Below are 141,855 nucleotides of genomic sequence, written 5' to 3'. Positions count from 1 at the left end.
CCTGTTTTAGCAAGAGAGAAGGTTGGTAAAGCCACCAAGATTACCCCCCCCCCTTTTGTTTTAGTTATGAATCTTTCATTTCCATGTAGATAGTTACCAGAGGTGGGCAGAAGTGATCTCAATTTAGTATTGAATGAAAAGGATAGTGAAGGCTGCCTTACTCTAGTACTGTAACCTCAACATGAGGATTGAGTAAGAGTACTGATTTAGAGCTTGAACCCATGGCCATCTAGGCCAGAGATGAGAGCGCTAGCAGCAGAGCAACGCTGATTTAGCATTAAACTCACGCTGCAATCTCTATGTTGAGGAATTATCAAGATACACTGAGGCTTGGTGAATTTCCAGCATATTGAGTAACCTCAGGCAGTATCTCTTGTAGTTCCACTGAGAACATAATGGCTCAAATGGCGCTTTTACAGTCTCAGTGGACTAACTGAAGTGATACCAAGTTCAAAAGACCTGATAAAATACAGTGACAATAGGTCATGCATTGTCTTAGTGAGAGATATTTTAAAAAGAAAACAAATGTTGGCCTTAAATTGGTAATGCCAAATTAAAAACCCAAACAAACAAGTTACTTTACATCTGTACTAAGAGCAGGTTAATTATTAAAAGTTAAAGATTTTAATTCAATTTACCTTTTGCTTGCCTGCTTGCTCTTGGAACTCTGTGGTAGCTAGTTTTGGTTTCTGGTTCTCAGGCATTTGCACAAAGGTGCAATGTTTGAGAAATATGTAAATCCAAACAAAAATTTCAAGGTAAACTTTGAGTATCTTTTATAGAAAAAAAAATGACAATATTTCTATACCTACAAGTCTTTATGTTCTTTCAAAACACAAGCAACCTAAATTTGAAGCCTGGATGGTGACTCTTTAAAATTGCTAAAGGTCTTAACCAAAGCCCCTGAATCTAGGCTTAAGGCTTGTCATTCAGTTGCCATTGGTCTCATTGTGACACTCTGTATCTTGGGGGAGCGTACTGAAACCCCCATATTTCTCATTCACGTATAATTGTGATCTTACATATAAAGCATGCCTTGTAAGGTATCAGGGGAAAGGTTATGATCTGCTGAAAGTCATTTCTCTATCCATATATCATTAATACATATGAAGTTATGAGAATTGTGTAGTATGGTTGTCCCTAAAACATGCTGTAAGTTGGGGGAAATCAGCCAGATATTAGCCCCCCAGAAGCAACAGCAAGGAAAGTAACCAATGCCCGGGCAGGGTGTCAAACAACCCATCAACAATCATTGCCCAGCAGGGGAGCTACAATGCAATGACTTACCTGCATAAGGCCACACCAGGGGAACTGCTCCATCTTGCTTGGAGAGACTCAGGGCCTGTCTACACTGGCACTTTACAGGGCTGCAACTTTCTGGCTTGGGGTGTGAAACCCCCCGCCCCAGAGCAGCAAGTTTCAGCGCTGTAAATCACCAGTGTAGACAGTGCACCTGCGCTGGGAGCTGCACCCCTCATGGAAATATGAAATTTTTTAGAGTACTGGGAGAGCTCTCTCCCAGCACTGCGGCGTGAACACACAAGGCATGTTAAAGCACTTGCCACAGCAGCGCTTTAGCACTGCCAGTGTAGATCAGCCCTCAGCAATGCCCCACAGACAGTCTTGGACTTGTGTTCTATAAGTACATGGACTGAACGTATAAAACAGACAGAGAGGACACATACTGGCCCTTCTCCTGCCCCCACTTTCGCTGCAAGCAACCAAGACACTGAGAAGACGACAAGACTCCAACACAGGAGACTGACCGAGGTTTAAGGAACAAACCTGTATATTAAGGACTGCAATATCCAGTGGGGTGAGAAAAACTGATTAATCTAGTTGCTGCCCACTCTAATAGGGTTGAGAGTTTAGACTGCGTGCTTGTATTTTCTTTTCTTTTGGTAACTAATTCTGACTTGTTATGCTTTGACTTATAATCACTTAAAATTTATCTTTGTAGTTAATAAATTTGTTTGTTTATTCTACCTGAAGCAGTTTGTTTAGTTTGAAGCATGTCAGAGACTCCCCTTGGGATAACAAGACTGGTTCATATCAATTTCTTTGTTAAATTGACAAACTCATAAAAGCTTGCAACATCCAGCAGGCATAACTAGACACTGAGAGACAGAGGTTCTTAGGGTTGTCTCTGGGACCAATGATATTGGCTAGTGGCATTCGCTTGCAAGTAGCTGGGAGCAGCTTACATGCCAGAGGCTGTGCATGAATAGCCCAGAAGTGGGGATTCTCACAGCAGAGCCAGGTAAGGCCAGCTCCCAGAGTCAAGGATTTGAGTGACCCAGCAGATCACCGGTCCAGATAACACCAGAGGGGAATGTCACACTCATATAAGGAGATCTTGTGTCTTGCATTTGCTGAAATACCTAATCATAGTAGCATGAGACTGGGAATAGAAAGCTTAACTTCTGTATTTATTGATTTTGGGGGGAGATTTAGGGTAGTCCTTACACACCTGTCATTTATTCCATGAGTCATCACATGCTTTGGGGACTCATATTCAGTGTCTGGCTCAGGCCCTTTATACAGAGAGGTTTTAAGGCTACAGTGTCCAAATCCCAGGTCGTGTTCAGCCCTCAACTCTAATTGTATGTGAATTAATACTGAGAATAATAGATAAATATGGAGGAGTGTAGAAAGTTACCTATTGATGTCACATGTCAGCCCCAGCTCTTACTTAATAAATTTCCTTCTTCAGTATTTGAAAAGGCAAAAGCAGTAGTTATTATTAGTAATGGGCAAATTCACTCCAGTAAAAACATGCAATTCCCACTAAACTCCTTGGGGAGTTGCATAGGTTTAATTGAGACAGTTTGGCCCAGGGTGTGTGGCGCCTGCCTTTGATATCCATTTCTAGCTGAAGAAGTTCCTGTTTATAAGAGCTGCTCCTCAGAAAAGAAAATTCTTATGAAAGTAGTTTCAGAAATTTTTCTCCCAATTTTTTAAATTTGACATTTCATCAACTTAAATTTGAAAAATCAGTTATCATTTGTTAAAAAACTATTTGAAAAAAAAGCCCTTTTTGAAAATTTCAGGAATGAAATTTGCTTTGAGAAAAAAAAAAAGATTAGCTCTGCAGTTGGTCAAACAGGAAAATCATTTTGCTAAAATGTAATAGAAAATATTCCAAGTTCTGAAATTTAAAAATATTCAGAAATAAAAAAATTACCATCTCCACACTTTTTATTTTAATGTAGGTTTGAATGAGTCAAAGAAAACACTACTCCAAATAAAGAGATCTGCAGCTCTCCAGCAAAGGGAAATCTAACCATCAGAAATCAGTCTTCCTGTTTCTTTAATGGATTAGATATTAAAAATTGAACATTCTAAGCTTTGGTCACAAAAAGCACACTCTTTCATGTACTCACATCTAATCTACCTTAGTATTTTATTCTGCTGTCCATCATCATAGTATCTATTTTTGTGTGACAATCATGTATCAATAATTTTATTTTTAAAAACAAAGATCTAAATTAGCTTAGACATAGTAACCCAGGTACATTGATTTACAGCATTTGAGTTTATGCAAATATTGTATAAGAAAAAGAAAGGGAGCAGGGAGAAAAGGCAAACACAACCAAAAGATACTTATCACATATTCAGTGCCTGGAACCAGCTTTACTAGTTATTTATTCGTGAGGGCTAATCTAGCAGGTTTATGGAGCTAATAATTGTGCAACAGAGGTAGTTGCAGGCACAGTAACCATGCCACATATATGTATCCATTTAAGCCAATGATATTAAAAATCAAACAAGTGTTAACCTAGCTAACAGCTAACTAGAAGCTGGAGATAAATGTTTACTTGTGGGCGTGCATAATCTTGCAATAAATCATCTATCTGAATGTCACCTATAGCTTCCTAAACAAACTACTGATGGTTATCAGCATTACGGGCAGGTTGGGGGAGAGGAGACCCATAATTTGACCTTTGCACATGTCAAGAGTCACATTCACAATGGAAGTCACTGTCTTGCTTGACACTGCAACAATTTCTGTGGGAGTTGTGCATACACAACTGATGGTATAAGAGAGCCTCTGGTGTCCAGGGCTGGGACTCCAATGAGTTTGATAATACTACCAGGATTGCATTGTTTATTACTGACAGTCTATGTGCTGTCATAAATCACTGATTTTGTCATGGTGGAAGGTCAGAAGTCCTGGACACATGGGGTCCCATTCCTTAAAAGCGTCATACAGGGGCCTATTCACTTTAGGAGGTTTCACATTAATTCAGAGCTCATGGCATATTCAGGGCCATTGTAAGCAAAGATGCATATATTTGATAATTAGCTAGGAAACTATATTTTTGTACATTTCAAACATAAGGGATGAATCCATGCCAGGTCACAGCTGAAGGTGAATGAAGAGCAGATCTGATGTAAAAAGATAGCAGAAAATTAGTGAACAAAATAGAACATTCTTATTTCCTTTTGAGAAGCAGCAAGCCTGGCGAGCAAAGACCCTGGATAAATCTACTCTGATCACAACAAATGCAACAGAACATTCACCTATTAATTCTAGCCAAGGTAGCTATAGGCTGACTTCATACCATCTAGGTTCAGATTCTCTCAAAGGTACACAACCATGGAATAGTTTGGATAAATAACCCACAGTAGATTAAGGAGTTCAGGCTGATACTCATACAACACAGTTTTGTATGAGGCCTGTGCAGCTTTATTTAGTTGTTTAATTTATTTATTAGAGGGGCGAGGGGAAGTCTACTTTATACTAAACCTCATTTTAAAAAAAAACAATCAAAATTCAATAGAAGGAGCTACTTACTAATTATGTTTTGTTCCTATAATGATCACTTTTTCTCTTGGTTACAAGGGTGACCAGATGTCCCGATTTTATAGGGACAGTCCTGATATTTGGGGCTTTGTCTTTTATAGGCACCTATTACCCTCCATCCCCTGTCCTGATTTTTAACATTTGCTATTTGGTTACCCTAGTTACAAGACAGGTATCTGTATTTCTGCACACCAATTTCTAGCTGTATTTTGCTTGCTCCCGTTTACATCATTTGTAGGCAAGGTTTTTCTTCACAGATCAAAGCTAGAACAGATTGTGTTCTATAAATCACATATAGCATCATACGCTGGCCATAGTGATGTAGGTTTTGGTACAAGTACTGCCACTGATGGAGTGCACATGAAATAGCCCTACATCATAGAGAAAATGTTATCAGATTTGCAGCAATTATCTATACTGAGCTTAATGATATTTTTAGGTATTTCCAAGGATGTCAAGCTAGAGAATGGTATAAAATGCTAGAAGCAGAAGAGCGCTGATGGGACATTCAGAAAAGTTTCAGACTGAGCTCCATTTTCCTCAGTCAAAATGTGTTATTGGAGCCCTCTTGTGTTCACTTTGACCAATAACCACAATATCCATCCATTGCCTTTCCACTTAAAGATCTAGAGCAGGGGTGGCCAACCTGCACCTGAGAAGAAGCCAGAATTTACCAATGTACATTGCCAAAGAGGCACAGTAATACATCAGCAGCCCCCTATCAGCTCCCCGCTGCTTGCCAGCAGCCCTGCTGATCAGCACCTCTCCCTCCTTCGGCATGCAGGAGGCTCTGGGGGGAGGGTGAGGAGCAAGGGTGGGGCAGGCTCAGGGAAGGGGGCAGGAAGGACAAGGATCTTGGGGAAAGGGATGAAGTAGGGGTAGGGCCTGTGGCAGAGTCAGGGAGCAGTGAGCACCCTCCTGCCCCTGGCACTTTGGAAAGTTGGCACCTGTAGCTCCAGCCCTGGAGTTGGTGCCTATGCAAGAAGCCACATATTAACTTCTGAAGAGCCGCATGCAGCTCTGGAGCCAAAGGTTGGCCCCCCCAACCTAAAGGAATCTGCTCCTTAGCTCCATTATAGCAGGCTTTTTGTTTGCTCAAACTGAACCCTTGCTCTCCTTTACATGATCCTTTCTCCCTGGTGTAGTCTCTGTCTCCCCTTCATACACACATCTCCTCACTGATCCCTTTCACGCCTCTGTTGTGTCCTGTGCTTGCTAACTGCTGGTAATGGGAGAATAATGGATTTGAATTATGCTCTTTGCAACCCGTGAAGCATTCAGCACAAGTTAAGCAAAAGTCAGTTGTGCTTGTTTAGAGGATTACAATATTTTAGCATGTATAGGCTACATCTGCACTCTTTGATTTGCAGTCTGGGTAAACATACCCTCACTAGCTTTTATTTAGCTAGCATGGCAAAAAACAGTGAAGACACAATGGTGTGGGCTGGCAACATGAATAGATACTCAAAAGGGCCCAGGCAGGCTTCTACTGACCATACAGAACTTCTGTTATGCTGCCACCTTTTCACAGCCAATTTTAGCAGGCTAGCCAGATCAAAGCTAGCAGCTGCCATTACACTTTTAACTGCAGTGTAAGCATAGGCACATCTTTACCCTCCAGTACCCTTCACACAATAAGTTTGGAGTGAATGTGCTACAGCCACCTTGCTTCACTTTACTAGATCAGGTCTAGAAGAACATATTTTAAATTTAGTTTTCCCTAAGCAACAAATAGACCCTTAACAGATAGTCTCCACAAGTGGCATGGAAAACCACTAATGTATAACAACTTGGGCAGGAGGTAATTTAGACAGACAATGGTGATTACCCACATTAGACCTTGCTACCATACATAAGACATAAATGCACCTTCACAGAAGAGTAGTTTCAGCGGTAAGTGGGGGGTTGAGGCTGCCTTCCCAGTTGGGTGGTCAGTACAGTGGCTATGGGTCTTCCCTGCCAATAGCAGGTAGCGAGATTGCAAGGACTGATGGCCATAGCTCAACTAACTAATGGTTTAAGGTCAGTGAAGTTGCAGATAGATGCCTTTTCAGTATAGTTTTCCAGCACGGGACAACAGAGAACCGAATAGCAAAGTGAAGAAAGCTCAGGGGTGCTAGACCTGCCCCTACTAATGACATAATGCTGTTGCAGCTGTGGGCAAAAACAGAAGGTGACTTCTTGAAAGGCATGTACCCTTCCATCCCAGCTGCCCCACCCATCCTTAGTTCAGCCAGCTACAGGAACAGCTCCAAGAGCTTCTGTGCCCTGGGACAGCAGCTTAGTTAAGCTGCAGGAGCATGTGCCCTGCAACCAGCAATGGATGCCCCAGACCATGGCATCATAGAGGAGCCACAAAAATGCAATAGAAAGGACACAACAGGAAGAGAATGGGCAGAAAGGAGTAGTTAGAAAAGCAAGCTTGATTACTCAGCAGAACTGCAGTTGTGTGAGGTGACTTGATGGGTACCAGACTCCTATCCCTCACACTGAAAGCTGGACCCAAAAAAGGCTGGGTGACAGGATTAAGAAAACTCCCATAGCCTCATTTGCATTGAAGATTGGACAGGGAGGCATCCCCATTAGCACACAGAATGGAGAACAGAGATTCCAAGGCAAGAACCACACTGAACTCTGGGACCTGAAAAGTGGGGAAGCACTGCAGGATGGGGGATCTCTGCTCCAGATATTAATGAACCTACGCCTGCACACACCCAGCTCAGTAGTTATCAGACCAATTCTAGTAATAAATCCATTATTGGTATATCCAAAATACTAAAGCTGTCTAATTGCATTGTGAGCTCCCTTTAAGGAACACGACCCATAGCCAGGAAAAAATGGTTACCTACCTTTTCATAACTGTTGTTCTTCGAGATGCATTGTTCACATCCATTACACATTAGGAGTGCACGCGCCCTGTGCACGGAGGTCGGAAGCTTTCTCCCTTAGCAGCTCCCGTTGGGCCTTCAGGGGAGCCCCTGCCAGAGCGGCACCTCATGTTGGTGCATATATACCCCTGCTGACCCGACTCTCCCTCAGTTCCTTCTTCCCATCTGTCAGAGTCACCAGCAAGGAGGGTGGGAAGTGTAATGGACATGAACACCACATCTCGAAGAACAACAGTTACGAAAAGGTAGGCAACCGTTTTTTCTTCTTTGAGTGATTGTTCATGTCCATTACACATTAGATGACTAACAAGCTTACCGTAGGAGGCGGGTAGGAGTCATGGAACAATTGATTGAAGCACAGCCCTGCCGACTGCCGCGTCCTCTGTGGCCTGTTAATGGACTGTATGGTGGGCTGTGAATGTGTGCACCGACGACCAGGTGGCTGCTCTACAGATCTCCTGGAGCGGAACCTGTGCCAGAAAAGCTGCCAAAGACACTTGACCCGTAGTCAAGTGGGCCATGATTGCCAGGGCTGGCACCTTCGTGAACTCATAGCATGTATGAATGCAATCCACAATGAAATCCGTTGTGCTGAGACTGGAAGCCCTTTTATTCTCTCCTCAATGGCAATGAACAATTGCATTGACTTGCAGAAAGGTCTCCAGATAGAACACCAGGGCCTGGGACATCTAGAGTATGCAGGCTACGGTGACTTGGGTCCGTGTGTGGTTTGGGAAAGAACACTGGCAAACAAATGTCCTGTCCAATATGAAATTGCAAAATTACTTTAGGGAGGAATTTAGGGTGTGGCTTAAGTTGCACCTTGTCCTTATAAAAAAAAACTGTATAAGGGAGCTTTGAAGAGAGGGCCCTCAGTTCTGACACCCTCCTTGCGGACATAACGGCCACCAAAAATGTCACCTTCCAGGAGAGGTGAGTGAAAGAGCAAGAAGCTAGGGGCTCAAAAGGGGGTCCCATGAGTTTGGTCAGGACCAGGTTAAGGTTCCAGGAAGAGACCAGTGGGTGAGAGTAAGGAAACACCCTCCCCAGTCCCTTGAGGAACCCGGCTACCATGGGGTTGGAAAACACCAAATGCCCAGACTCCCCCGGATGGAACACTGAAATTGCAGCCAGATGCACTCTAACTGAGAAGATGGCGAGACCTTGATTTTTGAGGTGCAGTAGGTATTCCAGTATGACTGCAACAGAGGCCTGTAGAGGCTGCATGTACTTTGGTTCACACCAGCAGGAGAACCTCTTCCACTTAGAGAGGTATGTCGCCCTAGTGGAAGGCTTCCTACTACAGAGGAGAATTTGTCGCACCTGAAGGGAACACTGACTCTCCATAGTGTTCAGCCACAGAGTTTCCACACCATTAGACGTAGCAATAGCAGGTTCAGGTGGAGCAGGTGCCCGCGGTCCTGTGTGATGAGATCTTGGTGCAGCGGCAGGGCAATCGGAGTGGCCACTGACAGTTCCAGCAAAGTCGTAAACCAGCGTTGGTGGGGCCAAGCCGATGAGATAAGAATCATCACCGCTTTGTCCCTGCAAACCTTGAGGAGGACTCTGTGGATGAGCAGGAGTGGTGGAAAGGTGTACCTCAGACTCTCGTTCCAAGGGATTGCAAAGGCATCTGCGACCGAGCCTGGAGTGTGGTTTTGGAAAGAACAAAACTTCGGGCATTGACTGTTGTCCTTGGTGGCAAAGAGGTCTGTTTGGGGAAAAACCCACTTCTGGAAGATTGAATGCAGGATATCCAATCTCATCATCCATTTGTGCATTTGGCACGACCTGCTGAGGTGGTCCGCCAGCTCATTTTGCTCCCCCGGAAGGTATGATGCTACAAGGTGCACTGAGCAGGCTATACAAAAGTCCTATAGGAGAAGGGCCTCTTGGCATAGGAAAGAGGAACGGGCTCCGCCCTGCTTGTTTATATAGAACATGGCGGTGGTGTTGTCTTTCAAAAGGGTCACGCTGTGCCCTTCTAAAATAGCATGAAAGGTCTGGCAGGCTAGGTGAACTGCCCTGAGCAACTTTACATTGATGTGAAGCGACATTTTGTCTCTGGACCACAAGCCCTGCATCCATAGGTTCCCTAAGTGCGCTCCCCAGCCAAGGTCTGATGCATCTGTTAGCCGTGTCACAGTGGGCTGTGGTGCGGCGAAGGGGATCACTTTGCAAACTACCTGCTGATTGAGCCACCAGTGCAGGGAGTCCAATACCTGGGCAGGGACTATTACTACAAGGTCCAAGGAGTCTCTGCTGGGGTGATATGACTGGGCTAGCCACAACTGCAAAGTCCTGAGATGCAGTCAAGCATGTTTGACCACATGAGTGCACGCTGCCATGTGTCCTAGGAGCTGCAGGGAGCATCTGGCCATGGTTGTGGGGAACCTCAGCATTGAGTCTATGGCATGCTGGATGGCCAGAAATCTGGATTCTGGGAGGCTCGCTCACGCCTGTACCGTCCAGGACTGCCCCAATGAACTCCAGCCTCTGTGCGGGTATCAGGGAGGACTTGTGCACATAGGCTAGGTCTCCTAGTCAGAGGAATACGTCTAGTGCCATTGGCATGTGGGAGCGGACCTCCTCCTTGGACCGACTCACTAGGAGCCAGTCGTCTAAGTACGGGTATACTCGCATTCTTCTTCTGCAAAGAAAGGCTGCCACTACTGACATGCATTTCGTGAACATACGTGAGGCTGTCGCCAGGCCGAAGGGTAGGACCGTAAACTGATAATGGTGCTGGTTTATGGTGAACCGCAGGAACCGCTGGTGAGCGGAATGAATGGCGACGTGAAAGTATGCATCTTTCATATCGAGGGCAGTGTACCAATCCCTCAGATCCAGGGATGGGATAATAGAGCCAAGGGAGACAATGCAGAAGTGGACCTTGACTAAGAATTTGTTGAATCCGCACAGGTCTAAAATGGGTCAAAGACCCCCCTTTGCTTTGGGGATAAGGCAATAATGTGAGTAAAACCCCTTTCCCCTTAGGTTCTGATGGACCTCTTCCACAGCCCCCGCGTTGAGGAGCATCTGTACCTCCTGCATCAGGAGTTGCTCATGAGAGGGATCTCTGAAAAGGGATGGGGAAGGGGGATGGGAGGAAGAGGAGGAGGAGAACCGAAGCATGTATCCCACTTTCACCATGAGTAGGACCCAATAGTCCAATGTTATATGGGACCGTGCACGGTATAAGCGGGACAAGCGTTTCAGGGAACATAGGGAAGGATCCGATAACTGGTTCAGTGCGCTGTCCTCAAGTGCACCTTCAAAACCCATTTGATGCCCGGTTGCGGCTTGCCCTGGCCCTGGCCTTGGCTAAGCCTGTTGGTCCACCTACGCCTATTGTCCCTGCCTCTCCTACGGTATGGCTCTTGGCTAGGGCGAGGTTGGTATTGCCTTTGTTGTGGTGGGTGGGGCTTGAAGGATTTCCTCTGCGTCGCCAGGGTGTGCATCCCCAACGACTTAAGGATTACCCGGGAGTCTTTAAGGCTATGCAGCCTGGCATCGTTTGGTCTGAGAAGAGGCCGAATCCTTCCAATGGGAGATCTTGAAGGGTATTTTGGACCTCTGGCAGAAGGCCTGAAGCCACGTCGAGTGTCTCATCACCACGCCTGAGGTGATTGTTCTGGCTGTAGTGTCTGCTGAGTTGAGGGAGGCCTGCAGAGAGGTTTTGGCTACCGCCTTCCCTTCAGCCACAAGGGCCGTGAACTCAGGTTGAGAGCCCTGGGGTAATGAGTCCTTAAATTTGGAAACTGCTGCCCAGGAATTAAAATTACGTCTATTCAGGATCACCTGCTGATTCATGATCCTCAGTTGGAGGCTCCCAGAAGAATAGGCCTTTCTGCCAAATAGGTCTAAACGTGTTGTCTCCTTAGCCTTGGGAGCTGGGGCTTGTTGCCAGTGTCGTTCCCGTTCGTTGACCATGGAGATGACCACTGAACAGGGGGCCAGGTGACAGAAGACGAAGTCATAACCCTTGAAAGGGACAAAGTACTTCCTCTCTACACCCTTTACTATTGGCACGCTGGAGGCTGGAGTTTGCCAGACTGTCTTATAGTTTGACTGGATTGTCTTTATGAGCGGGAGGGTGATTCTGGAGGGGCCTTCAGGGCTTAAGATGTCCACCATAGGATCCTCCTTCTCTGCCTCCTCCACCTGCCAACCCAAGTTCTGGGCTACTCTGTGGAGCAGCTCCTGGTGTGCCCTGTGGTTGATCTGGAGAGGTCCCGATACCGCCGTGCCTGCCATAGCTTTGTCCAGGGAGGACAAAGAGGTTAGGGCCTTCTGCGTCTCATCCTCTAGCCCTTCTTGCACCTCCTCGCATGGCGGGAGCTCATTTGGGGCCTGCCTGACTGCATCCGGGACGGCACCAGGCTCGGTACCGTTTCTGCCCTCCTATGTTCTGGATAAGTGTCTAGTGGCCTGGAAACTGCGGCCTCCTTAGGTGCAAAAGGGCATTTGTGTGGGGACTGGGACTGATGCACTGAGTAGCCAGATCTTGAGGCTCTGGAGGGGGGCCCTTGCTGTTGGTGATAGGTCCATGGTGTCCAAAAGGGCCACTGCCCTGGTGGGCCCCAGTGTAGGTGTCACAGGGTTTGGGGCTCCCTGCTAGCCGGTGCCCTGAGGGCATAACTGGAACGGCCCAAGTCCACCTCGGATTCTGAGGATGCTGACCTTGAAGGCTAGGGTGGTGCTGTGGATTGGTGCTGCTGCGGGGCTGGGGAATGGTGACTCGTCGACCGGTATTCTCAGAACCGAGATTGATGGCTTGTGGTTGGGCCCAAGGACTTCAGCCTTGTAATGCCTTGGTGCTGGCCTGATGGTGCTGGGGAGCGGTGAACTGGCGGACGTGGTGCTGTGTGTTGGCTGGGGTCCAGTAACCCCGAGGCTCATCGAGTCAGGGGCAACTGGGAGTCCACCGAGGCAGAGCTCGACTGGGACAAACGCCAGGAGCAGTGCCAGGATGGTGACCTCGATGGGCACACCATTGCCGGTTTGCCTCTAGATGGCAGTCTTGGTGACGGAGGCTTCTCCTTGGCAGGGAGGGGGCTCATTGTGGACAATTCAATGAGGTCCTTTGCTGCTTCAAAAGTGTCCGATGTGGAGGGCTGTTCTATGAGCTCCTCCAGCCCTTCCTCCGCACTCAGCCCAGGGCTCAACGGGCTCATAGGCGCCGGAGCCACCGGTGCTGAGATATGTCCTGGGGTAGCAGTGCCCTTTTGCATGCTTGGTTCTCTTGGTGGTATCGCTGTCTTATGCGAGGAGCGTCCTCGGGTCTTAGGCTGGCCTTCAACCGGGCTAGCGAGGTCGAACGTTGCCAGGACCCATCTTGTTGCCTCAGTGCAGTATGCTAGCAGTACCCCATCGGTGCCGGATCGCAAACTGATGCCAGGGCACTCCACACCGAGGATGCCAGTGCCAAGGTCGGATGGTCCAAGGCCGAAGGTTGCAGCGTGGCCTCCATGAGCAGCTGCTGGAGACAAAAGTCTCTTTCTTTCTTAGCCCTCAGTTTACAGGCCTTACAGATCTTGCAGCGCTCCATCTGATGCGATTCCCCCAGGCAATGGAGACACGAGTCATGGGGATCACTAATAGGCATAGGCTTGTGGCACATGGCACAAGCCTTAAAACCTTGGACCTGCGGCACACCCCGCAGCCCAAGGCTGGTGTTGGAAGAGCTTCCAAACACCTAGTTAAGCTTCCTTTGTTCTATCACTACTGAGAAGTGCTAACTACTGCTAACTATTAACTACTGATAACTGCTAAATGCTGATAACAATGCTAAGGGTCACTCTCAGGGTCGAGAGGGGTATATATGCACCAGCTCTGGTGGGGGCTCTCCTGCCGGCCTGACAGGAGCCACTAAGGGAAAAAGTTTCAGACATCCGGTGACTGTAAAAAAAAACAACAAAAAAACAAAAAAAACAAACAAAAAAAAACACTGAACGGGTTCCACGGTTGCCGTGCTATGGCGTCTGCCATGGCAATCCAGGGAAAAAGAGCGTGAAATGATTGTCTGCCGTTGTTTTCCTGGAGGAAGGAATGACTGACGACATTTACCCAAAACCACCAGCAACAATGATTTTTGCACCATCAGCCACTGGGTGCTCAACCCAGAATTCTAAGGGGCGGGGGAGACTGCGGGAACTATGGGATAGCTATGGAATAGCTACCCACAGTGCAACACTCCGGAAATCGACGCTAGCCTCGGACCATGGACGCACACCGCCGAATTAATGTGCGCAGTGTGGCTGCATGCACTCGACTTTATACAATCTTAGTTTTATAAAACCCGTTTATGTACAATTGGAATAATCCCGTAGTGTAGACGTAGCCTTAGGGTATTTCTCTCTCAAAGGCACTATATTAAGCAGAAGCTGTGCTCTCCATCTGAATTTCCTTTAGTTTTTCGTGCATGTAGTCAGCATGGGCTTTCTATATTCCTACACCCCCACCTTTTTTACCAGCTTTGATCACATCTGAATTCACACAGAAAAGTAGAGCCAGACTGTGACTTACACTCCATGTGCAAGGCCGGCGCTTCCATATAAGTGACCTAGACGGTCGCCTAGGGCGCCAGGATTTGGGAGGGTGGCATTTTGCGGCCCTCGGCAGCAATTCGGTGGTGGCAGGGGGTCCTTCCGCGCTCCGGGACCCGCCGCTGAAGTGCCCCGAAGACCGGGAGTGCGGAAGGACCCCTCCCCGCTACCGAATTGCCACCGACTGGGAGCGTGGAAGGACCTCCGCCTAGGGCGCCAAAAACCCTGGCGCCCCTCCTGTCCATGGGATTGTATTGATTTTAGTGGCTTTGTAAATGGACAATTTAATCCATTGCATCATTCACTGAGGAGATAGCATGTGTTCACTGTAACTAGCTATTAAAATTTTCTTGTTCAGTTCTGTCAGTCAATTTTTGTTTTCCAAGTGGCCAGTACTCAAGGACTGTCAATCAAGCTTTCTGGAAAAGAGCAGTTTCACTGCATCTGTATGTATCCAATGCAAACAATAAAAATCACATTGATTGCAAAATTTCCTTAGTCTGATATACGTTCATTACATCTTTCCTCTGAAATGCCTTATAATAGAGCTCTTGAATAAATTTATCATAGCATTAGCAACTCTTACTACATCCCATAGTGTAGTAAGATGATGATGTCCCCTCTCAAAATGAGGGAAAGGACATGGAAGTGGATAAAATGTGTTTTATCTTTACCACTACATTTTCATTGACATACAGAAGATCCCATGGCACCTGCTTTAATAATACATAGCACTTATAGTAGCATGGTCCTTGCTATAGAAGAGGACATTAACCTAGTGTCTTAAAGCCTAGGAAAATCTGGCTTTTAGATTAATATGTGCTACTACCAGTACCATGTGCATGCAGCATTAAAAGAAACTCTTGAAAGTGGATATGTTGGTGTAACAGGCAAATCTGGTAACTTTGGGGCATGCTGATTTATTAGGGTTACTCTTCTGTGTGGAGTGGGAGAGCAGGGGGGTGTCTAATTTTATCAATGTACTGCTTGTGTCACTTGTATTCTCATACAGAGCTCTACTTCTGCAAGTTCCCTCCCAATAGACCTAGCTTGCAGGACTTAGGATCCCCAGGGCTGGGATCTTCCAGCCCCAGAATTTCTCACACATGCCTGAGAGAACTAGGTTAATCAGTACTCCCAAGCTGACCCCTTATATCCCTGGACTCAGTAGGCAGTGTCGAGCAGCACTTCCAAGCTGCCACCCTCTCATGCTCCTGGATTCAGCACATCCCTCTCCCCACTTTTGCATTACACTTGCTCTGATAGTAACCCACTTGATGAGCAGACTCCACAGGATTTTTGGGCACTGCAGAAACCTTTAGCTTAGGTATGAGGAGCATTGCTGCAGAGCGAATGTGGAAGCCAAAAAACATTGATGTGAGGGGGAGGGGACAGAGAAGCAACCAGCTTAACTATTCAAGTTATTTATTGCCAGGTAATATACAAGAGGAGCCAAACAAATAAAAGTTATAATCAAATTTAAGTTAGATTTAATATTATAAAAGTCAGGTTTAGAAAACTATAACTGATCACAGAAGTCAGGGTCAGAAGACTATACCTAGAGAGGGTTGGGTTCTCACCCCTGTGGAGCTTGAATTCATCAGCATTCCCAGGTGATGGTAGTGGTAACTGAGGGTCCGGGGTGCTGGAGATAGGTAGTGCCCCCAGCATGATCAGCTAGGAGAAGATGAAGTCCCAATGGAACTGATGCAGATTTTGGATCCAGGCATCAGAACGCGTACTTGAGCATAGGTAGGGTTTTTTGTAAGGAAAGAACAAGTAGGGAGAATACTAGATTAGTTTATGGGTAAACTGGTGGCTCAAGGGATTATACCAAAGTTTTTGTGCAGGCTAGACAAGAGGAAATGTTTATTCTTTTTTGAGTGATTGTTCATGTCCATTATACATTAGATGTGCGCGAGTCATGTGCACGGATGCACGCACAAGCCCTGCATGTCTGAGTCAGCTGCCACAGGTGTTTTATTGCAGTGTAGCCATATCCTTGAGCACTTCATTTAATGAGGTGGGTGGTGCAGGGGATAGGGCACGGGCCAGGGATTTAAGAGATCTAGGTTCCATTCTTGGCTCTATCTTTTCCTTAAACATAAAAGGTTCAATACACAGAATCATGAAAAAGACAAAGGAGGTTATATTCTATAGTCTAGGAAATTTCAGAGGAGAAAGTGGCTTGTTTAATCTCTTAGCTGCTGCGAACTAAGATCCTGATCATGTGATGTGCTGAGAGGAGCACGAATCAATGGAGGTATTCAAAACAACAATATTCAGGGCAATATAGGATGTTCCCTAAAAATAAGGGTCACCTTATTGTTCAATGTTCTCCATAAAAAAATGAGATTTAGGGCCAGATTGTCAGAGGGGCTTCAACTCCACCTCTTTCTCTGGGATTTTGTGTAGATACCTGTGTACACACTTTTCAAGCAGATACTTGCAGCTGAACTTGAATGAAAACATGAGTTTGCACACACAGGCCTTGGTAGGGGTCAGCCTATGCCAAACCACTTGTGGGCCTCCCCCTGCCAATCAGCTGAACTGCTAGTATATGTGCAGTTATAAAGCCACCTTCAATACAGGCCCTATGAAGGGCTCACTGTGATTGATTGTTGCAGCTGATATTCCCCTAACACCTGTAGGAGAAAGCCTCAGAGGTCAGACTTAATAAAAGAGTAGGCATCTCATCATTGTTTTCAGGGCAGTGCTACTATAGTCATTAGAATAAGTTGGAAGCGATTTGCTGGTTTCTGTAGAGTTCAGATACATGAAAATTACTTCTCAGGATTAACTAAGCCAGTCTGAATCTACTATTTTTTTTTAAGCCCACTTGCCAGATCAAGGTACTATAAAAAGTATGATCACATTTACAAACAAGACATAGAATTACCTTATAATATGGCCAGCAGAGGTTACCGCAGATCTCATTAAATAAGATCATGTTAGCTAAAACTTAATTTACAGTAAGGTCAAGAAGAAAACAAAGAAAGAAGAAGTAGGACCACTAAACACTGAGGATGGAATGGAGGTTAAGGATAACCTAGGCATGGCCCAGTATCTAAATAAGTACTTTGCCTCAGTCTTTAATAAGGCTAATGAGGAGCTTAGGGGTAATGGAAGGATGACAAAGGGGAATGAGGATATGGAGGTGGATATTACCACATCTGATGTAGAAGCCAAACTTGAACAGCTTAATGGGACAAAATCGGAGGGCCCAGATAATCTTCATCCAAGAATATTAAAGGAACTGGCGCATGAAATTGCAAGCCTGTTAGCGAGAATTTTTAATGAATCGGTAAACTCAGGGGTTGTACCGTACGACTGGAGAATTGCTAACATAGTTCCTATCTTTAAGAAAGGGGAAAAAAAAAGTGATCTGAGTAACTATAGGCCTGTTAGTTTGACATCTGTAGTATGTAAGGTCTTGGAAAAAATTTTGAAGGAGAAAGTAGTTAAGGACATTGAGGTCAATGGTAATTGGGACAAGTTACAACCTGGTTTTACTAAAGATAGATCGTGCCAAACCAACCTGATCTTCTTTGAGAAGGTGACAGATTTAGACAAAGGAAATGCAGTAGATCTAATTTACCTCGATTTCAGTAAGGCATTTGACATGGTTCCACATGGGGAATTATTAGTTAAATTGGAAAAGATGGGGATCAATATGAAAATTGACAGGTGGATAAGGAACTGGTTAAAGGGGAGACTCCAACGGGTCGTACTGAAGGGTGAACTGTCAGGCTGGAAGGAGGTTACTAGTGGAGTTCAAGGATCGGTCTTGGGACCAGTCTTATTTAACCTTTTTGTTACTGACCTTGGCACAAAAAGCGGGAATGTGCTAATAAAGTTTGCAGATAACACAAAGCTGAGGGGTATTGCTAACACAGAGAAGGACCGGGATATCATACAGGAAGATCTGGATGACCTTGTAAACTGGAGTAATAGTAATAGGATGAAATTTAATAGTGAAAAGTGCAAGGTCATGCACTTAGGGATTAATAATAAGAATTTTAGATATACATTGGGGACACATCAATTAGAAGCAACAGAGGAGGAGAAGGACCTTGGAGTATTGGTTGATCACAGGATGACTATGAGCCGCCAATGTGATACGGCCGTTAAAAAAGCTAATGCAGTTTTAGGATGCATCAGGCGAGGTATTTCCAGCAAAGACAAGGAGGTGTTAGTACCGTTATATAAGGCACTGGCGAGACCTCATCTGGAATACTGTGTGCACTTCTGGTCTCCCATGTTTAAGAAGGATGAATTCAAACTGGAACAGGTTCAGAGACGGGCTACTAGGATGATCCGAGGAATGGAAAACCTGTCGTATGAAAGGAGGCTCAAAGAGCTTGGCTTGTTTATCCTAGCCAAAAGAAAGCTGAAGGGGGATATGCTTGCTCTTTATAAATATATCAGAGGGATTAATATCAGGAAGGGAGAGGAATTATTTAAGCTTAGTACCAATGTAGACACAAGAACAAATGGGTATAAACTGGACACTAGGAAGTTTAGACTTGAAATAAGATGAAGGTTTCTAACCATTAGAGGAGTGAAGTTCCGGTACAGCCTTCCAAGGGGAGTAGTGGAGGCAAGAGACATATCTGGCTTTAAGACTAAGCTTGATAAGTTTATGGAAGGGATGGTATGATGGGATAGCTTAATTTTGGCAACTGATCTTTGATTATCAGCAGATAAGTATGCCCAGTGGTCTGTGATGGGATGGGATCCAAGTTACTGCAGAGAATTCTCTCCTGAGTGCTGGCTGGTGAGTCTTGCCCACATGCTCAGGGTTTAGCTGATTGCCATATTTGGGGTCGGGAAGGAATTTTCCTCCGGGGCAGATTGGCAGAGGCCCTGGAGGCTTTTCGCCTTCCTCTGCAGCATGGGGCATGGGTCACTAGCTGGTGGATTCTCTGCAGCTTGAGGTCTTCAAACCACAATTTGAAGACTTCAAGAACTTGGACATAGGTTAGGTGTTTGTTACAGAAGTGGATGGGTAGGGTTCTGTGGCCTGCTTTGTGCAGGAGGTCAAACTAGATGATCATATTGGTCCCTTCTGACCCTAAAGTCTATGAGGTGGGAGCTAACCTTATGTTCTCAGCCAATTTTTTCCCCTATTGAACTGAAAAAGAGCAAAGACATTTTTACATACAGCCCAGAGCTGCTGCAGGACCTATCAATATTGTTCTCTGAGGAGGTGGGGAGAGTAATAGAAATCATAAACTAAACTGGTCATTTTATTTAATAGTCTTATTGATGAAAGATTAGAGGTACTATATTGCATGGTTAACAAGATTCTTCTCAGAACCAACAGGAACAACAATACAGTATAAAATAAAAATGTAGAGGCCTTAGGCTTAGTCTGACTGCATCTTATGCACTGAATACTAGAGTAGAGAGCTCAGCTACATTTTAACTAGAAAAGTAGCCTCAAGCCTTAACACTACCCATTCTGAAAAGTGCTTCGGTACACAAAGCTGTTCGGAGAGAATTCTCAATCTGGGGTCATGAAAAAAATTTGTCAGGGGATTGTGACCCATATTGCTAAAAGGAAGGGGAATCCTGCTATGGAAGAGGCTGACCACTGTTCTATGCATTTCAAATGAAGGGAGTCTAAAATCGGACAGTTTTTACATGGCTTACAAATAGATTTCCAATTATTTTACATGATAATGGAAGTGCAGTGCTCTCCCCTCCCCCATATTCTTGGGCCAAGAGGGATGTACAGGATTTGAGCCTTCCCTCCAACCTTCGGAAAGGCTCTTTTCTTGAGAATAAGCCAATCAATAGGCAAGCTCTCCCAGCATGGCATTATGGGGGAGAAGCAACTCCATTAGGGACAAGGAGATGTCCTCTTCTGGCATAACTGGACAATAGAAGTGAGTGGGTAGGGAGAGAGAAGTCCGCGTTCTCCTCAAAACTCTTCACTCTGCAGTGTGGCTGCCCCTGGCCAGCAAAGCTAAAGCTAATCAGCAGCTGCTCAGTGGTGCTACGGGCTCCATCCTGCCAATGTGCGCTAGTCTATGGGTATAGGGCACCTTTACAAACCATCTGATTCCAACTGTGGGTCTAAAGGACACCTTCCAGCCAAAAGCCTGGATCCTGCTTTAATCCACCCATTCACAAGCACGGGAACATTGTGTGCAGTTTATTTACCAATATTTCCTGCAACAATGAAGACCAATTGAAGATAGGTCATCAGAATAAATTAAGTGATCAAGAAGTTTTATTATGTGTGTATTCAAAGTTAAAAAAACAGAAGCAGGAGCAAGATTTATCTAGCATCTCTAAACTATGTGGGGTACAGTACTTTGTAGAAACATAGCTGGAAGGGACTTGAAATACATTAATGGTACCCTTTGCTCCTCCAATGAAAAAAGGCCCTACAAAAGAAACTGGTAATGCTTCAAAAGTCTCCTAAACAATTGCACATTTGAACTCATTGGAATAGTTCTTGTATTTTAAATTGCACAAAACAGTATGTTTCTTCAAAAATGTATTGCTTGTGTAAAAAAAAACATCCTTCAGTGCATGACTGGTTTGTTAAATCTCAAGGTTTATTTTTGTGATGAACTGATGTTTTGCCAGCCATAATCACTTATATCTAAGTGATGCTATAACTACATTAATTTCATATATTTGTTATAGAAAATATATTTGTTAAATTTAAAAGCTATGTAGCAGATTATAGATTATCCAGTGGTAAAACCTTAATAAGATTGCCATGGATGGGCGAATTATTCACAACAAAGGGAAAAGTTAAATGCTAAATATGGGAAAGGTGCTAGATAGCCAAAATGCCAATTTGTTTTGCAAGAGAACATTAAAAGAAGCTGATGCAAGTGGGTACTAGCTCTTTATTTGCTGGAAAGAGGTTATCCCAGTAGCACAGACTGACATAGGGGACAGAATGAAATTAAATCAACTAGCATTCAAATCATATAATTCATTATCAAACCTAAATAGTTTTAATTTCCCAAGGCAGGTGCACAGCTCCTGTTCCTGTTAATAGGTGGTGTGCATCCCTACCCCCAAATCTTTGAGGCACATAAAACTTACAACATGGCTCCAAACCTCCCCAAGTTTTACTTTTGCTGCAATGTAATCTAAATAAGGAATTATTAAAAGGATTGTAAATATATAACCCATCTTGATTTTTTTGGGTAGAGGGACCCATGGAGAAGAATGTTTTCACAGATCTCTTATTGTTAAATGTTTAGTATTAAACTATGTGATTGGAACAAAAAAAAAGTTGTGTATGGGGAAAAACAAAACAACTCATTTTCTCTTCCACTGTTTTCATTCTTCTCTCCTAAATGCCCATTTCCTCCCTGATTTACATTAGCTCATTACCTAACTTCAGGTCCTTTCTGGCACAAATGATATTTCATGTGATAGTTTTGGAAAGACTTCTGTTTTCACGCTAAAAAACTTTCCATCATGTAGCAAGGAATGGAACTAATCAATGTAACTCTTCAAATGTAAAACATTCAACATATTCTTTTCAATACCGTTTCAGATCATTGAACAAATGTATTCCTTTTCCTAGAGAATACAGAGTTGCCAAAAGCTCTAAATTAGCATTTACTCATTCAGATTTCAAATTTGAGAGGATAAACCAAAACACTAGCGTGATGCCAGTTTCTGAGGGAAGCTATGAGAAGTGTGAAGAATTAGGAAGTATCAAGCTAAAAAAAATATCCTTTAGCAAAATATTTCTGGAGAGTGGTTAGTCAAAGCCAGTTCCAAAATATGTGAATCAAGAATATACCAGAGATGGTATTTAGTAGCATGGAATCTACCATCTTACTCAGTTTGCATTTCAAAAACAGTAAGACCATGACATTACTATCCCATGATATTAGCATACACTAGCTAGAGCAGGCTATAAATGCATATCAAAAATATATGATAATGATTTTAAAATCAGCAGTGTCAACAGCACCATTTGGGTGTTGCTGTAAGGCTATCATGGCAGTTTTCCAATACCTCATCAATTTTTCTGCAAGAATGAACATATCACCTCCAATGGCAGCAAAAAGAGCTGACCTGCACATACTTTTCCCCTCATTACATAATACACTATAACATTAGTTTTTATGAAAATCCAATGAACTCCCATCTCCTTTGCAATTCCACAGTACATCATGATAAAGTTAAAGGAATTTCATTTTCAAAAACTGTTTAATAAGCTCTTGTATGACAACCTTATGGCATTACATATATCCTAATATTTATGGAACGTAGATAATTCATGCACTTGACAGACCAATGTACATGGCAATATTTCCCTAAAAGTTCACTGTAAATGCCAGCTGGAATCGTTCAATCCACGAAAACGTCAGACCTCCTCACTCAGTTTATAATGGGAAGGACCACCACTGCACATAGCATTTAAGATTAACAGCCCTCATCTGAACTCAGGCAAACTATTCAAGAAATATTCTGTATCTTCATAGTTATTGCTTCAGAAGAGAATTTTAGAAATGTTTAACATTAATTTTTCTTCAAAAGACAGACAAGGTGGTAATTAAGCTAATGCTATAGCTATATATAGTTTCTTCATGGTAAATGGAGAACTAAGCTTTTCCACATAAAAATTTAGGTCATTAAAGTTATGTAGGAGGAGCTTTTTATTTTAGCGATTATAGCCAAGACAACAGGCTTGCATAGCCCCCCATTTTAACAGCACTATAAAGATACTGGATGAGCATGTGAGATTTGTGACAAATTGTGGGCTGCCTTCACTACTGAGAATGTGCAGTTTAGCTACAAAAGTTCAGTTGTGTTAGCCAAGAGGGGAAAAAAATATAGCTTCAGCATGTCTAAAAGCCTGGGATTATTTACAGACACTTCAGAAGCTATTTGAAGAGAACAGATTATTTTAAAGTAGTTTTACCAATAACTGAACTTGCAGATGACATTCCAAGAAAGCCAGTAGATCAGGACCTCTTATGTCAAGCATTTACTCTTACTGCCACCCCAAGACAGAGGGAACGCCTGCCCCTTTATTCAAACATTGCTTCAAAAAATAAGTAAGTCTTTCCTTCATCCAAAGTTATAACCAATACTCCTTTTGGAGGCAGCCTAAACAGCTGCACCCAGGCAAAGAGTTCAATGGGGGACTGCTTACTGGAAGGGACAGTATTTACTATTTGCACAAACCTGAAAAAACTAAACTCATTTTGCTCTGATAATCCTTTAGCTACTGTACAAGATATTTCAGCAGAGAAAGCACATTGTTAACACTACATGTAAACCAAGTTATGACAGATCCTTTTATCGCAGTGTCATGTTGCAGGTAAGCCATTTTATGTTATATCAACAGGCTGGGAAATTGCATTTTTGCATCAAGGTGATTCTCATTGAAGCCTATATAGAGCAAAACTCTTCTAAAGGCAACCGTCCATCCTGGAAGAGCAAGAGAAAAAGGATCCAGCAATCAGTGCTTTTGTGACGATATTCTTAGGAGGAATTTCATTCATTCGGTGCATGTTGCTGTACATAAGGTGCATGAACCTGTCAGGTCCTAGGTCAGCGTGAGGAGAGGCCAGTTGCAAGGCTGCAACCAACTACTGGCGTCATGTCCCATATCTATAAGAAAACACAAGATGTGGGAAGCTACTCAGCACATCACATAGTATTAAAATCAAGAGTATAAGACCTACTCTAATATTCTTTTGGCTACATGTGTAACAATATGCCCTAAAAGAATCAGCATTCAACAGGACACTGAAATAGCGCTGTTTGTCAGCTTGGTCACCTTCTAAAAATTATACTAGCCTTGCGAACCAACATAGTCAAACTATGTTTGAAAAAAGGATTCTAGCTTGCACAGCACGTTGTTACAGAGCTATAGAACATTAACAAAGAGGGTTTCCAAAGCCAAAATTGGTTTTTTTCCCCATAAGCCTGTCTGTGGAAGAGCATAAAGAGTTACTGGGCTGTTCCATTACTAATATCTGCAGGAAGTATAACCACAGTATAGCATATGATCAAAAGGTTTTATGACTTAAGGAAATTGAGTACCACTGCAGTAGAGCTAGAGATAGGGCACGTTGACCAAGGGTTATACGAGTAGTGCTCTAAATTGCTGCTTGGGGCACTCCACTTGCTTTGTCTAATGTGTGTTACAGGAGTGTTCCGTGCTTTCCGACACTCCAGGATACACTTGCAGGCACTAGGCAAACATACTGGTAGTGTCAAGATCCTCATCTGCCAAGCCAGCCACAGTAGTGATGAGACAAAGTATAGAGAGACATGGGAACAGGAGGAAATGAAGATAGGTATCAGACAGTAGTAAGTTGGGTAGTGTCAGATTGAAGATGGAATATCAACCTGGCAACTGAACATATACAGATTCCTCAGTGCTGAAAAACTATTTGAGAAGTAAAGACTTTATCTGATATTTGTGAGCCTGAAGCCGTCACTGTTCCACAATTAAATCCCCAAACTGCATCCAGACATAATTAATTTCCTCTACAGTCATTTCAAATGGAGTGACAACAGGTATTTAAGCAAAACATTTTAAAATGCAAGTCCTTGGGCATGTGCTGACAAACCCTTTTGCTGAATGTATGCTATCAGCAAGAGAAGCTGAGATTAAGTTCCTCATTTGGAAGACTCGGAATCTAAATAGCAGTTCATTTCATCTCTTAATCAGATTAGTATGGGACTGAAAACACACAGTTTTATTAAGACTGGATGATCTCTATGAAATCACTGTGATTAGAGAACACTCTGACCCTCCTGGGGTCTGTGAAGAGCCCAGTTATCTATAGAAACTTCATACTTTGACGATGTGCAAAACAAATAAACTATCATAATTTAGAGAAAATCCTCCAAACCTCTATGACATGAATAGTTCTCCATTGAGCTTCAATGAGACTGAAGCTCAATGAGCCCTTCGATTTCAGATTCCTTGGAAGCAGGGACCATATCTCCTTATTGTATGGTGCTTTACAGACACTGCTACTCAAAACTATACAAACAGTGCTTTTAATTCATGAGGATTTCCTGCATATTCACCATATTGGCTGAATGACAGTAGTGGGATCGATTATTAGAAAGTCTTTGTCCTTCTCTACAATAATTAAATACTACTAAGTTTTTGACTCAGGCTTAACCTTGCTGTCCACAAAGCATGAAGTTGCCAGCTTGATTAAGTGTTTGCAACCACCGGGAAAGACAAAATAATGTGTCGCCTTAACTGACGGAGTGCATAAACTATTAATATCATAAAACCCAAAGTAAAAGAGAGTGAGTTATGTAACCTGTAGACTAATCCTACCTTCACAATTCGATCACTTCCACAGGTCACCATTAGTCCCCTAGAAATGTCCATAGACATGTGGGAAATGTTGTGTTTTCCTTCATGAAAGGTTGCCAGGGAAGTACGACTAGCAAAAGAAAACAGTTTAATTAAAAACTATTAGACATTAAAACCAGGTGCCATTGCAGCAATACAAAATAAAAACATTTACAGGGAAATTTCTGAAAAGCTAGTAAGTCAAACCTGACAATGCCCACCTACATGACAATGAAACAATCAGTAAGCTCTGCCCAGAGTACACTAGTTACAGGAGTGACACGTGCTTACCTGGGCTCCCACTTGATTTGTGGAAGTCCCTCAACACAGCACAAAGGAAAATAGGAACATGGTACAGAAGAATACAGTTCTTTGCTGCTGACATTTAACAGCTGTAAAGTCTACTTTCCAACAAGCTTCTCAAACTTTTCATCCAGCTGTACTGGTTACTAGATTAAGCAAGTGCCTGCTGTCCCTCTTCTGCCTGCCCCTCCCTTCAAAATGTGTGCAAAGCAGCCCCAAAAGAACTACCAATGTAATACAATCAAGTTAACCTGACTGTGAGGCATCAATGTTCTTCGCTGCCTTGTGAAAGATAGGAGGTTAATAATTTTTCCACGCTAGTACCTTATGTATATTCTTTCCTGTGAGAAGGCTGCATATTAGAACCTGAAGGTATCGGATACATAAGTGAGATTTGCTTATTTACATATAGATTATAAAGATAGTATGTAGTTTCTGGCATTTAATAAAAGGCTGATTACAAACAGATGAGCCACATCTGCCAGAGTTGTAATCAAACATATACAGATAACTTAAAGCCATCAGAAGTTTCAGCCTTTAGTGTATAAAGTCAGTAATGGAACAACAACATCAGATCTTTAAGCATACTCACTCTTCATCTTTGATTGACTCAAAGCAAGAGTCACAGACACGGACCTGGAACTCAAAGCCCATGATTGGGTAGCTGGACCGCTTAGTGCTGCACTTGCCACATACTGCTTGACCACATTTCCTGCAGTGATGCTTCACAGGAGAATTAAAATAAAATGAACATTTCAAGACATGAAGTGTTACTTGACAACTCCCAAATCAACAGGAGGGATGACAAAAAAAAAATTGTGCAGCTTCCTATGACAGTTACCTTTCAGAACCAGTCGTAACCAAGGACCAAGAAACCCTGGGTTATATGCCAGCCCCAGGGAATTTTGCCATTGACTTCCAATAAGGCCAGGATTTTACCCATATACTCTACATCACTTTTCTCCAACAGATCTGAGGGCAAGTGCCTTACAAATGAAAGATGTTCATTATACTCTTGCCTTCACTATCATCAAGAGGGGTGTGTGTGGGGGTAGGTGGGGTGAGTGGATTTCCTCTGGAACATTTAGGAGGTTCCTTTCAACATTTCCAAGAGATCCACACTCTGGCATAACTGAAGGAGGGCAAGGCCATTAGTGCTTCAGCACCACAAGGTGCTCAGTTTAAGGTTAACATTTTGGTAGTGAGCTCTTAGGCCATTTTGTGCATTCGGTGTTTACTAACTAACTCTCTCTTACATGCACACTTGTGCTCAAAACAGGTTTTACTTTCTTTCAACCCCATTATTCCCCACCCAGGACAACTCAGTTTAATGCTTTTCTTTACTGTACTTGGTAACTTATCAGCACCAAGCTGAGACTTCCTTATTCACAATACTTTGCCAGCAATGAAGACACCAATGACCTCTACAGCTTTATATTATGTCTTTCTACTCATTTTTTTCTTTTCAAAGACGGATTGGAGTTGAAGTTTAGAAGTACGGAAGAAGTGTATAAAAATAGACCACCACCACAAACAGCACCACCATGAGCGATTTACAACCACATCCTCACCTGTCTCAACCCTAGTGTCTTTGTGTCCCACATCTGCTTTATATTCCAGAAGAAAGGCTGTTCACATTTTTGACAAGAATCACTTTCTAGCCACTGAGGAGCCTAGCAGGGGAGGGAGAAATAAATACTGTTAGCACATATTCAAATCAACAAGGTTATGAACAGCTCCGGTTTTCATTTTTGTTTTTAAATGAAGATAGATGTACAGTGAAATTTAAACAACTATTGAGAGGAGCCCTTTGTCAGCTATGGACATTACATAACAATACAAAAGAAACCCTGACTTGCTTTACATTCAGTCACACTCAAAAAGCAATTTGAGAATTCAGTGCTGAGCTGTGTGCAGGAGTCATAATAATAGTTACCAAGATCTGTGCTCTCGCACAGTGTTTACCCTATGATGTTTCTTCTTACTGCCCTAATGAGAAAACCTGCTAAGATGCATCTCATTTATTAAATTGCTGCAAGAGTTGTAGATTCCTCAGTCTTGCTGCCAGGATGATTCTGAATGGCTATAAAGTAATCTGAGATACAGAAACTCTACAGTAAATTAATTACTCCCTCAGAAGCTCTCACTCTCATCATGTCCTTTTCCTGGGGCTGCAGCCTTTGAAGCAGTTAAGAGAAAAAAAACTTTTATCAGCTGCATCCCACCTATCCACTTGCCCTCACTCCAAGTATGGGCCTCTGCTTCCCTATCTGGAAATGATGCTTGACTATACTGGGCTCTCTGGATAATGTGAGCAATAGACATGCTAAGTAGTACTAACATTCTCAGATATTACTGCACTATAGCAAAGTACTCAAAGCATAACTCTGAAGTTAATACTTGCACTTTTTAGTAAGGTATATTTGTGGGACAACACATAATAATAGTTTTAGGGCATCTCCTTATGTTTTGGGTAAATATTCCCATGCATCTGATAAGGATCATATACCCTGGAAGCTATTTCAAGGTTAGTTTAACTCCCTTAAATTCCACACCACTGCAGTGTTGCAACTTATGCCCAAGAGAACAGAAAAAGAGAAATTGTTCTATGGTGACTCACTTTCCATCTCAAATTTCAGAATAATCCTGACCACCCACACCGACTGCTGAGTCATGGTCTCTCCACATTCTATGACGTTCCATCTCCCAACAGACTAAACAGTAAGTGATATCCACTAACATTCCCTTTTCTATCACATCGGTGGACCTTCCTACACCAGATGCATCAATAAAAGGAGAGTAGCAAATTCTTAATTAACCAGGATTGTTGACAAATGGAGAGCGAGAGCACGAGTGCGTGAGAGGGTGTGTGTGTTGATTCAGTCAGAAAGAAAGACTGTCTCCATTTCAATAATAAGGAGATAACAGTTTCAGGGACCATTGTTTTCATCTCCTGCCCATTTGGGTTTCCACTTTGGTTCAGCTGCTTCTGTTTCTCATTTCTCAATATCCATTTAATGGCAGAAAATAGATAAACCAATGGATAAAACATTAAAAACTACCAAAGTTTAATCTAAACTCCCATTAAAAATCTATGCCACTAGTTTTGGGAATTTCCTCAACATGTCATCAACAAGGGTCTAAAAAGCTCTAGTGCATAAAGACTGTCTAGTTTATACTTTGATCTTTAACTTGGTAAACAAAAAACCTTAAGCTCCATAAAATCGTCTCCTCACTGTTCTAGAGCAGTGGTTCCCAAACTTGTTCTGACACTTGTGTGGGGTAAGCCCCTGGCGGGCTGGGCCGGTTTGTGTATCTGATACATCTGCAGGTTACGCCAATTGCGGCTCCCAGTGGCTGCGGTTCGCTGCTTCAAGCCAATGGGATCTGCTGGAAGCGGCGTGGGCTGAGGGACGTAATGGCCGCCGCTTCCAGCGGCTCCCGTTGGCCTGGAGCAGCGAACCGCAGCCACTGGGAGCTGCGATTGGCAGAACCTGCAGATGTGTCAGATACACAAACCGGCCCAGCCCGCCAGGGGCTTTCCCTGCACAAGCATCAGAACAAGTTTGGGAACCACTGCTCTAGAGGAATCGTCAGAGGAAGTGTATTTAGCTTTGCTGCTGTAAGATCACTCGTATAGCCGCTCTATGCTGATGCAAGAGAGCTCTTCCATGGACATAAAAACCCACCTCCACGAGCAGCAGTAGTTAGGTTGGCGGGAGAAGCTCTTCCACCAGCATAGCACTGTTGACACCAGTGCTTCTGCCAGTGTAAATTATATTGCTTGGGGTGTGTTTTTCTTCCACACCCATGAGCCAAAGAAGTTATACTGACAAAAAATGGTAGTGTAGACATGGCCCTACATTGATCGTGAACTGGTTAACAGATTCTGGAGGAAAAGGAATCTATGGGCTTGTCCATGCTGTGCATTAGTGCACACCAGCTAGAGGTGTAGATTCTACTGTGCACCAGCATGCTATGCACTAACTGACCTGCATGGACCTTAGAAGTTTTCATGCATGCTGATATCAACAGGACTACACCAATGCACTACATATCATGTAGGCAAGCCCTTTGTTTAGCACTCAGGAGCAGTCACTTCTTTGTTCCCTTTGTACAGCACCTAGCATTGGGGCTTCTGGTCCAACATGGGCTCCTAGGTGCTACCACAATATATGTCAAATGAAAACAGTGCTTGTGGCTTTGAAGATCCTTGCAAAGAAAACAGGGTGTGCAGAGAAAAAGCAGTAAGAGCAGCCTATTACCAAGCCATTTTTTGGTTGGTCTGACAGCATTAATGTACTGGTGGCAAGAAACTACAGCTTCACAGGCTACACAGATTTTTTTCTATAGCACTTTATTTCATAATACACTAAGGAACATTTAACACAGAACAGGGTCTCAAGCCTTGCTTAAACAATATTTCAATGTATGTCATTTATATTTAGTAATCAAGGGCTCCTTAAAATCTGGCTACTCAGTGAGTCACTTTTATACTTTTAATATTCGTTTTGAGGAGAGGGGAAGGGTAAACTACAGTACCATTTTACTGAGACAAAAAAAGGAAATGTTTTGTCAAGTCTGCATAACCCTACAGGGAATTCAATACACAGTCTGCAATAGGGTGCTGCGTCTTGTAGGACCCTACAGGATTCTTTCCAACTATATTAACTAGAACAGATGTGGAGAGGGTATGCCTTTAGGTCAAGCATGGCACAGATCTATTATGTGGTCCATCCTTGTCTTTAAAATGGAAGTGTGGTCTGTGGGGACTTGGTTTCAACATGCAAAGCTTCACCTTCGTCCACATGGCCAGGCTTGCACTGAACAATGCTCTGCAGTCTTCGTGGATTGTCACTGCCCTTATCTTTATGGCAATCTGATACTTTTCATGGAAGCTGAGGCACTGAGCTCTGATTCCTGGCCAGTTACCAATGCTTGATTAACTTGGGGTGCCCTGATCTAGGACAGAATAAGCTGGAAAGCATAGCCATTGCAGAGTTCACAAAGTGGCAGCACCAGATCCTTTGACCTAGCATTTGCGCTTACCTCTTCTCTGCTAATATCCATATTCCAAACGGCAATTCCTCCATCAGCTGAACATGAGACCAATTGCCGTGTCAGCTGAATGTAACAAATGGCCTGCACCTTGTCACTGTAAACAAAGTGGACACTATTTATTCTTTCGAACATTTAAGCAAAAGCAACATCCCTAAAAATTCAAACCCAGACTTGTTAAGAGTCACCTGGAAAGCTGAAAACAATGTCAATAGCCAGGTATTGTCAGCTATCGAATGATTTTAAAGCAAGACCACTAAGTGGCAACCTAAAGTGCTTGAAACAGAGAATCAAAGTTTAGAAGCAGGACTTGGTATCCTCATTGTCAAGTGTTATCTCAGCACTGAAGTAGCTGCGATAGAACAAAGTGTTAGCATAGGAAGCAGCAGCTTTGACCTGTAAGCTGAAGATACAGCATCATGTCAGTGTTCTGCTAGTGAAGCCTAACAACAAATGGAATGCATCTCAGGTGACAGGTGTCTGAACTGAGCAGAACTGCAAATACGCTCTTCAACAGAATACCAACTTATTAGGAGACAATTGTGAGAAGATAATTCCTTCATGGCTATGTCCTTAAAGATTCAACTGGAAACTCTTTTGCTGATATGAGTTGTTAGGGTTTGCAGAATTCAATTTAAAAGATAAATATTTATTTTCATCTATTTATGTTGGTTCTGTTGCAGGAAATTATGGAGGAGTCAGACCACAGCGTGGTCAGAATAATTATTTAACAGTAGATGTTGATTTAAAATGTTATAAAGCTTTAACTGTTCAAACAAAAACCACCACATGTCAAATAAATGAGGTAAATATCTTTAAGTCAAACTAGCAAGTTCAGACAAAGTACAAAAAAGTTTTCAAGGAAGCAGAATTTATTACTGAGGGAATTATTTTTTCACTGGGTGTTTGTGTGTGTGTGTGTGTGTGTGTGGCAGAAATTGGTGTTTACTGACATTTACCAATAAAAATCGAATCCTGCCAAGCCTAGTTATTGTGATTCAGTGTCTTAATCTCTTCCCCATCCACAAGTTCCTGTTTCCTTTAAGCATGGTATTCACTCACAGACTTTCTTCAAGGAGGAAAACTGACTTACAGAAAACAAACAAACATCTATTTTTGATATAGCTATTCAGAATGGAAATCTGCTGTGGATCTCCATGCTTTTAGTCACATTGAATTTTCACTGTTTTGCAGTTTTCAGTTCAGAAAGAAAAAACACTGCTTTTGAAATAGAATGATTTTTCCCACACTTTGTAAAAACTCCACCACCATCGTCCAGTGTGAGATTAGATAGGAAAAACTAATAGTTGATACACACAATCTTCCCAACAGGATACATGATGGAGGAGTGAAAGAAGCAGTGGAAGATCCTCCAGTAACATAGGTGTCAAATTACACTATTGTAGCCAATATGTAAAAGTGAACAGTTGCATGTCAATGCACAGAGGAGTGGGACTTCATGTGCACTTGTGAGAAGTGCAGGAAGTCAGCATAGATACTTTAAAAATACTAACTACGCCAATAAAATAATTCTGGGATTTCACGACTAGTGTCTAAGATGAAGAGGAAGCATTAGAACAAAGGATTGTACATATTCAAGCTGCTATGCAGATGTCATTGTACATTTCCACTCCTTTCCTGCACAAGCATCCTTATGAAGGGTACATTATAGCAGTGGGACTTGACCTCCATGCAGCAAAAACTCCCAATATTAGATGGAACACAGCTACAACACTGTAAACAAAGGTAGTCATAGTACTTTCACCCACTTCTTTATTCTGGGAACTATTTTTATTCTGATCACTTCCCACATTTAAGTCATAGCCGTGACAGGAAGGCTGCTCTGAGATTTGTTCCCCCCCAATCCCCATTCATCACCATCTTCAGAGAGAGCTCTGAAATATGCTACCTTGACTAATTCCTATTCACAATACTTGGGAGCGTGTTACATTTAGTTTTTCTGAAACCCCACAAACTAGTTAGGTATTTGGAAAAAAATTAAATGGCAAGTCACTGCTACATACTGATGGCCCTGAAGCAGCAGTGTTCGGCCTTTCCTTCCACCAATATCCCACAGAATAATGCTGTGATCAGATGCTCCAGAGAAGAGTAGTCGTTGAACAGGATCCCACCACAGGGAAGCAACACTTCCTTTAAAAAAAATAATAAAATAAATGGATGAGGTAATCTCTTTTATTGGACTAGGAGAGAGAAACTTTGGAGCTCATTCACAGCTCTTCATTCATGCTTCAGTAAGATCAAAGGTGATAGTCCCCACTGTGACTCTAAGAGCATAGTTAGTAAAGAAAGGCAGCCTAACAGTTTAAAGTCATTGAACTATCATCAGTTGGACAATCAAACTTTAAGAGACAAAGGATAGCAAGCAATGGGATAACTTGGTTTGGCAGGACTAATGCATATTTCTAAAGTGCTCGTTGTTAGTTAAACAGTCACAGGAAAGTTCAGGTTTTCATGCAACACTAAAGCCAGTTTTGTTTGAAAGACAAATGTAAATACTAACATTTAATAAAGAACAGGACAAGAAGCTAAGCAATGACTTTGGTTTTCTAACAAGATGAGCTATGAATTAGGTTAACAGCTTCCCCAAGTACACCTCTACCCCGATATAAAGTGGCCCGATATAACATGAATTTGGACATAACGCGCTAAAGCACAGCTCCAGCGGCCGGGGCGGGGGGAGGGGGGAAGGACTGCACACTCCGGCAGATCAAAGCAAATTCAATGTAATGCAGGTTCACCTATAACATGATAAGATTTTTTGGCTCCCAAGGACACAGTGTTATATCAGGGTAGAGGTGTCTATGTATATCAGCAGCCTATAATTGCATTTAATACCATTCCTTACTGGGCTCTTTGTAAGGTGAAAATAGTCATTGTGACAACTGAATCGATCAGGCAGCAACTTGTTCATAATACCAATATGTTAACAATACAATAATGCATACAATTGGCAGTTGAGAGGAATACAAGTGATATCAGTCATTATACAGTGACCTCTTATGTAATTAGCTCTGAATACAGTTGTGCTCTGACAATTTATTCCAAATATTTTAATAGCAGACAGTCACATGACAAACACATTGCAGGGCAAAATTTATGCGCTGTTGGTTTTTACAAAGATATTCTTGTATGTGTTTCATACTTAGAGCCCTTCAGCCTAACACATTGGCTTTGTAATTACTGAACACAGAATGCATGGTACTATATTAGGCCACCACTGTCATTAAAAAAAATGAAAACAAAAAAAGAATTACACTATTCAAGTGGTGATTTATTTTAAACTAGGGTGCGAAAACTACAGCCTGCATCCAGCCTGTCAAACCTTTTGATCCGTCCCTCGAGCTCCAGCCAGCAAGCAGGGCTGGGGGCTTGACCCGCTCCACGCAGCTCCTGGAAGCAGCAGGATCATGTCCCCACTCCATCTCCTACGTATAGGGCAGCCAGGGGGCTTTGCATGCTGGCCTGCCCCAAGCACCGGCTCTGCAGTTCCCATTAGCCAGGAACCATAGCCAATGGAAGCTGCAGGGGTAGGACCTGCAGACAGTGCACCGTGCAGGGCTGCCTGGCCATCACCACGCCTCCGTGTAAGAGCCAGAGGGGGACATGCTGCTACTTCCAGTAAGCACCACCTGGAGCCTGCACCCTCTGACTTCCTCCCACCTCCCAGCCCTGACCTCTCTCCAAACCCCTCAGTCCCAGCCCAGAACACCCCCCCCCCAGAACAGCCCTCACTCCCACCCACCCCATAACCCTCTGCACCAGCCCAGAACCCCCTCCCGCACCCTGAACTCCTAATTTCTGGCCCCATCCTAGATCCCACACCCCCAGCCAGAGCCCTTACCCCCTCCTACACCCCAACCCCCAATTTTGTTAGCATTCATGGCCCACCATACAATTTCCATACTCAGATGTGGCCCTCAGGCCAAAAAGTTTGCCCATCCTTGTTTTAAACCTTCAACAAAATTGGACTTTTGAAAGACCAATAAGGGCTGCTTTAATATACCAAGAGAATATAAAGTTATATCAAGTTACTGGATGCAATATTCTATTCCTTCCTTTAGAGATGTGTAGTTTTATACAGCATCCTTCCATTGTTCAAGTGATATCTTTTCTGCCACTACCTCAACCGATACTCATCTTGTTTTCAGATTAAATTACAGCCTCAAATCAATCCTCTCCTTTCTGGCTCTTATAATTAGTAGCAGTAAGATTTGCATGGGCTGCACAGAAGTTTTTGTTTTTAAAACCACACACACACACACACACACACACACTGACCCCTTTGAAAATATTTACATGGATATTAAGAAAAACTAATAAGTACTTATGCCCAGCCACAGACCACCTTGGAAGCCAACATGATGTTTTGGTGCATGTTTGCTATTCAATTGTAGTGAATTGCTAAAGAGTTGTAAGGAGGAAGTGAAGGGAAAGAAAGAAACAAACAAAGCTTAGTTAAAGCAGCCACCTTTGAAATCTCCTGCACCTTACAGAGCAACAAGATTCTTTCACAGAATGCTGATATTAAATAAAGTTCTCAAACTGGTACAACAAGGCCTAAAGGTGCTGTTTTAAATCAATACAAAAGGCTGCGTGGACATTTATTTTGGTTTAAACCAGTCTTCTTTCCATCACAACTAAACTGAAATAAGCTACTCTTGAACCAAAGAGTCCCACCTGGGCTTTGACAAATTTAAGGGATGATTTTAAACCAATGTAAACAAACTGTTGAAACCCATGCTGACAAGGCCTCAGCAATAGCAGACCCACTGAGCCAACATGAGTGGTAAGAACAATTCAGTATGGCATCAAGTCATCTGTTTATATGACATGCAAGCTACATAGAAAAGATACTAAATCAAAGCAGATTTTTCAAGTATTTTATAGCTCACTGATTTTTAAGTATCAACAGAATACAATAGACTAATTCACAGTATACATTAAGTTGCAGAATTAATTCAAATGACACTCATTTAGCTTGGCAAAGAATTCTGTAAAATAATCTTATTTTCACACACTGTTCCACCTTCCCTGGTGCAGAGATTTTTGTGGTCAGGAGGAACCTGATCCATGAGAAGGATTTGTTACCAGGAAAAATGGCAGAATTAGAATTGTTGGGAGGTTATAAGGTCCTTGCACCTTTAGCTAAGGTACACATAGAAACTGGTAATTTGCAGGCTGAACTGATTGTTTTACACTGTTTCTATGAGGGAATGATTTGATGTGGCAGAATCTGTCCCAGGGTTTCTTAGCAGCAAGAAGGAATCTTGTGCTGAAAGCCCCGGGGGGAGGGGAGGGTAAAGTCACATGTGCTGCTGGGGAAATAGGAGAGAGAGTGTCTCTTTAATTCCTCAGTAGCTGTGGAAAAATGGGCCATTGGGAGCAGGGATGGTCGTGACCAGTTCCTGTAGCCCCAGGGCTCAAGGCAGGTCCCTGTGGAAAGGGCTGGATAGAGCCAGCTCCTGTCCTGTGATCATCTCCCTTGGGGAAGGGAATGGTCCACCTTGTAAGAGAGAGGCCTTCCCAGCTGCTGACTGCCAGGAAGTTGTAGTTCAGTAGGGGACAGGCCTAGTCCTAGGGTGCACAGAGACATGTACCCCAGAGACAGAAGTTAGGGTCCTGATGACCACTGTGGTGGGAACAGACCCCAAGGGCTCTGTTGCTGGAAGCTAGTCCAACCTGAGAGGGAGCAGGAGGTGGCGGGGGAGTTTGCTGGACAGGGAAGTGTCTGTCATAGCTGTGAGCCCACAGCTGGATCAAGGTCACCTTCCTTTTTGGGGAACCCAGAGAGGGAAGTCCAGACAGAAGGTGAGGGGGGAGAGGATGGTCTGCCACTTTTTGTAGGAAGGCATTTCCCCAGGAGGAGGGCAAAGGCTCAGCATCTGAAATGCCAGACCTCACCTGTGGATTATATTTTAAGTGAAGACTAGGTAGGGGTCAAGTCTCCTGGAGGGGAAGAGTCCTTACAGCTGACCTTTTGGGAACAGAGGGGGTGATCAAGGGGATCTTACCAATCCAAAGCATTCTAAGAATGTTATGCATCTCTCTTTATCATAGAATCATAGACTTTAAGGTCAGAAGGGATCATTATGATAGTCCAGTCCAGGGGTCAGCAACCTACGGCATGTGCGCCACCTTTGGCACGCGAGCCGATTTTGCCTGGCACATGGTTGCTAGCCTGGGTCTCGGCCACTGGCCCCACTCAGCGCATGGTCGGCTGAGTGAACAGAACCGCAGGCCACAGAGACTGAGCGACAGGTGTGACCATCGATTCCCCTCTCCCCACGCTCAGGTTCTGCAGCTCCTGGGAGTGTGAGCTGCTGGGGCACGGGGCCCTGAGCCTGCTGCAGGACGGGCGGCAGCAGCAGCTCACACTCCCAGGAGCTGCAGAGCCCGAGCACGGCGAGGGGGGACCGCCACCCACATGCATCCGCTCTTGGGTTCTGCAGCTCCCAGAAGTGTGAGCTGTTCCCGCCACTGCCCCTCCTGCAGCTCCCCCCTCCTGCTGCCTCAGCACTCCACTTTGAGTATTTTTGATTGTTGAAATATGGTAATCCTAGGGCAAGGGGGGAGCCAGTAGGGTGCCTGGGGGCTGGCACCTGCATACATCCACTGTAGCCTGCAGGAGCCCCCGGGGTGGGTGGGGCATAGCTGCTCCACACTAGTGGCGCTGCTGCCTTTGCAGGGCTGCTGCCCCCCTGCACTGCACCAGCTCCTCCATGGCTGGGGCTCACTGCTGCTGCTGCTGCTGCTGCTGCTGCTGCAAGTGGAATACTCTGGCTCTCCGGTGCCTATGGAAGGTGGCTCCTCCCTGCCGAGCTGCTGCAGTGGCCCAAGCCCGGCAAAGCCAGTGAGTGGACTCGGGGAGGGAACCATCTGGGTGGGGTAGGGAGGGCTCGTGGGGGGGCTGCGCACCCTCCAGGGAAGTTCAGGGGGCAGGGAGGGGGGAACTTGGTTTAGGGAGCAGCCTCTGGGCATGGCTGGCCCCTGGGGTCTATAAAGGCTTGGTGGGATTTGCCCCTCAAAATGAGCCGATGTGCGGGGCATGGGTGCATGGTGGAAGTTTTGCCTAGAGCGCATAATATCCTTGCACCAGCCCTGTCCCAGGGGGTGCGTGCACCCCAGGTTAAGAATCACTGCACTAAACTGATAAGATCTGCACTTTAATTTCATTTTAAATGAAGCTTCTTAAACGTACAATAGTTTATAGACTTAGAGAGAGACCTTCTAAAAACGTAAAACTATTACTGGCTCATGAAACCTTAAGTTATGGTGAATAAATGAAGACTCTGCACACCACTTCTCAAAGGTTGCTGACCCCTGGTCTAGTCTGACCTCCTGCACAATGCAGGCCACAGAATCTCACCCACCAACTCCTGTATCAACCCCCTAACCTATGTCTGAGTTACTGAAGTCCTCAAACTGTTGTTTAAAGGATTTCAAGGTACAGAGAATTCTCCAGCAAGTGACCTGTGCCCTACGCTGAAGAGGAAGGCGGAAAACCCCCGGGGCCCCAGGGCCTCTGCTAGTCTGCCCTGGAGGAAAATTTCTTCCCAACCCCAAATATGGCAATCAGCTAAACCCTGAGCATATGGGCAAGACTCACCACCCAGACACTCAGGAAAGAAGTCTTTGTAGGAACTCAGATCCCACTCCAACATTCCATCGGGCATATTTACAGCTAATGGTAAAAGATCAATTGCCAAACTTAGGCTATCCCATCATATCATCCCCTCCATAAACTTATCAAGCTTAGTCTTAAAGCCAGATATGTCTTTTGCTCCCACTGCTCCCCTTGGAAGGCTGTTCCAGAACTTCACTCCTCTGATTGTTAGAAACCTGCATCTAATTTCAAGTCTAAAACTTCCTGATGGACAGTTTAGCCATTTGTTCTTGGGTCCACATTGGTACTGAAGCTTAAATAATTTCTCCCTCTCCCCGGTATTTATTCCTCAGATATATTTAGAGAGAGCAATCATATCTCCCCTCAGCCTTCTTTTGGTTAGGCTAAACAAGCCAAGCTCTTTCAGTCTCCTTTCATATGACAGGTTTTCCATTCCTCAGATCATCCTAGTAGCTCTTCTCTGTACCTGTTCCAGTTTGATTTCATCCTTCTCAAACATGGGAGACCTTATCTGGAATACTGTGTGCAGTCTGGTCTCCCCAGTGCCTTGTATAATGGTACTCTCTCTACTGGAAATACCTCGCCTAATGCATCCCAAGACCACATTATCTTTTTTCATGGCCATATCACATTGGCGGCTCAGTCATCCTATGATAAATCAATACTCTGAGGTCCTTCTCCTCTTCTGTTACTGCCAACTGATGCACCCCCAGCTTAACAAAAATTCTTGTTATTAATCCCTAAATGCATGACCTTGCACTTTTCACTATTAAATTTCATCCTATTACTATTAATCCATTTTACAAGGTCATCCAGATCTTCCTGTATGATATCCTGGTCCTTCTCTGTATTGGCAATACCTCCCAGCTTTGTGTCATCCACAAACTTTATTAGCACATTGCTACTTTTTGTGCCAAGGTCAGTAATAAGAAGGTTAAATAAGACGGGTCCCAAAACGGATCCCTGAGGAACTCCACTAGTAACCTCCCTCCAGCCTGACCGTTCACCATTCAGTACAACCCATTGTAGTCTCCCCTTAACCAGTTCCTTATCCACCTTTCAATTTTCATATTTATCCCCATCTTTTCCAATTTAGCTAAATTCCCCATCTGGTATTGTATCAAATGCCTTACTGAAATTGAGGTAAATTAGATCCACTGTGCTTCCTTTCATCTAAAAGAAGAAAAAATCTGATACCTTCTTAAAGAAGGAGATCAGGTTGGTTTGGCACAACCTACCTTTTGTAAAACCATGTTGTATTTTGTCCTAATTACAATTGACCTCAGTGTCCTTAACTACTTTCTCCTTGAAATTTTTTTTCAAGACCTTGCATGCTATAGATCTCAACAGGTCTGCAGTTACCCAGATCACCTCCCCCCCCCCCCTTAAAAATAGGAACTATGTTAGCAATTCTCCAGTCATATGGTATAACCCCCTGAGTTTACAGATTCATTAAAAATTCTTGCTAATAGGCTTGCAATTTCATGTGCCAGTTCCTTAAAGTTCTTGGATGAAGATAATCTGGGCCCCCCAATTTAGTTCCATTAAGTTGTTCAAGTTAGGTTACTGTTATAGAGGGAGGACAGTTTATGAGTTTACCCTGTATAAGCTTTATACAGGGTAAAATGGATTTATTTGAGGTTTGGATTCCATCGAAGCTGGGTGTCTCCTGCTTTAAGCACCCAAAGCTGCTGAGCAGTTTTTGGGCACGTCTGCAACTTTGGAGGCATGGTCCAAAATTGGGTCTGTGCTGCAGCAGGCTAGTGTGTCTGGTTTAACAAGGCAGGGTTCTGGAAGTCCCAAGCTGGCAGGGAAAGAGGGCTCAGAGGTAACTTCAGCATGTCAGTTGACACTTCCAGGGGAGTCTCTGGGACCGAACCCGTGACACACAATACTAGATAAACACCTAAGAATCTATATCAACCATCACCATAATATCTATACATCTTAAATACAACTGAGTCAAAACCTAACATCGCACATATTGTACCATACATCAGGTTACAAGGATTAGTTTCAACTCCATTACACAGGCCTTATGCAATTCTACTAACACCTTAAGATATGAAGGTAAGTCTAATGCATAAACTCTAGAATTTATCCTATAATTTACAAACTCCTCTAGATAACTTTTTGCAAAGTTTTCTTACATTTGATTAAAACATACGGTGATAGCAATGGTGAACATTGCACAAACATGTGGTAACATTCTAGACACTAAGATGGAGCCATTCCTTCATATTAAAGAATATAGGCTGACATTTTGTAAGGTGAGCCATCTTGTAAAGTGGACTATGCATATACACATGCATCATTCAAGGCAATTACTTTGAAGCTCATGCTCTATAACTGGTGCCTAGGATGATAGCAATGTCACCCGTAGCAGCCCACAGCCCAGAGTTCCCTATGAAACAAGCAGAGTTCTTAGCTACTTAAATATCCTGTTAATTTAAGATATGAGTTTTGTTAGTAACTTCTCTTTATAGAGGAAGAACTTTGTTCAGCAAGTGGTGACAGGCAACGAACTCGATAGCTTAGGTCAGAACCTGCTCTTGATTACATTTCCCATCTGCTGATAGAAAGTTGTATTATCACAGACTGAATTAGCCGGGAAAATGACGGGGAAGTTAGTTTACCTTCATGCCCTTTGAGCGTTGTGATAACCGTGCATGTGTTCTGTTCAAGCTTCAGCAGCGTGATCTGTCCAGAGTAGTCCCCAACAAAGGCATGCTGGGTTTCAATGTCATATCTGAACACAAGTCAAGGAATACCACCAACTGTTCTCAGTCTCACTTGCTTCTCTTTACAGCAAAAATACTCTGCCAGCATGACTAACAAACAAACAGGTTAAAGCAACAACTAACAGAAACCATACTGGAAAGATCTTTAGTGGCCCATAAACATAAATACTAGAGTGCTGATGTAGTACAAACCTGTAAAGAAGGAAACAAAGATTTACACAAAGGGTATGTTTTTTTAAAAAGGTGTTCAGCTCTGCTTTCACCAGAAGTTTAAAAAGTGCAAGAACCTTCAATTAAGGATGTTCCTGAAACTCAGGAGGAGCCAAAATATTTTATGAACTAGACTGGAGACTTAGGGTATGGCTACACTTGAAATTTCAAAGTGCTGCTGTGGCAGCGCTTTGAAGCGTGTGTGGTCAGAGCGCCAGCACTGGGAGAGAGCTCTCCCAGCGCTGCACGTAAACCACATCCCTTACGGGTGTAGCTTGCTGTGCTGGGAGCCATGCTCCCAGCGCTGCGGCACTGATTACACTGAGGCTTTACAGCGCTGTATCTTGCAGCGCTCGGGGGGTGTTTTTTCACACCCCTGAGTGTGAAAATTGCAGCGCTGTAAAGTGCCAGTGTAGCCAAACTCTTAGAGACAGATCAATAATCCACTCTTAACTTACCTGAAAGTGCAAGAGAACTCATGGAATAGAGTCTTGCCTACATAAGGTACCTTATATTCAGACAGATGATAAACAGGATCAAAAATTACTTGTTTCCTATTTTCCCCCCCTTTCCTTAACTGAAGTAGAGTGTTGTTGCTGCGGAAGGGCCTGAGGGAAGCCAGAACGGTCTCTCAGGAGTATCTGGAAATTCTAGTTAGCCCTACCTTCCATGGCACGTATCAACTGACCTTCTATTTGCGTTATTTGTATTCCAGTAATACTTCAATCCTGATTAGGGTGACATAAAGGCCCCTTGTGCGGCACTGTAAAAAAAAAATAAGAGCCTGTCCCTGCACCAGAGACCTTACAACGTAAGTGGATAAATCCTTTCCCTCCCTGTTTTGTAATGTAAGCTGAATGATCAAGATAATATATGGCAAACATAAAAGTTCCTTTTCAAAAGTTTTACTATTCATAAGAAGTGGTGCCTGAAGAGCAGCTGGTATTGCTCCATCCAGAAAACAGCTGGCACTACCTATTCCTGGAAGGGACTTCCCCAGTCCCTGAGATTGGCTTATTGTTTGCTCTGCTGACTCCACCACCAAAAGACAAGAAGTAACTTAGAAGGATTTACTGTGTAGAAAGAAGTGCAGTATAACTAAAAAATTGTCACCACAATGGGGAGAAAACTGTGCTTCCAACATCTTAACAAGCATGAGCTGTTTAAGGATCTGAGTGTCTGAAGATAAACAATCCTGCACCTGAGAAGCCTATACAGACAGGCTGCCAACTGCAAGATCTCAGACTTATCAGCATTATTTCATCCTGAAGTCTAGGTGTCCAATTATATAAATTATAATATATTGTTTAATCAGACACTACATCAAGGAACATCTATTCTGTAATATTTTATATTTGTATAAGCATTTGAAAAAGATTAACTCATGCATCAGAGAAGCTTTTAACGACTGTGCTGAATATTCAAGTGCATATACTGACAAGCTGGTCATTTGCTCCCCACTGTTAATGATTTAAGCACACAATATGTTGACAGGAAGCAATTTCATTTGAAGAAAATAAAGGCCATGCCATGGAAAGCTACATTAAACATTTTCTGTTAAAAACAAAGTATTCTACATTTCCCCCTTTCCTTGGAGCAATCTGTTCCAGATATTCACTGAAATGACTGAGGATTAGTTAGTGACCAGAGTTTTCACCAGATGCTTATGGATCAGAACTCAGGGGTTGGGGGAAGAGAAAACTGGATTGTTTTGTGAACAGATCTTGTAATGAGCATTTATTATGCACAGTTCTGTACTGTTATGTCAACATACCTTACTTGGAGACCGGTGTAAAACAGAGCATTGCCAAGAAAAAACAAATGCAGGAAGACAGAGCTACTTTCAGTTTTTAGTATTGTGTTTTGCAAGTTAAGTGTGGTAGGCCAAATCAGTGCATAGACCTCAAAACAAAAACATGCTTCAAAGCAGTGTCAGCAATTCAGCATGAAGCATTCTTTTCTATTTGGTATAGAAGCAATCCCTTAGCACATGGTTTGGGGAACTATACTCCTAGAGGACTATCATTTTTAAGAGGAGTGAGGTGACTAGTGGGAGGGACACAAAGGGAGCACCAGCTAAGGGGGACACATGACCTCCCGATGTGACCTGTCTCCACACGACCCCACCCCATGTGACTTGCCCCTGCCCTGCCCTCAGCCCAGGGGCCCCATGCTCTCCCCATCTTCTGGCAGGGAGAGGTGGAGCTCTGCTCCAGTCTCTCTGGCATGTGTGGAGCCACTAATGCACTCTCCCAGGCAGCCTCCGACCATGCTGCCTGCCTGGGCAGTCCCAGGCCATCAGCGTGGCTGGAGGCTGCCTGGGAGAGTGCAACCACTGCATGCTGCACCAGGCAGCGTGGCCAGAAGAGGAGGCTATGGAAGAGGAGAGACTCTGGCTCTCTCTCTCTTCCCTTCTGACTAGGGCCCTGCCTCTTCATCTCCTCAGCTTCTGGCCTTCAACCCTCCACCTGCTGTTTTGGGGAGGGTCATGTAACCCTTCCACAGTCACCACATAGGCCATGTCTACATCTAAAATTTTGCAGCGCTGGTTGTTACAGCTGTATTAGTACAGCTGTATAGGGCCAGCGCTGCAGAGTGGCCACACTTACAGCAACCAGCGCTGCAAGTGGTGTTAGATGTGGCCACACTGCAGCGCTGTTGGGCGGCTTCAATGGGGGTTCGGGGAACGAGAGAGCAAACTGGGAAAGGAGACCAGCTTCGCCGCGGTTTGCTCTCGCGTTCCCCGAACCACCCAGCAAACCGCACGGAAGGAGACCTGCTTGCTCGGGGTTCGGGGAACGCGAGAGCAAACCGGGGAAGGAGACCAGCTTGATTACCAGAGGCTTCCTCAGGTATGCTGGGATACCTGCTTATTCCACGGAGGTCAAGAAAAGCGCTGGTAAGTGTCTATACTTGATTACCAGCGCTGGATCCTCTACACCCGAGACAAAACGGGAGTACGGCCAGCGCTGCGAACAGGGAGTTGCAGCGCTGGTGGTGCCGTGCAGATGTGTACACCTCCTAAGTTGCAGCGCTGTAACTCCCTCACCAGCGCTGCAACTTTCTGATGTAGACAAGCCCTTAGCCTCTGTATAAGATCACTGCTGTAAGCTCCTACATTCCCTTGCAGATTCAACTGAATGCCTACCATTCATGGTCTAAGCTGTTTAGGGTTGACACATTCATGATGCATGGTGACTGCAGTGATGACTATATTATCTGTATATCAGACAAGTTTGCAAGCACTTTGGAAGCCACCAGGATGAAAGACTAAAATTAACCTGACATTTTATATGAAGTGTTTACCATCACAGCACAATAGAGAAAACATTAGCATCCAGAGTTACTTTTTGGGAAAGAAATTTGTGGCAGGAAAGGAAAATCCAGGGAGTCCATGAACGTGGGGGTCCAGATAATTAGTGATCTTGAAGAAAGTTAATAGCACATTAGTGACCTCTTGAGATTTAAACTGTGACTAATTAACATCAGTGAAGGCAGAACAATAAGACAAAGGAACCTTCAAAGATTATAGACAGGCAGAAAGGAATAAAGATCCAGCTTGGAAACACACGTTAATTAATACAGATATGGGAAAATAAAACTGGACATACCTATTCAATAAAAGGAAAAAACCAGGAATGTTAAAATATCCAAGGACAAGAAATTCGATACGAGCTTGCAGTATTAAGCAGTAAAAAAGATACACTTTAGCTTTAAACTGAGGATACACAGGCATTACATCAAAAGATATTAGACCCTGTTTATAAATAGCCCTGGCTAGGCAGCCTATGAATTATGTTCCCACCTAAGCATTTTATTCCCAGAACCTGGTAACAGATAAAATGGAGTGAGTCTAGAAGAGATCAACAAAAACAATCAGGAAGCTGGAGGAATTAACAGACTTTGTAGGATAAAAAGATATGTAGTTTGGCAAAGGAAATTGGCACATCAGTCTGCAATTATGGAGAGAAGAGTCACCAAGTACAGCACAATGGCCTATCATTAGGAGTAATGATGGGAAACCTTGAGGCTTAACATCAGGAAAAGCTTTCCAACAAGATCTACTAAGCAGAGGAACAGGCTTCCAAGCCTGTCACTTTGGAATTTTAAAGCTGTCCCGGACAGAAGACTAGAAAATACACAGTAGGGAACACTCCTATTGTGGGATGGGGAGAAGAGAAAGGAAGGAAGAACCATAAGATCAACCAGTTCATTCTTTTCTTTGTGTTCTGATTCGCTAAATCTGAACTGATTGTAGAAAATATGGCACATACTAGTGGGACATGAAATAACCCTAATGAAAGGAGCTGTGTAGGGGCTGATGGGTAGAGAACTACACTCCATACAATATATATCTTGTGAGAATTATTCTGGGATATAGATTGAGGGCTGGTTTACACTACACAGTTAGGTCGACATAAAACAGCTTATGTCAACTTAATTATATCAGTGTCTTCACTACAGCCTTCCTGCTGCTGAAGTACGTACACTACTATACTGACATAACCACTCCACCTCCACAAGAGGTGAAAGGCTTACGTCAGCATAGCGTCTATGTAGACACTACATCTCTTACATTGGCTGTTGGCTGTCTTGTCTATTTCACATCAGCCCCCACAACACCCCAGGGGGAGCCTGGCAGCCTTGTCAATTTCACAGCCAAAAGCTTCCCCCACTCCTGGTGCAAGAAGGTGGAGGGGCAGCACACCGGGACCACAGGGAGCCGGTGGGGCAGCTGGGGTCCTGGCAGGGAGGTGCCAAAGGGGATGAGATTCCAGTCTCTCAGCTCCCCACATTGGCCTCTTAGGTCAGTGGAAGTGCTCCTGGTGAGGACATGCACCACCGACAAGGAGGCTAGTCTAGACATGCGCCACTGCAGTAATTACTATGGTGGCTGTAAGTCAATCTAATACAAGTCGACTTACGTTTCTAGTGTAGACATACCCCATGCCTTAACTTGGAGACATATAGCAGATGGCTTTTTACTTTATACACACAGATGAATAACACGATTACACTGACAATGCTCATACTTTGTGTTGCGTATTGAATTTCTGGATAAGATACTTAAGTTATGCACTGAAAGCACACAAGATGACATGTATTTCCATATTTTTTAATATAAATCTGCATACCATATAAAATACCTGTTTGTTCAATTACTAAGAATTCAGTTTAATCCCAATTTTTAAGAGTATATAGGAGGCCAATCATGAGCATTTGTAGATTCTTTTTAATTAAAAATGTTTCTTTGAAGAAAGAATGACCTGGATAAACAGAATAGCAAGAAACCAGAACTGTGGAGAGAAACTGAAGAACAGAAGTTTCAGTATCTTTAAGATGTATTCTTGTAATTTTGTAAGCTAGAAACTATGCATTTTAAAAAGCCTGAACAATAGAACCATACTAATTTATACTATTACCTGGGGGGAGCCATTGTAGATTGTGAACTCAAGAATTTAAGTGAGTGAAAAAATACACTGAAAAAAAATAAAATAAAAATATAGCATCGCAAGATGCAACTGGATTTTGCCAAGTGTAGTTTAGCATTAGTTATTTAATACTTTCTATGCTAACTATACTGCAGTGGATTTTGTAATAAAATTTTGTCTTGATCATTTTGGATGGATACTGTAAACATGAAGCCCAAGAAGTGAAGTAATGTCTTCCCAGCATATTCCCACTCCTGGTGCACATCCAGCTGACACACTTGTCATGGCCAGTACTGATAACCCACTCTACTCCCAAGCAGAAAATGACAGCAGACACCCGATTCTGATGAGCTGTGGAAATAAAGCAAAGGATCTGAGCACTTCAGATAAAAATACTTCAATCAAATCTTCAGTTATACAGTTAGAAACAGGTTGAAAGTGTTACCAGGAAAAAATGTAATAACTGCAGGAAGAAATAATTTTACCTTCACTGTCACACTTACTGCAGCCTTAAAGTTTGATAAGGTTAGCAGAGTTTCAATTTATTTTGCATTTTCCATCTCAATGATTGGCCTTTAATGAACCAGGCATGTCAGAAAAAGAAGTCAGCTCATTTGACTTCCTTAATTTAGTGATTTCCCTCGCATAGAAATGTAAAGGTTCCTCTCCTTTGAATGCATGTTGGCAACTGAACTCCAGTGAGAGCACTCTGTACAGTGCTGAGATCATTTAATTAAGTAAGAAGATGTAGATGAGACAGAAGTGAAAGAAAGAATATAGGGGGAGAGTGTATTAGAGATACTTCTTTTGGACTGAAATGTAAAGTCATTTGCTTTTAGGATAAAGGGGCTTTTGTAGCTTTTAAAAACAAACAAGGTCTCTCTTTTAAACAAAAAAACCCTTTTCCATTAGAGTAAGACAGGAAGTCATAAGACAAGTTGTATTTTGTTTTCCTATATTTTGGCCTTCAGTATAAAGTCTTCTGTACATCATCAAGTTATTAATAACTATGGAATAGTAGTGACTGTATTTGGCTATACATTCTTTAGAAGGAATACTAAATAATGCCTGGAAAGAACCTTGCATCTTTCATCAACATTAGTTTTAACAGAGTAGTCCCCTTTACTACCAGAGATACCTGATGAATGGGGATCTTGTATGATTTCATTCTTGCTGCATTACTCAATTCTTACTACTTGAACTAAGACCAAAGAGCACCAGTGTTTAGTAACAGGCATTTTGGCCTAATTATTGCACCTACATAAGTACTATCTTCTATTAGGAGAATACCAGCAAACTGTATTTAAAGAGCAGATTTCCCCCTCCCCCTTATGTTAGATACCAGTAGTGTAGCAGTTTCCTCCCCTTTAGAAACCAAAGTCACCTGCAGATTAAAGCATCCACAAATGTATTACCGCTGTTCAGTGCGTAACAATATAACCAGAGTTAGAGACATTCAGCACATTAGCTTACAGTTATGTGAGGTTTTAATACAGCTCCTACACTCTCAATCCTTTGGGGATTGCTAGCTCCCAACTGTGATGACCTTCACACTGCAAGTGTTGCAGAAGCCACCTCCCATCCACAAACTTCTAAAAGATTTGGGTCAGACTGCGTTAGAGGGTTTCGTTTCCTTCGGCTCTGAAATTAAAGCTTTTCAGAAGGAATGTTCTCCAGAGCCACCAACAACACAATGAAGCCAGCAACTTTGCAGTAAGACTATGGCCAAAAGTTAGTTTTAGATTTTAAACATTCTAAAATCCTATACTTGGGCTACACAAGTTGATCTAATTTTGATTAAAAGGCAATTACCAGTAATTTACCAATATCTTTCATACTATTAAAGTCAGAGTCAATGTCTATTTGGCCAAGGCTCAATTATGAAGATGCCACCTAACATACCGTATGTTTTAAAAATCTCATCTGTGAAGTAAATACATTAGCGAAGATCCCATGCTGTATTACCTGGGTACGTCTTGACAAAGTTCATCTTATTAAAGTCTTCTGAGATATGGAATTCCTAATACCAAGGAAACACAGTTAGACAAAGTAAAACAGCACATCTTCTCAGGCTGAAATGGGAATCAGACTGACTGAGGAAAATCTTTGGCATCAAGAACACAGCAATAACCTCATGTAAGCAACAGACTTAAGCTGGCAGCCAAAAACCATCTGTCATGCTACAAAAAGACAGGTTTGTTCTCAGGGCTTGTCTAAACTTGACACACTGCAGCTGCACCGTTGAAGCACTTCAATATAGACACTCACTACAGCGAAGGAAGGGGTTCTCCCATTGCTGTAGTTAATTCACTTCTCCAAGAGGCAGTAGCTATGTTGGTGGAAGAGTTCTTCCATCAACCTAGTGCTGAACACACAGGGACTTAGGTTGGCTAAACCAGGTCACTCACGGGTGTGGATTTCTCACACCCCTGAACATAGCTGGGTCAATCTAATTTTCTAGTGGAGACCAGCCCTTAGAAGCCACAGGCTGGCAGATACTACACTCAATACCACGCTGATCACAGATTAAAGTGCAGATTTATTAGTATCAGCTGCATGGAGATGGATCACTCATCTTTTCAGCAGAGGATTTGCACTCAGAATCAAGTTGACCAAAGACAACGTGTTGGAAGGAAAAAATGCAAAATTTCATCTGGTATTAACAGTTACAAGGTGATGCAGGGTGGTAGGGTATTTTTAATGGTTTCTTATGGAAGTGAAGATTTTGTTAGTCACAATTTTTCATCCCTTCTCTGAGGTTAGTTGTGTGTTCCCTCTACCCTTTTCTATTAGAAACAGATGATTGCTCTTTGCAACATTTTTTGTGGGAGAAAGTATATGTTGCAACACAGGGGGAAAAACAAGAGTGTAAAAACATGACAAGAAAAAAGGACACACACAAAGACGAAGCAGGAAGGATGTAGCCTCTGCACCAAGGAATGAGGTGAGGGATGCATGGTTGGGTGATCCCAGACAAGGGACAGAGAAAGGGCTGGATGCTAATGCCACAGAGCATGGTTTGCAAGAACTATGGACTAGAATCATACACACAAGGACACGAAGCCCTACAGCAAGGAAACTGTGTTTTAGGGGAAGTAACATCAAACAGTTTTCAGTTATTCTATAGTTTGATTTAAGTATAAAATAAAGGGCTGGATACAGGCTGGCTGAAAATACTGCACATGGATAATTCACTCAAGTCTGCAATTATCCAGCCACTACCAAAGAAGCTTCACAATTAAATTTGCATTCTTAAAACAAACTGCAGCAGCAATAACTTACCATAATGGCACCATTATCCTGGCCTACAAATATTCTTCTGCTGTCATGATGATAAGCCATAGCTGAACAAGGAGCTGCCAAGAAGACCATCACAAGACAATTGTTAAAGTACATATCATATCACAATTAACACTGAATGTTTTTGGCCTCTAGGAAGAAAGATGCCTGGTTCTGATAAGCAGATTGACAGTCAAGCTCCAACTGAAGACATGGAGTTATTTTATCGTGTGTATCTTTGCTTTGTTTGAATTATTTAATTCCTTGTTGCTAGGCTACAGCAAGGCACAGTAGTGCTATAAAGGAAATACACCCCATTAATTCCAGAAGCTGGAATGAACAAATGGAATTTGACTAGGGCTGAAAATCTGGCTTGAAGAGTTCACACACAGAAGCTGACAACAAAATGAGGCTTGCTATGTTATCTCAAGTTCAAAGGCTTTGTACTGCACGACAGAGCAACTCTTCATGACCATCAACATCTCTGAGTTGTCATAAGGTACCACTGGAGGAGGCAGACTTCAGGGCAGAAATAATATTTGATCACATGTTAACCTGATGTCCAATCATGCATTTCAAACCTTGCACATCATATTTTGTGATTCTGTTGGCAGCCATGCAAAAAAAGAAAAGATTGTTTCTCATGTGATTATAGGCAGGCTATTCTAAGAGTCCATTACAAAACCAGAAGAAACCTCAAAAAGGGAAGAATGTCTTTAGACATATTTAGCGAGAGAGAATGTGGTGAACAAAGCTACAAGATAGACAATGAAAAAGGAATTAAAAAATTGAATGCAAAAATAAATAAGGGTGACAAATCTACTTCATCACAATTTCTACATCATAATAATGATAATCACATGCAACACTAGACATCTTTGTGGAGGAGAGGCTCTGATTTACTGTTTTTTCTAATACTTTGGCAGATATTTTTTTGCACGTCTAACGTAACTTAAACATAACGATTCTTTTCCTGCTTCCTTTGATACATAATGCTAGACAAGACCATTCCAATAATCTAATCTGATCTCCTGCATAACACAGCACAAAGAACCTCACCCAGTAATTTCTGTATCAAGCCTATAACTTCTGTTTGATCTATAGTAGGTCTTTTAGTCTTGATTTCAAGAGATGGGGAACCCACATCATTGCTAGGCAAATTGTTCCATTGGTTAGTTACCATCACTGTGAAAATGAGGACCTTATTTCTAGCCTGAATTTGTTTAGCTTCAGCTTCCAACCCACTGAATCACCTGTCTTTTTCTGCTAGATTTAAAAAAAAAAAAAAAAAAAAAAAAAAAAAGACATCAAATCTTTCCCACATAGGCACTTGTAGACTGATCACATCACCTCCTTAAACTTCTCTTGGATAAACTAAATAGAGACAGCTTCTCTAGCATCTTATTAGGTGGTTTGTTTTCTACACCCTGAATCCAGGGTGGATTAAAAAAAATCAATTTAAAATCAGATTTTTTGATAAAAACGCTTTGAGGAAAATACCTATCTAAAAGATCGTTTTAATTAAGATACATTATAGCTCAAAGATATTTCATAATGGAATATGGATTATAAATTCTAATTCTATAGTATGAGACAATACATTCATGTAATGTTTAAGAAAAAAAAGTTTAAATGAGTTTCAATAGTTGATGGATTAGGGACCTGATTTTACAGAGTTCCAGGGGCTTCCGTATAGATTTAGGTGAATTCATCTATCTCAATGGGACTCGGTGCTCAGTCTAGAAGATACCATCAGACATCCTTAGTTTTGCAGTTCTCAAACTGGATTTGTGTCTCCAGAGATAACATGCTTGTTAACAGAAAACATGTTTTTATACACACATGAGAAATAACAGACCTCAGTCCTATTGTCCCTCTGCAAATTTGCGTTCAGTCAATCCCTTACACCTCTCTAAAAGTGAAAAGTTTCAAAAAAGTTCAAGGAATAGAAGATTGTTGGGGTGGAATAGATCTGGACAAGAAGTCAAGATAAACGTAAGAAGGGAGGGACAGCCACTAGAAACAAAAGTGAAACTGCACAGCATATTCCAGAAGTCTTGAGGTCTTTCTGAGGGTAGCCTCCACTGATTTGAGATCTACCATACCATGCTCTCACTAGAAGGGAAAACCTATCATGACAGTAGCCCGTAAAAAAGATCTAGTTTGGGAATAAGAACCCTTCAAGAAATGTTTGCTGATGTTTTAAAGAAAGTCACACCAGTGAACTGGAAGAAGTCAATTAAGCACTTGGATTCAGAGACTGTTAAAAGTGAGATCACTTAACAGAAGTAGCTTCTTCTGGCAGTGTGGAAAGAGTATTTTCTATGCCATATGCAGAGATAATGCCACCTCCCGAATCCTTCTTGATATTGTCCCTCTTATACATCCTACTATCAAATTCACCCTTTTAGCTACATCATATTGGAAGCTCATATTCAACTAGTTGTTTTCTATGACCCCTAAACCTTTTAGAGAGTCACTGCTTTTAGGATACAGTGCCCAATCTTGTAAGTATGACCTACCTTCTTTGTTCCTAGATGTATGGCCTTGCCTTTGGCAATATTAAAATGCATGCTCAAATAAACCCACCAAATGATTCAGGTCCTATAACTAACTTGTTCCAATCATTTACCATTCCACTAATTTGTGTCATCTTATATTTTCCTCTAGACATTGACAGCAATATTGAATAGCACTGGGCCAAGAACAAATCCCAGACAGACCTCACTAGAAACACTCACACTGGACCACTATTCCCTTTTACAATTACTTTTTGTGAACTATCAGTTATTGATCCATTTAGTATGGACTGCATTGATCTTCAAGATGTTCGTCCACAAAACAGACTGTTATGTGGGAATACATCAAATGCCTTACAAAAGTCTAAGTATACTATGTTTCCACCTTTATCAACCAAACTCATCTAAAAAAAAATGGTAAATTTTACAAGATGTATTTTCCGTAAAACCATACTGATTAGCTTAATCATGCTACAATCCTGTAATTCTGACTGCATCCCAGATCAGCTTTTCCAAGGCTGGGATTTAGCCTGGGATTGATGTCAGGCTAAATAGCCTACTGTTTCCTAGGTCCCAAGTTACAACCTAATTTTGTGTCAAATTTCAGCTTTTTCTAGTCCTCTCGACCTTTGTTTTAAAGGTTTAATGGTTGAGAAAAAAAAGTGATGCTGATGCTGATGCACAAGTTCAGCTCAGCCTATAATTAAGATTTGTTAGTTGGAATGCAGCTGTACCAGAGATAACAGAGCAGAACATTAAGGGCCAAACCCTGCAGTCCTCAGTCAAAACTGTCTTCAATGGTAGCTTTGATTATACTGCAGGGTGTGTGTCATGGTATAATTCCCCACTCTGAACCTTAGTGTCCAAAAGATGGGGTACTAGCATGAATTCCTCTAAGCTCAATTACCAGCTTAGTACTTGTACCAGTGTCTGGTACACTCTGGTTCCCCCAAGACCCAGACCCTCTGGATCTTAACACAAGGAAAGTAAACCCTTTCCCTCACCGTTGCCTCTCCCAGACTTCCCCTCCCTGGGTAACCCTGGAAGATTACTGTGATTCAAACTCCTTGAATCTTAAAACAGAGGAAAATTCACCTTCCCCTCTTCCTTCTCTCTCTTCCTCCCAGACTCTCCCTGAGAGAGAGAGAAAGTAATCCTAACAGAGAAATTAACCTCTCTCTCTCCCCTCCTTTCTCCCCACCAATTCCCTAGTGAATCCAGACCCAGTCCCCTGGGGTCTCACCAGAATAAAAAAAAAACAAAAACAGTCAGGTTCTTAAAACAAGAAAAGCTTTTAATTAAAAAAATATTTTTTTTACTGTTTTTTCTCTTTGTAAATTTAAGATAGAATATGTTACAGGGTCTTTCAGCTATAGACACTGGGAATACCCTCCCAGCCTAAGTATACAAGTACAAATTAAAATCCTTTCAGCAAAATACAAATCTGAACTCCTTCCAGCCAAATACACATTTGCAAATAAAGAAAACATAAGCCTAACTCGCCTTATCACCTAGTACTTACTATTTTGAATCTATAAGAACCTGTATCAGGGAGGTTGGAGCGAAACCTGGTTGCATGTCTGGTCACTCTCAGAACCCAGAGAGAACAACCACCAAACACTAACAGCACACACACAAAACTTCCCTCCCTCAAGATTTGAAAGTATCCAGTCCCCTGATCGGTCCTCTGGTCAGGTGACAGCCAGGCTCACTGAACTTGTTAACCCTTTACAGTCAAAAGAGACGAGTACTCCTGTTCTATTAACCCTTAACTATCTGTTTATGACAGTTTGGCCCTATGTTTCTGTGTATCTTATACATTTATAATACCATTTATGTAAAACATCTAGGTAGCAGCTCTATATTTAAGTTGTGATTCTTTAGGCAGAAAGATTAAAGCAGAACAGATTTTATGGACAATATGTTCGGGTTTAACAGTAAGCATTTCCCCCTGTGATCAACTCCTAAATATTTAAATACACTAGCAGGACCATGTGCAATAGCAACTTCTGAGTCCAATAATATTACATAGATAAACAAGATGCTCTTTCAGTTTTTAATTTCTCACTAAGAGTTTTAAGGCTAAAAACATTCAGAATCCAGCACACACACCCCTAGAAACATTAAGTCAAATTCAGACAAAGAATTTGAGAGTGTTCCTTTAAAAACTGCGTGTAAGTGTAATGTTACCAAACTATGAGACATTACTAAAGATTCTCCCCATTGTATGAGTTGGCACAAAGTCCTTTAAAACATCACGTAAGGCTGAAGAATTATTTTGACAAAAAATTAGTACATTTATGCTGAAAAAGTTAAAAACCCAGCAATTTCTGTTTCTGAGCTTATCTACAATTAGTGTTAAATTATTGTAATTCAAAAGAGGTTTTGCATAGCGTAATCAAACAAATTACTATCGCTTTTTTTTAACATTAACTATTTAACAGATCCACAGAATGGATTCTATGTTTGGCTGAACCTAGTAAACACCACTAATACATCATAACATTACATTTAAGTATAGTGTTACTTACATGACATTGTGTGGTAAATGCTGGGCCAGTACTGGCCACTGTCCCTTTTCAGCCATACTCGAATTGTTCTGCAGGATGTAAGGGAAAGGAGGAAGAAAAAAGAAACGTAAGCTTATGCATCACTTGTTACACCTATACTGGTGGCGTTTTTTTTATTTTTTTATAAAGACTCAAGTAACCCATTCTGCTTTTCTACTACCCAATTTTAATATTGCACAGGATAATGCCTTCAGAGAGAACTCCCAACAGCTTCCTCCATAGCAGTTGTAATGTTATCTGAGTAGGTATAGGAGGCTTTGAGAAAGACTATTTCAACCCTTCTGTCAGATAATAGTTCATTACATCTATTAAATATTCTTTGTCAGAATCAAAAGAGAAGAGATTTAAGCCTGATTCAGGAAGCATCAGGGCATCCTACTGTCAAATCAGACACATTTTATATATAAACAAACATATGTTTATACTACATAATTACATTCAAACTAACAGATAGTAGGTCACAAAGATCAGTTGAGTCACCCATTCTGATTCTCTGCATTTTTCAGGGTGACTACCCTGTTATCAAACAGTAGCAGTGATGGTGGATCAACCGCTTCCTTTTGTAGTCCATTCCACTGCACAAAATGCTCAAGCTATATTTACTACTGCTACAAGTGAAATAAACGTGGCAAGGATTACAAACAAAAAAAAATAATTCCCCAATCTCCCCTTCCTCCTCCACACATAAGCTTAGATTACTTTCTGTATGACCAGTTTCCCAGTTTTGTTATTAGTTGCACATGGTCTCAATGCACAAGCATGAGATCATGTACTGCTGAGAGGAGCTCCCTTGTATATAAAATGCAAATAAAGTGTTGATATGGTTTTGTTGCTAATTTAAACAGAACAGAAATGGAGACAATATGCAGGTTTGTGCACATAAGGCCTGCTCCTATTGAATCCAATGGTACAGGTCCTAAAAGAAGGGAAAGGGATGGAAAAGTGATCTTCAGAAAATTTAGTACTGTTGCTCCTGTGCCTTCCCGAAGGCTTTTTGGGGGTGGGTAGGAAGAAGAGGAAGAACAGCTAGCGGCAGAAAATCTGTATTTTTATATGATAAATATCCGAGACATGACATTTAAAAGAGGCTTCAGCAGAAGATTAAAAAATAAAAATTAAAAGATTCAAGTAGATAGTGTCACTAAGATTTTTTTCTAGCCTAGTTTTAGCTTCCGCTTTTCCAAGGCTTTGCTAGCCAGTCTCCCCTTTTGTGGCTGAGAGTAATTTGAGCCTCCATTTATACTATTATCTTGAAGATAGTTACAGATTACACTGAGGGAATGAGGAAAAAAAATCAAATCACATTTACAAGATACTACCACTGAAATGTGATATATTAAAACACTGGCACTGCTTTCACAAATGGTTGGATAGAGTTGGTTGACTGTTTTGGGTGTTAGGGGGATTGGCAATTTTACTGCTTTTTAAGAAGAGTTATGTCCTGTCACAAGTTACAGCAAGCTTACATTTTCTGCTTACCCACACAAGGCTGTTAGACAACTAAATTAAATTTTAACTACAATAAAAGAAAAAGAGGGCAAATAGATATGGCATTTGGTTTGGTGTATTTTCAAGGCTGGACTACAGTGTATTATATTAGAATTCCAACCAAAAATTTTACATAAAAAAGCTATTCAGTTTGCAGTTCATGCTGGTACGAATGCCATGTCAAAACTTCGGCAAAGTTAGGGTTGCCAATGCATCCACTAACTCAGGCTATTTTGCATATGCATTATTAAAAATGCATGTCATATGTGACCACATACCCAATTTCCCCCAGGAAGGCTGGACGTCAAGCTGCTGTTGAATTTTTATTCAACATGTCATCCCATGCCCCACACACTGCACTCCACCCAAGCCCCTCAGTTATATAGGTTATCTGTCACAAATGTGTCTTATTTGGAGAAAGTGACATGGTTCCCCTACAATCATCCACAACCTGTGGCAAGATCCAGAAATTATGCTTTATGGAAGCAGGGGTTGTTTTCCCTCATTTAACAGAACAGATGTGAACCATTCATAACACTGTTCCCAAAAAGTCCACATGCTCCTTCCATTTGGGCACTGCTGTTTTAAAAAAAAACAAAACAAAAAAAAACACAACAACCCACCACCGTTGTTTTTTCCACAGCTTTTAGAAAGTTCAGATCATTTTACCTGCTGCTTTTTATGCAGCTTCATCACACTCACCAAAACAGTTTGAAGAATTTCCAAGTGCAGCTTTCAGATGCACTAATTCAAGCCTCTCACTTTTAATCAAAGCCCTTCAATTATCTTTGTTCTCAGCTGACAGAAGGGTGAACTGCAGTAATCATGGCAACTGAAAACATTCACTACAGATTTTGCAAGCATATAGCCTTTGTTTCCTCTCAGGTCTCTTGTTCATGTCACTGTTCTTGAAAACAGTACAATGATGGCATAACATTATCTGACTAGCAACAAGCTGGCAATTTCTTGAGAATGTGGTGCATATAGTATCTGTTAAAGACTCAGACTGAGGCCATGTCTACATCTAAAATTTTGCAGCGCTGGTTGTTTGTATGAGTACAGCTGTATAGGGCCAGCGCTGCAGAGTGGCCACACTTACAGCAACCAGTGCTGCAAGTGGTGTTAGATGTGGCCACACTGCAGCGCTGTTGGGCGGCTTCAAGGGGGGTTCGGGGAACGCGAGAGCAAACCGGGAAAGGAGACCAGCTTTGCCGCGGTTTGCTCTCGCGTTCCCGGAACCACCCAGCAAACCGTAGGGAAGGAGACCTGCTTGTTCGGGGAACGCGAGAGCAAACCGGGAAAGGAGACCAGCTTCGCCGCGGTTTGCTCTCGCGTTCCCGGAACCACCCAGCAAACCTCAGGGAAGGAGACCTGCTTGCTCGGGGTTCGGGGAACGCGAGAGCAAGCTGGGGAAGGAGACCAGTTTGATTACCAGAGGCTTCCTCAGGTATGCTGGGATACCTGCTTATTCCACGGAGGTCAAGAAAAGCGCTGGTAAGTGTCTATACTTGATTACCAGTGCTGGATCACCAGCGCTGGATCCTCTACACCCGAGACAAAACGGGAGTACGGCCAGCGCTGCAAACAGGGAGTTGCAGCGCTGGTGGTGCCCTGCAGATGTGTACACCTCCTAAGTTGCAGCGCTGTAACTCCCTCACCAGCGCTGCAACTTTCTGATGTAGACAAGCCCTCAGACTCTAGGACTGGAAGGGACCTCGAGAGGTCATCGAGTCCAGTCCCCTGCCCTCATGGCAGGACCAAATACTGTCTAGACCATCCCTGATAGACATTTATCTAACCTACTCTTAAATATCTCCAGCGATGGAGATTCCACAACTTCCCTAGGCAATCTATTCCAGTGTTTAACTACCCTGACAGTTAGGAACTTTTTCCTAATGTCCAACCTAAATCTCCCTTGCTGCAGTTTAAGCCCATTGCTTCTTGTTCTATCATTGGAGGCTAAGGTGAACAAGTTTTCTCCCTCCTCCTGATGACACCCTTTTAGATACCTGAAAACTGCTATCATGTCCCCTCTCAGTCTTCTCTTTTCCAAACTAAACAAACCCAATTCCTTCAGCCTTCCTTCATAGGTCATGTTCTCAAGACCTTTAATCATTCTTGTTGCTCTTCTCTGGACCCTCTCCAATTTCTCCACATCTTTCTTGAAATGCGGTGCCCAGAACTGGACACAATACTCCAGTTAAGGCCTAACCAGCGCAGAGTAAAGCGGAAGAATGACTTCTCGTGTCTTGTTTACAACACACCTGTTAATGCATCCCAGAATCACGTTTGCTTTTTTTGCAACAGTATTACACTGCTGACTCATATTAAGCTTGTGGTCCACTATGACCCCTAGATCTCTTTCTGCCATACTCCTTCCTAGACACACTGTCTCTTCCCATTCTGTATGTGTGAAACTGATTGTTCCTTCCTAAGTGGAGCACTTTGCATTTATCTTTATTGAACTTCATCCTGTTTACCTCAGACCATTTCTCCAACTTGTCCAGATCATTTTGAATTTTGACCCTGTCCTCCAAAGCAGTTGCAATCCCTCCCAGTTTGGTATCGTCCGCAAACTTAATAAGCGTACTTTCTATGCCAACATCTAAATCGTTGATGAAGATATTGAACAGAACTGGTCCCAAAACAGACCCCTGCGGAACCCCACTTGTTATACCTTTCCAGCAGGATTGGGAGTCATTAACAACTACTCTCTGAGATGAGAGATATAGTTCCTCTCATTGTCTCCAGCTACATGGCCTTCAAACTGCAAAGGTCAGCCAAACAAAATCTTAGAAAGTTTCTTTTCATTTTGATTTAAAAGAAAATCCAGATGAGAATTAAACCACCAATATCAGGTTTGCATTTTGCAATCATTCAAGACTGATGAGACTATTATTGCTCCAGTCCCTCTGTTAGTACTGTAAATGGATGTTATGAAGCATAGCAAATTTTGAAGAGACCCTTGTCAGCAATGACTAATTATACAGCCAACACAGATTTCTCCACTTCTCCTTTCTTTGCCTCTTAGATGTCTGCAGCTGCAGTGCTCTTCCTGAAGAGAGTGAACTTCTTGGTAGTTGATGTCAAAACAAGGAGAGACTAGAATGAAGTGCTCCTATAGCAAATAATGATCTTTCCACACATCCCTCTTATGTACACTATTCATGTCAAGAGTTATACAACATTAGAGTCAAAAGTCACTCATGAACCCCAGCTCTTTCATTCTCAATCCCATTTTATTTAACAAATGGTCCAGTGCTCAATACACAGAACTAGAACTCCAGGGAATTTGGTTCCTGCTTACCCTTCCAGACTTTTGTAACTACAGATAGCATCACTCAACTTTTCTGTAACCTCAGATTCCCTTATGAAACACAGAGGTAATACAGACCTATTATACATGGATGTTGTGAGGCTAACTTTACAGATCCATTAATGTGGATACTACAGAAGTGTAAAATATTAAGTTACACTGTTTATTTCAATCAATCAATGATTAAAAGGATACTCTTCTGGGATATAACAAAGTGAAAAGTGGCTAAGCTGAAGTAGTAGTCCCTCCAGGCTAGAGATATTACAAATCATAGCTACATCCAAATGTGAATTTCAGTTTGTACTCATTGTGTGGTATATGAGAATGCATGAAAAGGTTCATTTAAAAACAAAGTATTTTTCAAAAGCTGTTACAGACCATATTTATTGTGTCCTCAAGATTTGATCAATGGGAGTTTCTCACTTGGTGTTTCATTGGTTGAACATTTTGTCACTTGAGATAACCTTCTGAAGGCATTAAGACCAAGGAAAAGTTCTGAAATTCTGTAGAACTCCATCAATGTATGCAGTTCAGCTAAAACTCCAACTTATTTTTTAAACCCCTCTTTGAATAATTAGGTCTACTATTTAGGAAAAATAAAAAACACACAACTTGAATGCAAGTTTGCATTTGTGCCATTAGCAAGTCTTAGCATGCAAATATTGGCACAATCACAAATACCATCCTCTAATTTAAAAGAAGTGGCACTTCATGACTTTTGTTTTAAATACTAAAGAATTCTGATGGCTAACAAAGATTTCAAGGCAGGCACAATTTTCTGTCAGACCGAACAACTTAAATCTCCAGCAAACTGAATGGAACACTACCATGAACATGTTTCCAAAACAGTATTAAAAAGATAGGTTTCAGAGTAGCAGCTGTGTTAGTCTGTATCCACAAAAAGTACAGGAGTACATGTGGCACCTTAGAGACCAACAAATTTATTTGAGCATAAGCTTTCATAGGCTACAGCCCACTTCTTCGGAGGCATAGATCTAATTCAACCAGTGGCACACAAGCTGATTTTTCACTGGCACTCACACTGACCGGGTCCTGGCCACCTTTGGCATGCGTGCCATAGGTTGCCTACTCCTGGTCTGAACTATTGCCCCAGGGCCAAATCCTGGTCCCAACCAAGCCACTGAAAAGTGTGCCAATGAATTCTAATGGTCCCAGAGCTGGTCCCTTGTATTTACATACAAAACTATAAGAGAACTGCAAGACTACTTTGCAAATATATTTAGTGTAAATACAAAAGCTCAGACAAATGCTTACAGACACAAGAACTAGCAAGAGATTGTTGAGTACTTTTCAATTCCCTTGGAAACTTGCATATTACAAATAGTTTTCTTTGCTCAGGATTTATCAGTCTTGTGGTAAAGCCACAGACGCTTGGATAAAGAGATAAAGATGATCCAACTGCACTGCTAGTTTCAGGGTTGGATTCTGTTCTCATTTGCATCAACACAAGTTAGGTTACACTATGATCTACAGAGTAACCCAAAGTAGCACTCAACCTCCTCCATCTGCTGAAAAACTGATTTGAAACGGATCATCATAACAAATATTCCCTTATTCCCCACAGGAACAGAATACTAGGGAACTCTTCTCTTTCTGCACCCAAGTTCCTGAGCCTAGCAGTAACTCAAAGATTGCACTATAGCACATAAGGATGGGATTCACCCATATTAGTGAGATCTGCATTGAGGGTCTTTTGCCTACCTCCACAACCATTCACAATTCATAGACTCTAGGACTGGAAGGGACCTCAAGAGGTCATTGAGTCCAGTCCCCTGCCCTCATGGCAGGACCAAGTACTGTCTAGACCATGCCTGATAGACATTTATCTAACCTACTCTTAAATATCTCCAGAGATGGAGATTCCACAACCTCCCTAGGCAATTTATTCCAGTGTTTAACCACCCTGACAGTTAGGAACTTTTTCCTAATGTCCAACCTAAATCTCCCTTGCTGCAGTTTAAGCCCATTGCTTCTTGTTCTACCATTGGAGGCCAAGGTGAACAAGTTTTCTCCCTCCTCCTGATGACACCCTTTTAGATACCTGAAAACTGCTATCAGGTCCCCTCTCAGTCTTCTCTTTTCCAAACTAAACAAACCCAATTCCTTCAGCCTTCCTCCATAGGTCATGATCTCAAGACCTTTAATCATTCTTGTTGCTCTTCTCTGGACCCTCTCCAATTTCTCCACATCTTTCTTGAAATGCGGTGCCCAAAGGGGACACAATACTCTAGTTGAGGCCTAACCAGAGCAGAGTAGAGCGGAAGAATGACTTCTCGTGTTTTGCTCACAACACACCTGTTAATGCATCCCAGAATCACATTTGCTTTTTTTCGCAACAGTATCACACTGTTGACTCATATTTAGCTTGTGGCCCACTATGACTTCTAGATCTCTTTCTGCCATACTCCTTCCTAGACAGTCTCTTTCCATTCTGTATGTGTAAAACAGATTGTTCTTTCCTAAGTGGAGCACTTCTCATTTATCTTTATTGAGCTTCATCCGGTTTACCTCAGACCATTTCTCCAATTTGTCCAGATCATTTTGAATTTTGACCCTGTCCTCCAAAGCAGTTGCAATCCCTCCCAGTTTGGTATCTTCTGCAAACTTAATAAGCATACTTTCTATGCCAACATCTAAGTTGTTGATGAAGATATTGAACAGAGCCAGTCCCAGAACAGACCCCTGCGGAGCCCCACTTGTTCTACCTTTCCAGCTGGATTGGGAGCCATTAATAATTACTCTCTAGTATTGTTATCCAGCCAGTTATGCACCCACCTTATAGTAGCCCCATCTAAATTGTATTCGCCTAGTTTATCGATAAAGGTATCACGCGAGATCGTATCAATGCCTTACTAAAGTCTAGGTATACCACATCCACCGCTTCTCCCTTATCCACAAGACTCATTATCCTATCAAGGAAAGCTATCAGATTGGTTTGACACGATTTGTTCTTTACAAATCCATGCTGGCTATTCCCTATCATCTTACCACCTTCCAAGAGTTTGCAGATGTTTTCTTTAAATTACTTGCTCCATTATCTTCCCTGGCACAGAAGTTAAACCAACTGGTCTGTAGTTTCCTGGGTTGTTTTTATTTCCCTTTTTATAGATGGGCACTATATTTGCCCTTTTCCAGTCTTCTGGAATCTCTCCCATCTCCCATGACTTTCCAAAGATAATAGCTAGGGGCTCAGATACCTCCTCTATTAACTCCTTGAGCATTCTAAGATGCATTTCATCAGGCCCTGGTGACTTGTAGGCATCTAACTTTTCTAAGTGATTTTTAATTTGCTCTTTTTTAATTTTATCTTCTAAACCTACCCCCTTCCCGTAAGCATTCACTATACTAGACATTCCTTCAGACTTCTCAGTGAAGACTGAAACAAAGAAGTCATTAAGCATCTCTGCCATTTCCAAGTTTCCTATTACTGTTTCTCCCTCCTCACTGAGCAGTGGGCCTACCCTGTCCTTGGTCTTCCTCTTGCTTCTAATGTATTGATAAAAAGTCTTCTTGTTTCCCTTTATTCCCACAGCTAGTTTGAGCTCATTTTGTGCCTTTGCCTTTCTAATCTTGCCCCTGCATTCCTGTGTTGTTTGCCTATATTCATCCTTTGTAATCTGACCTAGTTTCTCAATGTTGAGAAGTGATGTCCTGTAAGTTCCCAACCAAGGTTTAAAAAATAAAAGCCACACCCAAAATTTAATTTTATATTTTATTCCTTATTTAGGAAGTGTAAGCTGAACCCGCCAGTTTAAGGAGGTGGATCTGTGATGTAAAATAAGATACACAGTGAATCAATATACTGATATGTTTGACTCACCCATCACAGCTGTTACTGAAAAGCCTGTGGCAAATTTTCTGAAGAGAATGACCAAAGAAATACTGTCGCTGAAACAAAAGTTTAGCACTGAGAATCACAGTATGTTCAAGAAATCATCACTATTGGGAAGTTGCAACTTCCATAAAAATCAAAGTGTATTTAATAATTTTAGCCATAAGCAACCCCAAAGTTTAATCCTAAGCAGCTTTCTTCAGGCTGTTGCATTTAGAGCATTACTTGAAAAGCTAGTTCTGACAAGGCCATTGCCTCCATAACACAAGGAATACACACAACCACGGCACAACAAGATAATAATGAAACATATTATATATCCATATGAATATCTAAGCTATATTAGTTCACTTTTAAAACCTCTAGAATTTTAATATTTCAGCTACTCTAGAGTTACTAGTTTATGCCTTATGCCATTGTGAAAGGCTGGAGAGTCAGCATGATAAGCATTCAGAGCATGGGAGAGTGAGGACTCCTGAGTTCTGGTTCTGTCACTGACTCACTGTGACTTTGAGCAAGTTCCATAACAAATGTTTTTGGTCTCCGGGAGGGATGTTTCCTGTTAGTGATGTTGTATATCATAAGTGCCAGTACTCTTATGTGGGGGTTTTCATTTCAAGAAAAGACAAGAACACCAAACAATTAGTGAAGTCCTAATAGGAGCAATGATGGAACAATAATCAAATGCTCACTCTTCTAGGATCCCTACCATCCTCTCAGCAGAGGATTTTCAATAGCAAGATTCCACCATCCACACAAGGTCTGCAGAATTGGAATTAATTAGCAAACTAGACACCATTAAGTTAGACTTGAATAAAGACTGGGAGTGGATGGGTCATTACACAAAGTAAAACTATTTTCCCATGCTAATTTTCCCCCCTATTGTTACTCACACCTTCTTGTCAATGCCTGGAAATAGGCCATCCTGATTACTACAGAAGTTTTTTTCTTTCTGCTGATAATAGCTCACCTAAAAGTTCACCTTAATTAATTACCCTTGTTACACTTGGTATGGCAACACCCATTTTTTCATGTTGTGTGTGTGTGTGTATTTTATTTATATATTTTTTTCCTACTGTATCTTCTACTGCATGCATCCGATGAAGTGGGTTTTAGCCCACGAAAGCTTATGCTCAAATTTGTTAGTCTAAGGTGCCAAAAGTAATCCTCATTCTTTTTGAGGATACAGACTAACACAGCTAACACTCTGAAAGACTTTTGAAAGGTTGCCAATCCCTGTACTAGTTGATAGTAAAACTTGATACAGGTAACATTAACATCAAGTTGGCTATGCATTACACCACAATCTACTCAAGAGGCATGCTGCTTAAACTGGGAGGGATAGAATGTGACAATTGTTATCCCTGTTCTTTGGTGCCAGCAGACGTGAGAAGTTAATGTATGGAACAGCCACCTATGCTGTACAACTCTTATGTCCTAGAGTTCAAGCACTGTTCTGAAGTAAAAGCAGAAGAGCACGAAGTTTGAAGTCAAATAAACAGTTTGACACCACATTAAGCTGTGGCTCAAAGATACATGACAATCTTATATTCCCCCTATTCTCAAGAGAGCAAGCACTCTCTTACAAATAATCTAATGCAAGAAATGCTGAAATCTGGGATTCACAGAACCAAAACAGTAACTCCCTGGACTAATGAAACAGATTATAGGATTGTTCATAGACTCTCAGTTTTAAGCTACATACAGTTCCTTACCATCTTTGGTGTATCACTTTTTAAAAGACATTTTGAACTTTAAAAAAGGTGCAATGTTTAGGTATTAACTGGGGACACAGTATCTGAGCAAGCTTTAGTATAGGAGATTTATAGATGCAGCATATTATTGTAGGGAGAGCAGGCAGCAACTCCAGTACTTATCCTAACATCACCACAAAAAGTAGTTGAAAACTGTGTGTATGAAGTTCCACCACCACCACGTTTGAAACAGGCCTTTGATAGCTCTGGGGCTAGAGACAGAGGGCCATAAAATGCTGTTCAGGTTTCGCAGAGATAACATGTTGAAAAAAATCACTGTTTCCCTTATGTCCTTTGCATGGAAGCATATCAAAATAAATCAACACCATACTAATTCTGGCTCCACACTGCCACCAAAGCAGCAGCAGAAGAGACTATAGCACCAGAGCAGCTGTAGTGAGGGGGTTTGTGCGGGGGGGGGGGGGAGAGGGGAAGTTGAGCTGGCCAGGCTCCACCACAGATCCAGAATATGGCCCCAGTAGCCAATCTCCCTCCAAGGTACTACATGAGACATAAGATTTCCCCATCTCCATGGAACAGAGCTAAGGAAACTGCTCCAGGCTTGCTCTGATCACATCCCAACCCCAGTACATAGTGCCAGGGATCAGCTATGTGTCCATGGTAAAAATTCTGACGTCCGCGCAGGCACTCACCTTGGGCAGCTCCCCCTCCCTGCTGTTGCTGGTGCAGGCACAGCCAGGCACCTCTGCAGGCACGCTGCCTCCATCCCCGCTCCCTGAGAACTGACTCCCCAGCTCCAGGCCTCAGACAATGGAAGCTGCAGGGGTGGCACCTGCAGATGGAGGCAGCATGCCTGCAGAGCTGCCTGGCCATGAGGTCCTCCTAGTCACCTTTGCTGGTGGAGGAGTGGCCAGGCAGCTCTGCACACTGCCTCTGTCCCCACCCCCAACCACTGACTCCACAGCTCCCAACTCATTGGCCGAGAACCTCGGTGAATGAGAGTTGCGGGGCCAGCACCTGCTGAAAGGGCTGCGCACAGAGCAGCCTGGCCACGCCTTCATGTAGGAGCCAGAGACATGCTGCTGTTTCTGGTAAGCTCTGCATGGAGCCTACACCCCCACCCCTCAGACCCCAGCCCTGATCACCCTTCTGCCCTCCAAACCCCTTGGTCCCGGCCCAGAGCACCCTCCTACACCCCAAACCCCACATCCCTAGCCCGACCCAAGAACTCCTAAAGCCACGTTTAGCTGTCTATGGGTGGTATTTTCAAAGCTTTGGATAATTTGCATTTGCTTTCTGATCTGAGTCTTCAAGGTGCACATTTTTTAACTTTTCACCATGATCACAAGAGCTGAGCTAAAGATTAAACATGCCTAAGACTAAAACATTACTCTAAAAGGTTCAGAAAAGGGCAACTAAAATGATTAGGGATTTGGAGAGGGTCCCATATGAGGAAAGATTAAACAGGCTAGGACTCTTCAGCTTGGAAAAGAGGAGACTTGGAAAAGAGGAGACTAAGGGGGGGATATAATAGAGGTCTATAAAATCATGAGTGATGTGAAATAAGTGGATAAGTAAATAACTTTTCCTTATTCCCATAGAACAACAACAAGAACTAGGGGTCACCAAGGCTACGTCCAGACTACCCGCCGAATCGGCGGGTTAAAATCGATTGCTCGGGGATCGATATATCGCGTCTCATCTAGACACAATATATCAAACTCCGAGCGCGCTTATATCGATTCCGGAACTCCATCAACCCCAACGGAGTTCCGGAATTGACAGGGAGAGCCGCGAACATCGATCCCGCACGGTGAGGACGGGTGAGTAACCCGATCTTAGATATTCTACTTCAGCTACATTATTCACGTAGCTGAAGTTGCGTATCTAAGATTGATTTCCCCCCCGTAGTGTGGGCCAGCCCCAAGTGAAGTTAATAAGCAGCAGGTTTAAAACAAATAAAAGGAAGTTCTTCTTCACGCAGCACAGTCAACTTATGGAACTCCTTACCTGAGGAGGTTGTGAAGGCTAGGATTATAACAGCGTTTAAAAGAGAACTGGATAAATTCATGGTGGTTAAGTCCATAAATGGCTATTAGCCAGGATGGGTAAGGAATGGTGTCCCTAGCCTCTGTTTGTCAGAGGATGGAGATGGATGGCAGGAGAGAGATCACTTGATCACTGCCTGTTAGGTTCACTTCCTCTGGGGCACCTGGCATTGGCCACTGTTGGTGGCTAGATACTGGGCTAGATGGACCTCTCGTCTGACCCAGTACGGCCATTCTTATGTTCTTAATCTAAAGGTTCTAATCTACTTTGTCAAATGGAAGTGGGTTTCCCAACCACATCCCAAAAGGCAATTCTGTCTCTAGTCTGCACATGTTAATCAAAACAATAAGCAGACTACTTGTTTACAAGACTCTCTTATGTAGTCTTCAACTCCTTCCTCACAACAAAATACAAGTTGGAATCTGAATTCTTTCCAGAATTTAAAGAAGTTCTTGATAGGTTAATCAGAAAAAAAAAAGTTCATACTATCCCTCCGCAGAACAGAAAGTGAATATGGATTTTCTGTCTTCTCCCCTGAGAAATGCTGGGCACTCCTTTACTAGTGTTAAGTTACTAAGATGTCAGGAATCAGTTGTTACAATATACCTAGTTTATAGGGATTTCCTGGGCTTTGCTCACCGGTTCTACCAACAGGTACGCTTCCAAATACATATCATGCAGGGTTGTTTGTTGTTTTAAACTGAGTTAATGTTTATAACAAACAATGGTCCTTATCTGTAACTCTCCCCCACATCCTAGTCAAGAGCTGCTGCTTTGGTGTGAGGATATTTTTCAGTCTCATAATTACCCCTGCCCTTATCCAGTCCAGACTATAACTTCTCTAGAGCAGAAGACACTGAAATGTTTTGAACTGGAAAAAAAAAGCAGCTCCTATTTCTTCTGCTTCATTCCCATCTGCTGGAAAATTCCTTCCACTACCACCACTTCATAACAGCATCTTGCAGACAATCTTGATGGCTGAACCTCCCTTCCAGCCCAACAATCCTCAGTATGTCTGTTCTTCTCTTCCACTAGATAAGTGTTTTTCACTACAGATGATACTGATTTTTCCAAGTTTTGCTGCTGTCCCTCCCAATAACCATAGAAGCAATGTGATCTAGTGATTAAAAGAAAGCCTGATCTAATCCTAGCTCTGCCATAGGCTCTATATTAATTCAGGGAAGCCATCTAACCTTTCTATGTGCTTCCATTTATCCATCTGTAAAAGACATAATTATATCTGCCTACCTCAGGGCTGGTCCACACTACAGGGGGGAAATCGATCTTAGATACGCAACTTCAGCTACGTGAATAACATAGCTGAAGTCGAATATCTAAGATCGGATTACTCACCCGTCCACACCACGCGGGATTGATGTTCGTGGCTCTCCCTTTCGTTCCGGAATTCCGTTGGGGTTGATGGAGTTCCGGAATCGATATAAGCGCACTCGGGGATCGATATATCGCGTCTAGATTAGACGCGATATATCGATCCCCGAGCAATCGATTTTAACCCGCCGATACGGCGGGTAGTCTGGACGTAGCCTCAGAAGAGAATTGGGAGGCTTAATTTATCTTCAAAGTGCATCAAGAGCCTCAAAACAAGTTGTATGAAGTATTTGTTAGTACTAATATTTAGAAGTTCATCTCACTTGTAACCAACCCCAAATGGCAGTATCTAGCCAACTTGCTCAGTTTCACAATTCACCACTCCCAGTGTAACAAGTGGTTCGTTTTCCCTCGTCAGTGTTGCAATCCATTGTTTCTTTATGGCTAGTGGCAAGAATCACTATTTTGTGCCTTCTGGCCAAATTCATGCCTTAAAGAGAGAGTTTGCCTCTTTACACTCTGCCCCTCAATCCTGCATCTCTCACATCCAGCGGGACTCACCTAACACTGCTACCTTTTGCCAATCCCAGGACCAAGTTCAAAATAATAGAGCCAAATTCGACTCCTGTTTACAGAAGTTACTCTCAGTGCTAGAGAAGTCTGAGCCATGTTACTCTGACTTCACACCAGTGTACCGGCGACCAGAATTGGACTCTCTGGTGGTGTTTAAATAAGGTGCCTGCACCTCTTCCTCAGAGCAGCATTCAGCCTTTGACAAAAGCACTTCTCGGGTCTGAGGTGTCTAACGGATTTTCCCAGTAATCAGCACTTGCACCTGATTCAATAGCACAGGCTAGGGAAGCCCAGGGCTTACTGACGGGCACTGGCGCATTACTCTGCCCTCAGTGTACTTCTTCCCCCCACGACCCACGAGCTTTCTTCTTCTTCTCCAGCGCAGCCCAAGCCCCAGCACTTCACTGCCGGAGCGAACACGCTTTTCCTGCGGACCCCTCCCCGCCCCCTCCCCGCCCCGACCTGTCTGGGGAAGGCAGGCGGCACCTCAGGGCGGGCTCTGACCCACAGCGCTGCCACCTGGAACGGCAACGGCCCCCGCACCCGGCAGGGCGCTGCTGGAGCCGCGGAGGGGTCGGAGCCCGAGCCAGGCAAGCAGGGAGCCCCCCCACCAAAGATACCTGCGGAGCTGGAAGGGACCCCGAGAGGTCAGCGACCCCAGCCCCCGCCTTCACTAGCGGGACCAAGCGCTGATTTTGCCCCAGGTCCCTGGGAGCCCCCCTCAATGGCTCACACCCCTGGGTTTAGCCGGCCAACGCGCAAACGACTCAGCGATCCCCTCCAGGGGGCACCGCGAGGGGCGGGCTGCTGGGGGGGAGGCAGGGAGGGAAGCCCCCCTCCCCCCGCGAGGGCTGAGACCCAGCGACCTGCAGCCTCCGCCGCCTGCCAGGCCGGGGCAGGGAGCCGAGGGGGCTTCCCCGGAGAGATCCGGAGCCTTGAGCCGGGGGGCCCGCCCGGGGATGGGGGAGGCTCTGCCCGTGCCCAGGGAGCGGGCGGCCCGGCGCCCACCTGTCCTCGCTGGCTGTGATGAGCCCGTCCTCCTTGGGGATGAGAAGGGCGGCGCTCACCGCGTCCTGGTGCCCCTCGACCTTGCTGAGCAGGACGGGCCGGCTGCTCTGCGGCCTGGCGTGGATCTCGGCCGCCATCTCGCTGCGGAGCCTCCGCCGGGGGCGGCCCCTCCGCTGAGTGACGGGCAGAGGTGAGAGCCCTGTTCGGCGGAGTGGGGGATAAGAGGCGATGGGCGCCCGTAATATCAGGTGTAGCGGCTCCACAGGAAGGACAGGGCTCCGGAGGATCCCGTAATATCACGAGTAGTGACGCCTCAGGAAGGAGCGGAGCGCCCCGGTTATTAGACTAGTGGCGCAGACCGGAAGGCCCCAGTGCCAGGCAGAGGCTCCCGTATACTCTGAAGTAGAGGAGCCTCTAAAATGTCCTGACGCCGAGGATGGGCTGCGTAGTCTCCAGAGAAGCAGGGCCTCTAAAAGACCCAGGGCAGCACGCACTGCAACCTGATGGAGTTTTTCTTACAAATAGCTCTGCACCTCTTCTGGGAAGACTAGGGGTCGTATTTCATAGAAAAGCAGGGAAATTACTTTGGGGGGTTACGTGTGTATAAGGGTGAAGTCACTGCCTGGGTGATCCAGGCAACTTGAGATGCCAGTGGTGCTGGCACAGGGCCCTGAGCATCAGCTTACCACAGGAGCCCAATGGCAGCAGCGGTGAAGGACCGTGAGCAGGGTTGCCAGCCCTCCAGGATTGTCCTGGAGTCACCAAGAACTAAGGATTAATCTTTAAATCAAGATAATGTCATGTGACAAAACCTCCAGGAATTCATCTAGCCAAAACTGGCAACCCCAACTGTGAGCAGCCAACCCAGCCCAATCTAGTGTTTTCCCCATAGGGCTGGGAGCTGTCCAGAGGTCTCCCAGCAGGGTTTGTTGCTCTCCAGGGAGGGTCTCCCAGCAGGTGTCATAACTATAAAGGGAAGGGTTACAACCCTCCTGTGTATAATTCTATAAAATCCCTCCTGGCCAGAGGCACCAAAATCCTTTTACCTGTAAAGGGTTAAGAAGCTCAGGTAACCTGGCTGACATCTGACCCAAAGGATGAATAAGGGGACAAGATACTTTCAAATTTGGGTGGGTGGGGGAGGATTTTGTTTATGCTCTTTGTTTTGGTGTTGTTTGCTCTTGGGACTCAGAGGGACCAGACATCAGTCCATGTTCTCCAAATCTTTCTGCACACATCTCTGATATTTCAAACTTGTAAGTAACCGCCAGGCAAGGCGTGTTAGTTTTATCTTTGTTTTCTCAACTTGTAAATGTTCCTTTGCTAGAGGGAGGTTTATCCCTGTTTTGCTGTAACTTTGAACCTAAGACTAGAGGGGGTTCCTCTGGGCTCTTTGAATCTGATTACCCTGTACAGTTATTTTCCATCCTGATTTTACAGCGATGATTTTTACCTTTCTCTTTAATTAAAATTCTCCTTTTAAGAACCTGATTGATTTTTCATTGTTTTAAGATCCAAGGGTTTTGGATCTGTGTTCACCAGGACTAATTAGTGAAGATATACTCTCAAGCCTACCCAGAAAAAGGGGTGTAAGGACTTGGGGGGGCGGAGGGAGGAATTAGTCTCAAATCTGCCCAGGAAAGGGGGAGTTAGGGACTTGGGAAATATTTGGGGAAAGGCAGAGTTCCAAGTGGCTCTCCCCTAAGATTTGAAACATGCTTGGTGGTGGCATCTTACTGTTAATCTAAGCTGGGAAATAAGCTTAAGGAGTCTTTCATGCAGGTCCCCACATCTGTACCCTAAAGTTCAGAGTGGGGAGGGAACCTTGACAACAGGGCAGTACTTCTCGAGAGCCACACACACCCATCAGACACTGCCAGAATGAGAGCAAAAGTGGTAGGTGCCCCGGGAGCCCATCCATGTGCTGGCAGCTAGGCCCTTGTCCTTTGTTCTAAACACAGGCCTATCTCCTAAGATAAAGGAGAGCTCCCTTTACTGGCAGCAGTAGCAGATCTCTTATCTTCCCCCTTGATACCAGTTAGCTCTGTGTTCTTGGGGAACCAGGGCTTAGAATCCAGTCTGTCTGACTCATGAAAGACACCCCCCTCCCCCGCCACCTCTGCTTGAACCAAAACTGATCAAAGACTTGCAGAGAGCAATGAAGGGCGGATTGGAGACACTCCTAGACCCCTCCTGACAAGGGTGACAAGAACAAAGGCAAATCCCCATGCCTCATCTGCATCAAAGATGGGATAGGGAGTCATCTCCATTAGCATACAGAATGGAGAACTGAGGGCTGGTCCAGACTAGGACTAGAGTGGGGAAATCGATCTTAGATACGCAACTTCAGCTACGTGAATAACGTAGCTGAAGTTGAATATCTAAGATCGGATTACTCACCCGTCCAGAAGGCACGGGATCGATGTTCGCGGCTCTCCGTGTCGATTCCGGAACTCCGTTGGGGTTGATGGAGTTCCGGAATCGATATAAGCGCGCTCGGGGATCGATATATCGCATCTAGATTAGACGCGATATATCGATCCCCGAGCAATCGATTTTAACCTGCCGATACGGCGGGTAGTCTGGACATGGCCTGAGATTCCAACGGAAGAACTGCACTGAACTCTGGGACCAGAAAAGCTGGGAAGCACTGCATGATGGGGGTCTCTGCTCTAGATGTTAATGAACCTACACCTGCACACACCCAGCTCAGCAGTTCTCAGACCAATTCTAGTAATGAATCCTTGATTGATATCCATAATACTGAAGCTGCCTAATTGCATTGTGAGCTTCCTGAAAGAAACATCACCCATAGTTAGGAGTGATCAGCTCCTATTGTCTAGCCTAAATAAAACCCTTGAGTCATCAGTTTACCCATAAACAAATCTAGTATTCTCCCTTGAACTATTGTATTTTCCCTACAAAAAACCCTACTCATACTCCAGTAAGCATTCTGATACACAGACTCAAACTCTGAGGGATAGCTCAGTGGTTTGAGCATTGGCTTGCTTAAACCCAGGATTGTGAGTTCAATCCTTGAGGGGGCAACTTAGAGATCAGGGGCAAAAATTGGTCCTGCTATTGAAGGCAGGGGGCTGGGCTCGATGACCTCAAGGTCCCTTCTAGTTCTAGGAGATTGGTATATCTCCTATTATTATCTTTTTATTACTGGGATTGCATCTTCTCCAGACTGATCGTGCTGGGGGATCTGCCTGTCTCCAGCACTCAGGACCCTGAACTACCCCCAAGACTCTGAAACCCCAACCAATTCAAGCTTTGTAGAGCAGCAAGATGCTTCTCTCTCTCTCTGTTTTCCTTTCTACCTCAGGTATTAACCTTTAATAAGGTAACTGTTAGGTTGGGTTAGCTCTCCTTGAGTAGTTATCATTATTATTCAATAAATAACTTTTATGGTTCAGCTGGTTGCCTCTCTCTCTCTCTCTCTCTCAGCTTTATTCTGTTGCCTCAAGGGGAATAAGGCAACGCTACAGAAAGGAAAACTTTAGAAATGGTAGAAGGGAGATAGAAGGAAAGCCCCTTTTCCCAGAAGAACAGACTCAACTCCCTTCTGTATCTGTCACTGGTGGATTTAGCTTACAATAAGGATATCCCTCCCTCCCTGTGTGATATAATAAAAATGAAGAAAAGACTAGGTACTGTGGTGCAAACAAAGGTAAGTGTATTAAGGGTAAAGGTACAGAAAACTGGGAAAAATCGAGGAGAGGGAAATAAACATACAGTGATTCAGTAACTGGCTTTAGGAGCTTGAAGCTCAGAGCTACAAAACCCCCCTTGGTATTCAGAAGACAATAAAGAAACCCCAATACAGAAATCTTTCCTATGATTTAGGCACAGTGGACACAGCATACAGTTGTGAAGCCCAGGACCTGCTACTCTCCAGCTGATTTAGAGCCTTCGAGGAGGACTACTGAGGAGTCCCGACGACTGTTGGACTTTGTCTCAGGCAGGGAGACTCTCTGGGATGATGGACACTAGGAAGGCAGGACCGTCCACAGATAAGATGGATTCGATTAGCTGTGATGGGGATAGTGATGACAGGCCTCTCCTTCCTCAACCTCGCTGTGGGATTGGCACTCTACTCTAGCTCTGAAGCATCAGGAAGACCCAACCGTGGACGTACTGCCACTGGAATATACAGCCCTGTGCAGGCTCTGAGCAAGACTTTATATAATCTCTAAGGCGGGAAAAGCTGGTTCAGTCTGGTTTGAGCCAGAGGACTCCAGTGTCCAAGTTGTAAACAAGTTTGCTTACAAAGATGGAGTCCAAGGGTCATAGTTAATATACTCCATATTAAATTCTATTGAAGCCAGTGATTTACTTAACATTACTTCAAAAACATATTATTAAAATACCTAATTGAACATATTAAACAACACCAACATTTTTTTTATACCTAACAATTCTTTGGTGATTTTAGCTTCCCCATTTACTCTGCAACAACGCTTCTTTTACCTAAGCTAAAGATCCCTGTAGTGCCCAAAAGTATGGTGGGGTTTGCTCATCAAGTGGGTCACTGCCAGTACAATTGTGACATAAAAGTGGGTTAGGGATGTGCTGAACCTGTGACATATGAGGCTGGCAGCTTGGAAGTGCTGCTTGACCCAGCCTGCTCAGGCTAACTCTGTTCCGGTGCGGTACCTTTGGCATGTAAGGGTGGAAGCTTGAAAGTGCTGATTGACCCAGTCCACTCAGACTTGCTGCAGTAATGTGTTTGTGTGTTCATCCGGTGCTGGGGCTGAAGGCCCTAGGGAACCTAGGTCCTGCAGGATAGCTCCACTGGGAGGGACTTGCAGAAAGGAGGAGCAGAACTCCATATTTACACACAAGTGACAGAAGCAATACATTGATAGAATTACTGAAGTCCCCCCTGTCCCATCTCCCCCCTGAAGAGTAACTCTAATAAATGAGCATACCCCAAAGTAACGGGCAAATCTGGTAACACTGTGTGAGCCTGACGCCACTTACACATACGATCTGACACAGACACAAAGCCAACCTCCACCCCTTTAGCCTACCCATTCCATGCTGTCTCTAAATATTCAATAGCATGCCAGCTATTTTAGCCTCCTTTAAACATTTGTCTGTGTTCTGCATTATCAATGCTTCATCACCATGCAGAGTTTGCCTGGAGCTCTGAGGCCTTTCCATGCTTCCTCTCCACCCCTGCGCCCCAGCCCTCCTTAGGAGTTTCCCAAATAAATGCTGGCACTTGACAGTTGTCCTACATCTTACACCTAACACTCGCATTTGAAAGTCTCATAGTTGTAGGGTAGGTAATTTATATCAGCCATGCTGGCTCAGTAAGTTGATATTAGAAACACCTCTGTTCACACTACAGTAATTTATCCTGTGGTATTTAAAGCTTCATGTGCTATTCATTATTATCATTCATTATTTTGAACCATTGCTCCATGTTGCGTCTCTCTATTTTGGCTTTGAGAGGTTGATACAGCTGGAGCAGAACTCACAGTGATGGGTTTCCGTTATGTCTGTGAAAGTCTCAAATTTAACATGGAACTGTGGGGCTGCTGCTTTCTAAAACCTAGTCTATACTTAGAAGTATTGCTAGGATAGTTATATCACCTATACCAGCAAACCCCTCCTAGTGTAGAGACAGCCTATACCAGCAAAAAAGTGGTGGGCAGGGGGTTCTGGTAAAGGTTATGCTAAGTCAGTGAGTGACATAAGCGATATCAGGTAGTGCACTTTCCGATCAGTATAACTGCATCTATGCTAGGGCTTTTGCAGATATAGAAATGGTTTTTTTTATTTAAATCATACCACTAAATGATATTCTACACCAGAAAAAAAATTGGAGCAGACCTGGTCTAAGTGCACTGATCACCTAAATGCTAGTTTCGTCCACTTTTAGGAACAGTAAAGATCAGTGTGTTCTTCATTGTCGTGCTCTGTAAACCAGCCTCTTTCCAAACACCACAAAAGGAGCAGAAAGGACGTTTTGAATCCAGCCCAACTTTCCAATTGTGTAAGAGGATGGGAGGAAAGAAGGTCAGTCATTGTCCCTCTCTGGACTTTTAAGTAGGAGACAGGGCATATCTACACAGGGATAAAAGACCCACAGAAGAACAGCTGCAGCTGACCTGGGTCAGCTGACTTAGGCTTACAGGGCTTGGACTGTGAGGCCTGATTTTTAACCCCTCAACTAGGTTACAGGTCTAAAAATCCAACTTTGCCTGGTCCCAGAGCTCAGGCCCCAGCCAAAACATCTATACAGTGATTTTTCAGCCCCAGAGCCTGAGCCCCGCAAGCCAGAGTCAGTCATGTGTAGCTGTACCCAAGGAGGCCAGCCTCACCTCAGACTTTTGAGGGATTTCACAGGCCCTTGGACAGCCTGCAGAACGTCAGGACTTCCTACAGCACCAGAGTTATAGCTGCCACAATTTCAAAAGTAACTTTGAACTGAATAGAGGAGGAACCGAGAGATGGGTGTTGTTTAGTCAGGCTGCAGGAAAGACATTCCTTGAATTAGTGAGCCTCAACTGACAATATGCAATTCAAGCAGATCTGTTATAACAATTCCGTGTTCGCTAGCGCTTCATGGTTGTCACCACGCTACGTGCCGTGGCTATTTGGAACACCACAATGGCAGTGGGAATAGAACTCAGACCTTTGTGTTCCAAAATAAAAGGCCTCTGAAGGACAATTATCATACTTGTTGGCAGAACAGAGCCTGTAACCAGAGTCACAGCTGAGCAGTTTTCATTCCATTCAGGAGAGCACAGTCGTGTGCATGCATTCACCACAATCCAGTTGGGATGTCATATGCCAGTTTCCTGAGTTTGAACAAACAAAAACAGTATTTGAAACCAATTTCTGCATATAGCTTCCAGAAACTACAGGCAGTAAGGCTTTTCAATCTTCCACCACAGGTAACTAGGGGAAAGGATAAGCAGAAGATGAGGAGAAAGAAGTCAACAGAGAAGAGGGAGGATTATTCTTGGATGGGACAACAAAACTGTACAGCCAACTTAGTTTCAGATTGACAGTGGCAGAGTGGTCAATAATTGCCAGCATTGAGTACAGTTTTCAGAATTTTGTCAGTCAAGTTTTACTTTGGATCCAGGTTCCATTTGATCAAACCACAACCTGTCTTCCCTGGGGGCTGCAAAGTTTGATGCAGAGGGAGTGCAATATGCAATCCCCTGAAATAGCAGAGTGAAACTAATAGATTTCCAAAGGTAGTGTAAAAATACTGTACTATTTATTTATAGGTCTTTTCATCCATAGCGCCTACAGCATTTTACAAAGATGAATAAGCATTGTTGATTCCCTTTATTTTCAGTGAGGAAGCTGAGGCTCTGGGGCCAGATTTTCAAGTTGTTTTCAGCATCTGTAATTAGGGCCACAGTTTCAAAAGTGCTTATCTCCCAGCAGCTCCCACTTTGACACTTATGGCCAGCACCCAACACAGTGAGCTAAAAGGATTTGAAAATCTAACCCTAAATTTTTGGCCAAACTCAACAAAGAGTGAATAGCAGTATTAGATGTCAAATTCATATTTCCTGACTCAGTCTTCCTGAGACCTAATACCCTTAACTCTTTCATGGCTTCTTTTATGACCATGCATGGTGAAAGTTTTTTTGCTCAGATGGGTTTTGGTTTAAGCGGAGGCTGGGGCGGGGCAGGGTGTCTTTCATGAGTCAGGCTGGATACTGCACCCCGGTTCCCCAAGAACACAGAGGTGTCTGGTATCAACCCGTCCTCCCTCCGTCCCCCACCCCCCTCCAGGGGCTGCAACCACACCATTCCCTCCTCCCTTTTGGCACTCTGGGACTGGGGGGTGAGGGTGCTGTGGTCACACCGCCCACCCTCCCTTCTGGAGCTGGGGTCGGCTATCTATCACAATGAGTGGGCTCTGGGCTCCAGCAGGAGGAAGGAAGGGGTGGGTCCTCAGGCGGAAGGGACACTGGAGACTTAACATTGTCAATTTCGTGCAAGAGCAGAGGTAAGCACAAAGTAAAAAATCTCTGAACTTCAGTTACATTACAAAAGACAAATCTGGAAGCAGCTGTCTGCTTCACAGCTGGCAAATTTTCATTCACCAGAGATTATTTACAGGCAAAGACAGCAAAAAGCAGCAGCTCAGGTCTGCCAACAGTTACGCAGATACTGCATCCTCTGAAGACAATTTAGTCTAAATAACAATTAATTCAATTTTAAAAGTCTACATTAAAAGAATGTTAAGGCTGCAAAGCTGGACCTTTAGGGAATGCCAGAATTAATACCAGAACTTTAATTTTGCCCGAAGGAGCATGTGCATTAAGATGCAATCTACATACTATTTTTTCCCCATGACCCCTGCCTCATTTGGAGCACAGGATGGATGGTGATCATTGAACGAGCAGCTATTCAATATTTCTGTTGTATTCCTCATTCAATGTGTCCTTTCCTGGGGCTGCAGCTTGATGTGGTTGAGAGGCCTGTGTAGTCCAGTGATCCTGAGCACTATGCTAGTAGGAGCCCTAACTCCTGGTAGAGTCACCCAAGCCAGACAAGGCAAAGGACAAGGACCAGATGAAAGACAATGTACTGGGGTCTTTACATTGGGATTGAGGGATAGGCCAAGAACCTGTTGTTATAAAAAAGTTAAGTTAGAGAACACAACAAAGTTCCTGCCTTTGGTCATTTCTGGCAGCACAGGAAGGATTAAGATTCAAGGTGTGACCCTATGCATTATTTAATAGATGCCATCCTGAATTCAGAATTATTCATGTCCCCAGGGACTTTTCTATGGTACTGTAATCATATTACTTGAGTGCTTTACAAACATTGATGAAATTGTCTTTGGGGAGGTGAGTTGAGCTATTCACCTAACTAGAATCTTAATTCAGTCATAAAAGCCCTGTATGCTCCTCAAGTGTGCAGAGCCCTTTCTCTGCTGCACTTTACAGGAAACGGTTTTCAATACTTTAGCAACTAAATATCTGTTCTGGAAGCTAATTAATTAACCAAATTCCAGAAATAATAGCTTAGCTTAGTGTGCTACAGGAGTGATGACTGCACATAAATGCATTTGTAAAAGAACAACAGCCATAGCCAATTTCTGATATGGTTCTGAACTTTCCCAAGAGCTTCTTAAAAGGTCATAATGGTTTTTTGGACAAATTGTTGGCCTTTAATCCCAGTGGAGCATGGACTGAATCCAGTTTGTGTTACTGATTGAACCAAGATCAAAGGATCAAGCTGCATAATGAAATAGCTGATTTTCCCAGTCTCAGTTCTGGTTCTAAGATGAATATGAACTTGTAACCAAGGGGAAAAAACAGCTGTGCATTTTGAAGGACTAAAAGTCTACCAAAGCTCGAGGTTGGAGCTGGGGGTGACCTCTGGTAAATTTTCTGGCATAAGTGAATGAACTTATATAAGGGCTGTCATGCAATTAAACAACAAATTGCATGATGAATTGCGCTGTTAAACAATAATAGAATACCATTTATTTAAATATTGTGGATGTTTTCTACATTTTCAAATATATTGTCTCTTGTGCTGTAATTGAAATCAAAGTGTACAGTGCTCATTTTATATTATTACAAATATTTGTACTGTAAAAAAACAAGAGAAATATTTTTCAATTCACCTAATACAAGTACTGTAGAGCAATCCCTTTATCTTCATTTAGATTCATTCTTTCTTTAGCAGGAAAGTTGAACTTACAAGTGCAGAATTAGCAAAGAATCCTCTGGCACCTTATAGACTAACAGACGTTTTGGAGCATGAGCTTTCATGGGTGAATACCCACTTCATCAGATGCAAGTGTAGAATTATGTACAAAGAAACCCTGCATTCTAAAATAAAACAATGTAAACTTTAGAGCCTATAGTCCAATCAGTCCTACTTCTTGTTCAGCTATTTACTCTAACAAGTTTGTTTACATTTGCAGAAGATAATGATGCCTGCTTCTTGTTTACAGTGTCACCTGGAAGTGAGAACAGGCGTTTGCATGGCACAGTAGTAGCTTGTCCCATCGCAAGATATTCTCATGCCAGATGCCTTAAAGATTCCTATGTCCCTTGCTGCTTCAACCACCATTCCAGAATACATACATCCATGCTGATGACAGTTTCTGATTAATAATGATCCAAAGCAGTGCATACCAACGCATGTTCATTTTCATCATCTGAGTCAGTCAGATGCCACCAGCAGAAGGTTGATTTTCCTTTTTGGTGATTTGGTTTCTGTAGTTTCCGCATCAGAGTGTTGCTCTTTTAAGACTCCTGAAAGCATGCTCCACACCTCATCCTCTCAGATTTTAGAAGGCACTTCAGATTCTTAAATCTTGGTTTGAGTGCTGTAGCTATCTTCAGAAATTTCACTTTGGTATCTTCTTTGCATTTCGTCAGATTTGCAGTGAAAGTGTTCTTAAAAAGAACAACATGTGTTGGGTCATCATCCGAGACTACTATAACATGCAATATATGGTAGAATGCAGATAAAACAGAGCCGGAGACATACAATTCTCCCTCAAGGAGTTCAGTCACAAATGTAATTAACAGTTTTTTTAAAATGAGCATCATCAGCATGGAAGCAGTGGCCGAAGCATGAAGAGGCATATGAATATTTAGTGCATCTGGCATGTAAATATTTTGGAATGTCGGCTACAACAGTGCCATATGTACACCTGTTCTCACTTTCAGGTGGCATTGTAGTTAAGCAGTGGACAGCATTATCTTCCATAAAGTAAAAAAACTTTTCTCTTAGAAATTGGCTGAACAAGAAGTAGGATTGAGAGGATTTGTAGGCTCTAAAGTTTTACATTGTTTTGTTTTTGAATGTAGTTATGTAAAAAAAAAAATCCTATCATGAAAGTGCAACTTACAAATGTAAAGAGATTGCACAACAGTACTTGTAAGAGTTTAATTGAAAAATACTATTTGTTTTATCATTTTTACAGTGCAAATATTTGTAATCTAATACAATATAAAGTGAGTACTGTACACTTTGTATTCTGTGTTGTAATCAAAATTGATATTTGAAAATGTAGAAAAGAATCCAAAATATTTAATAAATTTCAGTTGGTATTCTATTAACAGTGCAATTAATCACAATTTGAGTTAACTGCATTAGTTAACTGCAATTATCAACAGCCCTAATATACAAGTTCATTCACATATACACACATACTATTTCTCTTTAATGCTTTTATGCTAAGAATAAAAGTGCTTGCTTAGAAGGAGCTAAAAGGTAACTTATAACTGTGAGCAACACACTGGCCAGTCTTCCGGGAGAAACCAAAGCACCGGTGCTGGCATTTTAGGCAGTCTGGCTTGCTGGGCATTTTGCAACGCAAGAACTTTACTATGAGAATAGTGATTGCACCATGATCATCTTTGCTTTGTGGTAATAATTGAACCTTTTATCTGTTATCTCCCTTTGTTCAGTGAATTGTCTCTCTCCTCTTGCCCAGTGACAATCTTTTTTCCTTCTACACTAATCTGATTCTTTCCCTACTCCAGCTGTCTGTTATCACTATTTTGGAAATCTCAAACTTTAACATGCACATTTCCAGGCAGTGCGTATTTAATATAAAAGGACAGACAGCACTTATCTCTTCCCCCCCCACCCCCATTGTAGATATTTCACTAAAACCATGACACACACCAGGCAAAGAATGACAGTAACACATTGGTCTATTTTGACATGGTAATTGCACAAAATCCATTCACCCAGGTTGGCACAGGGCAGTGTCAAACTAGCCTAGGAGAGCGACCAATGATGCAGAGGGGTATGGATTTCCCCACTTCTCAGAAAAGAAGCTGAGCAATATCCCCCAGCTGGAGAGGTGTGAGGTTGGAGGATAAGAGCTGGCTACTGGAAGGAGGCTGGGCTCTCACCTGGGATCTGAGGAAGGAGGCCAGACAAACAGAGACAGAGCTTGGCTGGGCTCTGGGCAGACTAGAAAGAACTTGGGCTATGCTCCAACCTTCCTTTCTCTATGCCAACCTAAGGATTTTCTATCCTGCACTCCAAATGACTAATAAGCACTACTGTTTTGACAACACTGTTTGAGTCTTGCCAAATGCTTGGTGAGGTGCATTAATCCCCAAAGAGCGTACAAGTCTCTACCAAGAGTTTCTCTCAGTTGGCCTTGCTGAACAGAGCTCTCATTGTGAAACAGGAGTGCTGGAGCCCCCAAGGTTCAGTTTAAGGAGGCAGTGAGGCCTCACTGGCTCCCTGAAGAGATTCCTCCTAGAGACTATTCTCCAAAGCTAGGGGCGTAGCACTGATCCTATGGCTCCTAGACAACAACAGATAAGGACTTTGAAAGTGATATCACCCTTCAGGGTAAAAGTCAGCTAACAGCTATTGGGGGTTAGGAGGAAACTTTTCCTGGAGACAGGTTACCCCAGAACTGCCTGCTGCAGAGCTTCTTCCTCTGAGACAACTGGCCTGGTACTGTCCACTCTGTCAGAGACAGGATACTAGACTAGCTGCACCACTAGTCTGATCCATTATAGCCATTTCAATGCTAACAAAAATGGGATTTTGGCAAAAAATAAAACAAAGATTTGGAAAACTGTCACGATCGTTTTTGACCTTGTGCTGTCTCATTCCTTATGGTACTAATCTCAAGGAGAAATCTAGAAATCGCTGCAGTTGAATTTTCTTAGATCTTTTCCCTTCTGCACTCATTGTTAGTGCAGAGCAGCTTTAATGTGTGGTTAGGGTTTCATAGGATGCAACCATTTAAGTGTAACTAAAGGCTTTCTTTGCAGTAGTAAATACAAAGGCAAGTTCATACTTTGGCCACAAGAGGGTGCTATAATCATGCCTTGTTTATTATAAGTACCAAAGGGTATATCTCAATACACTTTACAGATGGCAAATTATATTATCTCCTTGAAGAGGTGTTAATAAAAGATAATATTAAATACAGAAATGGATGTTTAAATACTACCACATGTGACAAAGCCATCAAAAGCCAGGAAATTCACCATTATTGGCTCATTGAACCTGGTTCTTGTAGGATGATTTAAAAATAAAAGTTTCTTTTTAAAAAGAAAAAAAATGAAATGTCACTGAAAACAGAAGAAATTCTTCAACTTCCCTAGCTCCTTATGTATGCTAGACATGAGTAGACACTTTGCTATGAAAGATGCTGCTGAGCTAGGAATTACAGTAAGTCTATAAGGAACTAAGCACTATGATCCTGATCCAGCAGAGCCCTTAAGCATGTTTAAAGTTAAGCCAATAATTAAGTTCTGTTTTAACAGAGCTCAGTCCCCAGGACAGTGGTCCCCAACCTTTTTGGCTGGCGGGCGCCAGCCAAAGGACCACTGTGTCGGTGGAGCACCCGCGGTGGCATTTCGGCAGCGACACCTCTCGATAACGTCACTTGCCGTCGACAAGCAATGTTATCGAGAGGCGTCCCCGCCGAAATTTGGGAGTGACACCTCTCAATGTCCCTTGGCGACAAGCGTCATCATCGAGAGGCGTTCCCACCAAAATGCCGCTGCTGCATTTCAACGTGTGCTCTCCCAGGGGCCAGGACGCGGGCGATGGGGACCAAAGATGACAAAATGTGTAGACTATTAATTGTCAAGTTAATAACTGAAAGGAAAAGGCCAAAAACATCAGCATTGCAGATATATGGGAAGAGTGGAAATCGGGCTGGAGGCAGTTCTGTTACTGTAAAGCCCTCTACAAGTGATTGTCTGACAGGAATTGGATCATGCCTGACAGTTACAGCCAGGCAGGGTTGGAACAGGGACATTGTAATGAAGCCTGGCCTGACATGAGTGATTAACACATTGAGGGAGGCCTCATCTTTTGGAAGATGAGATTAGGGAAGGAAATAAATTATGAGGTTGAAAACCATGTTTGTGTTAAATAAAGATAAGTAAACAGGTCAGCATGCTAAGATGACAATGTCTTTCCCCTCATTCTGGTGACCTTTGTGTTTCTCAGATGCCACAAACTGACTAACTTCCCAGCTAAGAATTTCCCTGGAACAAGGGGAGATCAGGTGGCATAATGCTAGTGGAGCATGTCAGGTACAGAGCAAAGGAGCATTTCAGCAATCCTCAGCTACTGCATGGTACATTAGGGGTCATAGCCAGCTGGCGCAAATTTTATCAGTGCTGAAGCAAATATGGCTTGTAAATCAAGGTACCAAACCCAGCTCCTTAGTGGGTACCTCCTTTCTCTAGAACCAAGTGGATCTTGGCACAGGAAATAATGTGGCTCATTATTATTTGCTTTTGATGTACCCCGAAATGTGGTAAGTGCTTCATAAAAAAATCTGATGTCTCATCCTATTGCATAAACATTCTTTTCGTAGCTAGAACACTTGGATTTGGTGACTCTGCATTTCAGGGTCACTGAGAAATAGGAATGGAAATGAAAGTTCTAAAAGGTCCTGAAGTCCTGGCAGGTGGAAAAAAAGTATGTGGGAGGATTCCCAGTCTCTTTCACTAAGGAGCTTAAATGGCACCAATGAGATTTCCAGAGGGATCTGAATGTAGCAAGGGCACATGGGTTTGGGATGAACAAAACGCTGAAGTACTTTTATTACTCCAGAAGCTAAAAACACCTCACTCAGCCCATAAACCCATATCCACAGTGCACAGAGAAGCCTGATCAGCAAACATACCAATTCAGGGATGTAGTCCAGAAGTGGTGGTATCATGCATGTGCAGTCTGGTCTGATCATCTCCGTAATGTCACCAGTAGATAGCGCATTGCCCTAGGACTGACAGCTGGATTCTACCAGTTTGTCTCTGATCTGCTATGTGACCTGATTGATCTCACCTGTCTGTGCCTCTGGTCTCGGCCTAGGTATGTCTATTTAGACTGTAAGCTCTTCAGAGCAGAGACTGTCTTGGACTATGTTTGTACAGCACCTGGAGTAATGGGATTCCTGTCACTATGATAATGCAAATCACCACTAGATAAGCTGCAACCACTGCCTCAAACCATAAATTAGCCATACTTCAAAGTAGCGAAGAGTCCTGTGGCACCTTATAGACTAACAGACATTGTGGAGCATGAGCTTTCGTGGGTGAATACCCACTTTGTCAGATGTATGTAGTGGAAATTTCCAGGGGCAGGTATATATATGCAGGCAAGCTAGTGATAATAAGGTAGTTCAATCAGCGAGGATGAGGCCCTGTTCTAGCAGCTGAGGTGTGAAAACCAAGGGAGGAGAAACTGGTTTTGTAAAAGAGAAACTGCTGAGTTTCAGTTCATCTGCAAATTTGACACCATCAGCTCAGGATTAAACAAAGACTGTGAATGGTTTGCCAATTACAAAACCAGTTTCTCCTCCCTTGGTTTTCACACCTCAACTGCTAGAACAGGGCCTCATCCTCCCTGATTGAACTACCTCATTATCTCTAGCTTGCCTGCATACATATACCTGCCCCTGGAAATTTCCACTACATGCATCTGACGAAGTGGGTATTCACCCAGGAAAGCTCATGCTCCAAAACGTCTGTTAGTCTATAAGGTGCCACAGGACTCTTTGCTGCTTTTACAGATCCAGACTAACACGGCTACCCCTCTGATACTTAAATTAGAGGCCTAAACTTAGAACCTGCATTATAAGACATGTTTTGATTACAAGCTTACAGCTAAAGCACTTTCCATTTTTAAACATGTGATAAGATGGAAAAAGTTATTCTGTACCCACTTCTTAGTACAGGTTGCAGCTTTAGTCCTAGATGGGGATCTGAATTTCTTATTCTTTTTAACCTTTATCAGCCTTGGACTACTACAATACTATATTGCCAAGTGACAAATAGCATTTTAAGAGAAAGTAACTTTCTGAAATTGGTTGCCATGGTTGAACTCTCTGGCCCAGATCCTCAGCACATGGAAATCGGCAGAGCTTCATTGAAATCAATAGAGCAGGGGTCGGCAACCTTTCAGAAGTGGTGTGCCGAGTCTTCATTTATTCACTCTAATTTAAGGTTTTACGTGCCAGTAATACATTTTAACATTTTTAGAAGGTCTCTTTCCATAAGTCTATAATATATAACTAAACTATTGTTGTATGTAAAGTAAAAAAAGGTTTTTAAAATGTTTAAGAAGCTTCATTTAAAATTAAATTAAAATGCAGAGCCCCCCGGACCTGTGGCCAGGACCCAGGCAGTGTGAGAGCTACTGAAAATCAGCTCATGTGCTGAAGGCGGCATGCGTGCCATAGGTTGCCTACCCCTGCAATAGAGCTATATCAGGTTTACATGGCTGAGAATTTTGCTTTTTTTCTATTAATGGCCAAGACTTAATAAAAATAGAACTAGGCTTAAGGCAGCCAGGCTGATGGTGTATGCAGCATGCAAAACCTCAAGAACATTTCAAAAATGTAATAAGATTTAAGAAAAGCATGAAAGACAAAATATTTTAAACCTCTGAAATTATGAAAACCTTACACGATCCACCAGATGAATGAAATTTTCTTTTCAGAAAAAAAAAGTTCATTTCTAGTAAACACATTTACCTATGAGAAATCCTATGTATCCACCCAGCCTCACCACCTTTAATTGCTTTATAAACAGGATGCACTTTCATAGCCAGAGTTTCTTGATTGTAGCCCTTCTTGTAGGAAATAGTCACTAACAGTTCTCTCCCTCTGTTTTTCTTCTCTCTGTCCTTCAGAGGCTCACCCCAAAAATGCAGATAAAATTATTTGCCCATATTCATTCCCTTCCCAGTGAACCAACCACATTTTAATAATACCAAACTCTTATAAAGCACTTTTTCATCAGTATATATGAAAGTGCTTTATAAAAGGAACTCTCTCTCTCTCTCATCATCATCTGCATGTTAGAGCTAGGGAAATGGAGGTGAAATGTTTTGCACAAGGTCACCCAGCAGCAGCACTGGGAATAGAAGCCACATTTCCTGAGTCCCAGGCCAGTGATCAATCCATTACAACACACTACCTCTCTAGGGAAAATAGTTTCCTTCTGAAAGGATGCCAATAAGAAGTAGATTGTAATTAAAAGCACAAGTTAGCTTCCATATGGTCACTCTGTTGCCAATCTCTGTTTTGAATACTGAGGCAGAATTATTTTTCTACCACCTCAGGGATAGTTATTGTGGGATTGTATACATCTACAGGGCTACAGCCAATGTAGTTCCCCTCGAAGAAAAGAAAATAGAGCACAGAATCCTTTGGATCTTTTGTGGGGTAGAGAGAGAATTATACGGGTTATGGAACAAATAAGAGGCAGTAGGAGAAAAAGTGTAATTCGGGCCAAGCCACCTCAACAACATTCCTTTAAGTAAATTGAAGATGGAAGTAGAGACACATTAATTAAGGCATCAAAATTCCAATTTCCAGAAGGTCTTGGGTGAATATGCAAAAAGCCTTAAAGAACTGGGGAAGCAGCTAGTAGAGACTATGATGCAATAAGAATTTATGAGAAAAACAAGCACAAAGCACAAGCACAGTCCTGTGCTACAACATCACTCTATCAGTGGCCATTTGGATATTTTATATGAAATAACCCACCAAACTCAAAAGGCTGTATTTGTGGGAACAATATTGTTGCTGTCAGGGGTTTATCACAAAAACACCCCTGAGTTTGCTGGATGGGTCTTGGAGCAGTGGCCAATCCTGCCATTAACTTTTTAGATACATATTTCTCTCCCTTCTCCCAGACTCTCTGTTTATCCCTCTTTTAGACTAAGGTTTTGGAGAAAATCAGAAAATATCTTGTTCAGGCTCATTTTGCTTATTATCACCTTTGTTAGGCATTTCAATCAACTTTTCAGCCTTGTGTTAGTACTGAAACAATTCTACAATAGGGAGCATCAAGAATTGTGGAATTCACAAAACAAGTCCTAGATACTAAATATTTTGACTGCGGATCCTAGAATTTGTAGGCGGCTGGGTAGATTTCTGTCTTTGTTTAGCTCTGTGCTGCAGCTTTTACTTGGAAAAGTGTTCACTGCTCCCAGTCAGATTCAATAAATGACATGCCACTAAATTATGAACAAAGGGGTCACAGACTCCACAACTAAAGATGAAAATGTTTTTGTTGAAAATCCAGTTTTGACCCATCTTCTGATTTTCAAAGGAAGCCTTCTGGTGGGCCCGATGATTCAAATACTTCATCCCATGCCAAGAGAAGGGTTTTCTGTTGGTTTATTTTATTTATTTATTTAGCAGTATTGGAAGGGAAGGGTAAAGTAGTTATTTAAGGGGAGAAGCAGGCTGTTAGGACACAATGTAAAGTTGGTGTTTTTCATTTCTGGAGACATGAAGGCTTTTTTGGTCTCACCTTAATTCAAAGCCTACTTACCGTACAGCATTCACACACTCATTTTCACCGATAGCTCCTGCCAAAATCCTGTTTGACAAAGCTTATGTTCTAAATTAAAAAGTTGTAATTGCCAATTCCTTAATATTGGCTATGTCAGATTTCTTAGTAAGGCTTTAACTAGAGCTGAGTGGAAAACAGCTTCCTACAACCCCGCCTCCCTGAACCCCCCAAATTGTGTCTTTTTCACAAAAAAGACAGTTATCTTTTCCGTAAGCTGTGTTGCTCATACCCATTACACAGTAAGTGTGCATGCTCACCACATGCACCGGTGCCAGAAGTTTTTCCCCTAGCAGTACCCGGCTCCCCCAGCAACCCCTGGAGTGGTGCCCCTACGCATGATAAGGGGATCTGCGCACTCCCCCAACCCTCAGTTCCTTCTTGCCAAAAAACTCAGAGAGGGGAAGGAGGGCGGGATGTGGAATGGACATGAGCAACACATCTGGAAGAACACCAGTTACGGAACAGGTAACAGTCTTTTCTTCTTCACGTGATTGCTCATGTGCATTCCACAATAGGTGGCTCCAAGCTAGATCTGTTGGAGGTGGGTAGCAGTTCACAGGCTCTCGGGATGGAGTACAGCCCTGCTGAACCCAGCATCCTCCCCGGTTTGGGAGATGATTGCATAATACAAGGTGAACATGTGACCCAAAAACCATGTGGCAGCCCTACAAATGTCCTGATTAGGAACAGGGCTAAAAAGGCATCCGACCAGGCTTGCGCCCTAGTCAAGTGTGCCCTCACAATCAGCAGCGGAGGGACTCCTGCCAGGTCATAACAGGTACAAATACACGAGGTGATCCAGTTGGAGAGCTGCTGAGGGGAGATCGGCCGACCTCTCATGCGTTCTGCTGAGGCGATGAACAGCTGCAAAGACTTCCTGAATGGCTTAGTACGTTCCAGTTAAAAAGCCAGTGCCCCATCGCACATCCAGCATGTGCAGGCGGCCCTCTTCACTGGACGCATGGGGCTTGGAACAAAGCACTGGCAGGAAGATGTCCTGACCTGCGTGGTAGGTGGAGACCACCTTAGGGAGGAATGAAGGATGCAGTCGGAGTTGGACCTTATCCTTGTGGAACACCATGTACGTGGCTCAGAGGTCTGTGCCCTGTTCCAAGACCCATCTAGCTGATGTGATTGCCACTAGGAAGGCTACTTTCCATGACAGGTGCAACCACGAGCATGTGGCTAGCAGCTCAAACAGGGGACCTGTCAGTCGGGCCAGCACCAAGTCCAGGTCCCACTGCGGGACTAGGGGCCTAACATACAGGAAAAGATGAACCAATCCCTTGAGAAATTGACCAGTCACAGCATGGGAGAATACCACGTGGCCCTGCACTGGCGGGTGGAAGGCTGATATGGCTGCCAAGTGCACCCTGACAGATGAAGGCGCTAGGCCCTGGGCTCTAAAGTGAAAGAGGTAGTCTAAAATGAGCTGGATTGGTGCAGCCATGGGCGACACGCCCCAAATCAGCTACCCACCAGGAAAATCGAAACCACTGTCAGGTAGACCTGACATGTGGAAGGCGGTCTGCTTTCCAGGAGGACACACTGAACCCATTCAGAGCACATCCTTTCCTCCTAGCCTAACCATTGAGCAGCCACGCCATGAAGTGGTGTGCCACTAAGTTGGGGTGGATGAGGCAGCCCTGGTCCTGGGAGAGTAGGTCTGGGTGGGATGGTAATGGCCACGGCAAGGTGACTGCCAGGCTCATGAGAGTCCTGTGCCAATGTTGCCTGGACCATGCCGGGGCGATCAGGAGGACCCAGGCCCTGTCTGTTTTTATCTTCTCCAAGACCTTGCCAATCACTGGGATTGGGGGGAAAACAGAGAAGCTGGCCTGACCAGGATAAGAGGAAGGCATTGGAGATGGCACCTGTGCCCAACCCCCCGGAGCAGAACCGGCGGTTCTGCAGTGTTGCAAACAGGTCCACCTGGGGAGTGCCCCACCTTTGAAAAAATCCTGTGCACCATCTCTGGGTGTAGTGACCACTTGTGCTGAGAGGGGATGTCTTGGCTCAGATGATCTGCCCATGAGTTCTGGGCACCTGATACATGGTGGGCTTGTAGGCAAATATGGTGGGGTATACAGAAGTCCCACATCCTGAGGGCTTCCTAGCAGAGGAGCAGCCTGTGCCTTGCCTGATGATGTAAAACATTGAGGCAGTGTTGCCTGTGATAAACCCGACCATTCTGCTTTCCAGCTGAGCAGAAGGCCACACATGCCAGACAGACCGCCCTAAGCTCCTTGACATTTATATGCAGGGCAAGGTCCTGCACGGACCACAGACCTTGGGTCTGAACGTTCCTGACATGGGCTCCTCATTCCAGGTCCAGCACGTCGGACACCAGCTCCACTGATGGGGCCCTGCCCCTGAACAGGACCCCGTGGAGCATGTTGCCCAGGGAGGATCAACATTGTACGGATGTGATCACCGGTTCAGGCACAGTCTGTCTCTGGCCTGGGAGAAGACCAAGGCCACCTTGAGCTGTAGGAGCCTTATCCTGAGTCTGGCATAGAGAACCACATATGCGCACGCCAATATGTGACCCAGGAGCTGGAGGCATGCTCTGGCTGTGGTCACAGGAAACCTTGTCACTGTGTTGATGAGCCCTTTTTAGGGTCTTGAATCTGTCCAGTGGAAGGGAGACCCTGGCTGATGTTGCATCCAGGACTGCCCCAATCAACTCTATGCAGTGCACCGGGACTAACACAGACTTAGTGTCATTTACTAACATGCCTAGAGTGACGCACATGAACAGGAGCACCACATGATCCTGCACCTGCGACCTGGAGCTGCCCTTGACCAGTCAGTCGTCGAGATAGGGGAAGATCTGAACCCCATGACATCTGAGGTAGGCTGCCACCACAGACATGCACTTTGTGAATACGTGACAGCAGTGGACAGGCCAAACAGGACTGTAAATTGGTAGCGTTCCTGCCCAACCATGAAACAGAGGAAATGTCTGTGCCCCTTGAATAAATGAATGTGGAAGTACAGATCCTGCAGATCGAGGGTGGTGTACCAGTCCCCAGGATTCAGGGAGAGGATGATGGATGCCAGAGCCAGTACGAAACTTGGGCTTTACCATCTACTGGTTCAGGTCTCGCAGGTCCAGGATGGACCTGAGCCCCGCTTTGGCCTAAGGAAATAGCGGGAGTAGAAACCTTTGTGTCTGAACTCCGTTGGCACCACTTCCACTGCTCCTAGGCCAGGAAGCCACCCCATCTGCTTCAGCAGGGCCTTGTGAGAGGGGTCCCTCAGGAGGGATAGGGGCAGAGGGTGGGGTAGAGGTAAACTGGAGGGTGTAGCCCCAGGAGATGGTGTTGAGGACCCATCAGTCCGAGGTCAGTTGCAATCACTCAAGGAGAAAAGCACACAACCAGTTGGAGAAAGGAAGCTTTATGGTGGGTAGATTCCTGCTATGAACTGGTAAATTGCCCCCAGGCCTCCTGTCAAAACTGATGTTTTCCCACTTGTTTGCCCTTGGAAGGCCTAGGTTGGGGGGCAGACCAGGACTGCCTCCGTGGGTGTTTCTTGTAGTCCTGCAACTTTTTATAAGGGGGCTTATATTTAGAGCCAGGACATAGAGGCCAAGGGTCTTAAGCATTGTGCGGGAATCTTTCAGGCCGTGTACTTTCTTGTCCATCTGTTCTGCCAACAGGGCCTTGCCATCAAACAGAAGGTCCTGCAAGGAGTTCTGCACCTCAATGGACAGCCCAGACTACAGGAGCCATGATCCACTCCTCATGCAGGCTGTGGAGGCCATAGATCTTGCAGCCGTATCCGCAGCATCTGACACTGCCTGAAGGACTGCCCTGTCAGCTGCTGTACCCTCCTCCATCAGAGCCTTGAACTCCTTCTTGTCATGCTCTTGGAGGGAGCCCTCAAATTTGGGCAAAGAGCTCCCCCAAACTCAACTCTTACCTCTTCAGGAGGGCTTGGTGGTTCACCACCCTTAACTGGAAACTTGAGAATGAATAAACCTTTCTCCCAAATAAGCCCAGCCTGCTTGAGTCTTTATTTTTTAGAGTAAGACCGATTCGACCACTAAAGAGTTGGGGCAGGGTGAGTATACAGGTATTCATGCCTCTTGATAGGCACGAAGTACTTCCTTTCTGCCCTCCAAGAAATAGGGGGAAAGGAAGCCTGAGTTTGCCATAAGGCGTTCGAAATCTTTGCCACTCCTTCATAGAATGGGAGGGCCATTCTGCCTCATGCTGAGGCTGAGAGGATGTTGAAGAGGGAGGCCAAGGGTTCCTCCACCTCCTCTGCTTGAAGGTTGAGGCTTGATGCCACCCTTTTCAACAGTTCCTGGTAGACCCTAGAGTCCTTTTGTGGAACAGGTGGAGGAGGGGCCGTAATCGCTTCATCAGGGGAGGACGAGGATAGGGGTGCGGTACTCTGCATACCCACCAGTGCCAGCAGTCCCATCACTTGGTCACCCTCCAGGTGTGGAACCGGAGATGAATGCTCCACCGACTCCTTCCTGGGAGGCTGATAAAAGGAGACCGACTGTCTCTTTGAGGCTCTGGCCACCAAATGAGCCACCACCGGGAGCTGCGTTGGGGGCCATGGGGCCACTGCACCTGCTGTGGCACCGACAGAGCAGGCTGTTCAGCCTGACTAGCCTGTCCCATTTACTGACGACTATGAAGGGAGGCTGGGTTGGCTTATGACCTGCTGCTGTCCCAGGACCGGGAGAAGCGGTTGTGTTAGGAGTGGCGCCAACCATGAGACCATGATCCTGGCATGGAGGAGTGGGAGTACCCCTGGTATCAGCTGCTCTGTTATCGACTCTGACAGGCGGATCCGCAACGGTGAGGTGCTGGTGATTGATGCCTGGGACTGCAAAGTCCTGGAGCAAGACAAAGAATGGGAATGGCGTCGATGCCCATACCATGATGGGCTACAGTAGCCTCTCCGAGACGAGGACCTCTGGAGCAGTCTGTCCCAGTCTCGACAGGGCACGCTCTCCTCATGAGGTCTACAGTCCCTCGAGGCGGAGCCGTGCTTAGAACCCCTGCCAGTCGGTACCCAGCCAGACAACCTGGTGGGGATTGATGGGGACTGCGCACAGGGTGGTCGCTGAGTGGCAAATGGCAGCAGAAACATTCCCTAGACTGAGAACAGTACTGACCAGGCAGCAATGGCAGAGATCCAAGCGGTGAATTGCCTCTGGACTGAGAAGCCAACAGTGGTGGTGCCCCTGGTACTGGCAGAGACATAACGTCCCGGACTGCTTGCAGAGCCTCTGGTGTGGAGGGCACCTGGATGTCTGGGGAAGTCGGCGCAGAGTGGGCCGGGCTTCTCCGCTCAAGCTGAGGCCGACAGGGATCGAGAACTGCCCAACATGGGTCTAGTCTCTCGCCCGATCTTGCTCTGGTGTCTCGGTGGAGAAGACTTCTTAGTCTTTTTGGAATGTCCCCCAGACGGGAAGCGGTGCAGGCTGGTGGAAGGCACCGAACAGTCGCCACGCACCAAAGCCACAGTGTTCGGTACTGACCCGGAGCAGCGCACTAGAGTCGGGGTCAATGCTGACTCCATCAGAATGGCTCTGAACCGAATGTCCTTTTCCTTCTTGATCTGAGGCTTGAAGGTTCAAATCTTGCAGCGATCGCGGAGATGGGTTTCCCTCAAACAGCGTAAGCAGTCCGCATGTGGATCACTCACTGGCATTGGTCATCTGCAAGTGTCACACAACTTAAAGCCTGGGGCAAGGGCATGCCCCAACCCTGGCGCACTAAATTAACCCTAAATTACTTTAACTACAGGTACTACTAACTATGAACGAATAAGAGTTCAAGAGGGAAGCTGCAGCCAAGCTGGAACAGAGCAGTTCTAACACCTTCACTGACGGCAAGAAGGAACTGAGGTGGGAGTAGTACGCAGCGCCCCTTATACCGTGCCATAGAGGAGCCAGTCCAGGAGTTCCTAGGGGCAGTTCCCTATAGGTACTGCTAGGGGAAAAACTTCCGGCACATGGCGAGCACACACCCCTACTGTGGAATACACATGAGCAATCACTCAAAGAAGAATATCTAAAATGCAAATATTTCAATTCAGAAATGCTGCTGCAATTGCTGAAGGGAATTTTAGAATGGGTATCTCATGATTCCATTTTCCTTTATAGGCCAGATTTCCAGGCTGGACTACCTCTCTCACAATCCTTTATGGGAACAAGAAGCAGTTCATCATGGAAGATGCAGTCCAGCCAGGGAGCCCAGTCCATAGAGAACAGAGACATGGGACATAATGGTACATATCCAAACAAATATATTTTGGTTTTCAAGCTTCTAGTTTTTTGACCAAAAACTTTTAAGTTTTCTGCAGTAAGCAGACATTTTGGGAAAAAAAAGTTTATGTGAAAACCCAATTTATAGCTGAAAAGCTCTTTTGCTGGAAATTTTTTGGCCAACCCTTTACCTTCTAGTCCAGGGGTGGCCAACCTGAGACCGAGGAGCCAAAATTTACCAATGTACGTTGCCAAAGAGCCACAGTAATATGTCAGTAGTCACCCTCCTCACCCATTTGCTTCTCCCCCCACCCCACTCCCAGTGCCTCCTCCCATCCACGGCAGCCCCGCTGATCAGCACCTCCCTCTTCCTCCCTGAACCAACCAATCAGCTGTTTTGTGGCATGCAGGAGGCTCGGATGGGTAGGGGCAAGGGCATAGCAGGCTCAGGGGAAGGGTGGGGAGGGGAAGGGGTGGAATGGGGACAGGGCCTGTGGCAGAATCAGGGGTTGAGCACTGAGCACCCACCGGCACATTGGAAAGTCGATGCCTGTAGCTCCAGTCCCAGAGTCAGTGCCTATACAAGGAGTTGCAGATTAACTTCTGAAGAGCCGCATGTGGCTCTGGAGCCACAGGTTGGCCACCCCTGTTCTAGTCAGATCCTGGAAAAATTGGAAAGTCTCACAAGTAAGAGCAGAGCTAACTTACATTTGTGGGTGCTAAAAGGGCTTAGAATTCAATTGTTCCACTTAAGCAGCTAACACATATGAGCCTCATCTGGCTCCTCTCTGTGCCCAAGCTGCCTATTTCCATCCTTACCTTTAGACTGAGTCTAATGGAGGTGAGGCTTGCTGGCCAGAAAGGTTCACCAATGCAACAACAAATTAGGATCAGTTATACAACTGGGCATCTGGAGTAGCTAAACCCAGCTCCTGTAATTCAGTGCATCATGGACAGAGATAGGGAAGAGGATCTGGTTCCTACTGACTTCCCCCTCAACTTCTTTGGGGGTTGTAGGCAAGGAGATCTGGCTTCTTCCAAGAGTTATCTACCATCACAGGGCAAGCAGTGACAAGATCTTCCTTCTCCCAATATCTGTGGTGAATTAAGTGGTGAATTAAGAGGTGAACAAGGGAAGGGCACTCTCTTAAGACAGACAGCTCAGCTTCATTCAGGCCCTCTAGTTTACTGCCCTTAATGTACACAAAAAGAGAACCACCTGGCAATCAAGGTTCAGTGGTGCTTGGGGCTGAGCCTAGTTAGCTGTTTTGGGAGCTGTACTGACATACAGGTTTGAAAACAGGTTGCCTCACTGCAGTATATAGGGACTGAAATTTCAGAGCACTACTTGCCCCTCTCTCCATCCCAGAAACACAGGTCCCTGCCAAAGAGTGAGACTAGTAACAGCTTCAGAGTCAGGGAGCTACAACGGCTCTCTGATGGCCCCTTCTTACCTCCTGTGCTCAACCTCCTGTGTTGGCAGAAGGGTTACAAATTCTACTGACTATGCCAGCAGTGCTTTACTAAATTTCTTGGGTTCTTCTTTAAAGGGGCTCTCAGAAGTTACAAGTTTTATTACCCATTGTCTGCCACACAGAACCAGAGCGTGTAGTGCTACTTTCCTACATAGGTGCAACTCCTCCACATAAGATCTCCTGAAAATCACCATGATTTTCTAGAAATAAATGATCAGATTTCCTTTATTCCTGCTGTTGCAAATAAGCAGGTATCAGTGTTGACAGCTTATTTTAATAAGAACCAATCCTGATTATCTCGTACTGGTGATAATTTAAATCCTGGACAGATGCAGATGTGCTTATGCGGAACTGTCACTTTCTTCTACTACTAAGTTAACATACTAGTTCACGTAAGTTTTAAATGCTCTTCGACTTGTGATAAACACAATGGGCTCAATTCTCCATCACTCTGCGTCTTATGCAGAGAGTTACGCTAATGCACAATGTGTGTAGGACTCTACTGAAACAGAATGGGAGCATTTTATCCACACTAAGTCTCTGTTGCCTTGCACCAGAGCAGACCCCAAGTCACAGAGATACATTTGCTCACAGAGAGATATGATATGAGGGACCCAAGAATCTGCTCTTTCCATATCTCCAGCCCCACCCCCGACAAAAATGCTCTCAAACATGTAGGAAGGCAACTCAGTGATAAGCAAACCCATCAAGTGCTCTTCCTTGGAATACTTTGCTGATACATTCTGTTCCTAAATGATATCATCAACACCCGGAGGATAATACTGTTTAACTTGTATCCTTTGAAGTGTGAGAAAGGACCTGGGGGGGGGGGGGAGAACAGATCTCCTCAGGTACATTTTTGAAAACACTTGCACTAGGTGAAATTTGGGGCACTGCAAAGATAAAATATTTGCTCTTCAAACATATTTTTGAAGCCTTAGGGATAAGTCATCCACAGCAGGACAGGTTTAGCAGATTGCAGAGAGGCTTAGCTCCATCAGGCTAGGAAAAGAATCAAGAAAAAATTCTACCACCAACTGGGAGGATGGTTAACAGGTGACTCCCAGAAGTCCTGCCCAGAAATACTCACCAGCACATTGCTGTGATACCTTGCCATCTCTGACTGCTCATAATGCACTTTATTTTTTCCTTTGTACAAAAAACAAATATAAAATTTAAATCCAATACAAAGTGAATACTAGCAATGACAAGTTTACATTACAGTAAAATAGGATGTCAATGCAAATGTGTTATCTATCAAGACATTAGTTCTTTAAAAAAAACTTTACCTCAGTGGTACATGCATTACATAAAAAAACTGCTAGAACTTTTCATCTAGTTCCACAAAAGATATCCAATCAAGCCATTCAAGGGCAGAAATATTGAAGAGACATCTACAAACCCAAAGACATTTTCCACATAAAAATCATTGCTAACAGAAATGGTTTGTTTAGTCATGCTCTTGTTAAAACCCTCCCACAAAAGCTATGCATAAAATTCTTAGGACAGAAAAAGCTCAGTAAGTTTGTTAGCATAGGCAACCATTCAGTAGTTTCAAAGAATCTTTCAGACATTTTGAAAAGGTATCGTAGTTTTCAATTTGTGTTTTCTCATAAAACCAGAACTACATTGACTCCTTTTTCAAAATCTAGTCACAGCTGACTACAAACTAGTTCTTGAGTGAAGTGAAAGAGTAGTGTACAAAAATATTTAACGGAACTAGCAAGGATGTATCAAATGAGTCTCTACTTTGCTCCTTAAGGAAAACCTTTTCCATATTCAAGGTTTGTTTATTTGTCCCATAAACAAGACTGCACCTGAGGGATAAAATAAAGAACACTATTACTATATATACACACATATCCAATTTGTAAGTATTGTAGAGCATTCACTGAAAAATAAAAATTTACAGAATGTGTTCAAATAAAATCTAGGTAAGAAGGCTGTTTCACACTCCATGAGCTTGCTTTGTTTTGGTTAGGGGAATTGTAGATTAATAAATTATTTGTTTTCAGGTGAATTAGGAGTGTATATGAATATAGATTCTCCCAAGGACCCTCCCATACACTTTAAGGTCAGAAGGGACCATCATGATTGTCTAGTTTGATCTCCTGTGGAGTAGGTTTTCCAGTTCTTCTGGTTTATTTTAAATGGAGTTAAAAGCACAATACAGAAGCATATCGTATTTTGTATTTGTTTTAGCAACACTTACTGGACAGCTTCAAGCTTTCCCACCTAGAAATTACAGTTTGCAAGTAGCCATTATACTATACAAACTCAACTTGCATGCAAAATAATACAAAACATTGCTTACCTGTAGGATTGTGCCGGATGAAAAATACAAATGGTCTATCTACTATAAACCAAGGAGGGGAGGATCTGGCTATTAAAATTGCAGCTTCCAAAGAAAGTTAAAGAGAAAAATAGGATGGAAAATTAAACAAGTCAAACACTATCACACTACAAACAGTGCAAATATGAAGCATCCAACAGGTTTATGATTTCCATTCGATATTTGTTTGCTCCTTTAGGCATTCCATTTCACTAACATGCATCAGTTTATCAATTGTTTTATATCACCAGTGGCAGCCTGGGTCAGCCACGAGGCCATTTTATCCAATGCTATCTATTGCAAATGAGCCTTCTTATATTGCTCACCAGAACCACACAATCCATAACAAAAAGGGAAGAACTAATAATTAACATCAAAATTCAAGATTGTTCCCCTACAGGAAAACCCAGCTGCCACCTTAGGGCAGTGTTGCTTAAATGTGGTTCTCTGGAACAGCACAAGGATGCGTATTAGGAGCCAAGGAATTGGCCACTAGATTTTAAACTTGATGCTGTTCTATAGGTAGCAAGTGGAGTAAAGAGACGTGTTTACAATTTGTGGAGGGCTATGTTTAACTAATTCTGTATTGACCCAAAAATTCACTTAACCCCTGCCTCCCCCGCCCCCCAAAAAAACTCAGTAGTAAAATTCATTTGATTTTTTTTTACTGTCCTTTTTATGTGCTTCTGCTGAAGTGATCTCAATTTAAGCACTCACAAAAGATTTCCTATTTCTGAGAAAATCTAATTAATTTGTTTTAGTACAGCTACTTTTAATTAAGGATTAAATAAAACCAGAGAGAGAGAGAACTACTTACTTGTTGCTGCAGAAGCTTTGGTTCCATCTTCACTAACTTCAATTTTTGCTTTTTGTAAAATATGAGACACATGAAGGCTTTCTGTTCCTGTGTGACCAAAACAAGAACAGCACCTGTGTTAATATGCAGTTATACATTTGTTATAGTGTATGTAAAGCTGGCTGGGACTGAGGGGTTCAGAGGGTAGGAGGAGGATCAGGAGTGTGGGTAGGAAGGTCAGGGGTGCAGGATCCCAGCAGCACTTACCTCAATCAGCTCCTGGAAGCAGTGGCATGTCCGCTCTCCAGCTCGTATGCTGAGGCGCAGCCAGGTGGCTCTGTGCACTGTCCCGTCTGTAGGCGCTGCCCCTGCAGCTCCCATTGACCGCTGTTCCTGGCCAATAGGAGCTGCAGAGCTGGCACTTGGTACAGGGACAGCATGCTGAGTCTCCTGGCTGCCCCTACGTGTAGGAGCTGGAGTGGGGACATGCCGCTGCCTCTGGGAACCACACAGAACCATTCCTTATCCCTGCTGCACCACCCACCGGACTTTTATTAGCCCAGTCAGCAGTGCTGACCGGAGCAGCCAGAGTCTCTTTTCAACTGGGTGTTGTGGTCAAAAACTGGACACCTGGTAACCCTAGCAAAGATTGAAATCATGGTGGAAGCAAGAGGACTTTGTTCTATTGTTGTTAAGATGCAGTTGCTCGATCTGACCGCAACAGAAGCAGTGAATCTGATGACACCAAGCAAAGAAAGGAAATATGCTGCATGTAAAGGAATGGATTAGCTGGACTTCTGCATGATTGTTGTTTCTTGTAACACCATAGTATATCACTTGTTAAACTGAGAAGTATTCACACAGGCACAATGTTCTATTAGTTAACATAAACGTTGGCCAAAGCACAGAAAAAAATGCACATTAGCACCCTAACACACTAACCACGTCAGCTATGGCATTTGTGGATACATGGCATTGCAGTGTTTGCACATGCATGTGTATATGTTAAAACAAACATATGGTGATGGACAGTGTCCAAAAATCAGAATCTATTGCCTTAGCTTTATTTAGTGATGCAGGAATCAATGCACTTAAACATAGTGGCACAACTCACTCACTGCGTATGATGACATTAATAAAATAAATGGGATAGAAAATATCTAGGTGACTAGGGGACATATTTTACCACAAAGAAAATGCAATGCAAATTGTTTTTTAAAACTACTGATACCCTTAAATTCTATGCTTATTTGGTGGTTTTAAAGGTAAAACTGAAAATTTATAATCCGAGAGTGTAATTTTTTCTTAAAAACAGAATTATAGCAACACGTAACCAGGAATGCCATTTAAATTCATCCTGAGTGTCTTAAACACTGTTCAAGTAAAACTCCTTGCTTTCAGTAAAATAAAGGAACAAGGTCTGACAATTGCAGTAAACTCACGTGATTAACTCAAAACAAATTAATCGTGATTAATCAGTTTTATTTGCACTGCTAAACAATACCAATATACATAAATATCTGTTTTTCTATATTTTCAAATATATTGATTTCAATTAAAACAAAATACAAAGTGTATAATGCTCACTTTGTATTTTTATTACAAATATTTTCACTTCAAGATAGATGAAAAATCTTTTTCAGTTCATCTCATACAAGTACTGTAGTGCAATCTCTATCATGAAGTGCTACTTACAAATGTAGATTTTTTTTTAATATAACTGAACTCAAAAACAAAACAATGGAAAACTTTACAGCCTACAAGTCCATTCAGTCCTACTTCTTGTTCAGCCGATCGCTAAGACAAACAACTTTGTTTACATTTACAGGTGATAATACTTCCCACTACTGATATTATAATGTCACCTGAAAGTGAGACCACACATTCGCATGGCACTGTTGTTGCCAGCATTACAAGGTATTTATGTGCCAGATATGCTATACATTCATATGCCCCTTCATGCTTCAGCTTGTAGATTGCACTTATTACAGTGCAAATATTTATAAGAAAAATCATGTAAAATGAGCATTCTACACTTTGTATTCTGTGTTGTAATTGAAATCAATATATTTGAAAATGTAGCACAACATCCAAAACTATTTATAATAAATTTCAATTGGTATTCTGTTAATGTTTAAGTGTGATTAAAACTGCAATTAATCGCAACTAATTTTTTTAATTGTTTGATAGCCCTAAAAAGGAACGTAATCTTTTATTTCAAGTGGAGAAGTGTATATGAGATAAAAATGAGCTGTGTTAACAAGCAAGGTCTTTTTGTCTTGGATGGGCTTTTCTGGAGGGTAACTAATCAGAAGTCTGAGGGGGACATAAAATTCATAGACAGAAGACATCCAGTTTTCTTTTAGAAGTCAGTGCTCCACTGTCAGAAAGAAACGTTTATGGATCAGTTATGCAGTTCAATGACTGTTCCATTTTTACTCAGCGTTACCATCAATTTGGCAGACATCCTTCCTCTCAAATCCATTGTTGTAAAGTTTATAAAACATATAAATTGTAACAGAAAAAGTGCCTCAATTAGATCTTCCATTATGGTCTCATCCAACATAATTATTTTTTTTTGTAAACCAAAAGGAAAAATATTGAAGAATATGTAAGGTTACTGTGAAAATGCCTCATGATATTTTATTGGCTTCTCGCAAGCCACACCATATGGTTAACTTCTTGTGGTTAATTTAGAAGTTTGCCTTTTGGTAGAAAAGTTTCAAAGCAGAAGGTTGTTTTAATAATTGCAATTGTAAAACAGTAGTTCTAGAAAACGTGAACAAAAACCAGAAGAAGAAGAATTTAAACAAGATAACCTACTTGTTATTTTTGCAAAGTTTGCCTTTGACTGCTCAAACATATCTGTAATGCCAAGCACTTTCAGAGGCTCCTTTAAATCTGTTTCTGCTACTGCTGTGAACCTGATTGAAGCATATAAAATAGAAAAGACATCAGAATTACAACTAGAAGTTGCTTTAAGTGCTGAGAAGGACTATAGAAGAATTCCTTATTTTGGGGGTGTAGGGAACCCCGGAAGACTTTGTCACGGCCTAGTTATGGCTTTTCGCTTTCTCGGTGGCAGGTTATTATAGGACACCGTATGCTAGCAGAGGCTGCTTTTAGCCCGTTAGAACTGCCTTGCCTGGGAAGCCCCGGTGTTTATGAGGAACTACAGAAAGCCCCTGGCCACAGGCCAAGGTGGGTGGCCACTGCCGATGGAAAGCCCCGAATTGCATATGTATGTGCTGCTTTGCATAGTATTAGCATGATGGTATAATTGCTGTGAGCTATCGGTTGCATATTTGGACTCCATACCAGGCCAAGCTTTTTCATGCGCTGGGCTCCCCATCCCAGTGAGAGCAACGCTTGGAGTCCCTGTTGTGGGTGTGTCACATTACCTTCATTAAGGCCAATTCACTGCGCGTGTGGGCCTCGTCCTTGCAGAGCAGCCAGGCAAGTAACAGGGGGCTAAGAGGGAGAAGAGACTGGAAGATATTAGTACTCACTTGGGTAAAATAACTTGCACTCTCTTTTGTATCATGGTTGTCATCCAGCTCTGTATTGTTTTTGTGCTGATGTGAGGAATGATGGCAGAGAGAGGGGTAGTGCTTTCTGTAGGCAGAGCAATCAACATACTGATGCTTTCGCCATGGTAAGGCAATTCAATTATGTTATACCACAAGTCATTAGGGGTACTTGTTGTGCCTAAGGGGAGAGAGAGAAAGAAGCCATAATTCTCAAACAGTTAAAAGCCTTTAATCTCTGATATTAGAAGCAGTAGTGAGTAAAAATGTTAGACCTATTGGCAAAGCTATACTATTGTAACTGTAAAATCTCGATATCACAGATGATTGCCATCTTCCAGTAGAGTTCACTTACATAACAAGCATGGAGTCTATATAAAAGTTACATTTTGATAATGCAATGCAGATAGCGCAAAAAATCTACTCGATGGCATCTCAGAATAGTTTCTACAAGTTACATGAATATTACTTGGTGGTGGTTGGAGTTCCTTTGAAAATATAAAATAGCCATGCTGCAGACTGCTTCAGAATGTCATCAGCATCTACTGAAACAGAACAGGTGGGAGACACGATGGAAATAGCAAAAGCTCGTCCAAAAAAGGAGTAAGATTCCTTTTGTAAAACAGATTCTTTTCCTCCAAGGACTACGGTACACTGGGGATCAGAAATGCTCTTTAACAATCTCTACAAACTGCCACACCATCTGCCTTTAAACCCCACTGAATCTTGTGCTGCTTCTAAACTGCAAGTAAAAGAGTCTACTGCTACAGTTTACCAAGGAGACTTCCCTGGAAACAGTAAGGTAGGCAAGTAAAGGAGATCAGCAACTATAGGAACAGAGGGCAGCAAAAGAGAAGCGCTTAAAACCTTAGATACTGCCCTGGAAAGGACCATCAGCAGTTTGTAAGCACATGATGAACAACAGATTGTAGCAGGCCATTGGCTATCTGTAATGTGCAGTGGGTAAAGAAACATGGGGTCTCATCCAAGGCCACTGAAGTCAATAAGGGTCTTTCCATTATTTTTAAAAGACTTAAAACACTAATAGGATTTTGCAAGACAGTTTTCATTATGAGAACATTCAAAAGGATTATTGGATTTTTTTTGTCCCACATGATGCTACTTTAGCAGCAGTTTATTGTGGCTACACATAAATCCAATGGTGGAAACTTCTGCTGCAAGTGACAGTGGTGCATCCTATAAATTAGATTTCAGCCATACTGAATAAAACTTTTCAGCATAAACACCTACATCCAAATTATGCTAGTATTCAAACTGCTGCTGGTAATCAACCAGGGACCATAACTACTCTAGTTAAAGACCATAATGACATCAGTAGCATACTATTACATGAGGTTTCCATACCACCTGGCAACAAACAAACAAAACCAGACTATTTTCTTGCTTGTTCTGTTATGGGATAGAAGGACATGAAACTGAAAGTATTATGGAAAAAGACTAACAGAGCTAATGAAAAGCACAACAGGCTTGTTTACTAGTTGGAAAAGAAAGTAGAAAAAAAATCTAGCTACTTGAATGGATCTTGATCAGTAAAAATTATATATGGAGACAGAGTACAAAGAAAATAAGTGGTCAAAAAGGCTAAGGGAGCTGAAAGCCATTTTATATGTTCCAGGACACCATTTTGCTGGGAAATGGACTAAAGTTTTCCTTATTTTACAGTTAACAGAAAAAAGGAAGAAGTTAACAGAAAGTTAATCACAAGCTTGTTTGACAATAATGTCTCTTCTCACAAAAAGGAAGCAATAAAAAGACATCCTGAAATTTATTCAAGCGTAAAGAGATTTTCACAAATAGCTCCTATTGCTGGTAAAGCGTGACACACCATTATAGGCCTCCAGCCAGCTCAGCTCATGTTAAAATTCTCAAAAGCCGCCTTTAGCTATCAAGACACTAACTAGTGCTCTAACAAACATCACAGGTGTTAGTCATGGAGGATTTCAGCTAGCACTTTATCTACAATGTGCCATATCACAGGATTGCATTGCAACTTGAAGATCCATTAGCAATCGGAGAGTCTAATTACTAGCATTTTATTTTGAAAGCTAATTATTTTCTTTACTTTTCTGGAGACACAGTGAAGGCTGATAGACTCTAATAGGTTTGTGTCCTAATCAAAAAGATTCTTTTTTGTGACAGGGAATCCCTTATGAACTAGAATTCTTACTGTCAGCTGGGTGGACAGCATGCTCCCTATATATCTAGCTGAAAAGCACTTATTTGTAAGACTATGAAGGAAACTCTTCCCTCAGTGTTATGCTCTAGGCATTTAGATTCTGTTTTAAACATTGTCTTGAGTGGACAGTCCCTTTATAGGGCTGACAACTTTGTAATATTTAAAAAGCAGACACCAGTAGGAATGCCAGAACCTCCCCCACCCCACCTCTTCCCCCCAAGGCTCCCCTGCGTTCACTCTTCTTCCCATGTCTCCCCATTGTTTGCTGCTTTTCCTCTCTTATCTCCTGCTCCCTCTCCCTAAGTCAGGAGGGAGTTGCAGAGCCAGGGCTGGGAACTGCAGCCATCCAATGCAGGTAGGAGGCAGCCCCAGCTGAGCAGGGGTTGATACAGGTAATGACCCAGTGCCTCCTCCACCCTCTGTAACTGGACTTTGGACACTCAGTTAAATCCCTTTTTCAACTGGACTTTCTAGTCAAAAAACAGGCAGCTGGCTATCCTAGTTGAATAGGGTCCCTCTTCCCACTCCACCCTTTTTTCAGTTAATATCATGGCTTTTTAGACAAGTGCCAAAAGAACAAGTTTCATTAAATTTGAGCATTGGCCTGCTAAACCCAGGGTTGTGAGTTCAATCCTTGAGGGGGCCATTTAGGGAACTGGTGTAAACATCTGTCTGGGGATTGGTCCTGCTTTGAGCAGGGGGTTGGACTAGAATGGGATAGGCAACTTATGGCTTGGGTGCCGAAGTCGGCACACGAGCTGATTTTCAGTGGCACTCACACTGCCTGGATCCTGGCCACCAGTCCAGGATGCTCTGCATTTTAAATTTAATTTTAAATGAAGCTTCTTAAAACATTTTAAAAACCTTACTTACTTTACATACAAACAGTAGTTTATTTATTATATATTATAGACTTATAGAAAGAGACCTTCTAAAAACGTTAAAATGTATTACTGGCATGTGAAACCTTAAATTAGAGTGAATTTCTGAAGATTCAGCACACCACTTCTGAAAGCTGCCGACCCCTGGAGGAGATGACCTCGAGGCCCCTTCCAACCCTGATATTCTATGATTAAACCAAACTTAGGGCTTGTCTGCATCACAAAGTTGCAGCGCTGGTGAGGGGGTTACAGCGCTGCAACTTAGGAGGTGTACACATCTGCAGGGCATCACCAGCGCTGCAACTCCCTGTTTGCAGCGCTGGCCGTACTCCCATTTTGTCTCGGGTGTAGAGGATCCAGCGCTGGTGATCCAGCGCTGATAATCAAGTGTAGACACTTACCAGCGCTTTTCTTGACCTCCGTGGAATAAGCAGGTATCCCAGCATACCTGAGGATACCTCTCTGGTAATCAAGCAGGTCTCCTTCCCCGCGGTTTGCTCCGGTGTTCTCCGAATCCCCCCCCAAGCGGGTCTCCTTCCCCGCGGTTTGCAGGGGGGTTCGGGGAACGCGAGAGCAAACCGCGGGGAAGCAGGTCTCCTTCCCCGCGGTTTGCTCTCGCGTTCCCCGAACCCCCGTGCAAGCAGGTCTCCTTCCCCGCGGTTTGCTCTCGCGTTCTCCGAACCCCCCTGCAAGCAGGTCTCCTTCCCCGCGGTTTGCAGGGGGGTTCGGGGAACGCGAGAGCACACCCCGGGGAAGGAGACCTGCTTGCAGGGGGGTTCGGGGAACACTGGAGCAAACCGGGGAAGGAGACCTGCTTCCCCGTGGTTTGCTCTCGCGTTTCCCGAACCCCCCTTGAAGCCGCCCAACAGCGCTGCAGTGTGGCCACATCTAACACCACTTGCAGCGCTGGTTGCTGTAAGTGTGGCCACTCTGCAGCGCTGGCCCTATACAGCTGTACTAATGCAGCTGTAACAACCAGCGCTGCAAAACTGTAGATGTAGACATACCCTTAAAGTGTCTCAGATGAGAAGAGCCAATCTAGCTGCACAGACCACAAGATGCCAGAGACTGAGATTTGGGACAGAGTCACTACACAGCAGCAAAATCTCACTACACTTCCCACTCTGCATCAAAATCCACATCTGCCAGCCCAAATTGATGAGGGATTTCTGTACCAGAAGATTAACCTCGTTTGCAGAGCCCTGCAGCCTTAAGACTGTTTGCCTGAAACCAGCTCATTACAGAGAGGGTAGAAGGGAGCCGTTAGCTTACCTCTTTACCCAGCTCACCTCCTTTTCCAGCTCAACTAAAGAAAATTTTCTGTGTCTGAGTAGCTCCTTTACATTAGGCTTACAGTTCTCAAACTAGTGATCTGCAGACAGCCTGATGATTACATGTTTCCAGGTTCCCTCATTCACATGGCTAAATTACATTTAAAAACAGCACCACACACTTACTTTCCCATACTACGTTTCCGTGCAAACAGTTGCTGTGGTTGCCATAGGATACTGTGATCTTCAGAGCTACAAATGGGAGTGTAGGTATCTACAAGATGTTTTTGCTCTAACATGCTTCTTACACTACCAAGAAATCCGAGAATCTTTGCATTCATCTATATTAAAGATACCTAACCTGAAATAGGAGTTTCAATTCTGCAACAGGATTCTTAATACTTTCCATCTAAAGGCCTTGAAAATAATGGCGTTGGTTCCAATCACTGTTATGACAATGTAATAAGAGTTACTCCCTATTTACACCGGATTCAGACCCTATGAATTTTAGGGCAATGTAAGAATGGTAAGCAAGACCTGACCATGATGTATGGTCCTTTTCTGAAGTATAGATCCTACATATTTCACTCCGCGATTTTCATTCACATCCCTGAAGTTTTATCTGTCTAAAGCATTTAATTTTTGCTTTAATGTGTAAAGATTTTCAGGACATGGCCAAGGTACAAAATAGTTTCATATTTTTTAAGCCAGAGAGTGATTGATTTGTACGCTCCTATGTTGGCTAAACTAGCACATTTTTAATACTGATCACTTAAATTAATGTTTGCCCTCTTGGCTAGCTGGTTGTACATTTCTTTACCAGTAACATTTTTTCAGATTTATTTCTAAATTTATTCCTTGTAATAGTGTTTAGTGCATATGAAAGCAAGTTACAAATAGCACTTGTCTTATCTTAGAACACGGGCAGAAAACGTGCACACACTTCTATAAAAATGCTCCCAATGCACTGTGAGCCTGATCAGCAAAACCCGTTTCAGTACTGGAACTCTTGAGTAGAGGCTGCCAGTCATGTGGGCTTCTGTTCTGGTTTTGTGACAGGCACAAACAGAAATTAGGCTGAACCCAGTGAACTCCTTTTTACTTGCAATTCAATTTAGAATTTAAATGCTGGCCTCCAGAGGTAAGCAAATAGTATACTAACCCTGAGCTACTCTGTCCCTTGGTTCAATAGTTATTGTCTGCAAAACTGTTTCTAGCTGTCTACTACCACAGAATCTAAAGTGAATTTAAGCATGCTTTGTGTACACTTCTTATGGCCTGCTAAGAAAGAAAGAACTCTGTATTTTAATTTTTATTTGCTGATTTTTAAAGCTTATTCCTTCTCACAATATATGGCTAAAATACAATATAAAAACCAGGTAATTCTAAGTTTTTCTACTTTAGATAGGTTTTTGATTAAGGACAGGACACATTTTATTTCTTATTTATTTGGCCAAAGGTTTTGAACAGGAGCATCTAAAACAATGCACCTAAATAAAAAAGTCACCTATTTCCAGTGGTTCTGACTATTCACAGTTCTCAATGTTTCATCAAGATTAGATAGGAGTTTGAAAAGTTTTCCCACTTAACCAACACAAGTATCTACTCAAACAGGAATGCTACGTATCCCCTCCCAAAACACACACATTAACCTTCTTTGCCTACATTTTGAAAGGAGTACAGGTGCAGAAAGTTGTGTTTCATTTACAAGAAACTAGCTCCTGAGCTTACCACAGCGGAACAGAGACAACTGGGCCAGCATAGGTACTTGGTAAGTCTTCCCATCAGCTCCATTAAATGTTCGTTTCTTTGTATTTTCAGGTTGAAAACGTGATTTCCATAAACCCTTGAAATACACCGCATTTACCAGCACAAGCCTGGTCAAAGCACCATCAATAATGTCTGGAGATAAGAGATTATCAATCATACCTGAAAATAAAATAAAAAAGGAAGGGGGGAAACTGAGCATTTTCTGTTGCAATGTAAGCCAGCTGGTCATGACGAAACAGAGCCCATGTACTTTGTAATTCAGTAGGTAACATTCATTCTGAATTGGAGCAAAGATGGCTGCTAAAACCAGCCTGAAGAATTCTGGCTCTGCTCATTTCAGAGCCCGCTGACATCAGTGGAGTCATTTTACTGAGAACAGTAGCAGCTGTATTAGGGCCTTAGTCTTCACTAGTGAGGGAACACTCTAGCACCCACCTAAGAGCTGTGCTCAGGCAAAGCCTTATTTAGCACATTTGGGGTGTTTACCAAACTAAACAATTAAGGCTGAATCAGCCACAGCCTGGAAATGAAAAGTTAAAAGGAAAAATCTCCAGCACTTGACGACATCCATGCATTGCCATCACCACGATCAATGACACACTGCAAGCATCCCCAGGATGTCACTTTCATCTCCCAGCAGATACCAAGATGCAATATAAGCTAATTATGCTGTAATGCAAAACCTGAACTCTGGCCTCAGCAATATGTGGATAAAAGTTTGAATAGTGGGAGTGTTTGGTTTTGCAGGTTTTTTTTGTTTATGAAAATAACATCACTGGAATTAGCTTCATGGAAGTGACTCTTAAAAGGACAATAGATACCATGCATCTTCAAGTAGTTAGACAAGGTGCACCCAAGTTTAAAAAAAATTATATTATATATACACATATGCACGCACACACACACACGATAAATTAAGATGAGATGATTCAGTGTCTTCCCACCATTTTTTAAAAACTTTTTACCCCTCTCTCAACTTTAGTGTCTATAAAATAAGTGTTTAACACAGTTACACAAAAAAATTCAACAATACCTACCCCTTGTTTCATTTTTCACCCACTGGTTAATGGAACTGCATGCTGCATTTTGGTCCTCAAAATCCACAGTCTTGACACTGCACTGAAACACCTCTTTGTTTCTTGTAACAAAAGGCACTTCCATTTTAAAGCCACTCTTTGCAAACACTGCATTAGCAACTGTCACAATGTCTTTATTCTTCTTCGAGACTATGGCCTTGTTTATCTTCTTTAATACTTTACCAACTCCTAGTTAGAAATAACAGCAAATTTTATTTAGAAAGGAAAATGAAAGAAGTTTTCAAGGAGTTAACTTGTATCAGTAATTACTGACATCCAAACACACACACTAACATGATGGGATTAAGAAAGAATACCAATGCCACTAACAGACATTCTTCAACACTCATCTGAGCAACAGTATCTCTGACTCATCTGAAGGACACTACTCTACAGTGAAGAATTTGGCTCTTTGTCTAATCCTTGTACTGTATATCTAAGTCCTGGTGTAGTATATATCAATCAATAACTTTCTGGTATGGACAATAGTTAAAATGTTTATTCTAGAATAGGTACAAACAAAAACAAACAAATCTAGATTAGTGTAATTGATGACAGTTTGAGAGCTACAACATAAATTAGCTGCAATATCTTGACCTTATGTTGACATGTTTACAGCACTGCAACTTAACACAATACTACAATGTTATTTTGTGGGTGAGAGTCCTCATCTTCCCAGCAGCTACAACTGAATAAGGATATTCATTCTGGCCACTCAGAGTATAAGGACCATAAGCACAGGAATAAGGGTAGTTCTCAAGAGGCAGAAGTCATGGGGGAAGGAGGGACTAAGACCATAAACTGAAAAACTAAGGTTGTCAATTTTGATCCCTCCATTCCATTCAGTAAGAAATAGGGTGGGATATAAAAAACGTTTTCTGGAAACTGTGTGCTAACCAAAAGAGACACCTTTGGAAAGTTTTTGGAAAACTAAAATTAAATCTGAAGACTAGGCTACATTAGTAAGGAAATTCAGTATTAGACTCCAGCCTCTAAAAGGAAGTAGAGTATTTATCCAAGGGTATCAACTATTAATAGGTTGCAATATGCTCCATGAAAGCCTCTAGTATATGAAAGAGTGGTCTTCAAGAAAGGTGTTATGACTGGTAAGTGTAGCCATGCCCTTAGAGCAGGACAGGAAAACTACTACATTTGTCACACCTCAGTTCTCCCTGTCATTAATGCTTCTAAACAAGATAAGAGAAGGGGGGAAAAAAAGCAAAAGATTCAAAAATGACCATTTCAGCTCCATGTAGGATAAGTCCTCAATAGTTGGGCCTGCTGGTTATATTACTGTGAATCTTTTAGTAAGATAGATCACATGATGTCCATGTGTTCACAGTCTTCAATATTATGGGCATATCCTTTTGGTAAGCATACCATAACGGATGTTTTCACACTAGTCTGTGGCCCACTAGCCATCCACTGAACATTTGCTGGTGGCTGCTCACGTGGTACTGTCTCTCCTCCTTGCTTCCAGCTGTTAAATTGCATTAAAGGATACCTAAAAATGCTTTAAATATTTCACTAGAGTTACTTTCCAAGTAAGCAACTTTTGTAGCTGTCACAGGGTTATTAGGCAATCATCAACAAGAGAATAGGAGGTACATGCAAACATTAAAAATAGGTGGCGGTCCATGAGAAACTTTATATTAAGATATGGATCACTACAGAAAAGTTTGAGAACCTGTCTCTCGTGTCTAGGATTGTTAGACTGACTAGTTCTAATGAATTCAGTTAGTTTCAATGCTTCAAAATTCTTGCAGACAGCGATGTTTAGAAAACTCAAAATGCTTTTTAATTCAAGATTACCACATAAAAGTATTTGAATCTTCAACATATGGATATTTTACTACGCAACAATAAATAAATTTAGTTATACCCTAAACAGAAAACTGCACAGCAAAGCAATTAAGGATGGGACAGTGTGTTACAGGAAACAATAACATCGCTCATTCTTTATACATCTGAAAATGTACTCACCTTTTGGAAGGTTTCACATTTCATAAACACAGTTCCTTTAAGATTCTGTAAGTGCCAGCATTCTGTGCTGTTGTTAAGCCTCACTAGCATACTAAGAAGCAGCAAGTAGTCTCACCCTACTCTCTAGAGGAAAGGCACTGGTAGAGGAATAATAGGGATTCATGCCAATGTCAGGAACAGAGACTGAAAGAAAGGGGTTTTTGAATAGAAAAAAGGCCCAGGAGAGGCTAGAGAGTCTGGGATCTTGACAGAAGAAACAGAAGCAAAGCCAAAAAAAAGCATCAAAAGATCCAAAAGAGAGTCCTCCAACTAAGTGGGCTCAGAGGCCTATAAGAAACTGAATATAAAAATATTTTATTGCCCAATAATTTCTGAAATCTTGAATTAAAGGCTGTTTTAGTACAACAGGAATAGAGGCATTAAAATCTACCCATACTATGCTGGCACTGGACCTCAGCTTTGTGCTGCAGAGATAATCTGTAAAGCTAAGAGGACTGTTTAGTCTCATTCATTTCTTGGCCCCTCAGCTGAAACTCAACAAAGGTCTGTATCCTGGGATAGTCTCAAAACATATGAGCCAGTGTGGCTCTAGGAGACCCAAATCTCCAGCAGAAATATATTTTGGCAAGGCCACACACTGTAACCTACACAGGGACCAGTATGAACAACAACCACCACCACCACCACAAGTTAATTACCATTTGTAACTCTTGTTCTTCAAGATGTGTTGCTCATGTCCATTCCATTCTAGATGTGCGAGAGCCCACAGTTGTCAGCCACTTTTGCCTTAGCAGTATCCGTAGGGTCAGCTGTGGAGCCCCCTGGAGTGCTGTGCTCATGTGTAGGTATATCAGGCACTGACGACCCTACACCCTCTCAGTTCCTTCTTGCCAGAAACTCTAACAGAGGGGTTGGAGGGCAGGTAATGGAATGGACACGAGTAACACATCTCTAAGAACAACAGTTACGAAAGATAAGTACCCTTTTTTTCTTTGAGTGCTTGCTCATGTCCATTCCATTCTAGGTGGCTCAAAAGCAGTATCTACAGAGGTGAGTTCGGAGTTCACGGTTTCATGTCTTGCAGTACTGCCCTACCGAAGCCAGCATCATCCCAGGCCAGCTGGGTATTTGCATAGTGGGAAGTAAACGTATGGACAGATGACCAGGTGGCTGCCCTGCAGATGTTCTGGATAGGCACCTGGGCCAGAAAAGCTGCCAAAGAGGCCTGCACCTCAGTCAAATGGGCGGTGACAGTCACCTGGGGCAGCACCTTCACTTGATCATAGCAGAAGCAAATGCAGGCGGTGACCCAAGAAGAAATTAATTGGGCAGACAGAGGATGTCCTTTCATCCTGTCAGCCACTGTGATGAACAACTGTGTAGACTTACGGAATGGCTTGGTCCTGTTGATGTAGAAGGCTAGAGCCCTCCTAACGTACAAGGCATGCAGTCTATGTTCCTCCTCTGACTTATGCGGCTTTGAAAAGACGACTGGTAAGTAAATGTCCTGGCTTGAATGAAACAGATCACCTTGGGCAGAATACCCAGGTGTGGTCTCAAATGGATTTTGTCCTTGTAGAAGGCCATATAGGGTGGTTCCGAGGAGAGCACCTGAATCTCTAAGACTCGGTGGGCTGAATTCACTGTGACCAGCAATACAACCTTTCAGGACAGGAGAAGAAGAGAACAGGAAGCCAAAGGCTCAAAAGGAGGACCCGTGAGCTGCGACAGCACCAGATTCAAGCCCCACAGAGGAACAGGATCCTTGACATGCAGGTAGAGGTACTCAAGGCCCTTGAGGAATCTGTCCATCTGGCAGATCCTCTAGGATTGACCAGTCGATTGCGATCGACCAGTTGGTGACACACTGAGGTACAGATTAGGTAGAACAAAGATCTATGAAGAACTGCTCTTGAGAATGGCAAGACGAGGCACTCCAACCTCACGGGCAGTAAGAAGGTACTAAGAGGTCATAGGGTTGACAGCGCCTAATATACAGATGCATGGGCACGACACTCAAGGGGGCACCACAGCTGGCCCTATGGATACTGCTACGGCAAAAGTCTCCGACAACTGTGCTTGTGGGCGCGCACAAACCTAGAATGGAATCAACATGCACAAGCACTCGAAGAAATAATTTTCTGCCAGATCAGTCTTAATAGTAGATCAAGAGTAGAGTTTTAAAATGGTCTGCCCACTGGCAAGGGGTCAATAATACACACCAATCTTAGTTCCAGTCATGGTACAGGCAATCTAAATTCGGGAGAATCTTTTGGGTCAGGAAGTCATAACAAGCTACAGATGTTCAGGTGAACCTAGAGAGCTCTCTACACATCACCAGTTCTGGAGTCTCTGGTGCTCCCAAGCACATCAGGATCAAACATGTCTTTCAAGAGATGCTTAAGCTGCAAGTAATGCCATATAGCTGGACCAAGTAGATTGTATTGTTGTTGGAGGGGTGCTTGGAATGGCAGAAACTGATTTTCTGAGATCGAGAGACCCAAATTATCCCTATATCTTTCTACACCCTCCACATAAATAGTTTATAGGTCACCCCAAAGCATGGCACCAATGTCAGCAAGAAGGGATGGAATTTGAATTTTCTAGCTAAACTGGGTCCATGTTTATCTGGTAGCCTATATTGTAGAGGACATTTTATGAGGTATGGCCTTCTCTTAGTGCTAACTATACTTTGCATCACAAGCCAGTTTAAGTAAACAATGTAGCACAATTTGAAGAACCTCCCATTAAAATATATTGTCCTTCCAGCCTTAAAAGTTTATGCAGGTTTTTTATGAAGTGATTCATAATAACAATATTATTAATAATAATAATCAACAACAGATAAAAACTGACCATTTACGCTGTATCTCATCACAGTTGTCAGCTGCTTCTTTGTCTTGCCATCAGCACCCAGCTGAAGTATTCCCAGTACAGATGCAATCCCATGTGGAGAAACCACAATATTCTCCTGAGGTCTAGCTCTGACTATCTGATTGAAAACTTGGATTCCAATGTCAGAGCCTAGTTCCTCAAGAGATAAAGGATTGAACTGGGACCACACAGATGTTAAAGTCACGGTGTTGAAAAGGAGAAGGAAGTGCCAGTTCATGATTTCTAAACAAAAATAACCTAAAGGAGACCAAAAAAAAAAAAAAAAAAAAAAAAAGTTAAAGACCACTTTCATGAGCATAAAAATTCTCTGCTACGCTTACATGTTAACATTAGCTAAATGCAATGTAGTTGTAGCTGGCTGTCTCTAACATTAGCTAAAGTCAGACATATGTAGTGGATGTTTTGTGAAAACTTCACATAGCTTTGCCAATAAGCCTCAAAACTCAAGTTCAGCACACCTACCATTCCCTCCAGAAGCAGAAAGAATGACAATTGTGCTGAGTTATATGGTTATTTTGTCATTCATATAAACACAGACTTTCAGTGCAATTCTGGCAATGTCTCAAATCAGCATTGTATTGAAATTTGTATAGTCATTTACATTAGGGCAAAAGGATTACAAAGTAGAGTTTTACACCCACAAGGTCAGAATGGTAAGTTTGCACTTATCTTGCATGAGTATAAATGATCACACAAGGTGCGAAGCAACAACAGACAGTGTACTTGAACTCTGCTAGAATCTTGGAAATAAAAAACCAGAAATATTGTCAAGGCTATATCATAGTTCAAGGGACATAATTCAATCATGGTTTGCTCCTGTACTGTAGACAGAACCAAGGCACAATTTAAATGCACCCAACAATAGTCATGACCCAACCTAGTCCCCCAGCACAATTGTATTTGTAGTGTAGATGTATCCAGAGAGAACTTCATGGGTCTTGGTTTATTAAGTTATCGAGATGAGGAATTCAGATTCAATATATACTGTATGCATGCATGTTACAGTCCTTAGTTTGGAGAGGAGATAGCTTTTTTATTTTAGGATTTGGAAAACTGTTTGCCTATGTTCGTTTTAAACTTCTTGCTTATCAATCCAAAGTGGTGGCCCTTTAAGGTTAAACTTTTAACTTTTTTTTTGAAAATTTTTATAACCATTCTTAAAAAGGATTGATGTATAAGCAACTATTAGTTTGCAAAACGATGAGTTAGAGCTCTCTGAGCATACTGCAGACTAAACTGGATTTGAACAGTAGCAATTGACAGAGTTTTTAAGGGAAACTACAGAGGTAACTGAGATCCTATCTATCCACATCACAATACAACCATGTTAGTTACATCACAGTTGATAGCAATAATCAAGTACAGTTTCCTTGACACGTACAGGTAAGATTTTTCTCCCCTTGTCCTCCTTCTCTGAGAGCCATGATATAGGCTAGAGCTGAACCAATTATAGGAAAAGTTATCCAATCAATCAGATGAACTAGAAGCTGAATTTCAATCCATCATGTTGACTATTAGTTTTGTTTATGAACATTCTTACTAGTAGGGTTTATTGGTACTAATATATTTGTAAACAAACCTAAGTGTCAAATTTTGTTTCGGCTAGATGAAGAAGTAAGAGACTTCCTTTTCAAAGATTGTCCAGTGCAAAGAGGAGGAGTGGTGGTGAAGGTGTTGTTTCTTTGAGTTAAGTCACTATGGCCTGCCATTTGTAGGCAAGCCAGGTTGAGACACTGAAACTATGCTGGTAATGCCCATGTTAAGGTTGCCTCCTGGCGTATGTGGATCTTTTTGACTGTGCTGAATAGACATATGACAAAAAACAGCAACTCAGTAAATGCACTTGGTAGATAGGTGAAACAGTGATGTAAATGGAACAAGATCAAGTGTCTGAAAAATACATTGTCACTGAACAGTATTGCCAAAACCTTTAACCAAAGTTTTTGCATTAACACATTTAAACAATATTAACAAGACATCAGATTTTACCTTTTGCAGGACTACGCAAAAACTTTAAATCAGAGACAATTAAATAAACCAGTTAAGGATATTGCTGCAATCTGCATGGCTTGGGACTGTGCATGTAAATGTCAATATGCAATTACTCTCAAACTGGATTCAAGAACTAATTATACAACAGGTAATTTTATTTATCTAACAATTATGTGCCAGGCAAGGCCTGACTCAAGGGGCTTGGTAAAGAAAGAATTAAAAATATTCTAAAAATTCCCTAATCCTGTCAGCCTAGTTCCTCCCAGCTCCACAAACTGTCCTGAGCCTCTCTCTGAGGGCTTGTCTACATCAGAAAGTTGCAGCGCTGGTGAGGGAGTTACAGCGCTGCAACTTTGAAGGTGTACACATCTGCAGGGCACCACCAGCGCTGCAACTCCGTTTGCAGCGCTGGCCGTACTCCCGTTTTGTCTCGGGTGTAGAGGATCCAGCGCTGGTGATCCAGCGCTGGTAATCCAATGTAGACAGTTACCAGCGCTTTTCTTGACCTCCGTGGAAGGAGAAAGCCTCTGGTAATCAAGCTGGTTTCCTTTCCCGGTTTGCTCTCTCGGTCCCGGAGCCACCCAGCAAACCGCAGGGAAGGAGACCTGCTTGCTCGGGGTTCCGGGACCGAGAGAGCAAACCGGGAAAGGAGACCAGCTTCGCCGCGGTTTGCTCTCGCGTTCCCGGAGCCACCCAGCAAACCGCAGGGAAGGAGACCTGCTTGCTCGGGGTTCCGGGACCGAGAGAGCAAACCGGGAAAGGAGACCAGCTTCGCCGCGGTTTGCTCTCGCGTTCCCGGAGCCACCCAGCAAACCGCAGGGAAGGAGACCTGCTTGCTCGGGGTTCCGGGACCGAGAGAGCAAACCGGGAACGCCGCGGTTTGCTCTCTCGGTCCCGGAACCCCGAGCAAGCAGGTCTCCTTCCCTGCGGTTTGCTGGCTGGCTCCGGGACCGAGAGAGCAAACCGCGGCGTTCCCGGTTTGCTCTCTCGGTCCCGGAACCCCGAGCAAGCAGGTCTCCTTCCCTGCGGTTTGCTGGCTGGCTCCGGGACCGAGAGAGCAAACCGCGGCGTTCCCGGTTTGCTCTCTCGGTCCCGGAACCCCGAGCAAGCAGGTCTCCTTCCCTGCGGTTTGCTGGGTGGCTCCGGGACCGAGAGAGCAAACCGTGGCGTTCCCGGTTTGCTCTCTCGGTCCCGGAACCCCGAGCAAGCAGGTCTCCTTCCCTGCGGTTTGCTGGGTGGCTCCGGGACCGAGAGAGCAAACCGCGGGGAAGCTGGTTTCCTTTCCCGGTTTGCTCTCTCGTCCCGGAACCCCCCTTGAAGCCGCCCAACAGCGCTGCAGTGTGGCCACATCTAACACCACTTGCAGCGCTGGTTGCTGTAAGTGTGGCCACTCTGCAGCGCTGGCCCTATACAGCTGTACTAATACAGCTGTAACAACCAGCGCTGCAAAATTTTAGATGTAGACATGGCCTGAGAGAAGCAAGAAACCAGGATGGGTGTAATGAAAGCCCTGTTTTCTGCATTCATTCTATCAGGAAACAGAAACAGTACCAAGTGACAAAATAACTAGTCTCGGCAGATATGGCACAAGTACAGTTCACATCTATATGCTAAAATATGTGCATATACACTAATCAATTAGAAATGGACAACTATGGAAAAAAGAATTTGCTTGTGAACGGAAAAATCTAGCTCATCAGATAAACTGTTATAAATAGCTCACACAGGTCTAAGATGATGCCAATATTTTTCTTCCATAGTATTTAAGCATGAATGTAGCAATATAGCAGCTTGCAGCAAATACAGAAGAGAGACCTTAATATTGATTTTCCATGTTCTCAGAGTCAAGTCAGGTCTGAGTTCTGCTTCTGTGATTCAGTGAACAATTTACAGTCTCTCTCATGTAAACTCCCCCAGATGTAACACCATCCCAGCCTAACCTCCCTTGTTAAGACAGAGAAAAATGCACTAAAATGGTAAAGGACTGGGCTTAGTAAGTGAAAGCTCTGCAAAGTAATGAGCATGTGAAAAACAAATTTGTCCCCTGCTCTATTCCCCCACCAGTGCCCAGGTCTGGGGAGGGATATTGGTCTGGTCCAGTTCGATCTTGGGAAGGATTTGGGTTTGGTTCAGTTTGGACTTGCGAGGGATGTGGCTCTGGTCCAGTTTGTAGGATTCAAACTGGGGAGGAATGCGGGACAGATCCAGTTTGGTCTGGGGAGGGATGTGGGTCAGGTCGGCCTAGTCTTTTAGGGGCACACCTGGTCTTGATCCTAGTCTCTGTGCTACAAGTCTCAACCAAGAGACAATTAAAATGCCATAAGCTAGTGATTTTATGAGGGGTGCATCTGTCCATGGGAATGCTACAGAGAACATCTTTATGTTAATGCCTTACTGAATACCAGCATTTAGAATGATCAATGGCATGTTGATTTACTTAATTAGTCCAGACAAATTCAAAGTACCACCCACATTTAACTCAAGTTGGAAGTTAAGGTACTGTACATTTAAAAATTACCTGTAAGCGCAACAATGTGGTATGTACGCTCTTCAGCTGGTTAAAAAGATATAGGACATACTCCTTTGAGTTTTCACATCCCAATTCAATACCACATTTGTTTTGTGTGTTCATTCTCTCTCTCTCACATTAAATGTCAATGTTAATTTCTATACCAATATATTTCCTTTCCCCCACTACACACTTGGACACAAGAGTTCAAAGGAATTGCAATGTTTTGGAGACACCAATCTATCTCAATCTCCTGAGAACATGTCAAATTCACTCATCCTCATACAGTGGACAGCATAAATTCAGAGATCTCTCCAGTCCCCAAATATTTCTTAACTTAGTTCTCTTTAGTTTAGTCAGTTTCCCTATTCAGAAAGTGCTAAAATGGCCAAGAATCAAGAAAAAGCGTAAGACAGGGTAGCCAAGAGGCAGACCGCAAGCAAAATCCGCACCAGCAGACACTTTTGAACGGACCCCAAAAATCATATTTAACTTATCATTGTTATTTTTATTATTATTTTCTTTGGAGTCTGGATCTTGACTATATCTTGCCCAAGAAATTTGGACCTTGACAAAAAAATAATTGACTACCCCTGTGTGACGTTATTGATATAAACTGGGACCATATAGAACATGGGTTGCAACCAAGGTCCTGTAGTGGCACCAGATCTTATGTAAAGGGGGTCATATAAGGTGTCTAAGACCAAGTTATGAGTTACTGATTATGATTATGCTGTCTCTATGTCTGTATCACTTTGTAGTTGAAGTTATGAATATTGGCTGTATACTGTCTATATTTCAAACTTGTGCTGCGTTACTGGGAGAGATCCCAGACAAGTGGGTGTTAACTCTGCTTAGCCTGCTTGATGGCCCATTCGCTACACAACTGACCCATTGAGAGGAGGCAGATATGCCTTGTGCCTCAGCAAAGTATGCAGGGACTTGCCCATGTGACTCCAAACTCCATTTTGCTGTAATTTTCCACAGTAAGAACAAAAGTGTTCTTACACCTGGAAGTCCCTATATAAGGCTGATGCCTCATCTCCATCTTGTCTTCAATCCTGCTACCTACCTCTGGAGGGATTTGCTATAAACTGAAGCTCTGAACAAAGGACTGAATGACCCATCCCAGCTGGGGATGTTCCAGAGACTTGATCTGAACCTGCAGTTTATTCCATCACTGCTACAAGCCTGAACTAAGAACTTTGCCATTACTGTATGTAATTGATTCCATTTAACCAACTCTAGCTCTCATTTCTACCTTTTTCCCTTTATGAATAAAACTTTAGATTTTAGATTCTAAAGGATTGGCAACAGCGTGATTTGTGGATAAGATCTGATGTGTATATTGACCCGGGTCTGGGGCTTGGTCCTTTGGGATCGAGAGAACCTTTTTCTTTTACTGGGGTGTTGGTTTCATAACCATTCATCCCCAGGACGGTGGCTGACACTGGGAAACTGGAGTGTCTAAGGAAATTGCTTGTGTGACTTGTGGTTAGCCAGTGGGGTGAAACCAAAATCATTTTTGTCTGGCTGGTTTGGTTTGCCTTAGAGGTGGAAAAACCCCAGCCTTGGGCTGTGACTGCCCTGTTTGAGCAATTGGTCCTGAATTGGCACTCTCAGTTGGGTCCTGCCAGAACCGCATCGTCACACCCTGCTGTAAGAGCAAGGCCAACAATAGGCTCTTCCGATGGCAAGACATTCTAGGCCAGTTGAGTCTCTCATGCCAGCCCTTTGAAGAGTCACATGACGAGTCTGAGGCCGTAAACCACCCCCACAGCAGCAAGGAACAAGTCTGCCAGCCAAGTATTTTTGGACCAGGTAGGCAACAGAAATGCACAAGCAAATTAGGTCTCCCTTATTTCTTCCTTTTTATTAGTCAATGCCTTTATTGCAGCTACAGATCATCTGGACACAGGTAAACAGTGGACGACAAACATAATAAATCAATTGTGTTAAGATGAAATAAACCTACAGTTAAAATCTGCCATTTTAAGCTAAATATATCCTCCTGAAAGAATCATAAAGTGCAACTATTAGAGGGGTCAGATCACTGGAGAATGACTTTTCTATCCTAATGTATCCTTGCCATGATGTAGTAATTTATAACATGAGGGAAAACAATTCCAACTCTCCATTTAAATCCATATGAACTACTGGCAGGATGACTGGATCCTTCCAAGAAGAGCTATAGAGTTGAAGCCTATGGGAATTTTGCTTGAATAAAGATTACATGATCAGGCCCAAAAACGAATTCTTTAGGGAATCCGAAGCTGCTTATTTCTAATCAGAGTGCCAATCATTCCACTACCTTACAATTTAAATTCTCATGACAGTTATACTACAAACTTTTGCCAGGATACCAGATATTTTATTTCAAGTTAGTATTTTTACAAAGCTCGAATGCCTGAAGCTGAAGACAGAAGTTTTACTTTTGCTGCTAACCCTCTGTCCAGTCCTGCAGGAGAAATGCTCAACAAAACTTGTAAATCTTGGTTGAGACTGGCTGTGCTGCACAGAACAACTGTTCCTTCAAAGCATTAAGACCAGAATCTAGTTGCATAGTGATGCAAGGTAGAGTAGGATGAATCCATCAGGAATATGTTGCCACGACTGCTAGTAGCAGTTATATCCAGTAGGCAAGCTCTTCTTCACGCTAGTTAAAGGCTGTTCACAACTCTTCAATTGCCTAAAATTCTCAGGCTCTTATCTCATCTCCTTGCCCACTCAAGTTGCCAGCCTCATGCACCATTAGCCCCCTTCTTTTAGTCCTCTCTTTCTATTCCGTCTCTAGGCATGCCATCTACCACCATGGTTCATCAGCTCTACGCATTCACAATTCTTTTCTTGCACAATGCTCACCAAATGTGGGCAAATCTAACCAAACCCTCAAAAGGTATAAGACAACATTTATCCTTCTTTGGGGCTTTCCAGTGTCCTCTCAAAGTTATTTCCTCCCTTTTGTCTTTTAGGTATTCAGTATTCTGGGACAGGGAATGAGAAAATAAGGGCTCCGTATGCCACCCAAGGAATTATTGTTGCCTAACAAATTGTTGCTTAACAAATGACAATCACTAGCTTTTCAGATTTGCCTGATTTGAAAAAAATGGCTGAGTCAGGTGCAATAGATTTATCTTGCTGCATGTCTTAAATTACACTGTTTGCTACTCAGTAGCCGGAAGATTTAGTATGTGTAAAATGTTGCTAAGAAAAGCTGATTGCTAGTTTTTAGAATGTTTTAAAATAGTTATGGCACTTATTACTATATTAATCTTAACAGGGATAATAGCTTGCTGGCTGCATAAATTGGTTTATGCATAGTTGCATAAAGCAACTTGGTTTATGCATAGTTGCATAAAGCTATTTGTGTTGTTGCATTTTTAGAGTGACCTTGCAAGTTGTATTCCATCACTAAATAGTGACAACACAACTCTTGCATATTCTGTGAAGATAAGCAAAAGAATGTTGGTTAGTCAGGATCTAATGCACAAGCAGATCTGACAGTAGCTTTGTACAAACTCATCTGTGTCTGAGACCGATGATAAACAGGACAAATGATTTGCAGCTACAATACGGCATGCCCTTTTAAGTCTCTTGATCATGAGAAGCTGCTGTACATACAGGTATGTCAAGAAGGGTGTTCTGACCATTTTTTCAGTTTCACTTGTTACAGCAGATCTTCCAAAGTGAAAGGTGACTTGCACCTATACAACTTTATGATCATACCACTCAACATACAAAACTCTAACTGGTGGATTTTTAGAGCCCTTAGCTGACAGTTGAGAACATAATTCATCTTTGTTTGGGATGTAACCCAGGATTCAAATATTTATCTTCATAGATGAAAGGCTAGCAGATTAGTGTTCTGTAAAAAAACTTTCTGTAATATTGAATTGACAGACAATTCAAATATCAAATTCTGCTCTCAGTAACACCAGAGTAAATGCAGACTAACTTCATTGCTAGCAGGACTTTTACACTCAGAGTAGCCTCAAACATTAGACTCTAGTGGGATGATGGCAGCAACCGAACTACGTGTCATCTTCACTAATATAATCAACTCCACCAGCACAACTGTATGGGATTTACAACTGTCTCAAACATTGCTGGCATGATGTGCACTGGTATTAACTAAATAACTTCTAGAGCAGTGGTTCCCAAACTTGTTCTGCCGCTTGTGTGGGGAAAGCCCCTGACGGGCTGGGCTGGTTTGTTTACCTGCCATGTCTGCAGGTTCAGCCTGCGCCGCTTCCAGCAGCTCCCATTGGCCTGGAGCAGCGAACCATGGCCACTAGGAGCCACGATCAGCCAACTCTGCAGTCACGGCAGGTAAATAAACTGGCCCAGTTCGCCAGGGGCTTTCCCTGCACAAGCAGCGAACAAGTTTGGGAACCACTGTTCTAGAGAGCTCAGTGCTTTAAGATGACATGCCAAGGAAAACAAAAAAAACTGTGCTTGTGCTCTTTATGATGTACAAAGACAGCCTGAAATATTCCCTTAAACCTCCATTAGAAATATGAAGGACCAGGAAGTCAAATCTAGTCCTTCCTGGTTTTGATGAAACTACTCAGATGTGCGATGTTGCTTATGAGCCCTTATTTGAATAAACACACTCATAGACCCATATATCTTAAGGTAAAGAATCAATATAATCATCAGTCTGACCACCTTCACATTGCAGGTCACAGAACACACCCACTGCTGAAATAGACCAACCTCTGGCTGAGTTACTGAAGTTCGCAAATCATGATTTAAAGACTTCAAGTTACAGAAAATTCACCATTTACACTAGTTTAATCATGCACATGCTACAGAGGAAGACTAAATACCCCTGGGATCTTAGCCAATCTGACCTGGAGGGAAAATTCCATCCTGATCCCCAAAATGGTGATTGGTTAGACTCTGAGCATGTGGGCAAGACCTACCAGGCAAATATCTGGAAAAGAATTCTCTGTAGTAACTCAGAGCCCTCCCCATCTAGTGTTCAGTCTCCAGCAATTAGGGATTGCTGAAAAGGTTAGGGAAAGACCTCTGTTTATAAATGTTTCCAAGATATTTAAAACAGCCCCATTTTAATCAATCTGGCTATTTTGTATGTGATCACTGATGACTTAATCCTACCAGTTTTCCATAGCCTCTAGGAAAGGCAAGACTGAATCTCCAGTGTAAACAAAAACCTCACATCTTGCAAGACTTCATATGCATCACAATAAACCAGAGGCAAAAGTCTTCTCTCACCTTCCCTCACTTTTCTGCAGATCCCCTTTAATTAGGCCAAAAAAAGGTGTTACTTGGTTCAAAATCCAGCCAGAACTGAAGACCCCCATTTCAACTCTCTACACCACCTAAAGAAGACTAAGTAAATTAGGATGTCTGGCTAACCTACCCCAGAAGCGACCACGTGAATGCTCACTAGGAAATACTTGTGATTTAATGAAAAATTATCACTTTAAATCTAACTATATTTTGACTCTTACTAGGTTACAGTCATGGTAGTGACCAGGCATAGGCCTGTATCAAAAAAATCTGCCAACCACACCATTCCCTGACTGACAGTGATCACAAAAATAATAAATTGTGTTATTTTCCATCTTTTCCTCTTAATCTCTAGGACTTGGCGGGGGCGGGGGGAGGAAATCTCACAAAGTTCATGTTAAGTGTCACAGCCAGTGATGAAAATTTTGGGGATAATCTTATCTAACCTCTTTACCACATTCCACACCCACATAGAGGTGGGTGGGTGGAGAAGAGATTCTGTTAGCAAAGGAGAAATTCACAACTATCCAGTCTGTTGCCTTTGATGGGATTCCAAGAAGATGCTGATGCTGAGAGCAAGTGGGGCCAGGTTGAGGTTTCAGTCTTGATGATACATGAGGCTTGGCTTGGTCTACACTAAAGAATTAGGACAACATAAGGCAGCTTATGTGGACCTAATTATGTCAGTATCTAGACCAGTGCTTCTCAAAGCCAGTCCGCTGCTTGTGCGGGGAAAGCCCCTGTTGGTCCGGGCCGTTGTTTACCTGCTGCATCCACAGGTTCTGCCGATTGCAGCTCCCACTGGCTGTGGTTCACTGCTCCAGGCCAATGGGGCTGCGGGAAGGGCACCCAGCACATCCCTCAGCCCACGCCGCTTCCCACAGCCCCCACTGGCCTGAGGGTGGCAAAGCCAGTGGGAGCCGCAATTGGCCAAACCTGTGGACTTGGCAGTTAAACAAACCAGGCCAGACCGCCAGGGGCTTTCCCTGCACAAGCAGTGGACCAGCTTTGAGAAGCACTGATCTAGACTACAGCCTTGCTCCCACCAATGTAAGTGCACTACAACACCGACATAGTAACACCACCTCCATGAGAGGCATAGGGCTTATGTTGGTGTAGTTAAGGAGACACAGTGTCAGTGTACATATTGAGTCCCTGACATCGGCAGTTGGCTGGAGCCCTGAAGTTGACAAGAAAGTCAGCTCCACAGGTGGGCTGCTGCCAGGTCTCCGCTCCAAGCCGAGCTGCTACCCAGGCTTCCAGCTGAGGCTAACACCTGAGCTCTGCACTGGGAGCCCTGCTGCACACCAGGGTCCTGGCTCCCCACCAGGAGCACAGCTGCTGACGGGACTCCAGGCTTGGATCTCCCCACCTGAGGTGCAGTTGAGCTCCTGACAGAGAGCTGCAAGCCCTGGCTCTCAGCCCCCCACACTGCTCCTATCAGACAGTGGAAGTGCTCCTGATGAGGACGTGCACCACTGACAGAAGTAGGATAATGTGGACATCAGCCACCACAGTAATTACTGAGGTGGCTGTAAGTCAGCCTAAAAAAGGTTTACTTAAGATTGTTGTGTAGACCTGCCCTTACGCTATATTAAAACAAAACAAAACCAACAAAGACAAAATGAGGAGTGAGGATTCCTCCAGTAAGAACTAAGAAATACTAGTATCTTTCTTTCCTACGACTGCTGGTTGACTTTGTAATATTATGAAGATCCTTGCAGTTAAATATGCTAGGATTTTTTTTTTAAATAAAAAGCTTAATTTAACTGGCGCTTGTAACATTTAGACCATTCACAAGTTATAATACAAGCATAAATGGCTTCTAGTAACTATATACTGCTGCATGCCAACATGTTAAATCATCCTGTGACTAGTTTTTAGAGAATGTGCATTCAGAAACAAGTGTTGTAGCCATGTTGGTCCCCAGATATTAGCATGATAAGGTGGATGAAGTAATATCTTTTATTGGACCCTCGCGTGTATCTCACCAACAGAAGCTGGTCCAGTGAAAGGTATTACCTCACCCACCTTGTCTCATGTAGAAACAAGTTATTTCTAACCTGTATTATGAACAGCCAAAAAAAAGGCACATTTTAAAAAGTGGAAAAATTTTTGGAAGCTACCCTTTCTGGTTACATGCAAACTTTCCTTAATAAGGATCCCTCTAGACACAGACTATACACATGCATCCGAAGACATGGGTATTCACCCACGAAAGCTCATGCTCCAATATGTCTGTTAGTCTATAAGATGCCACAAGACTCTTTGCTGCTTTTACAGACTATACATAGTGATCACCACATGGGGGGGGGCATTCTTGTTTTTAAAAAAAACCCACAGATTATTCACTAGATCAGGTTTATAAATGAACGTGGTCATATAAGGTTAACTTTGAAATCATGATTTGATTATCTTGACTGCATGCCTCTCCTTTTGGACAGTTTATTTTCACTCCAAAATACCACAATGTTCAGTTGTGACTAATCTGCTTTTCAAGTGATAAAAAATAAGACATCCAATAATGAGGCTGTCTCCACCAACCACGTTACTGAAATTCTACATAGTCTTGCAAAAAAATCAGCATAAAAATGTATTAACCCAGGTACAATTAAATTCACTCATCCTTCTCAGTGATAAAAACTGAGGATACCTTATTCGCTCAGGAAAATAAAAAGTAAAATAACTTGCCACAAGCAAGTTGGTTTTGGTGGTTAGTTTATTATTGCGAGCAGGAAGATTATTAAATGTACCAAAAAAAATCCATTCTTGGGAAATCACTACTATAATTTCTAGGTAGAAGACACAAGGTTAAGAATGCACTGAATTTTTTCTTAAGATCCTCTCTCTTCTCCATTCCTCAATTCAGATACTACTGGAGATTCCACCTAACTTATCCCTGAGGGATTACAGCAGGCCATTCTTTATTACAGGGATGTAAAAGGTTTTGCAAAAAGGTGGGCCTTGCACCAGGCTCCGGGTCAGGCTTACAACCACTACAATGGAATTCTTTAGGAAAGCGCCCTCTGCTAAGAATGCTCTGCCCTCTCTTCCCCATCAGATGGAATTTTTCAGTGGGTCACAACACTGCTTTAATGGGATCATCAGGGCTGGCATTACACTTACTGGGGCCTGGGGCCAAAATCTAAGCCCAACTGCCCTAGGTGGCAGGGCTCAGACTTCAGGCCCCCCGTCCTGGGTGGAAGCCCTGGGGCTTCAGTTTTGGCCTACCCGCCTGAGCTAGTGGGGTTTGGGAGGGCTGAGGCTTCGATTCCCCCCTCCTGAGGTTGTGTAGTAATTTTTTTTTTTTTTTGTCAGAAGGGGGGCCCAGTGCAGTGAAGTTTAAATACTCCAGCAGTTCTCAAAGCAAGGGAGTCAAGTACATCCACAGTAAAATAGGGAACCCCCAGAATGGGCACAGAATTAATGTGATGAACTCTTGGAAGAAAAAAACAAAAACAAAAAACCACACTCTTGCTCAGAAGGTAAAATTATTCAAATTGAAGTTTCCACATATTTGTCTTCATCCTCAATTAGATTAAAATGCAGTAATCTAATCTGGCAATAGTAAAAAACATGACCATAGTGGCTAAATCCTCCTCTGACTAGTTAAATCTCTCATGGCACCATTGTGCATAAACAGGAAAAGCAACAAGACCAGTCAGACCCCCAAACTGTATACTTCCCTCAGGGCACAAGGTTGATGTTCCTTCTAGTTCCTCAAAGCAGGAGTTCAAGTCTGAGGCAACTATTTTGCTCTGGTTCTAAAACCTTAGAGAAAGGCAAATTGTTTTCATCCTAGGTGATTTCCTCCCCTCCACTAACAGAGAAGCTGGGCCACAGCCCTGATTGTGGCTGCTGAAAAGAAAAGGCAAGCTATTTGCACTGTGTAGTAGATCCAACCATTATTGTATTATATAAAGGACCAATCAGTATTGTTTACCCAGTTGTGCCAAGGACTGCACAAACACTCAGGAACACATGGTGTCTGAAAAGCTAGGATCCTCCAGTATATTGGTGGCATGGGAATACATGATATCTCAACTGCTCTAAGCAGTCAAAAATTAATGAGAGCAGGAGATGGGTATAAGTCTTGTGAGACTTCACTCAAAGTCTTTTGGCAACGAACTACTCATCACAACGTTATAAATGGTCTGTAAGAAATAATCAAAACCAACTCTGAGCTGAGCTGTCAACTTTGAGCTGTCATGCATGCAATCAGCAGCACTATATGGCCAACTGTATCAAAGGCTTCTAAAAGTCCTGAAGTATAAGCATGAAAGTTTGTCTTGTTCATATCCATAAGAAGGTTCTTAATCCATATCAGATGCATCAATGCGGTGTCCTAGACCTTCCACTGTAGGTACTTGCAAGCATAACAAAAACGAGACTTATTTAGGAGTGTTTTCTATGTACACTAAGAGACTTTTTATACCTCTGCTTTGTAAAGTAAAAATCTGCTTTGCTATTATGTGAAAATAGCATCTGAAACATCCATAATTGAAGAACAGGGCAGGACAGGCATGCATTGACACAGAAAGCTAGCACAGCACTTATTATGACATTACTGCCTTGATTACAAGGCTGCCAACTTCATTCACAACAAAAAGCACACTTCTTTCTTTATACTACACCGCAACCCATGTAGTACAAATTCATTCTTTCAAGAATGATTAAGGTTACCCAATATTTCCCACTGTAAGGCCCCCGTTTTCAGTTGCTTATAAGCTTCGCCAACTTTAATAGTTGGAGCGGAAATTTTCCATCCGGAATCCGCCTGAGGCTGAATTATTAATTATTATTATTATTTTCAGCCACTTCCAAGAATGAGGCTTAGCAAAAATACATTGTTTTGCCCATGTTATTTTTTTTTTAAAAATTGAGACTCTCTTTTAAATGCTCTGGCGCTCCCATGCTTGATAGCAGGGGCTCTCCATATCTTCAGGGCCAAAAATTTCAAGTTCCTACTCCCCCTGTAGAAAAAAAATAATGTGATCAGGTCATTAAAAATTGTGTCATAATGCATATGAATTCAGAAGAATATGCATGGGCAATCTTACTTATGGCATTTCTTAATTTTTGAGTTCTTGATTTTGAAATTATGGAGTTCTGTTAACAGTTATTGTGTGTGTAATATGTAATTAGAGGGATAAGCATTACTAGATATAATTTGCACAAAAAATGAAGAAGCCAGAATATACAAACTAAGATTAGAAGATTTCCCATATTTGTCCAGCAAGATATTTTCAACATATCTAAAGAATATACTATATAGTCTTTATTACATATGAAGCATTTTAGTACTGTGGATTAGTATTCGGTACAATAATCCATTTTTATACAAAATAATTTGAGGTTATGAAAATTTACCTATATATACACACACACCAGCACATACATACACACTAGAGATGAATTCATGTGGCAAATATATTTTATATTGAATCCACATGTGGATATAGTTAAATATCCCAATCCGGAAAACATCTGTGTATCTTAATTTATTAAAATTCAACAGACTCCTCACGCGTGTTTTCAGGTCTGAGTCCTAATACACAAATCTTGGCAATAATTTTAGTGTGTAATCTACACAGACTGTTCAAGAACCCAGGAGATTTACAGCGTTACGTTCTCCACCCACCCCCTCCCAAAAAAACATTTCAGTTAGCCTTTCAACAGATCTTGGTGTGTAATCAAGTTAGTAGTAGATTTTTAAAATTTTTGTAACAATTTCAACCGGTAGAGGGTGTGCTTGAACATGCAAGGGAACCTGAATATATCCAGCTAGGTTTCACACACTGAAAACATTCCTGATATTTCCATAAGATAAGTCTGAAAGTTATTTCTGTAATAAGATTCTCTCCTCATCTTGTAATGTTAGAGCTTTCAATAAACAAATACATAAAAAGGGTTTACTCTTCCATGCTACATTCCATCTCGAAGCCAAAAGAAAAAATTATTCTACATTTTGCTTGTTAGTTCAGAATTGGTTTATGGTCAATATAGGCTGTCTAATCTACATTCTTTTTAAAGTAGGTATCTTGGCAATATCTGCTATGAAGTTACTTCAAATTAAAGTTTTATGATTGTTTGGGGCAAAGGATGTCTAATGCAATGCAAAAAACAGCAACCCTTTAAAGACTACTTACAGAGATGATTAATCTGTTCTATCCTTTTCTTTTCCAGGATATGCGACCTTTGATATTGAATTCTACTATTAGTTTAGTATACCAAGATAACAGAAAATTCTTTGATGGTTGCCTTCGGTTTTCCCCCAATGAATAATAAAGGGGTCTATGTTATGCATGTTTGTGATTAAGCAATCAAAACTGTCTAGACAACCCTAAATAAGATTCCCAAAAAGAAAAAGCCTCCACTGGGACTCTCTTTTTTATCAAATTGCTGTATACTATTTTATCAGTGTTGAAAAAACTGGATGGCTCATGGAACCGTTAAGATACTGAGACCCTTTCACCTCTAGTTACACAAGTTCAAATCTAACCCAAGCCAGCCCCCGATCGCAGACCTCTGTATATGTTGTTGTAGCCATGTTGGTCCCAAGATATCAGAGACACAAGGTAGGTGGAAATGTCTTCACTGGACTGTTCAGAAGTTGGTCCAATAAAAGATATTACCTCATGCACCTTGTCTCTTGCTAGGCAAGACATCCAAGTCATCAAAAAACAACTGAATCTGGTTCATATTTACTTTATCGTTGGCCAGTTTACAGACTTATCAAATAAATTACTTTTCCACATTCTAGTTGGTGTCTGCATTATGTTTGACTATGTTCTACATGGCTCCCCCTCTCCACAAATACACATACCAGATGCAAAGCATGATATACCTGTTCTACAACAGTTACTGAACTGCTGATCATGACCAAATCTCAGGACTTTAGGTGTATACTAAAACCTTTGTAGATTGTTGAAACATTACCTATTTTACCTGTTGTCACTGACAAACAGTAGGAACAGCAATATTTCTGCATATACCTTTACCTGAGATTAACTATTATTTTGAAGCCTTATGCAATTATCTTTTGTTGTACTGACATGAATTTATCTTATCACCTAGCTGAGATATATGGTGTAACATACAAGCAGCCACCCGTACCGATTACTATAATCTCCACCAGTCTGAGTGAGAAAAGTCATATTTTTATAGTTCTGGAATACCTTAGTAATGGATGCAACAGAAAAAAAAATAGATTAGGGGGACGGGTCAGCTTTTGTAACATCTTAAAATGGCAGTTTTAACCTGTCCGTTGTACAGATCTTAACTGTTCTTATTATTAGCAGGTGCTCATTTTACACCCAAGTTTACTTATGTACTGAACACCTGCTTTCCCTATTTCTCACTATCTTGCCATCAGAAATGCTAAATCTTAGAACTTGCAAATTTTATACACACAGGAATTCATTTATTTAATCATCCTGATCTCCAGTTTGGGCTGTTCCTCATTTTCTGTGTCTTCAAAGTACATTTGGTAGTTCTACAGATATGCAGCTGTCTTTTGATCACCAGTATATGCACCAGATCCTCCCATTCCTCAGATCACACACAGTGTTGCTATATACATCTGCTTACTGCTCGTGCATAGTCACTACAAAAAATTAACAGGAAATCTTTTTGGAGGGGTCAGAGGAATACTCATAAGAACATTCTTTTTCTTTGCTATCAACTACTTTCTCCAAGATTACAAGGGGAATTAATTGCTTGGATTTTTTTTTGAAGAGCAGCCCAGGAATACAAAGTCTGTTTAAGGCGTAACAGAACAGTAGGACAATAAACATATGATACGAGATTACATCTTGGGGCCTCAAGTTTGAAAGTGGCTCATTTTAATAAGATAAGAATCTCATCTCAAATTATTTCCAAAACCATGTCAGAGATGCTATTAGGCCAGGGCCGCCCAGAGGATTCAGGGGGCCTGGGGTCTTCGGCAGCAGGGAGCCCCCACTGCCAAACGGCCACCAAAGACCCGGCACTTCGGCGGCAGGTCCTGGGGCGGAAGGACCCCTGCTGCCGAATTGCCACCAGAGACCCGGGGCGGAAGGACTCCCCCCTCCCCCCCACTGTAGGTCTTTGAGACACTTCGGAGGCGGATCCCAGAGCAGAAGGACCCCCCGCCGCTGAAGACCCGGAGCGGAAGAAGCTCCGGGGGCCTGGGCCCCGCAAAAACTTTCTGGGGCTCCCAAAGCGAGTGAAGAACCCTGCTCCAGGGGCCCCAAAAAACTCTTGTGGGGGGTCCTGCAGGGCCTGGGGCAAATTCCCCCACCCCTTTGGGAGGTCCTGCATTATGCGTGCTAACTTACTGTGTTACGTAGAACAGCTCCTTCTGCATTTATTTACACACTTGCTACTCAAGACATTACTGGCTATGTGAACAAAAGCCAAAGGGCCTGATCCTGAAACATATTAAGCATCCATAACTTCCACCAAAATGAAAGTGTTGAGGATAATCCATATCTATCAGGATAAGCAGAGCCCTGTGTGGATACAAGATTTGTATCCACATCCAATCCGCAAACATCTGTGAATATCCGCAGATTTGCAAGGCTCTAAAGATGCAAAACAAAGGTACTCATTAACTACAATTTACTATTCTTTCTTTTGTACTTCATTAAAAAAAAGTATCATTTACCCAATTCCAGCCAAGATAAATCCTTGTCTTCTTCCTTCCCATACTTCACCCCCACCAGCTCATCACCTGTTAACTCTGTACATAAATATATTGCCACCTTTGAGAAAAGAAAAGTTACTTGAGAAGAGTCATGGTTGACCTTCAATTTTGTGCTGCAGTTTCTCCACCAGTGTTCTATTTCTCACAGTAGAAGACAGTCAGTGATTGAATGACTGCTTATGATATTAAAAGTAAAGAAAATCTTTGACAAAACAGTCATTAGGGAAACAAACACAAAACACCCCAGCCCACCTCTGAGATTATGATTAAATCTCTAGGTCTGAAAGGGACTTCCTTCACTGCTAGTAGACCTTGTTCTTTAATTGGCTGAAGACGTTGCCATTCAGCAAGTCAGACCATAAGAACAGCCACACTGGGTCAGACAAAAGGTCCATCTAGCCCAGTATCCGGTCTTCTGATAGTGGCCAATGCCAGGTGCCCCAGAGGGAATGAACAGAACAGATAATCAACAAGTGATCCATTCCCTGTTGCTCATTCCCAGCTCCTGGTAAAGAGAGGCTAGGGACACCATCCCTGCACATCCTGACCAATCCATCCATCACTGGGTTGCACCAGTAGCCTCTTGTGGTTTAGGGAGTGAGATCTAGCACTAAACTCGCATGGAAGTGTAAAGCATTAGGCTGTGTGATTTAATTTTATGGCATTTGATTCCTGGAAGTTTGGTTCAAAAGCTAAGCAGATACGATCTACTTTTTTAAAAAATAAAAGTATTAAGAAGTACCACAGTCATGCTACAGTTTTCTTATATTACTATTGTTTATGTAACCATTTATGCAAGTGGATGGCACTTAAAACACCAGAAAAGACTTTGGAGATCAGGATAAACTATTCAATTGAACTACATAATACTTAGAACTTGCACAGTGCTGTATATTTTCAAAGCGCAAGTCAGACTTCAATCTTTTGTTAAAAGCCCATTTGTTAATACTTGTTCCAATATAGTTTAGTTAGTTAGCTGTGTGGGTGGGAGTTGGAATATTTATTGACAAATATAAATAATTTTGACAAGTAGAAGACTTTCCACCTATTCCCCAAAACATTCACTGAATAAAAATTTATCTGGAGAATTTGGACAGCTCTATACAGAAGAGGTGGTCAAAAATCTTTAAAAACAAAAACCACACACATAAAAGGTCCTGTCTGTTGCATGGATAAAGATCACATGGCATTTTTCATAAGATTAAGGATCTGTCCTTGTGTTATTGGCCCAAGATTTCCCCTGTGTGCCAGTTGGTTATTGGCCTCCATCAGAGAGGTGGCTTCCCAACACTTTAGCTGTATGCATTCAATTTTAAATTATTTTTTAGAGAAAAAAAGCTTTTAAATTATTATTATTGGAGATGCAAATAAATATGTTTTTTAAAAATCATTGTTTAAAAGTGTACCAAAGAATAATCTCACATTTGGGAGCATTCAGTTTTTATCCAGTCTATCATTTGGCATATACAGTATACCCATAGGTTAACTGAAACATCATTTTATTTGAGTGTTATCCTGATAGACTAGAACAGTTTCTCATATATCTCCATCTCAGATTCTCATCTATTTCCAAGTATAATCAGAAAAAAATATGTTTCCCTCCTGCTTGTACCTCAAAGTACACCTCTGCTCTCATTTTTCTATTTTAACTTTGTAATTCTTCTTTAATGGCAGTGATAGTGTTCTTAAGACAGAGTACAAGCCACAATACAAAGCTGCATTGTAATATTTGTACTTAGTGTTTATCCCTCTCTTGCCCTTTCCTAAAGGGGTCCTATTCTCTTCGTCCTTACATCTGTTTAAGACCAATATAACCCCACTGGCTTTAGAGGGGTTACACTAGGAGTCAGTGAGAGCAGAATCGAGCCCATAGTCTTTTATGGGCCTCCTTATAGTCACTATTCCGATATTAGCACCAACACACATCTTCAGCAATGTCTACCCGAGGCTCTCTACAAGCAATTTTCCATTGTTTACAACACTGACGGTTGCCACAGTGGGTGTAAGGTAGACAAAGCTCCCATGCAGCTGCTGGTGCTTTTACCCCTATGTCACTGTGAGGCCACAGATGCTGGATTTAAGGGTGCTGGGGTCCACTGGGTTCCAACAATAACAGGATTTACAGTTTGATTCAATGGCTCTCAACACCCCCGCTATAAAAACTGTTGCAGCACCCCCATGTGAGGCCACAGAGGTGACAAAAAGCACTGGCAGCTGTAAGCACCTCGTCTACACTAGGGCTCCCCGCCTTGCACCAGCAGGGGGCAGTGAGTGGGGATAGGAAGTGGGGGGCGACGGGAGAGAGGTTCCCCCACCGGAGGCAGGCGATGGGCAGCCGCCGGGGGCGGACCCCTTACTCCCGGGGCCATAGGGATCTGGCAGGGGAGAACAGGACCGCGCACCGGGCTCAGGGGACGCAGGCCCCCAGGAATCGGGGAGCGCCAGGAGGCGGGTAACGATCCCCGCAGCATGCTCAGCGCGACCCCAGAGCACCGAGAGAGCCGCCTCTCCGCGCAGGACCGCGCCCGCCCCGGGGCTGGCAACGGGCACTGACCGGAGCCCACACACTCATGCAGGGGACGGGGCTCCCGGGGCGGGACGCTCACCTATTCTCCTTGCTGCGAGTGCCCGGGGTGCGCAGACCAGGCTCCGGCGCGGCCGCCACTCCGCTCCCTTTAAATCCCCTCAGCAACTGAGCACCGCCGCTGCCGCGCTCGGGATTTATCCCCGCCCGGTGGGAGCGGGCGGCGCGAGCAGAGCCCCACCCCAATCCTGCCCTCTCGGCCAGACCCCGCCCCCACCGAGACCCCGCCCTTCTCCTGGACACTCCAGCCCCAGTCCTAACCCAAACGGTTCCGCCTACCAAAGCCCCGCCCCCTCCTCGGGAAACCGCGCCCCCAGCCTCCGTGGATCCACACCTGGCCCTCACATTACCCTCCCCCTCTGCGTCAGGCTCGTCCTTTCCAAGACAGAGCCTGGTTCCTGTTCTCATCGCAAACCGATCTTCTGAGAGCCCCCCAACCCTTCCCATAAGCATATTCCACTCACTCCCCCACCTCCATCGCCACCCAGAAACAGCCTGCCCCAAACTCCCCCCTCTCCCAGTGCCATATTGAGATAATCCACAACTCCCTCCCCACACACACACCATCACCTTCAACCCTCCCTTGAGGTAGCTGGAGCAGGGACCATCACCGCTGGTCTGGGGAGGCTGAGACCTCACCCCTCACCTGACCACTGCTGGTGGGCTGCAGTCTGTCCTGGAGGAGGGACTTGGTACCCATACACCCAATGTGAAGGTCCCTGCTCACATCTCCAGAACAGAATTGTGATGCCGAGTCAGCAAGCAAGCACCCTCTCCCCACCACACACATGCACACACCCAAGAGCGGCAGGTTTCAGAAACTAAAACCCTATATCCTTGCCCACCCGTTCTCCAAACTCTACCCGTTCCCCCACGTAGTTCTACAGTAGAGCAAGAAGTAGGGTGACCGCACAGCAAATGTGAAAAATTGGGCCGGGATGGGGAGTAATAGGAGTCTGTATAAGAAAAAGACCCCAAAATCGGGACTGTCCCTATAAAAAGGGGACATCTGCAAGAAAGAGCAGAGGGATTGAAGCACATGGACAATATGGGAGCTCTGTAATCTAAATCTCAAAAAATCCCTTACATTACAGTTGCCAGGAAAAATTTGAAAATAGACTCTAATAAAATGAAGAAACTTTAGGAGGTAAAATCTTCATTAGGGCCCCCAATCTGTTCTCCTTCCCTACTCCTGACATTACTATACCCCACCCTTACCAGACAGAGAAAGCAACCACTCACCTTTTCCAAATTCCTCCCCATTCTTCACCTTCTTGCTTGTGTGAGAGGTTACCCACCTTTATCTCAGACTCACCACTCCACCTACCTGGGAGAGCCCCAACCCAAAATACCCTCTCCTTTTGCCTGGGTGAGAAACTCTATAGACTTCTTCCCCTCACACCTGTGTGCAATCACTCCACCCCTTCCTAAAGTCCTCCATCTCTAGCCTCAGAGAATCCTTCTCACTCCTGGCGTGTCCCCAACTGGTCCCCTCTTGCCTTATTAACTCCCTTACTTTATTTGCAGGTGAGATTATCATTTCCTCTGCCAAAACCTTTAGTCCAGCAGTGAATACAGCAAACACACATACACTTTGTATGCAGAGTTGCTGTAGTCATGTCAGTCCCAGGTTATTAGAGAGACAGTGGGTGAGGTAATTTTTTTTTATTGGACCAACTTCAGTTGGTGAGAGAGACAAGCTTTTGAGTTTGCACAGGGTTTGAAAATAGATCTGAAGAAGAGCTCTGTGTAAGCTCCAAAGCTTGTCTCTCTCACCAACAGAAATTGGTCCAATAAAAGATATTGCTCAGCCACCTTGTCTCACACATGCACTTTGTCAGGCTAAGACACTCACCCTGGTGTGCATGTTCAGTCTCATGTGTTCTCTGTCACAGGTGCTACTGTTACTGCCTGGAGCTGGCTAATTTCCTGGTTTGAGGGGGCTTTGGCCATTCCCTTACATTTTGCGGGCATCTATGGCACTGTGACAAGGAGGAAGTATTATACTGGGAAATGCACATTAATCTTAACATTGGCTGACAGCCCTGAGGATCCTGACAGCCCTGTTAATACCACTTGGGTCATTTGCAAGCTAAACAAATAGGCATCCTATGAGCCTGGTGGAGTGCAGCCGTCATGGTTACACATTAGAGCTGTCTGAAAGTTATTTTTTTTCATTTTGCAGGCACAGCAAAGGAGATGCAGCCCAGCAAGAGAGGGACAAAGGTGCTTTAAACAATCTTTATGCCCTTGGGCTTCTGTATTGCTCTGGGAGCCAATATACAACCCAGCATAAACTAGGACAGCCAGAGGATGCTTTAATTTATGGCAGCCTCCTCAGGGCTGCTTATGGACTGTTCCATAGTCTGGAGCAGCTCAGAATCTCTGTACCAATCTCCTCTCTCATCTCTGAAAAGCACCCAGTTCCAGAACAACTGAGGGGGCAGCCAGTGGAGAGGCAGTAAGGACAGGGATTTGGGGACAGACAATGTTCCATAATGTTTTACTTTATTAGCAGTATCAACCAAAATGAGTATTTTTACAAGTTTTCAATACAAATGCCACCATTGTTCAATATATGGCCCATTTTTGCTTATTTTCACTCAGAAATGCTCTTCCCCCCTCCAAAATGTGCATACTTTAGTGACATTTTCTGCAGAAATAGACCCATTTAGAGGAAAATGCAAAAACTCTTGCATTTCAAGTAGTTTGACATTTGTCACACACACTGATTCTCAAACTCTTTCTTCATATGGACCAAACATTAATACAGAGATAGAAGGAGCAGAATGCATCCGTGAGACTATGAGTGATCATACAGACCCTTTCACCTCCCTTTCATTATTACAAAACATCCCTGTGAAATCTATGTGGAACACTAATATTAGGAATGTATTTTTAGCAACGCTTTAATACGTTTTAGCTTTTGGGAATAAGGAGGAGGGGGAGCCAGAACCAAGTGACTGGCCAGCTGCGTGGATACCTAGCAAGTACCCCATACTCTCTGAAGACAAACCAAAACCCCAGGTTTAAATATCCTCAAACTTTGGCAAATTTGAATCCAAATTTTTCACTCTAGGTCTGTTTCTAGTTTAAACACAGATGTTGACAAGACCAAGAGTGTTTCCACCAAATTATCTTGAAATGGTTTTCAGTTGTATTTAAAACCCAGTTTGGGTAGCATAGTTCCCAGCTCACTGTAAGCAAAGCCTTGGAATTATGCTGCCAGAAAGCAGCCTTCTTCCTTCCACTTTCTGGTTGCCATGGTGCACTGTCAGTATAAGATCATGTAGAAGAGGGCAGCCACCTCTAGCCCAGATAAATAATCACTATTTTTCTAATTAATTAATGGCCTTATATAATTGTACTTGTATCTATTATAAAGTAAATTATTAACACGTGTGCAGGTATCTAAAGAAAACATCATGCATCACGCCTGTTAGTTATTTTGTATTAGCACTGATTGATTTTGTATGTAGGCTAAAATTAATGAGCCAGATCCTGAGATTCTTTCTTAGGCAAAAAACTCCAGTGACTTCAACAGAAATTTTGCCTTAGTAAAGATGAGAGGATTTCACCCTGAATTTGTACATAGGTCTGAACTGAATATATATCTTGTTACTACTATTTGAATTCATTTGTATGAAGGTATGTTTATATTAAATTTTGGTGCACATATGTATGTAAAAGAAAACTTCATACTCATATCTAATATGTTACAAGGCTATACTTAGAACCAGATAGCTTTGTCAGATGAGACCTAGATATTTTGAAGGGACAGGGTTAAAGTCACATACAGACACTAATAAGACTACAGAAAATGTCAGCAATTTCTATTCCACTTATAGCAAAATATCTCATCATGATGGAAAAATTTGACATGTTATCAAATTCAAAAGCGAAAAAATCAAAGTAATATGGGAAAATTGATTCAAAGTCTAAAACTGACAAGATAGGGTGTGTTTTGAAGGACAGTGTCTATACACTATCTAATTTTGGAGAATGCTTACTTTTTGATACTTATGAATGCTGCCATCTGCTGAGGATAAAAGGTTTAGATCAGTGTTGCTGAACCTTTTCAGGTGGCCATTCTTTATTCAAAGTAAAAAATGTTTCAACCCCCTTGCATTTTCTATAAAAGTAAACGTCAAAAAGTATTAGTGATTATAATGAGAAGCCTATATAATTTATGTGCGTTTTGAGACATTGATAGAGAATATTTGAATTTGAAGAGTATGTATGCAGGAAGTGGGGGAGTGAGATTTTCTTTCCTTTAGACTGTAATAAATTTTTCAGTACCTCGCAACCCCCTAATTGCCTACATGACTCCCCAGAGACGTGAACCACTGGTTGAGAATAACATACTCCAGACAATTGACAAAATATACTATATATGTATACACACAGCAGCAATTTACTAAACGTAAATAAAACCCAACAACAAGTTTCTCTGCAGCTTGAGGTCTTCAAACCAATTTTGAGGATTTCAATAACTCGGTCCCGGGATAGGGGTTGTTATAAAATTGGATGGGTGGGGTTCTGTGGCCTGCCTTGTGCAGGAGGTCAGACTAGATGATCAGATTAGTCCCTTCTGACCTATGAGTCTATGAGTCTATAAGTAATCCAATCTGAGACCAAACCCATCACTCATGGGGTACCTTAACTTGAATGGAGTTTCCCTGGTTTACACTGGTGTACATGAGACCAAGATTTGGCCCCAAACCATTTGGCTGAGTTCTGGATGAGGATAAGATTACAAATTTTCCACTCTGTCTCAATCTGTAAGCACAGTGGAAAATGGACTGTTAGCTGCTATGCTTTTACTCATTGACAGGAATCAGATAACATCACTTAGCAGCTAAATTCTTATTTATCTGAAGCAATCTAACTAGAAAGTATTAGTGACATGGGTTATAATAGGCCTGTAAATGAAAACACCAATGTGGGACACCTGAACACAGCAATAAGAATGATGTTAACAGAGATAAGAATCTTTGCTTTTTTAAGGTTCATACTCAATACAAAGCTGGAGTGAGCAATATCCCCTAGGTTTTTTGAAGGCTAATTGGCTCATCTGTGTTTGGCATAGCCAAGGATCAGTGCATAACAGGAGATCCGTTACTAAACAGTGGTTTCCCGAAGTAGGTTGAAATGCATTAATGGGTTATTAGCAGGATATGTGTGTATAATTGTGGTGAAGGTACATTTAAAAGAAGCTTAGTCCCTTTTCAGAAGATTTTTATGGCTCAATCAGATATAGGTGCTGCTTCAAACCTGGAACTGATAGAGTCCATCTTGCGTGATAGGTTTCACAGTGGTAGCTGTGTTTTTTTTTGCTGATACAGACTGAGAAGTCCTTATGGCATCTTAGAGACTAACACATTTATTTAAGCATAAGCTTTTGTGGGCTAAAACCCACTTCATCAGA

General features: G+C 43.0%; 2 protein-coding genes across 3 annotated transcripts; both read right to left on the bottom strand.

Annotated features, from left to right (window-relative positions):
• Nucleotides 1–20,463: 20,463 nt before the first annotated feature.
• On the bottom strand, nt 20,464–71,025 carry WDFY1 (WD repeat and FYVE domain containing 1). The gene is made up of 12 exons (XM_030575102.1): nt 70,652–71,025; nt 55,282–55,349; nt 50,235–50,308; nt 48,918–48,972; nt 47,153–47,303; nt 41,206–41,318; nt 32,949–33,075; nt 30,916–31,021; nt 27,438–27,539; nt 26,459–26,589; nt 25,546–25,654; nt 20,464–23,849 (listed from the first exon to the last, which is right to left on the bottom strand). Exons 1-12 carry the CDS (start codon nt 70,786–70,788, stop codon nt 23,790–23,792), a joined length of 1,233 nt encoding a protein of 410 aa, XP_030430962.1. The 5' UTR covers nt 70,789–71,025; the 3' UTR covers nt 20,464–23,789.
• A 26,748-nt stretch (nt 71,026–97,773) lies between these two features.
• On the bottom strand, nt 97,774–136,554 carry SERPINE2 (serpin family E member 2). 2 transcript variants are annotated; one of them, XM_030576116.1, is made up of 9 exons: nt 136,450–136,554; nt 115,362–115,637; nt 110,484–110,711; nt 109,408–109,605; nt 103,310–103,508; nt 102,624–102,724; nt 99,822–99,908; nt 98,987–99,070; nt 97,774–98,489 (listed from the first exon to the last, which is right to left on the bottom strand). In XM_030576116.1, the coding sequence occupies exons 2-9, from the start codon at nt 115,615–115,617 to the stop codon at nt 98,452–98,454; spliced, it is 1,191 nt and encodes a 396-aa protein (XP_030431976.1). In that variant the 5' UTR covers nt 115,618–115,637; nt 136,450–136,554; the 3' UTR covers nt 97,774–98,451. The 2 variants fall into 2 exon arrangements, with proteins under 2 accessions (XP_030431976.1, XP_030431978.1); XM_030576118.1 differs by lacking the exon at nt 136,450–136,554 and adding an exon at nt 133,805–133,823.
• Between the last annotated feature and the right edge of the window lie 5,301 nt (nt 136,555–141,855).

Source organism: Gopherus evgoodei, chromosome 9 (genome assembly GCF_007399415.2).
Source record: "Gopherus evgoodei ecotype Sinaloan lineage chromosome 9, rGopEvg1_v1.p, whole genome shotgun sequence".
Lineage (NCBI taxonomy): Eukaryota > Metazoa > Chordata > Testudines > Testudinidae > Gopherus > Gopherus evgoodei.
The sequence above is the reverse complement of the archived record's forward strand: the minus strand, read 5'-3'. Positions and strand labels throughout refer to the sequence as shown.

Excerpts from the sequence above, each read along its gene's own strand:
- WDFY1 (XM_030575102.1), bottom strand. The coding sequence starts at position 70,788 with ATGGCGGCCGAGATCCACGCCAGGCCGCAGAGCAGCCGGCCCGTCCTG. Across the intron at positions 48,973-50,234 it reads AGGATAATGGTGCCATTATG|GAATTCCATATCTCAGAAGA; the intron begins GTAAGTTATTGC and ends CCTTGGTATTAG. Across the intron at positions 23,850-25,545 it reads GAAGTGATCGAATTGTGAAG|ATATGGGACATGACGCCAGT; the intron begins GTAGGATTAGTC and ends GTTTTCTTATAG.
- SERPINE2 (XM_030576116.1), bottom strand. The coding sequence starts at position 115,617 with ATGAACTGGCACTTCCTTCTCCTTTTCAACACCGTGACTTTAACATCT. Across the intron at positions 110,712-115,361 it reads GATGAGATACAGCGTAAATG|GAGTTGGTAAAGTATTAAAG; the intron begins GTCAGTTTTTAT and ends ATTTCTAACTAG. Across the intron at positions 99,909-102,623 it reads AAACTTTGCAAAAATAACAA|GAACAGAAAGCCTTCATGTG; the intron begins GTAGGTTATCTT and ends TTGGTCACACAG.